The 141,495-nt window shown below is 42.2% G+C and overlaps 9 protein-coding genes across 22 annotated transcripts in view; 5 read left to right on the top strand and 4 right to left on the bottom strand.

Moving 5' to 3' along the window:
• rorca (RAR-related orphan receptor C a) overlaps positions 1 to 13,635 on the top strand; it is a 16,137-nt gene extending 2,502 nt beyond the window's left edge. The window contains 9 exon segments of the mRNA NM_001199827.1: positions 9,115 to 9,200; positions 9,402 to 9,543; positions 9,839 to 10,264; positions 10,381 to 10,502; positions 10,633 to 10,765; positions 11,764 to 11,871; positions 12,027 to 12,137; positions 12,240 to 12,352; positions 12,491 to 13,635. Coding sequence (NP_001186756.1) covers positions 9,115 to 9,200; positions 9,402 to 9,543; positions 9,839 to 10,264; positions 10,381 to 10,502; positions 10,633 to 10,765; positions 11,764 to 11,871; positions 12,027 to 12,137; positions 12,240 to 12,352; positions 12,491 to 12,652 — 1,403 coding nt within the window. The 3' untranslated portion in view covers positions 12,653 to 13,635.
• Positions 13,636 to 26,079: 12,444 nt separating this feature from the next.
• LOC110524345 (endophilin-A2) lies at positions 26,080 to 44,279 on the top strand. 2 transcript variants are annotated; one of them, XM_021603905.2, is made up of 10 exons: positions 26,080 to 26,421; positions 33,932 to 34,000; positions 34,713 to 34,785; positions 34,982 to 35,125; positions 35,259 to 35,392; positions 35,529 to 35,687; positions 39,287 to 39,390; positions 39,923 to 40,062; positions 40,336 to 40,380; positions 41,610 to 44,279. In XM_021603905.2, the coding sequence occupies exons 1-10, from the start codon at positions 26,377 to 26,379 to the stop codon at positions 41,801 to 41,803; spliced, it is 1,107 nt and encodes a 368-aa protein (XP_021459580.1). In that variant the 5' UTR covers positions 26,080 to 26,376; the 3' UTR covers positions 41,804 to 44,279. The 2 variants fall into 2 exon arrangements, with proteins under 2 accessions (XP_021459580.1, XP_021459581.1); XM_021603906.2 differs by lacking the exon at positions 40,336 to 40,380.
• Positions 44,280 to 44,961: 682 nt separating this feature from the next.
• Positions 44,962 to 51,718, bottom strand: mpnd (MPN domain containing). 5 transcript variants are annotated; one of them, XM_021603901.2, is made up of 14 exons: positions 50,899 to 51,098; positions 50,515 to 50,583; positions 49,037 to 49,239; positions 48,612 to 48,833; positions 48,306 to 48,417; positions 48,111 to 48,192; positions 47,927 to 48,023; positions 47,738 to 47,810; positions 47,534 to 47,610; positions 47,243 to 47,411; positions 47,059 to 47,129; positions 46,871 to 46,960; positions 45,856 to 45,948; positions 44,962 to 45,579 (listed from the first exon to the last, which is right to left on the bottom strand). In XM_021603901.2, the coding sequence occupies exons 2-14, from the start codon at positions 50,516 to 50,518 to the stop codon at positions 45,493 to 45,495; spliced, it is 1,380 nt and encodes a 459-aa protein (XP_021459576.1). In that variant the 5' UTR covers positions 50,519 to 50,583; positions 50,899 to 51,098; the 3' UTR covers positions 44,962 to 45,492. The 5 variants fall into 5 exon arrangements, with proteins under 5 accessions (XP_021459576.1, XP_036833985.1, XP_036833986.1 ...); XM_036978090.1 differs by lacking the exons at positions 50,515 to 50,583; positions 50,899 to 51,098 and adding an exon at positions 51,571 to 51,718; XM_036978091.1 differs by lacking the exons at positions 50,515 to 50,583; positions 50,899 to 51,098 and adding an exon at positions 51,571 to 51,718 and having other exon boundaries at positions 46,922 to 46,960.
• Positions 51,712 to 75,293, top strand: LOC110524344 (signal-transducing adaptor protein 2). 2 transcript variants are annotated; one of them, XM_021603902.2, is made up of 14 exons: positions 51,712 to 52,062; positions 64,800 to 64,871; positions 65,017 to 65,136; positions 65,225 to 65,281; positions 66,203 to 66,360; positions 66,514 to 66,645; positions 66,852 to 66,921; positions 67,558 to 67,660; positions 67,830 to 67,928; positions 68,277 to 68,348; positions 68,471 to 68,545; positions 72,558 to 72,626; positions 74,357 to 74,485; positions 74,668 to 75,293. In XM_021603902.2, the coding sequence occupies exons 1-14, from the start codon at positions 51,970 to 51,972 to the stop codon at positions 74,715 to 74,717; spliced, it is 1,299 nt and encodes a 432-aa protein (XP_021459577.2). In that variant the 5' UTR covers positions 51,712 to 51,969; the 3' UTR covers positions 74,718 to 75,293. The 2 variants fall into 2 exon arrangements, with proteins under 2 accessions (XP_021459577.2, XP_021459579.2); XM_021603904.2 differs by lacking the exon at positions 51,712 to 52,062 and adding an exon at positions 52,401 to 52,535.
• Positions 75,294 to 75,404: 111 nt separating this feature from the next.
• LOC110524340 (fibronectin type III and SPRY domain-containing protein 1) lies at positions 75,405 to 83,179 on the bottom strand. Its single transcript, XM_021603897.2, has 12 exons — positions 83,011 to 83,179; positions 81,925 to 82,020; positions 81,614 to 81,745; positions 80,880 to 80,981; positions 80,516 to 80,538; positions 79,946 to 80,067; positions 79,563 to 79,772; positions 77,735 to 77,833; positions 77,458 to 77,611; positions 77,032 to 77,366; positions 76,621 to 76,709; positions 75,405 to 76,505 (listed from the first exon to the last, which is right to left on the bottom strand). The coding sequence occupies exons 1-12, from the start codon at positions 83,023 to 83,025 to the stop codon at positions 76,395 to 76,397; spliced, it is 1,488 nt and encodes a 495-aa protein (XP_021459572.2). The 5' UTR covers positions 83,026 to 83,179; the 3' UTR covers positions 75,405 to 76,394.
• Positions 83,180 to 83,976: 797 nt separating this feature from the next.
• LOC110524339 (semaphorin-4E) lies at positions 83,977 to 104,980 on the top strand. 3 transcript variants are annotated; one of them, XM_021603895.2, is made up of 19 exons: positions 83,977 to 84,104; positions 84,344 to 84,721; positions 84,898 to 84,942; positions 87,024 to 87,125; positions 91,272 to 92,510; positions 98,322 to 98,722; positions 98,880 to 99,022; positions 99,203 to 99,265; positions 99,417 to 99,515; positions 99,813 to 99,912; positions 100,309 to 100,419; positions 100,699 to 100,850; positions 101,013 to 101,185; positions 101,488 to 101,644; positions 101,799 to 102,021; positions 102,107 to 102,222; positions 102,610 to 102,773; positions 102,896 to 102,948; positions 103,068 to 104,980. In XM_021603895.2, exons 6-19 carry the CDS (start codon positions 98,614 to 98,616, stop codon positions 103,778 to 103,780), a joined length of 2,376 nt encoding a protein of 791 aa, XP_021459570.2. In that variant the 5' UTR covers positions 83,977 to 84,104; positions 84,344 to 84,721; positions 84,898 to 84,942; positions 87,024 to 87,125; positions 91,272 to 92,510; positions 98,322 to 98,613; the 3' UTR covers positions 103,781 to 104,980. The 3 variants fall into 3 exon arrangements, with proteins under 3 accessions (XP_021459570.2, XP_021459571.2, XP_036833984.1); XM_021603896.2 differs by lacking the exon at positions 87,024 to 87,125; XM_036978089.1 differs by lacking the exons at positions 83,977 to 84,104; positions 84,344 to 84,721; positions 84,898 to 84,942 and having other exon boundaries at positions 86,992 to 87,125.
• A 1,650-nt stretch (positions 104,981 to 106,630) lies between these two features.
• LOC110524338 (secretory carrier-associated membrane protein 4) lies at positions 106,631 to 111,015 on the bottom strand. 2 transcript variants are annotated; one of them, XM_021603893.2, is made up of 7 exons: positions 110,706 to 111,015; positions 110,085 to 110,116; positions 109,295 to 109,423; positions 109,018 to 109,174; positions 108,817 to 108,918; positions 108,426 to 108,543; positions 106,631 to 108,249 (listed from the first exon to the last, which is right to left on the bottom strand). In XM_021603893.2, exons 2-7 carry the CDS (start codon positions 110,089 to 110,091, stop codon positions 108,070 to 108,072), a joined length of 693 nt encoding a protein of 230 aa, XP_021459568.1. In that variant the 5' UTR covers positions 110,092 to 110,116; positions 110,706 to 111,015; the 3' UTR covers positions 106,631 to 108,069. The 2 variants fall into 2 exon arrangements, 1 of the variants encoding a protein (XP_021459568.1); XR_002473578.2 differs by having other exon boundaries at positions 106,631 to 108,866; positions 110,706 to 110,935.
• A 1,601-nt stretch (positions 111,016 to 112,616) lies between these two features.
• Positions 112,617 to 123,820, top strand: LOC110524336 (chromatin assembly factor 1 subunit A). Of its 2 annotated transcripts, none has more exons than XM_021603888.2 (16): positions 112,617 to 112,972; positions 115,585 to 115,635; positions 115,909 to 116,540; positions 116,655 to 116,711; positions 116,796 to 117,040; positions 117,189 to 117,249; positions 117,377 to 117,448; positions 118,241 to 118,458; positions 118,616 to 118,796; positions 119,346 to 119,426; positions 119,555 to 119,659; positions 119,829 to 120,084; positions 122,009 to 122,150; positions 122,285 to 122,612; positions 122,713 to 122,800; positions 122,925 to 123,820. In XM_021603888.2, the coding sequence occupies exons 1-16, from the start codon at positions 112,840 to 112,842 to the stop codon at positions 123,038 to 123,040; spliced, it is 2,766 nt and encodes a 921-aa protein (XP_021459563.2). In that variant the 5' UTR covers positions 112,617 to 112,839; the 3' UTR covers positions 123,041 to 123,820. The 2 variants fall into 2 exon arrangements, with proteins under 2 accessions (XP_021459563.2, XP_036833982.1); XM_036978087.1 differs by lacking the exon at positions 112,617 to 112,972 and adding an exon at positions 113,016 to 113,033.
• Positions 123,821 to 123,852: 32 nt separating this feature from the next.
• LOC110524337 (UBX domain-containing protein 6) lies at positions 123,853 to 135,793 on the bottom strand. Of its 4 annotated transcripts, XM_036978088.1 has the most exons (13): positions 135,644 to 135,793; positions 135,380 to 135,490; positions 134,286 to 134,443; positions 134,076 to 134,146; positions 133,298 to 133,420; positions 133,008 to 133,105; positions 132,619 to 132,694; positions 132,175 to 132,259; positions 128,415 to 128,634; positions 128,121 to 128,251; positions 125,024 to 125,172; positions 124,781 to 124,913; positions 123,882 to 124,149 (listed from the first exon to the last, which is right to left on the bottom strand). In XM_036978088.1, the coding sequence occupies exons 2-12, from the start codon at positions 135,460 to 135,462 to the stop codon at positions 124,806 to 124,808; spliced, it is 1,302 nt and encodes a 433-aa protein (XP_036833983.1). In that variant the 5' UTR covers positions 135,463 to 135,490; positions 135,644 to 135,793; the 3' UTR covers positions 123,882 to 124,149; positions 124,781 to 124,805. The 4 variants fall into 4 exon arrangements, with proteins under 4 accessions (XP_021459566.1, XP_021459564.1, XP_036833983.1 ...); XM_021603891.2 differs by having other exon boundaries at positions 123,853 to 124,913; XM_021603889.2 differs by having other exon boundaries at positions 123,853 to 124,913; positions 135,380 to 135,742.
• Between the last annotated feature and the right edge of the window lie 5,702 nt (positions 135,794 to 141,495).

Raw genomic sequence — 141,495 nt, 5'->3', positions numbered from 1 at the left:
TTTGGATAGCTAGTACTCAGACATCTCCGGTCTACATTATATAGTGTTTTCAGTAATAGCTATTACCAATCATGTGCTTTTTATTCCCAACACTCAGCTGCTCTTGGCCCATCCCTCCTGTCTCTGTAGACCACCCTCTTTTGATTTCCATGTGCCATATATTTTTCAAATGTGCTGTGATGTCTTACAGGAAATTTGAACCTTTCTAATCGCGTAGTATCAACAGATTGTGAGTTATAGATTACATTTTCTCCTAAGAGTATTATTATATTGTTGACTGATTGACTATGGCTTTCCAAATTGCCCAACACTGCCATTATCACCCAACACAATCATCGACCAACACAACACAATTTTAAATGTTATGATTTTTAAGCCATTCCTTAACCTGTGACTCGAAATAAGCTACATGGGGAGAATACCACAATTAATTATCTAAGATTCTGTCTCTTTGCAGGAAAATATGCAGAGCTAAGATTGTTGTATGCTCCATATATACAGTATATAGCATCAAATTTGTATCTTTAATATATGGCAAACAAACAAGTTCCCTACCCTCTTCCCCTTCCACTTGCTTCCTCCATGTTGCTGTAATGCTGCCATCAGTATATAATATGAAGTTAAAATAAAGACGGCACTTCTTAAAAGCCTGTTTCACACCATAGCCTGCTGAATTTGCAAGATAACTTTTCTTTCATTTTGATCTCGGCACAAATTTAAATGTGGCACTGATTGATTGATGTTTCAGCATTGTCTCAATGAAGAGTTCGGCGTTCGACTAGCCTTGTGTGACATGTACGCGCAGTTACAGTACAAGCCTGCTGGAGTTAGCGACAGGCAGATGAGCAATATCCACCGTTCATAGTACAGATGAAGCCTGACCTGGAATGTGAAGCTAACTGAAGCTGTCTAGCTTTCTAAAAGCCTGAGTAGATCTAGCGTGCTTCATAGTATACCACTCAGGCCTGTTAGGGAAATCCAGATTGATACAGTTGAAGTCGGAAGTTTACATACACTTAGGTTGGAGTCATTAAAACACTTTTTTCAACCACTCCACATATTTCTTGTTAACAAACTATAGTTTTGGCAAGTCGGTTGGGACATCTACTTTGTGCATGACACAAGTAATTCTTCCAACAATTGTTTAAAATTGTTTTATTATTTCACTTATAATTCACTGTATCACAATTCCAGAGTTGTCAGAAGTTTACATACACTAAGTTGACTGTGCCTTTAAACAGCTTGGAAAATTCCAGAAAATGTTGTCATGGCTTTTGAAGCTTCTGGGAGGCTAATTGACATAATTTGAGTCAATTGGAGGTGTACCTGTGGATGTATTTCAAGACCTACCTTCAAACTCAGTGCCTCTTTGCTTGACATGGGAAAATCAAAAGGAATCAGCCAAGACCTCAGAAAAAAATTGTACACCTCCACGAGTCTGGTTCATCCTTGGGAGCAATTTCCAAACGCCTGAAGGTACCACGTTTACCTGTACAAACAATAGTACGCAAGTATAAACACCATGGGACCACGCAGCCGTCATACTGCTCAGGAAGGAGACTCTTTCTGTCTCCTAGAGATGAACGTTCTTTGATGCGAAAAGTGCAAATCAAATCCAGAACAACAGCAAAGGACCTTGTGAAGATGCTGGAGGAAACACGTACAAAAGTATATATCCACAGTAAAACGAGTCCCTATATCAACATAACCTGGAAGGCCACTCAGCAAGGAAGAAGCCACTGCTCCAAAACCACCATAAAAAAAGCCAGACTACGGTTTGCAACTGCACATGGAGACAAAGATCGTACTTTTTGGAGAAATGTCCTCTGGTCTGATGAAACAAAGATAGAACTGTTTGGCCATAATGACCATCGTTATGTTTGGAGGAAAAAGGGGGTGGCTTGCAAGCCGAAGAACACCATCCCAACCGTGAAGCACGGGGGTGACCGCATCATGTTGTGGTGGTGCAGGAGGGACTAGTGCACTTCACAAAATAGATGACAACACGAGGATGGAAAATTATGTGGATATATTGAAGCAACATCTCAAGACATCAGTCAGGAAGTTAAAGCTTGGTCGCAAATGGGTCTTCCAAATGGACAATGACCCCAAGCATACTTCTAAAGTTGTGGAAAAATGGCTTAAGGACAACAAAGTCAAGGTATTGGAGTGGTCATCACAAAGCCCTGACCTCAATCATATAAAACATTTGTAGGCAGAACTGAAAAAGCATGTGTGAGCAAGGAGGCCTACAAACCAACAAATGGGCCAAAATTCACCCAACTTATTGTGGGAAGCTTATGGAAAGCTACCTGAAACATTTGACCCAAGTTAAACAATTTAAAGGTAATGCTATCAAATACTAATTGAGTATATGTAAACTTCTGACCCACTGGGAATGTGATGAAAGAAATACAAGCTGAAATAAATCATTCTCACTACTATTATTCTGGCATTTCACATTCTTAAAATAAAGTGGTGATCCTAACTGACCTAAGACATGGAATTTTTACTCTGATTAAATATCAGGAAATGTGAACTGAGTTTAAATGTATTTGGCTAAGGTGTATGTAAACCTCCGACTTCAACTGTATGTTACACTCAAAATTATATTTGGCAGTGGAGTAAAATACATAGAGAGCAAAAGAGAAGTGGATGTTTCATACGCCACAAACCACAACCATAAAATAAGACCAAATAAAAGCATTTAACAAAAAAAGTATACATTTTGGGGGAAAAAAAAAACTGTACAATCATGTACAGTCATTTATTTTCCTATGCAATATTTAGTATTAACACAGTATCACTGATTGTTACCTAATGTAGCTGGGCTAGATCGTCAGTCACCATCATTGGTACCGTACACACTTAAGTCCACTCTCAGTCCACTCCTGTTACTTCTACAGAGGAATTACTCAATCCTCTTGTGCATATTTAAAGAGTATGGCTCTGTATCATCCATACACTCTCACAGAATACTACTTTGTGTAGGTAGGCCACGCTGACGTGGAGAGAGGGAGAAGTTATCACTATCGACAAAGCTGTTTAGAAAACAGGTGCTAGGTACTGTAGGCCCCATCAGCAGCCTAGCCCAGAGAGGGTTATGTTTAATCAACTAAATGTCCCCTTCACCTTGCAATAAAGCTCTAGGACAAGAGCACCTCACACCAGATGTTCTATATTGTATATATACCTTAAACCCTTAACACATATGCAATGTAGGTTAAACATACAGTGTGTCAAGTAAATACAAAGTGCAAGGTAAATAGGACCTTTGGACTCCCTATGAGCTGTTTGGAGTAAGATAAGAGAGCAAAGTCTCTGTGACTACAGTCTTTACTGCTGGGACAAGCAAACTGACCGGCAGAGACTCACACTGACACAGAGTTGCCTCAGAAGATACCTCAAAATATATGACCTCCGATAACTGACAGTACCACTAACTCCTTTAGGGCACTAAAACTCTAATCAAATCCCATCCTCAATCACAATTGTCTGCAGATTGTGATAGCATGAACATTTTCAGACTTTGACAATACTCCTCTCCCACTTAGTAGATGACTATTACAGCATGAATTGTGTCCCTTAATATACATTATTTCTAAACTGGTTCCTCATATATATATATATATATATATATATATATATATATATATATATATATATATATATATATACAGTGCCACATTTCAGGCTTCAAACATAAAGATATAAAACTGTATTTTTTTGTGAAGAATCAACAACAAGTGGGACACAATCATGAAGTGGAACGACATTTATTGGATATTTCAAACTTTTTTAACAAATCAAAAACTGAAAAATTGGGCGTGCAAAATTATTCAGCCCCCTTAAGTTAATACTTTGTAGCGCCACCTTTTGCTGCGATTACAGCTGTAAGTCGCTTGGGGTATGTCTCTATCAGTTTTGCACATCGAGAGGCGGAAATTTTTTCCCATTCCTCCTTGCAAAACAGCTCGAGCTCAGTGAGGTTGGATGGAGAGCATTTGTGAACAGCAGTTTTCAGTTCTTTCCACAGATTCTCGATTGGATTCAGGTCTGGACTTTGACTTGGCCATTCTAACACCTGGATATGTTTATTTTTGAACCATTCCATTGTAGATTTTGCTTTATGTTTTGAATCATTGTCTTGTTGGAAGACAAATCTCCGTCCCAGTCTCAGGTCTTTTGCAGACTCCATCAGGTTTTCTTCCAGAATGGTCCTGTATTTGGCTCCAACCATCTTCCCATCAATTTTAACCATCTTCCCTGTCCCTGCTGAAGAAAAGCAGGCCCAAACCATGATGCTGCCACCACCATGTTTGACAGTGGGGATGGTGTGTTCAGCTGTGTTGCTTTTACGCCAAACATAACGTTTTGCATTGTTGCCAAAAAGTTCAATTTTGGTTTCATCTGACCAGAGCACCTTCTTCCACATGTTTGGTGAGTCTCCCAGGTGGCTTGTGGCAAACTTTAAACGACACTTTTTATGGATATCTTTAAGAAATGGCTTTCTTCTTGCCACTCTTCCATAAAGGCCAGATTTGTGCAATATACGACTGATTGTTGTCCTATGGACAGAGTCTCCCACCTCAGCTGTAGATCTCTGCAGTTCATCCAGAGTGATCATGGGCCTCTTGGCTGCATCTCTGATCAGTCTTCTCCTTGTATGAGCTGAAAGTTTAGAGGGACGGCCAGGTCTTGGTAGATTTGCAGTGGTCTGATACTCCTTCCATTTCAATGTTATCGCTTGCACAGTGCTCCTTGGGATGTTTAAAGCTTGGGAAATCTTTTTGTATCCAAATCCGGCTTTAAACTTCTTCACAACAGTATCTCGGACCTGCCTGGTGTGTTCCTTGTTCTTCATGATGCTCTCTGCGCTTTTAACGGACCTCTGAGACTATCACAGTGCAGGTGCATTTATACGGAGACTTGATTACACACAGGTGGATTGTATTTATCATCATTAGTCATTTAGGTCAACATTGGATCATTCAGAGATCCTCACTGAACTTCTGGAGAGAGTTTGCTGCACTGAAAGTAAAGGGGCTGAATAATTTTGCACGCCCAATTTTTCAGTTTTTGATTTGTTAAAAAAGTTTGAAATATCCAATAAATGTTGTTCCACTTCATGATTGTGTCCCACTTGTTGTTGATTCTTCACAAAAAAATAAAGTTTTATATCTTTATGTTTGAAGCCTGAAATGTGGCAAAAGTTCGCAAAGTTCAAGGGGGCTGAATACTTTCACAAGGCACTGTGTGTATATATATATATATATATATCCTACAGTACATTCGGAAAGTATTCAGACCCCTTTACTCTTTCCACATTGTTACCTTACAGCCTCATTCTAAAATTGATGAAATTGTTTTCCCCCCCTCATCAGTCTATACACAACACCCCATAATGACAAAACAAAAACAGGTTTTTAGAAATGTTTGCTAATTCATTCAAAATGAATATCTGAAATACATTATTTACACAAGTATTCAGACCCTTTACTCACTACTTTGTTGATGCACCTTTGGCAGCGATTACAGTCTGGAGTCTTCTTGAGTATGACACTACAAGCTTGGCATACCTGTATTTGGGGAGTTTCTCCCATTCTTCTCTGCAGATACTCAAACTCTGTCAGGTTGGATGGGTAGCGTCGCTGCACAGCTATTTTCAGGTCTCTCCAGAGATGTTCGATCGGGTTCAAGTCCGGGCTCTGGCTGGGCCACTCAAGGACATTCAGAGACTGAAGCCACTCTTGTGTTGTCTTGGCTGTGTACTTAGGGTTGTTGTCCTGTTAGAAGGTGAACCTTTGCCCCCAGTTTGAGGTTCTGAGCTCTCTGGAGCAGGGTTTCATCAAGGATCTCTCTATACTTTGCTCAGTTAATCTTTCCCTCGATCCAGACTAGTCTCCCAGTCCCTGCTGCTGAAAAACATCCCCACAACATGATGCTGCCACCACCATGCTTCACCATAGGGATGGTGCCAGGTTTCCTCCAGACGTGACGCTTGGCATTCACGCCAACGAGTTCAATCTTGTTTTCATCAGACCAGAGAATCTTGTTCTCATGGTCTGGGAGTCCTTTAGGTGCCGTTTGGCAAACTCCAAGCGGGCTGTCATGTGCCTTTTACTGAGGAGTGGCTTCTGTCTAGTCACTCTACCATAAAGGCCTGTTTGGTGGAGAGCTGCAGAGATGGTTGTCCTTCTAGAAGGTTCTCCCATCTCCACAGAAGGAACTCTGGAGCTCTGTCAGAGTGACCATCGGGTTCTTGGTCACCTCCCTGACCAAGGCCCTTCTTCCCCGATTTCTCAGTTTGGCTGGGCGGCCAGGTCCAGGAAGAGTCTTGGTGGTTCCAAACTTCTTCTATTTAAAAATGATGGAGGCCACTGTGTTCTTGGGGACCTTCAATGCTGCAGAAATGTTTTGGTACACTTCCCCAGATCTGTGCCTCGACACAATCTTGACTCGGAGCTCTACGGAATTTGCTCTGACATGCACTGTCAACTATGGGAACTTATGTAGACAGGTGTGTGCCTTAAAAAATCATGTCCAATCAATTGAATTCACCACAGGTGGACTCCAATCACATTGCAAAGGGTCTGAAAGTAAGTAAATAAGTTCTGTTTTTTATTTTTAATAAATTAGCAAACATTTCTTAAAACCTGTTTTCACTTTGTCATCATGGGGTATTATGTGTAGATTGATGAGGGGGGAAAACATGTCATCCATTTTAGAATAAGGCTGTAATGTAACAAAATGTGGGGAAAGGGAAGGGGTCTGAATACTTTCCAAATGCTCTGTATATCATCTTATCTCACTCATATTGGTTACACTTTATTTTACTGCCCACTAATTACCTGGTATTTACCATGGTGCAATGTTTATTTTTACATAATTATTACTTTTTTTTCCTAGAGAGAGTGCATTTATGAGAGTAACATCCAAATAGTCCTTGGTCTAAACTTGACAGAGCATGACTACAGGTCAAACGTCCCTGACCCATTGATCAAACCAGAAATGTAAGGCCCATGAAAAATGTCCAGAAACATTGCTGACATTCTGAACTGCTACGTAGTGCTACCTACTACTATATGGTCATTGTAAAAATAAAAAGTTCTTAACTGACTTGCCTAGTTAAATAAAGGTTAAATGAATTAATGAAAAAAATATGGCGCTGTGTGTACTTTACATGCCATATACTTCCATGTGATTAAGAGATTGTCCTCAAATGAATTAGTCATCCATTTGAATTGTGTGAAAAGTTTTCAAGTGTTGAATCCATGAGCACTTTATGTAACTATGTCCAGGCAGCCCATTACATTCCTGCAGGTCTCTGTGGCCATGCTAGGGGTATTAATAGTTTTATGGACAGCTGAAACTGCACTGAAATACTTGACATGCTGCCACAAGTTGAGCACCAGTGTAAGTTACAGCCAGGGCCCCTTCAGAATATACTGTATGTTGAAAATACTCTTGTACAGCCTGGTGTTACATAAGTGGAAAATGGATGGCAATACAGCTGTATTTACTCTACAGTTTCTAAAGTGCTCATTAATCTTTCACTTATCAAACATAGACTGTTTTCTTAAGCCTGTGAACATTTCCATTCTCCTGTCAGTGATTGAACCAGATTTAGTTCCAATTTAAAACAGGAAAGAAAGAAATCGGATAACATGCCTTGCAAGGCCACCACACGAAGTACCTCCCCCTGGCTGAATAGGAAAGTGTGTCAGTAGAACAGCTCATTCTCTCTCGTAGCCTGACTGCTGAGCGGCGTGTGAGTTAACATATCAGAGACCAAGCTATGCTCCCAGGAACCAATGTGAGCGAAAGGGGAGGGTTGGCTTTTCACAGCATTGCTAGGGTGACCTCCTCCCTGAATGAGTGTTTTCATGGAGCAAAGCCAGACAGCAGTTATATAACATGGAGAGGGTGGGGGCCAGGAGTGCTGGATGTGGTAGAGAGAGAGAGAGGTTTTTTTTCCCCACTGCCTTTATTTATTTCCTTTTTTGATGAGCTGGTAAAGGGCAGTTAATACTGTTGCTGCCTGCAAATTAAATGTTACCTAACGCCTTGCGTCACTGTAACACAAAATCATTCAACACACCAAGCAGTCAAAGCAAACAGAGAAAAAAAACAATTGTTTTTTGAGAGTAGCCATTTAATCTTCTGTAGCGTCGGACGCTCTCCTGAAGCTGGTGCTTTTGTTAACCTCTTGACATTTAGTTCACCCTGGAGGAGGAACAGTGCCAGTGAAACTTTATAACCCCAGACCCCAGCTAATGCAATTGACCCGCTACTCTGAGCCATAGGAGGCCCTGCCACTTAGATAAACAGCATAATGAAAAAAACAGCCTGTTTCAGGGAGAGAGGGCTCAGGGCTGTGCGCACACTGTTGCACACACTGTTAAAGTTGTAGTCTATGTGTTCCATTTGTAGATTCTGGCAGGATGCATTGTTCTAATTTCTTTCATCCCACGAGTTGACATTTAAACAATATTTAATATGAATACATTTTAAATTACATTTTATATTTTATCGCTTGGGTGGAATGTTTTTATCTGCAAATTGTTGCAGATTGGCTTTTGCATTTGATAGTGTTTATTTTGGGTTCAAAATCAGGGCAGTTGGTAATAACGATGAAACAGATTAAAAGGTGGCTATTCCTCCTTATTTGATAGAGTTTATGGGGATGTTTCTTATGTCTCCACCTCTCGTGCACCTTCTCACACAGTTCTGGCACAATTCACAAGGCTCCTTATCACCAGACGATTGAACCATGTCATACTAGAGATTAATTAACCCAACCCAAGACACCATCAAAGTAGAATTTATTATCTAGTCTAGGGACTATTGAACAACAGCTATTGGACAACTTGTATGAAGCACCACTCAATAATGTACATCCACCTAACATGTTCAAATGTGTTAAGTATGCAATGCACTAATGTGTTATTGACTGTACGTTTGTTTATTCCATGTGTAACTGTGTTGTTGTTTGTCGCACTGCTTTGCTTTATCTTGGCCAGGTCACAGTTGTAAATGAGAACTTGTTCTCAACTGGACTATCTGGTTAAATAAAGGTGAAATAATAAAAAAAATCCTCCTCTCTCCTTCCAGCACAAATTGAAGTAATACCCTGCAAGATCTGTGGGGACAAGTCATCAGGGATCCACTATGGCGTAATCACCTGTGAAGGCTGCAAGGTGAGCGACCTCAACCTCGGCGTGCCTTGGAAATCTGTTCACTCCACTTGAGTGTTCTATTTTAGTTTGTCGTACTCTCATCCCTCAGAAAATTCAATCAATATAGATATTTTATATATTGTATGCCCTTGTCCAGTACTTCAGCCCTCCCTGCTTCTGTACCTGTGTTCATGGTGTTTGTGCTTGTGTGTGTGTTTGTAGGGTTTCTTCAGACGCAGCCAGCAGAACAATGCTATGTACTCCTGCTCCCGGCAGAGGAACTGTCTGATTGACCGCACCAATCGGAATCGCTGCCAACATTGCCGGCTGCAGAAGTGCCTGGCCCTGGGCATGAGCCGTGATGGTGAGTGTCAAACACAAACACAACAAGGTCAGTCCAGAGGGTATCACTGTCTGTCAGTCTCTTCACTGGATGCTAGGGCTCTCCGGGTCTTATTGAAAGGACTTGTGTATAGTTCATTTATACTGTGTGAAATCACTGCTGGAATCATGCCAGAGACACAGCAGTGATGCTATGGAATTCAAATAACAGTGGTTTTTATTCTATATTTAGTTTTATATTGGCTCCATATGGGTGTATGAGCTCATAATTAATTCCCTGGTTATTGACTGACTCTTTATCTCCTTTGCTGGTACAGCTGTAAAGTTTGGCCGCATGTCCAAAAAGCAGAGAGACAGCCTATATGCTGAGGTCCAGAAGCACCAGGCATCCCAGGAGTTAGCTGCCGCCCGGGAGGTGGGAGCCGAGGTCGAAGGTCATGGCCGGGCATACAGCAGAGGCTCCAGTGCTGCCCTCAGCGACCTTGACGACATCGCCACTCTGCCGGATGGCCTGCTGTTCGACCTACCCCTGACACCAGAGGGCGCCGAAAGAGAGTACTGCAATCTGGAGATGATAGGGGGCAGCAGCTCCTCCTCTCAGAGTTCGCCCGAACAGAACGGACTGGACTTCAGAGATGGCAACCACCACATCAAGCACGAGTACCAGCTGCTGCATGAGTCCAGCCTGTTCACACACACGCTGCTCAACACTCTACCCGAGGGGTTCTCAATACTTGAGATCGGTAAGTGGAACTGTCACTCTTATCATTATCTGCTTTGTGTCAATATAACGATCACTAGATTGTTTTTCATTGAGTGTGGTTGAAAGCTAACCCATACTTGACTTGTCCATTTCCAGAGCGTATTACTGCTAGTGTGGTAAAGTCTCACATGGAGACCAGTCAGCACGGCAGTGAGGAGCTGAAGAGACTTGTCTGGTCCCTGTACACCCCTGAGGAGACACGCAACTTCCAGAGCAAGGTAAACATCAATGTCCTGTAGCAGGATTAACTCGGTGACCTAGTACTCTGTGACCTATATACTCTGACACCCCTATGTGCTATTCCAAATGTTATATATAACATGGGCATCCCTCTGGTCTCTCTTTCAGTCTGCGGAAGTCATGTGGCAGCATTGTGCCATCCACCTCACCAATGCCATCCAGTACGTGGTGGAGTTTGCCAAGCGCATCACTGGATTCCTGGATCTTTGTCAGAACGACCAGATCATTCTTCTCAAAGCAGGTCGGTACCTACTGTTAGGACATAGGAGGAGTGCATTTCATAACACTATTCCATGACCTCAGCTTTCTCTGACCTTAAAGCATAGTTCCTGTTCACACAACCTGAGCATGTATCCATTTACTTCATTAACATGTCTCAGTACTTAATGTTGTAGTATAGTACTACAATATTAATACACAATAGTATATCTGAAAAACATGTGTGTCTATAGTTAGGAAGACAAATTCCAGCATTTGGACTACATTTAAGCATATACAAATAATTTCACCTAATTTGTGCACACAAAATACTGTATTTGTCACATTTTGCATATAGGGCCACTACATTTTGCATATACCTGGAGGTTGCTACATAAATGAACAACATATGATGCAAAGACCACATTCTGTTTCCAACGATTTTGAAGAAAATAGTTATTATTCTCACGCTGGTTTTTCATTATGTGATGTTTGTTCATCATCGTTGTTTGAATTGTAAAACAATTTATTTGAAAAATTATTTTATTTATAATTTATTGAAATACGTATCATTTGTTATGATATGAAATATATGTATTTTATTAACTGACAACATGGAATTCATGTTCTATTTAATGTTGTTTGTGTATACATGTTGGAGCATCCTCTTTCCTTTTTCTCCCTTTCTACCACTGTCTCTGTCTCTCCCTCTCTGTCTCTCCCTCTCCGTCTCTCCATCTCTCCCTCTCCGTCTCTCTGTCGCTCCCTCTCTGTCTCTCCCTCTCTCTTTCCCTCTCCGTCTCTCCATCTGTCTCTCCATCTCTCCATCTCTGTCTCTCCCTCTCTGTCTCTCCCTCTCTGTCTCTCCCTCTCTGTCTCTCCCTCTCTGTCTCTCCCTCTCTGTCTCTCCATCTCTCCCTCTCCATCTCTCCCTCTCTGTCTTTCCCTCTCCGTCTCTCCGTCTCTCCGTCTCTCTGTCTCTCTCCGTCTCTCCATCTCTCCCTCTTCATCTTTGTGGTATATTTATGATCTCTTCTTCAGGATGTCTGGATGTGCTTCTGATTCGCATGTGTCGTGCCTACAACCCCATCAACAACACTGTTCTGTTTGATGGCAAGTTTGCCAGTGCACAGACCTTCAAAGCTCTTGGTGAGTCCCCTCTTTATGAAACCAAATCATTAATATTTATTCACACACCCACATAGTGGGTGTATTCACACACACTAGGTCAACCTTTCATTAGTTTCCGTTTTAAAAAAGTGTTTGTTTTTATGGCACCTGTTTTTCCCCCTGCTTTCTCCCAGGTTGTGATGACCTTGTGGGTGCCGTGTTTGACCTGGCCAAGAGCCTTAGCTGTATACAGCTCTCTGAAGAGGAAATGGCTCTGTTCAGTGCTGCTGTTCTCCTGTCACCAGGTAATCCTCTCACACTCCCAGCTCTAAATCAGACACTAAGTAATATGTAAGAAGGAAAAACAGCAGAGGCTAACTGTGGTTGTCACTCTCTTTTTCCTCCAGACCGACCATGGTTGAAAGACACCCAACAGGTGCAGAAGCTTCAAGAGAAAGTATATGTCTCTCTGCAGCATTGTCTACATAGATGTGGCTCATCGGAGGAGAAACTGGCAAAGGTACAGACTGGCAGGGGATGATATGTTCCTTTATTCCTCAAACAGGCCTTTGTTAGTAGATTTGGGGTGAAATGTGAAAAATACACATTTTCTGTCTCTTTTTCCTTGTCTCACTCTCTCTCTTATTCTACCTCTAAGATGGTGTCCAAGCTTCCCATGATGAAGTCCATCTGCAATCTCCACATTGACAAGCTCAAGTTTTTCCGTCTCCTCCACCCAGAGACGGCATACAATTTCCCCCCTCTGTACCGCGAGGTGTTCAGCAGTGAAATCACCTTCCCAGACTCCACAATGGGCTAAAAATCTGTTCAGATATGAAAGTGATTCATATAGAGACAGAAAGATGTAGGGAAAAGGAGGTAGAGAGGGAGAGGAACGTGGCAACAGCGAAGCAACCAGCAGCTCAGTGAAAATCCTGCACGCTACACTTTAGGAACACTACTCTCAGTCACTTGGACTGTAAGCCAGTCCAGGCTATGAAATTCAACACTAGGTGCTGGGTACTATGAGCATGCTACTTATTTTTGTTGTTGACTAAAATGGTTCTGAGAATGTAATTTCGCAATATCAGATGGTTTTCAAAAAGAGCTTGAGATCTCCCTCAAGTTAAAGTCCTCTGTAAAACAGGTATGATGTGTTTGAATGTACCCCACAGACATGCAGCACAGCCCTAGGTTTGAGACAGAGTGTACTATACACCCTACTATCCTGCCCCATGGAGGAGTTGCTGTGTAGATCTTTATTTTATTGCAGTTCTACAGCTCAATTTTAGTTTCTTATTTGGTAGTGCCCATACTTTGCAGTTTTGTATGCTATGAACAAACTGTTTAAAGGGACCAAGATCAAACAGATAGTCGGGCAGATTTGTTTTGCATGCAAGTCATGGACACAGAGACCCAGGGTGTCTATTACCATCCATGCAGACTTGCACACACAGCACTAAGACAAAGCACCTATGCTGACCTATATATGTATTTTTACAGGCACACATTCAGACACTGATATTTTTGAGCTCTTGACTTTATTTTTTAAAATGCAATCAAAGACCTCGGTCCCACTACCCTTTCCCCTTGCAAATGCCACTTAGAGAGAGAAAGAGAGAATCACAGAAGTGTTTTGAAAGTATTTTTAAACGTTCCTTACGTATACACTTATTTAATCATGTAAAATAAAATTAGACAGGGATTTATATATATATATAGAATGATTCAGGTTGTTATTGTAAAAGAGAATGTTTTTTCAATCTGGTTAAACCTGGTTAAATAAAGGCAATTAAATAAAGATAAATAGATTCCCCAGGACAGTGTGATGAATGTTCATCTGTCAGTCAAAGACTGCCTGACCATATTCTGGGTAACTGGGATGAAAAATTATTAGATTATTAGCACTTACCATCTAAGAGCCCTCCACCCGATCCGGGCCATTTTCTCGTGCTACCAAGAATCTCAGGGTTCCAACTCAAAGACTGCCGATTGTCCTCCTGTATCTAACAGAAGTGGGATCTGTGGGACTTTGTTGAGCAGAGAAAGGAAGCAGATGATAAGAAGAAAACAAACCGGTGGCAAACACTTTCCTGTGCTCCCACATAGGTAACAACTGCAATGGGGAAAGGGGTTTGACCTTTGACCAGCAGGGGGAAGGTGGAGACTCATGCCCTCCCTGTGTGTTCAAGCAGTCTACTGTTTCAGACTGAACTGAAGGTGTGCTGATTTGTTAATGATGCCCACTCACCCTAACCCCCCCCCCCCCCCCCTTCTACCTCACCCTCTCCCAAACACATACAGATGTGATCTCTTAATTTGATCACTGTTGTCACAGATAATTTTACTGCACAACAATAAATGCAAATTGTAGTGTATTCAAGGTTTAAAAAAAGCTTATAAAGTTTGTAAATTCCAAACGAAAAATGTATTAACCCCCATAATTCACATTTCCTGTTGCTGCAGGATTATTTTCCTGCTGTGAGAAACTGGTCAAATTAAGAGAGTACACCTGTATGGCACTACAAAGGGTTGACAGAGCCATCAGCTACCCCCTTGAGTTAGGGATTTCTACATTCAGATTATAGAGTATATGAGATGTCATAATTTGAAGGATGATGATATACATACAAAAATATGTATTTTATGCAGATATATTTTCCCTCACTGTTTATTTGAGAACACTAAATCTGCCTCTCTGTCTTCAATGAGCGCAGCCTTTTATTAATCTCTACCAGAAAGTCATAGTTAGATTAACACCTCTATCTTGGGAGAGGGACATCGGGTGTGGCAGGATGTTACTTTTTAACAATTCTTGAAGGGGCTTTTTGGATTTAAAAAAGCTTTCACCACCCACAGTACAAAGCTTGTACATAGACAAGCTGATGTGTGAACAGTTTGGTCAGAGTGGAATACTTTGAATACCTTTACCACAAAAAGAGACAATCACTTTCAGGCCATGGATACTTTCTGTCCAAATAAAATCTGATTTATCACCTTGCACTGCTGGAACAGTGCTCTTCGCCATACTATATACATTAAATAGTTGGAATTTAGGACGATACACTTTTCTGGGTGCTTACAACTGTGTCATAATGGGACTGTGCTATAATGTCTTTCCCAATTTCAGTTAGGGGGGCCTAAACAGTCCTGGTAGATGGCCTAGTGGACTCAATAAGCACTCCAGCCAGAGACCTTTAAATGTACAGCACAAGAGGTTTCAAGTTCTCTCAACGTAACAACATTCTACTTTTACATAGAGCTAATATTAACTGACTTGAGTTTATAGTTCGCAAGGCAGGGGAGAAGATTGTAACAAGGTGTAAATGCTTTGTAAAAACTTAGATTGTTCTGTATTCATAAAGTGTCATCTGCAGACCTAAAACTGCTTTTTCCGTCTTTGGAGGCAGTTCTCAAGGTGTGCAGTTACATTTCCACTCAGTCACTCAGGGAGACAGCTGGGCTCTCTGAACTACAGTGTCTTCGTCAGTTAGCCAAGTCAGACACTGCACCGAATAGAAGACCTTAAACCTTGAAACCTTGATCACTGTGTACAGTACATGTTCTTGTGAATGTTGATCACAGAAGTATCAAAGATTTACAGGACTTTTGAATTGTAGAAGAAATAGGGTCTAAAATGTACTGAAACTGAAAGATAGATTTTAATCTTTGAATCCTGTGTTGTTTTTGTCGTGATCTTTTGTTTCTTCATTTCTATAGTTATCTGTAAAAAAAAAAAGTCAACTGTTTAGTGTCCTCCTTTTTGTCGGACAGTTGGAATTCCAAAAAAAATTAAGAATGTTTTTAAGAATATCTCCCTAAAAGTTAGTCTTTTGTCATGATCCTTCTGTTTATCATGTTTTCATTCTATTATAAGATTATTATTGAAATCAATATAGATTTGAATAAGATATCTCAAATATATTATTAATATGACACATTTAAGAGTTTTGTTGTACAATGGGGATACAATATGTGGATTTAAGAATGTAATAAAAGGCTTTTTACAGTAAGTTAATGCTGTTTGTATGTTTACTCATGTATTGAAACTTCTTAACTCTTGAAATTAGATTCTTCCACAACAGTTCATTGGTATTACATACAGTTGAAGCCATAAGTTTACATACACCTTAGCCAAATACATTTAATCTCAGTTTTTCACAATTCCTGACATTTAATCCTAGTAAAAATGTCCTGTTTTAGGTCAGTTAGGATCACCACTTTATTTTAAGAATGTGAAATGTCAGAATAATTGTAGAGAAAGATTTATATCAGCTTTTATTTCTTTCATCACATTCCCAGTGGGTCAGAAGTTTACATGCTACCAAATACTCATTGAGTGTATTGCCTTTAAATTGCTTAACTTGGGTCAAACATTTCGGGTAGCCTTCCACAAGCTTCCCACAATAAATTGGATGAATTTTGGCCCATTCCTCCTGACAGAGCTGGTGTAACGGAGTCAGGTTTGTAGGCCTCCTTGCTCGCACATGCTTTTTCAGTTCTGCTCACAAATGTTCTATAGGATTGAGGTCAGGGCTTTGTGATGGCCACGCCAATACCTTGACTTTGTTGTCCTTAAGGCATTTTGACACAACTTTGGAAGTATGCTTGGAGTCATTGTCCATTTGCGACCAAGCTTTTACTTCCTGACTGATGTCTTGAGATGTTGCTTCAATATATCCACATAATTTTCCATCCTCATGAAGCCATCTATTTTGTGAAGTGCACCAGTCCCTCCTGCAGCAAAGCACCCCCACAACATGATGCTGCCATCCCTTGCTTCACGGTTAGGTTGGTGTTCTTCGGCTTGCAAGCCTCCCCCTTTTTCCTCCAAACATAACAATGATCATTATGGCCAAACAGTTCTATTTTTGTTTCATCAGACCAGAGGGCAATTCTCCAAAAAGTATGATCTTTGTCCCCATGTGCAGTTGCAAACCGTAGTCTGGCTTTTTTATGGGGGTTTTGGCGCAGTGGCTTCTTCCTTGCTGAGCGGCCTTTCAGGTTACGTGGATATGGGACTCATTTTACTGTGGATATAGATGCTTTTGTACCTGTTTCCTCCAGCATCTTCACAAAGTCCTTTGCTGTTGTTCTGGGATTGATTTGCATTTTTCACACCAAAGTACGTTCATCTCTAGGAGACCGAATGCGTCTCCTTCCTGAGCAGTATGACGGCTGCGTGGTCCCATGGTGTTTATACTTGCGTACCATTGTTTGTACAGATGAACGTGGTACCTTCAGGCGTTTGGAAATTGCTCCCAAGGATGAACCAGACATGTGGAGGTCTGCAATTTTTTTCTGAGGTCGTGGCTGTTTTCTTTTGATTTTTCCATGATGTCAAGCAAAGAGGCACTGGGTTTGAAGATAGGCCTTGAAATACATCCACAGGTACACCTCCAATTGACTCAAATTATGTCAATAAGCCTATCAGGAGCTTCTAAAGCCATGACAAAATTTTCTGGAATTTTCCAAGCTGTTTAAAGGCACAGTCAACTATGTAAACTTCTGACAACTCTGGAATTGTGATACAGTGAATTATAAGTGAAAAAATCTGTCTGTAAACAATTGTTGGAAAAATTACTTGTGTCATGCACAAAGTAGATGTCTTAACCGACTTGCCAAAACTATAGTTTGTGAACAAGAAATGTGTGGAGTGGTTGAAAAACTTGTTTTAATGACTCCAACCTAAGTGTATGTAAACTTCCGACTTCAACTGTATAGGAATATCAATCATATGGAATATAGATAGGTCATTTGTTAAATATTTAACAAGAGATATACAGTTAACATCTGTCGACAACATAGAATAAGCCAAAATATCTATCTTTTTCAAAGACAAACTGATAAATCACTGTGGTGCAAATTGTGAAACAATGCTAAGGTGACCAAATGTATGTGGACACCAGCTCGTCGAACATCTCATTCCAAAATCATGGGAATTAATATGCAGTTGGTCCCCTCTTTGCTGCTATAACTCCCTCCACTCTTCTGGGAAGGCTTTCCACTAGACGTTGGAAGACTGCTGCGAGGACTTGCTTCCATTCAGCCACAAGAGCGTTGAGCGCTGATGTTGGTCGATTAGGCCTGGCTCACAGTCGGCATTCCAATTTATCCCAAAGGTGTTTGATGGGGTTGAGGTCAGGGTTCTGTGCAGGCCAGTCAAGTACTTCCACACCATTCTCAACAAACCATTTCTGATTTATTCTCGCTTTGTGAACCGGGGCATTGTCATGCTGAAACAGATAGGGGCCTTCCCCAAACTGTTGCCACAAAGTTGGAAGCACAGAATCATCTAGAATGTAATTGTATGCTGTAGCGTTAAGATTTCCCTTCACTGGAACTAAGGGGCCTAGCCAGAACCATGAAAAACAGCCCCAGACCATTATTCCTCCTTCACCAAACTTTACAGTTGGCACTTTGCATTGGGGCAGGTAGCGTTCTTCTGGCATTCGTACGCCGGACTGCCAGATGGTAAAGCGTAATTCATCAATCCAGAGAACGCATTTCCACTGCTACAGAGTCCAATGGCGGTGAACTTTACACCACTTCAGCCAACGCTTGGCATTGCACATGGTGATCATAGGCTTATGTGCGGCTGCTTGGCCATGGAAACCCATTTCATGAAGCTCCCGACAAACAGTTATTATGGCATCCTATGACATTGAAAGTCACTGAGATCTTCAGTAAGGCCATTCTATCTGCCAATGTTTGTCTATGGAGATTGCATGGCGGTGTGCTCGACTTTATGCACCTGTCAGCAACGCGTGTGGCTGAAATAGCCGAATCCACTCATTTGAAGGGGTGTCTACATACTTTTGTATATGTATTATAAGTCCAAGTGCCTTAGCAGGGTTCCTGTCTAAAGCATTTTCTTACATCAGGTGTAGAATCATTACAGGACATGACAGTTTCCAGATGCGATTTGGCATCCAGGTACAAATATATTTTAATACAAGCTTGCAGTCCAATTAAATTGAGGGCCACTGGGCTCTCATGACAATGTTCACTTTAAGCAGTGGGCTTGCTCAGAAGAAATATCAGTCCGCTCAGAGAAGCACGAGATTGAATTTCACTCAACTTTCTAGAGTTTTACCCTTAGTTAATTAATACTATCAACGTTTCCCTTTACTGTGGGAATTGTGATCGAATTAACACAACTATTAGAAACTATTAGCAACTTCCAATGCAAAATACCGAAGCAAAACGAACTATGCAGGAGATCTTGTTGTATGTAGGCAGAACATCTTTGAAAAGCAAGTGAGGTAAAGAGCTTTTTTATGTCTTAAAGGGGCAGTGTTGTATTTTGAGACTGGCTTGAATAAGCTAAGGAGCCAATAGGCAGAGGGTGGCATAGTTTGTCTGATTCACTGTGATAATGGTATGGGAATAATAATCCATTTTATTTTGTAAAGTGCTTTCTTGCATCAAACAACACAACAATATTTTCAGTCACCTCCTTGTCTGAAGGTCAAGTGGATAAACAGGTTAATGTTAAGCTCTACATGTTTTTTCAAAGTCTCATTGAATGGAGGCCTACATTGAACAGCACACATTGGCTGCTACTGTAGGCTGACTGATATAACAGCTATTTCTATGATAACATGTTATGGGATCTATTTTCTCAATTGTTTTTGATGGTAGGCCACTCTGGTAGACCTACGTTATGATCAAATAGCCATAGTAGCCTACTTGACCTCTGTCTAAAACTGTAACTTAAAGCGGGTACAGCCTCAGTGTTCACAGTAAATACTCGCTGGAAGTTGCACAGAATTTACACAACGTTCAAGTTTGCGCTCAGCAGACCTGAAATTTGCTTAGTGCCTAAAAGAATTATAGGGAACATTACTTGACACCAATCAACTATTTCCCAAAATGTTGTTTCTTCTGTTTGTATACAGTAGTCTGTGGTATTATTGCAATAAAACAAACATTAACAATCTCCGAAGAATAGAATCATGGTATTTCAAACTATGGCATACATAGGCCTACCGGTTTACAGTGTAGCATTTGTGACTCTTTGCTCCCTGCTAAGCCCATCAATAAATCAACATATATATATATATATATATATATATATATATACAGTGCCTTGCGAAAGTATTCGGCCCCCTTGAACTTTGCGACCTTTTGCCACATTTCAGGCTTCAAACATAAAGATATAAAACTGTATTTTTTTGTGAAGAATCAACAACAAGTGGTACACAATCATGAAGTGGAACGACATTTATTGGATATTTCAAACTTTTTTAACAAATCAAAAACTGAAAAATTGGGCGTGCAAAATTATTCAGCCCCCTTAAGTTAATACTTTGTAGCGCCACCTTTTGCTGCGATTACAGCTGTAAGTCGCTTGGGGTATGTCTCTATCAGTTTTGCACATCGAGAGACTGAATTTTTTTCCCATTCCTCCTTGCAAAACAGCTCGAGCTCAGTGAGGTTGGATGGAGAGCATTTGTGAACAGCAGTTTTCAGTTCTTTCCACAGATTCTCGATTGGATTCAGGTCTGGACTTTGACTTGGCCATTCTAACACCTGGATATGTTTATTTTTGAACCATTCCATTGTAGATTTTGCTTTATGTTTTGGATCATTGTCTTGTTGGAAGACAAATCTCCGTCCCAGTCTCAGGTCTTTTGCAGACAGGTTTTCTTCCAGAATGGTCCTGTATTTGGCTTCATCCATCTTCCCATCAATTTTAACCATCTTCCCTGTCCCTGCTGAAGAAAAGCAGGCCCAAACCATGATGCTGCCACCACCATGTTTGACAGTGGGGATGGTGTGTTCAGGGTGATGAGCTGTGTTGCTTTAACGCCAAACATAACGTTTTGCATTGTTGCCAAAAAGTTCAATTTTGGTTTCATCTGACCAGAGCACCTTCTTCCACATGTTTGGTGTGTCTCCCAGGTGGCTTGTGGCAAACTTTAAACGACACTTTTTATGGATATCTTTAAGAAATGGCTTTCTTCTTGCCACTCTTCCATAAAGGCCAGATTTGTGCAATATACGACTGATTGTTGTCCTATGGAAAGAGTCTCCCACCTCAGCTGTAGATCTCTGCAGTTCATCCAGAGTGATCATGGGCCTCTTGGCTGCATCTTTGATCAGTCTTCTCCTTGTATGAACTGAAAGTTTAGAGGGACGGCCAGGCTTAGTAGATTTGCAGTGGTCTGATACTCCTTCCATTTCAATATTATCGCTTGCACAGTGCTCCTTGGGATGTTTAAAGCTTGGGAAATCTTTTTGTATCCAAATCCGGCTTTAAACTTCTTCACAACAGTATCTCGGACCTGCCTGGTGTGTTCCTTGTTCTTCATGATGCTCTCTGCGCTTTTGACGGACCTCTGAGACTGTCACAGTGCAGGTACATTTATACGGAGACTTGATTACACACAGGTGGATTGTATTTATCATCATTAGTCATTTAGGTCAACATTGGATCATTCAGAGATCCTCACTGAACTTCTGGAGAGAGTTTGCTGCACTGAAAGTAAAGGGGCTGAATAATTTTGCACGCCCAATTTTTCAGTTTTTGATTTGTTAAAAAAGTTTGAAATATCCAATAAATGTCGTTCCACTTCATGATTGTGTCCCACTTGTTGTTGATTCTTCACAAAAAAATAAAGTTTTATATCTTTATGTTTGAAGCCTGAAATGTGGCAAAAGTTCGCAAAGTTCAAGGGGGCTGAATACTTTCGCAAGGAACTGTATATATTTTACCTTTATTTAACTAGGCAAGTCAGTTAAGAACAAATTCTTATTTTCAATGACGGCCTAGGAACAGTGGGTTAACTGCCTGTTCAGGGGCAGAACGACAGATTTGTACCTTTTCAGCTCAGGGGTTTGAACTTGCAACCTTCCGGTTACTAGTCCAACGCCGCCCTGCCGCCCCAATATGACTTGGGGGTCTCACTGGACCACAATCCAACTTCTGACACCGATGTGGCAAAATTCAAGGGTAGCTCCAAAGGTGCTCAACCCAACTACCATGCAACATCAAAATGAATAGCTCTTTGATTTCCAAGTCTTTTCACAAGATTGTTAGCTAATCAAAGTTTATTGGTTGCGTACAGATGCGTGCAGATGTTATCGCAGGTGCAGAGAAATGATTATGTTTCTAGCCCCAACAATTCAGCAATATCTAGCAATACACACATAATCACATAACAATGTCAGAGTACAGAATATAAATATATACATATATGTACAGTGGGGCAAAAAAGTATTTAGTCAGCCACCAATTGTGCAAGTTCTCCCACTTAAAAAGATGAGAGAGGCCTATAAATTTCATCATAGGTACACTTCAACTATGACAGACAAAATTAGAAAAAAAATCCAGAAAATCACACTAGGATTTTTAATGAATTTATTTGCAAATTATGGTGGAAATAAGTATTTGGTCAATAACAAAAGTTTATCTCAATACTTTGTTATATACCCTTTGTTGGCAATGACAGAGGTCAAATGTTTTCTGTAAGTCTTCACAAGGTTTTCACACACTGTTGCTGGTATTTTGGCCCATTCCTCCATGCAGATCACCTCTAGAGCAGTGATGTTTTGGGGCTGTTGCTGGGAAACACAGACTTTCAACTCCCTCCAAATATTTTCTATCAGGTTGAGATCTGGAGACTGGCTAGGCCACTCCAGGACCTTGAAATGCTTCTTACGAAGCCACTCCTTCATTGCCCGGGCGGTGTGTTTGGGTTGTTCTTGTCATGCTGAAAAACCCAGCCACGTTTCATCTTCAATGCCCTTGCTGATGGAAGGAGGTTTTCACTCAAAATCTCACGATACATGGCCCCATTCATTCTTTCCTTTACACGGATCAGTCGTCCTGGTCCCTTTGCAGAAAAACAGCCCCAAAGCATGATGTTTCCAACCCCCATGCTTCACAGTAGGTATGGTGTTCTTTGGATGCAACTCAGCATTCTTTGTCCTCCAAACACGACGAGTTGAGTTTTTACCAGAAAGTTATATTTTGGTTTCATCTGACCATATGACATTCTCCCAATCTTCTTCTGGATCATCCAAATGCTCTCTAGCAAACTTCAGACGGGCCTGGACATGTACTGGCTTAAGCAGGGGGACACGTCTGGCACTGCAGGATTTGAGTCCCTGGAAGCGTAGTGTGTTACTGATGGTAGGCTTTGTTACTTTGGTTCCAGCTCTCTGCAGGTCATTCACTAGGTCCCCGCGTGTGGTTCTGGGATTTTTGCTCACCGTTCTTGTGATCATTTTGACCCCACGGGGTGAGATCTTGCCCCAGATCGAGGGAGATTATCAGTGGTCTTGTATGTCTTCCATTTGCTAATAATTGCTCCCACAGTTGATTTCTTCAAACCAAGCTGCTTACCTATTGCAGATTCAGTCTTCCCAGCCTGGTGCAGGTCTACAATTTAGTTTCTGGTGTCCTTTGACAGCTCTTTGGTCTTGGCCATAGTGGAGTTTGGAGTGGGACTGTTTGAGGTTGTGGACAGGTGTCTTTTATACTGATAACAAGTTCAAACAGGTGCCATTAATACAGGTAATGAGTGGAGGACAGAGGAGCCTCTTAAAGAAGAAGTTACAGGTCTGTGAGAGCCAGAAATCTTGCTTGTTTGTAGGTGACCAAATACTTATTTTCCACCATAATTTGCAAATAAATTCATTAAAAATCCTACAATGTGATTTTCTGGATTTTTTTTCTCATTTTGTCTGTCTTAGTTGAAGTGTACCTATGATGAAAATTACATTGTAGGATTTTCTCTCTCTCATCTTTTTAAGTGGGAGAACTTGCACAATTGGTGGCTGACTAAATACTTTTTTGCCCCACTGTATATAACTTCTACGGGGCGTAGTCATTGATACTGCCGGGATATTCGAGGCCTGCCCTGAATCCAACATTACCTTCTGCTGGCTCACTGCATTTGTGATGCACATTAATGCTGATGATGTGGTTGTTACTGATAATGAGCACATGGCTGAGCTCTATCATCACTTCATTAAGTCAGGATTCCTATTTGACTCAGCCATGCCTCCTCGCCCGTCCAACATTTTCTCATCTCCCCCCTTCTAATGTGACTATCCCTGATGCTCCTCACTCTTTTCCCCCTGCCCTGCTACAACGTTTATCCCTGCAGGCAGTCACTGAGTCTGAGGTGCTAAAGGAGCTCCTTAAACTTGACCCCAAAAAACATCTGGGTCAGATGATTTGGAACCTTTCTTCTTTAAGGTTGCTACCCCTATCATCGCCAAGCCTATCTCTGACTTTTTTATCCTGTCTCTCCTTTCCGGGGAGGCTCCCATTGCTTGGAAGGCAGCCACGGTTCGTCCTTTATTTAAAGGGGGAGACCAAGCTGATCCTAACTATTATAGGCCAATGTCTATTTTGCACTGTTTATCAAAAGTATTGGGAAAATGTGTTAATAATCAACAGTGGCTTTCTTGATGTCTGTAATATTCTCTCTGGTATGCAATCTGGTTTCCGCTCAGGTTATGGATGTGTCATTGCAACCTTAAAGGTCCTAAATGATGTCACCAATGCCCTTGATATGTTGACTTGGTGACCGTTATTGTGTATGGGGAGGAAGCAACCACATATGACAAGAGCATAAGGCAGGTAGGTGTTCACTATAGTGAACCAACACAACCTGACACTAATTGACAAGAAATGCCATTACCTTATTTGTCCTTCACATGTCATTGGAATTGCACCTCTCCAATGTCAATGCCATCTTAAATCTCCCAGAAATGTCATTGATAGGCCCACTCCAGCATCAGTCCTCCATCAAAATGTTGTCTGAAAATTGTTGGCGTGTATTGTCCTCATCTGTATCTATTGCTAAAAACCAGGACTGGTCAGCCCATGTGACAGCTGAACTGGACTCGCATGTGTATAATTCGTTTTCATGCTGGGGTGACTCATGCATTGGTCTGCGAACCTGCAGTAATACCAATATCCCTATAAGGACATATGGCATTTATGGCAAACAAGAAGCAAACTTGCTGTATGTGATCATTTATGGTGGCTAGGGATTGACTGTGAGACAGTGGCCTTTGTGCACCATGCTTGACCAGCTCCACCTCTTCTACAACCCTTTCACTGTCCATCGAGCCCTGGGATCATCTTCAAATGTGTAAGTGTGTGGAGCTGATCCTTGAACGAACCTTGGACCCAATTTTATTTTATTTTGATGTCTGAGCCCACTTGTTTTCCTTAGAGACAATTACAATAGCCACAACATTAAAAAAAAATGTGTAACAGCATGCATTTTTGTCAGGCAGGACCATACATCAGAGAGAAAATTTTACTTGGAAGTGTGTCTATTGAACAGCTACCAAAAATGGAAGTTCATCATAAATATTAATAGTTGATATTTCTGCCTATTCTATCTGTGTGTTTACAGGTCTATATTTTCAAGATGCATGAATATATTCTAATGCTGTTTGTTTGTGTATGTAGGGTAGACAGCTGAATAGTTGTATTCCACATATGAGCAATATCAGAGATTGCAATATTGGGTTACATGTGTTTATGTGGCGCACCCCCCTCCAGCCAGGCATTATTCTGCACATTTTTAGTTTAGTGGGTGTTTTATAGCAGATTACAATAGCCACAACATCACAAAACATGTGATACTGTATGTGTTTTTGTCAGGCATGACCATACAGCACTGAATGAGAGCAAATTTGACTTGGGAAGTTGTCTATTGAACAGCTACTAGCAATATTGGGTTACATGAGCTTATTTGGTCCACCCCACAATATCTATAAATTTAACCACTTTTGCAGTAAAATATTTTCACACAACCATCCATTTAATATATGGGAGACCTCAGAGATATAGAAAAATATGGTTCTGTTTCATTATACCTCGGGTAGGAGTATCTCAAAATCAATGGCGGCTGGTGGGAGGAGCTATAGAAGGACGGGCTCATTGTAATGGGAGGAATGGAATAAATGGAACGGTATCAAACATTTGGAAACCACATGTTTGACTCCATTCCAGCCATTACAATTAGTCATTCCTCCTATAGCTCCTCCCACCAGCCTCCACTGCTCAAAATGTATCTCAAAACTAGCCTGAAAGTGCTTGAGACTAAAACGCACGTCTAGAAAACTATTGAAGAACACTTCTGCCACCCTGTGGGGGGTGGAAAGTGAACATAGAACCTATTGTATTGATTGGCCTGTTCCTCTTCTGTGCGATAGTGGGCGCTGCGTACTTGCTTATGGAGAGACCAACTGCAAACTGTGGAATGTGCAGTGCAGGGATTAACCGCTTGGTGCAATTTTGCAAAAGTGTACACTGTGTGGATATGCTCATAGCTACGTATTACTAGATGCTTTCAAGACCTATCTACACTTATAGAGATCTGCGTGCTTGTACAACCGCGGTTCACGTGAACCGCATGAAATCCTCGTAGACGTGGTCAGCAATCAGATATCTGACTGAACGACGGTAGCGCAATCGTATGACCACGGCGTACTAGTTAACAATTTTGCGTGATAGATAGTTATTCTCAACTTTAATTTACTGCAAAAGTGAAACAGTCCGGCTCCAAGATGTCAGTAGCGGGCTTCAAGAAGCAGTTTTATAAAGCCAGCCAGGTTAGCGAACAACTTTCCTCACCTCCGAATAACTTACTGTAGCCAGTAAACATAGCTAGGTAGCATGTGGCCAGTTAGCTAACTTATCTAGTTACTTTTTATACACTTCTGAAGTTCTGTAAGTATTTGTTTGCATGTCCGTCTATAACTAAAACTTTGGTTTAAATAAGTATTAGCTAATGTTATAGCTATAACGTTAGCAAATCAACGGGTTCAAGATAAAGTAATAGTTCGCTAAATTAGCTAGCTAACCTTAGCTTGCATTTACGTGGATGCGTCTCTTAGCGGGCTAACTAGTTCTGTTGATAGATAGTTAGTTACTTACCTTACACACTAGCTAGACAGACATTCGTAAGAAAATAAAATAGTAAGCTACCTATGTCATTATGATTTCATTGGCTGACGTTAGCCTTTCAAAATAATGCCTTGATAAACTTGATAGTTTAGCCAGCTAACTAGCTACTTTTTGTGTGTTTGGAATCTCATCAAGTAACACCTTTTTCAGGTATCCAATCCTAGTGCACAGCTGGGCTACCTAGTCTACCGTTAGCTACACAGTGCATGTGTCAAGGCTGTCACTCAACAGGCATGCTAGCGGTGGACGCACACCTTAAAGTAACACATTTTGTTCTACAATGCCAGGGGTATTCAACTCTTGCCCTGCGAGGTCCGGAGCATGCTGGTTTTCTGTGCTACCAAACATAATTAATTGCACACACAGTCTGTGTCCCAGGTCTGATTAGAGGGGAACAATGGAACATTTGCAGTAACTGTCTTCGATGTCCAGTTGTTTGAAGGCACTAGGTTATGTATGCCCTGGGGATATTGATTTTGTGTAGATTGGTGTTGGTAGTAACTGCCTTGTATGTAATCGGAAATCTCTTTATAAAAGTATTGATCAAATAATACATTTTTACACATTGTTACTATTCTGTAGCTCATTTCAATAAAAAACAATCCTCAATTTAGTTGGAGCCCTCCCTGTCTGATCTCAGGTCTGTTTGCTGATTATTAAAATAGACTTTTGAGTCACTCTTCCTGCTGATCTCTGCAGAAAATCCATTTGCTTTCTACCCCGACTTCCTGTTAGGAGCAAGTGTAGATCCCCGTAGGCGAGAGAAAGTGGGTAGAGTCAATCCATTGGGAAGACGGAAATACAGTGCAAGAGAAAATGGAGAGGCAGAACTGCAGTGTGTGTGCATGTTTTACAGGGGGCGAAGAGAGATGAACGAGGCGGTGCTTTCCCAGATTGGATTGGACTGCAATGCAGTTGCAGTTTCTTGCCAAACTCCATAGGAGTCGATAATGCCCGATGACAACAATAAATGATGCTCCCCTGCAAGGCACACAATATCATGCTTATTCAGAGCATGCAGGGACATTACTACCAATGATGGCATGTGATTGGAAATAGGCTTAATTGTAGGATTATTCTTGTTTTTTCTACAGCACTTTTTTCTGCTCTTATGGAATGCAGGAAGTTGGCTTTAGATAATATATGCAGCACCCCACACGCACATGTTTTTCTTTACTTACTGCCCCCCTTACTTTTCGACACATTTCCAAAACATGGCCTACACATTCAACTTGTTTACACACACGCACCAAGTATCATAGATAATACTTAATCTGACTTAATATCTGAATTAAATGCCTTTCATTGTCCTGCACTAGCAGCATACTTTGCAATATGTACAGGGAAGTTGGTGGGAATGTTAGAGGAAATGGTGGGTCAAAGTGGAGTCTGCAGATGGCTGATCTTATCATATTCACTCACAAGGGAGTGGTTAACTGAAGGATCATATGCAGCTCAAAAGGTTAAAGGGATACTTCAGGATTTTGGCAGAGAGCCTTTATATACATCCCCAGAGTCAGATGAACTCATGGATAGTATTTTTCTGCATAATCTCACATAGGCCTATTAGCGAAATACATACTTCATGATCCAAATGTATAGGTGTATCATGTCTATTTTGCCAGCAGTGTTACGAAGTCCTTCACTGCCTTTTCCCTTCAGGGTCAGTAGGGCCAGTGTGTGATGTATTCATGTGTCAGTCAGTTATGAGATCTTTTTCTATAATGTTGTGTAGAAGGAGAAAGCCTGGCAGTGGTTGGCCCATTGTTAAGGAGGCAGCTGACTCACTACAGCTGACTCATAGCTGTCTCTCTCCCAATAAATTACAATCACACCATTCTCTGTGTAGAAGATGCTATTTTCAGGCGTCAGTGTTGTGCTCTCCTCCCTCATATCTAGCTAGCAGTGGCCTTGTGTGTCTGCCTCACTGCATAACTAAAATGTGACTACATTTCTCTTTGTGAAGATTTCTATTTAATAAAGCTGTATCTTTTCAGCAGGAGATTTACACGTTACTTTCAAGACAATCTGTGGCGGTTATGTATTTTTTAAATATATATACTAAATATATAAAACATTCAGCTGTAGGGTTACTTTTTCAAAATGTATTTTTATGAATGTATTTTTTAAATTGTTTTTATTGAAATATATTTTTTTACCTTTTATTTAACTAGGCAAGTCAGTTATAAAAAAAAATCTTATTTACAATGACGGCCTACATACACCAAACCCGGATGACGCTGGGCCAATTCCCAATCACAGCCGGTTGTGATCCTGCATGGATTCAAACCAGGGTGTCTGTAGTGACGCCTCTAGCACTGAGCTGCAGTACCTTAGACCGCTGCGCCACTCATTATTCCCCTCAACATATTTTAGGCCTATGAAAGCACAGCCACCATCCATGTTTTGCCACAGTAGCAGTTTTGTGGCTAGCAAGAGCTGAACACACCATTTCCCCACCTGTTGATGTAAAGCAAACATATTTTTATAGGCTAACACCATTGGCTTAGACACGGATTCTATTAGCTCTTGCACTGTCATTGTGGCTCCTCTTCGTCCCCACTCAGATTCCTCTATATGAGTCACTTTCCCCATCCCTCAGTCAGTGGACTTTCTACCCCAGATACTGTGTACGTTTAGATGATCCATTCTCTGGCTTACACATTATGTGGGGAATCGGTAGCGCGGCATGCACAGGAAGTCAGCACTCTATTTGCTGGGTGACCATTTCTACTCGTCAGATCTGACACTCAGTGTAAAAGCAGTGTTCACGTCTGTAGCAACAACTGGTACTATGAAGTACATACACTAAACAAAATTTAAAACGCATCATGCAAGATTTTACTGAGTTACAGTTGATGTAATTAAATCAGTCAATGTAAATAAATTCATTAGGTTGTAATCTATGGATTTCACATGACTGGGAATACAGATATGTATCTGTTGGTCACAGATACCTTTAAAAAGGTATGGGCGTGGATCAGAAACTGGAACACACTGTTGTACACCTCGATCCAGAGTATCCCAACCAAATGTTTCATATTTTGGTATACAGATCCTTGCAACATGGAGCCATGCATTATCATGCTGAAACATGATGTGATGGCAGCAGGTGAATGGCACGACAATGGGCCCAGGATCTCGTCACGGTATCTCTGCATTAAAATTGCCATCAATAAAATGCAGTTGTTTGTTGTAGCTTATGCCTGCCCATGCCATAACCCCACCGCACTCTGTTCACAACGTTAACATCAGCAAACCGCTAGCCCACATGTCTGTCATCTGCTCGGTACAGTTTACAATGGATTCATCCTTGAATAGCACACTTCTCCAGCGTGCCAGTGGCCATCGAAGGTGAGCTTTTACCAACTGAAGTTGGTTACGGCGCCGAACTGCAGTCAGGTCAAGACCCTGGTGAGGAGGACGAGCACACAGATGAGCTTCCCTCAGACAGATTCTGACAGTTTGTGCAGGAAGTCGGTTGTGCAAACCCAGTTTCATCAGTTGTCCGGGTGGCTAGCGTCAGACGACCCTGCAGGTAAAGGAGCCGGATGTGGAGGTCCTGGGCGGGCGTTGTTCCATGTGGTCTACAGTTGTGAGGCCGTTTGGAAGTACTACCAAATTCTCTAAAACAACATTTGAGGCTGCTTTTTGTAGATAATTTAACATTCAATTATCTGGCAACCGCTCTGGTGGACATTCCTGCAGTCAGCATGCCAATTGCACTCTCCCTCAAAACCTGAGACATCTGTGGCATTGTGTTGTGTGATGACAACTACACATTTTAGTGTCCTTTTATTGTCCCCAGCACAAGGTGCACCTGTGTAATGTTCCTGCTGTTTAATCAGCTTCTTGATATGCCACACCTGTCAGGTGGATGGATTATATTGGCAAAGGAGAAATGCTCACTAACAGGGATGTAAAAAAAACTTGTGCGTATGGAACATTTCTGGGACCTTTTATTTCAGCTCATGAAACATGGGACAAACACTTTACATGTTGCGTTTTATTTTTGATCAGTATATTTTCTGAACTATGCAAAGCTTTTTATCACCCCAATGTGGTTTGTATTAATGGGCACATAATGTACCAATCATGTCCTCCCCCCTGAAGTATATAGGCGTAACTCATTTTGAACTGTTTCAGTAAGTAAAACCAAATGCTACATCATGTCAGTAAGTTTGCTCTCACCAACCTCACTTTCTGTGACTATAGTGAATGTTAATCAAATCAAATGTTATGTCACATGCGCCGAATACAACAGGTATAGGTAGACCTTACAGTGAAATGCTTACTTACAAGCCCTTAACCAACAATGCTTTAAGAAGTTAAGAAAAAGTGTTAAGTAAAATTAAGAAAAAGTGTTAAGTAAAAAGTAACAAATCATTAAACGGCAGCAGTAAAAAAAACAATAGCGAGGCTATATACAGGGGGTACCAAGTCAATGTGAGTCATTGTGCGGGGTCACCGGTTAGTCGAGGTAATATGTACATGTAGATAGAGTTAGTGACTATGCATAAATAATAAACAGATTAGCAGCAGCATAAAAGAGGGGTCTGTGTAGCCCTTTGATTAGCTGTTCAGGAGTCTTATGGCTTGGAGGGTAGAAGCTGTTAAGCCTTTTAGACCCAGACTTGGCACTCCGGTACCGCTTGCCATTCGGTAGCAGAGAGAACGGTCTATGACTAGGGTGGCTGGAGTCTTTGACAATTTTTAGGGCCTTCCTCTGACACCGCCTGGTATAGAGGTCCTGGATGGCAGGAAGCTTGGCCCCAGTGATGTACTGGGCCGTACGCACTGCCCTCTGTAGTGCCTTGCGGAGAGAGGCCGAGCAATTGCCATACCAGGCGGTGATGCAACCAGTCAGGATGCTCTCGGTGGTGCAGGTGTAGAACCTTTTGAAGATCTGATGACCCATGCCAAATCCTTTCAGTCTCCTGATGGAGAATAGGCTTTGTCATGCCCTCTTCACGACTGCCTTTGTGTGTTTGGACCATGATAGTTTGTTGGTGATGTGGACACCAAGGAACTTGAAGCTCTCAACCTTAAGTTAGAACAGTCCTACGTAGCCAGAGGGTATCATGTTTACCTCATACATACCACGGTTTATTACTGTAATCTAAAGGTAGGCAACCTACTGCACATACCAAGGTCCTATAGCCTAATTAGTCTACAATGTGACATTTGCACAAGGAAAGGCTTTCAATGATTATCCCTCTCCCAGGGCTGAGAGGTAGAAATGCAAATAGCCTATACTCCTCTTGTTAGAGTGAAGCCCCTCAGACAGTGGGACACATGGCTGGTTGTGCACAGGAGTAGTGAGTAGATGTTTTGCCTTGCCACTGGCAGTGTATGCTGCAGAACCGTCCCTTTGTCCCCACAGGCAGTTGTTTTTCGCCTGGTCATAACTGGGTTAGCTAGACCTCCCTAACATATTTTGGACTGACATGGCAGAAGGAAGAGAAATGTAGGCTACTCGAATGCCAAGGAATTACCGGTAGCCTATGGGGAATGAAAAAGTATTCGAGCTCTTGGGATATGATGGGAAGGTTTTTAAACTGGGATGTCAGAATACAGTACGTGGCATAAAAACATGTTGAATGTGTATCCTAAAGTTTCCTTATAAAATAGTGCATATGCTTTCAATTAGCGAAGCGGTGTACGTCACTTCAAAAACATTTAGGTATTGTCATTATAAACATTTGACAAAATCCAGAAAGGGGTACAAACAAGATATATGTTCACCGTATGTTTTGTAGGGTTGGAACGATACCAGTATTGCGAAACTCGTTAGTGTCATGGCAATGAAACAAAACATGGTGGATTTAACATCTTTAGAAAAACAGCCCTAATGTTGGAAACGAACATCATTCAGAATCACATTTATTTATATTCCAAGCTATAGCACACAATATTTTACATACAGCAGGTTTTTAAAGGACCAAAGAGTTTGGTCTGCTTTGTGGTATCAAAGCACTGGCAACTAGATTCATATGAAATCATATCGAGAGAGTGAAAATGTTATTGCATCACTGTGATGTTATTGTGTCATGGTCATCATATGATACTTGCAGCAGGTCAAAGCTGGAATTGAGTTGCAATGTTGACCTTACTACATACTGTATTGTAGTCCCCCTATATATAGCCATGGAGTGAAGTTGAGAGACATTTTATGAGGGAGGAACTGGGAAGCAAAACTGAGGGAGAGAAGTGCGGTAGAGAGAGAGCTATTTTTTGTTGTTGTTGAGGCCCTTTATCTACTTCCCCAGAGTCAGATGAACTCGTGTATACCATTTTTATGTCTGCATGCAGTTTGCAGGAAGTTGCTAACTAGCGCTAGTGCAGTTGCTAACTAGCGTTAGCATGCTAGCAGATACCCATAGACTTCCAGTCATTGTGCTAACGCTAGTTAGCATTGGCTCGCGACTACCTCTAACTTCCTTCATACTGGACCGAGAGACATAAAAACGGTATCCACTAGTTCATCTAACTCTGGGGAAGTAGATAAAGGGCCTCATTGCAAAAAGCCTGAAGTATCTCTTTAAAGTGCAGACATGTAAAGCAGTCTTTTTCCACAGGGGGGTAGATAGCAAGAGAAGGTAAACCTGTAGGCTACATTTAATGCTGGGTGGCCTGCACATATTTGTGTCTTACACAACAAGTTCCAACATGTTAAAGTGAATGTGAGAAATGTCCTATATTGATGTTTACAGTTATGAGATTGTTTATTACCCTACATACAGCACATGGTCATTATAGAGGATCAAATATATTTTACAGGATTCCAGCATCTGGTTTTACTGTATTGACATAATTCCACCTCAACTTCTCCACTGTAGTCTCCAGTGATCTACAATGGTCATATCCAGACAAGCCTGTATTTATTTTTGCACAGGGGTGTATCAGTGTGAGAATAAAGAAGAACTCTACTTCTTTTGTTTCCTAGAGGGTTGTTTGATGGTGTCAGTCAGTACAGACTGATGTCAGTTAAGATTCAACTGTTACCTTCACGATTAGAACATTACTATGTGAATGGCGGAACTGGCCAGCTGTATTTTCTGACAGAGTAAGAAAGCGATCTTTCTGATTCGCTCTCAAGAACGGCATATGTATTGTGTAATAATGACGCTTTTCTCTCCCACTCTCTCTGTGCAGATGGTCAGTGAGAAGGTCGGCGGTGCAGAGGGAACGAAACTGGATGAAGACTTCAAAGATTTGGAAAGGGTATAATGCCTCTTTGACTGTACATGAAGTACCGTTACCTGAAGTAGAGTAGTAAGTTAGAATTCTATATATTAGGCCTATCCGTAAGGCAAATATATTTGCAGGTTAACAGAATGGCATCAGGACAAAGGTTTAATAAGTTAACACAACCAGACACACGTAGCCCTACAACACAGTGCATGAATAGATATGCCCTACAGTGTTACATAATGCAGTAGTGATGATGTTAATTATACAGTCTCGTTCACCTTACTTGCATATGACCATAGAGTCTAGACAACCATGCACTAGAAGGGAGTGTTGCATCATGCATGGCTGTGGACTGAAGTGAAGCGTCAGCTGTTAGTGAGCAGTCTGTTTGCACGCTGTGTACAGTATGTCAGTATAGTATTCATAGGGGAGCCCTGTGAATAGATACATAGAGTGGCAGTGCACCTGCCTTTGCTGCTTCAGCCAACTGTCATGGAGTCCAGCAATCAACAGAAAAAGACTATTGTACACACCTGCACTGAATGAACTTTGGTTGTTTCACAAAGTCAGTTTCATTTAACAGTACAATTAGCGAAGTGACAATATTTCATTATCTTTTCCATTGCCTATTTGGAAACTAGTCTCATCGCAAGTAAAAGATTTGGAAGAAATTAAAGGAAAGACATTGTGTTTCATATTTCCTTGTGGTTGTTAGTGACGTCCCCTCCCCTGTGTTTTATAGAAAGTAGATGTGACCAGCAAGGCTGTGGTGGAAGTCATATCTAAAACCTCAGAGTACCTGCAGCCTAACCCAGGTAAAGCAATGGACCAGAAAGGGATTCTTAGTGTCTTAATTAGATCTTCAATTAAAATGTATAGAAATTGTGTAATTGGTGGTAGAAAATGCATTTTGTACTATATCACAGATATAAGGTAGCTTGAACACAAGTCCTATAACTGCCACCTCTCCATCCCTCCCTCTCAATGTCTCCCTTTCTCCATCCCTCTCAGCGTCGCGGGCGAAGCTGTCTATGTTGAACACTGTGTCTAAGATCAGAGGCCAGGTGAAGAACCCGGGCTATCCCCAAGCTGAGGGCCTGCTGGGAGAGTGTATGGTCAAGTACGGCCGGGACCTAGGGGAGGAAACCAACTTCGGTACGTTGTGTCTGTCTGCCTGCCTGCCTGTTTGTCTGTGAGTGTATGCCTGCCAGTGCATAGATGGTATTTGTTTTGTGGAGTGGTGAATTTAATCACTTGTGACTCAGCGTCTGCTTTTGCTCTGTGTCAGGTGGGGCTCTAGTAGACGCGGGGGAGACCATGAAGAGGCTGGCGGAGGTGAAGGACTCTTTAGACATCGACGTCAAACAGAACTTCATTGATCCATTACAAAACCTGTCTGACAAGGACCTCCGAGAGATACAGGTACGGTATCACGTTACACGCTTATCTGCTGCTAAAACTCAACTTCTTTGTCATCTCTCTAGTTTTAACTGAATGTGAGTTACATCCCTCTCCTCATCTACCCATCTCTTCTCCTCCTCTTCCTCCCATCCCCCAGCACCATCTGAAGAAGCTGGAGGGAAGGCGTCTGGACTACGACTATAAGAAGAAGCGCCAAGGGAAAATACCAGATGAGGAGCTGAGACAGGCACTGGAGAAGTTCCACGAGTCTAAAGAGGTGGCCGAGATCAGCATGTACAACATACTGGAGACTGACGTAAGTAGTACCTGTCTGTGGGTGTGGGCCTGTCTCCTGATAACATTCACAATGTCAATGGGAATACCCATCCTAGCATCAATCTGATGTTTATGATTTCATTATCGGTCTGATTGCTCAGTGATAGAGACCAGTTCCTTTGGGGGCAAGCGGTGCCATCTATGGGCTAAAGGTAATTTGTTCAATTAGATTTACTGTTTAAATCCACACTTCTCCACCATAACAAGAGTGTCACCTGCACCATGAACCAACTTAGGTCAACATGAAATATTATCTATGTACAGCGTTAATCAGCTTTGTGGCCTATGTTAACTGTGGTTATCCCTACCCGCCCTTCTGTTGAGGGTTTATATAGGGTGTCCAATCAAAAACACATCTTTTGACCAATGAGTAAAATAATGTTAATAGATAATCTTTTAAGAAAACCAATGGTCCTAACCTCTTACCTGGCTACCCAGACTCCTTGCTCCAGCCAAACGCTACGCCATGCCCACGGATGTTAGTTGCTTCTCCGCAGTGAGTCATGATCTGAGTCCCGACACTTCACCGAATGTGAACACATTCGAGGCTGTGATTGGTCCGAAAACGATGTGTTGGGCCAGAACACAATCGCCGATGACTTTGTTTTGTACAACGCCCCTCATCACCACAAATTACTTCAATGGTGGCAGTCTTAGACTAGAGTAATCTGAGTAAACAAAACATTAAGAACACCTGCTCTTTCCATAACATAGACTGACCAGGTGAACCCAGGTGAAAGCTATGTTCCCTTATTGATGTTATTAAATCCACTTCAGTCAGTGTAGATGAAGGGGAGGAGACAGGTTAAAGAAGGATTTTTAAGCCTCGATACAATTGAGACAACGATTGTGTATGTGTGCCATTCAGAGGGTGAATGTGCAGGATGTAAATCCTTTGAGCGGGGTATGGTTTGTGTCAAGAACTGCAACGCTGCTGGGTTTATCACGCGCAACAGTTTCCTGTGTGTATCAAGAATGGTCCACCACCCAAAGGACATCCAGCCAACCTGACACAACTGTGGGAAGCATTGGTGATGCCTACAGTGCCTTCGGAAAGTATTCAGACCCCTTTACTTTTTCCACATTTTGTTAGATTACAGCCTTATTCCAAAATTGATTAAATCGTTTTTTTACCTCATCAATCTACACACAATACCCCATAATAACAACGCAAAAACAGGTTTTTAGAAATTTGAGCTATTTTATAAAATATGAAAAAAACGGAAATCACATTTACGTACTATAAGTATTCAGACCCTTTACTCAGTACTTTGTTTGGCAGAGATTACAGCCTCGAGTCTTCTTGGGTATGATGCTACAAGCTTGGCATACCTGTATTTGGGTAGTTTCCCCCATTCTTCCGTGCAGATCCTCTCAAGTTTTGTCAGGTTGGATGGGGAGCATTGCCACACAGCTATTTTTAGGTCTCTCCAGAGATGTTCGATCAGGTTCAAGTCCGGGCTCTGGCTGGGCCACTCAAGGACATTCTGAGACTTGTCCCGAAGCCACTCCTGCATTGTCTTGGCTGTGTGCTTAGAGTCGTTGTCTTGTTGGAAGGTGAACCTTCGCCCCTGTCTGAGGTCCTGAGTACTCTGGAGCCGGTTTTCATTAAGGATGATCCTGCCACCACCATGCTTCACCGTAGGGATGGTGCCAGGTTTCCTCCAGACGTGACGCTTGGCATTCAGGCTAAAGAGTTCAATCTTGGTTTCATCAGAACATAGAATCTTGTTTCTCATGGTCTGAGAGTCTTTAGGTGCCTCTGGTAAACTCCAAGCGGGCTGTCATGTGCCTTTTACCAAGGAGTGGCTTCCGTCTGGCCACTCTACCATAAAGGCCTACTTGGTGGAGTGCTGCAGAGATGGTTGTCCTTCTGAAAGGTTCTCCCATCTCCACAGAGGAACTCTAGAGCTCTGTCAGAGTGACCATCGGGTTCTTGAGCACCTCCCTGACCAAGGCCCTTCTCCCCCGATTGCTCAGTTACCCGGGCAGACGGCTCTAGGAAGAGTCTTGGTGGTTCCAGTCTTCTTCCTGTACCCCTTCCATGTGTTCTTGGGGACCTTCAATGCTGCAGAAATGTTTTGGTACCCTTCACCAGATCTGTGCCTTGACACAATCCTGTCTCGGAGCTCTACAGACAATTCCTTCAACCTCATGTCTTGGTTTTTGCTCTGACATGCATTGTCAACTGTGGGAACTTATACAGACAGGTGTGTGCCTTTCCAAATCATGTCCAATCAATAGAATTTACCACAGGTGGACTCCAATCAATTTGTAGAAACATCTCAAGGGGGATTAATGGAAGCAGGATGTATCTGAGCTGAATTTTGAGTCTCATAGCAAAGGGTCCTTGTTTAAAAAAAATATAAATTAGCAAATAATTATTAAAAACCTGTTTTCGCTTTGTAATTATGGGGTATTGTGTGTAGATTGCTGAGGATTTGTATTTATTATATCCCTTTTAGAATACGGCTGTAATGTAACAAAATGTGGAAAAAGTCAAGGGGTCTGAATACTTTCCAAATGCACTGTAAATCTGGCTTCTCTACCGGCTCTGCATGATGAATCAGTGCTCAGGGTGGGGACTGACAGTCCATCTCAGTATGGAGCAGCAGTTCACAATGCATGTAGACCTATCATCTCATCATGGTCACTTTTTTTCTTGTGACAGGTAGGCCTACATTTGCTGCAGATTAGCCTATGTTGCAGTAATATAAAGACAGACTGCGCGTTTAATTACCCATCCATCTGGCTTTAGGGAGTTTTTTACTTGTTTTTTAATTGTAAAGAAAATATATTTTTTCATTGCAGTTGCAGAGTTTTAAAAAAGCCTATCACTCGAATATCGTTGCTTTAAATCAGTGCAAGCGCGAGGACTCTCGTGCAGTCATCTCCATTAAAATAGCATCCAAAATAGACAATCCTGTTCTAGAGTAATACAGTATATAGCCCTACATATAGATGTCCCAGCCTACCTCTTTCAGGTAATACATTCAATGCAGTATCAGCCTTTATATTGGGCTAATTAATGATGGATTATGCATAATAAGCTTCTAACTTATAGCCTCTGTCTCTTGCGCAATATGCAAGCTCCTGTGCTCACCGCTCTTTAGCTCTTGGAGTCCCATGTAGAAAAAACGCTAGACTAGAATAGCTTGCTGGAAATGATTTTTGTAGCATTTCTTTAGTAGGTTACAACATTTGACATTTTGATATATATTAGAGAAAGACCCCACTGAACGATTCAGAAGAGGAATAATCGTATTTGTCTTGGTAAAAATGTATTTTATAACTTAAGTAAAATCTAATCACTAAAATATGTTTTCCCCCTAGTTTATCTAATTTACAGTACTGCTCTCACTTACCATTAGACAGATTACACATTAACCATAGTGTGATACTGGGTATCCAGGGGAATGCCATTGTTATTACTCATGTGTGTATCAAGTGTGACCATGGGCTGGGTCCTTGTGCGTGTGTCTCTGTGTACGTGACTGAGTGCATGCTTGTATCTCTGTTTGTGTGTGAGTGTGTACAGTCAGTAACCATAGCCTGCTCTCTGTGTGTGTCTCTGTGCAGATAGAGCAGGTGAGCCAGCTGTCGTCTCTGGTGGAGTCCCAGCTGCAGTACCACAGACAGGCCACACAGATCCTGGACGAGCTCTCGGACAAACTGAGGGACAGGTACACAATGCAGCAGCCTCCATCTCTATCCCTAACCTTTCTTCCCTGCTCAATCACTGCAAGTTATGTGTCCAAAGTGTCATTATACAGATACAGTAGGCCCACTCACCAACCCCTTCTCCCTGTCTAGTCATAACAATCATGTGTGTCCTTTCCATATCTGTCTCAATGTGTTCTCCTGTGAATCTGAAACAACACATTCAAGGCCCTCAATCACAGAGCATACAGTACACACTGGTTGACCTTGTGTACATTTTGAGTTCTTGATATTTTCCAGCCAGTAAGCCTACTTGCCTAGCAGTTAAGAGCTTTGCGACAGTAATTGAAAAGGTCGCTGGTTTGAATCCCTGAGCCGACTAGGGGAAACATCTGTCTGTGCCCTTGAGCAAGGCACTTAACCCTAATTGCTCCTGTAAGTCCCTCTGGATAAGCGGAACTGCTAAATGATAAATATGTCAAATGTTCTATTTTTAACAGAAATGAACTTTGATCTCTGGACCTGCTGGGTTAATCTAACTCTCTTTCTCTTCAGGATGAACGAGGCCCAGAACCGACCACGCCGCGAGTATACGCCCAAGCCCAAACCCATCTTTGACTTTGGAGAATGTGACAACCAATCAACCAATGGTGGCTACACGACCTCCGTTGCCACACCATCCTCCCGCAACTCAGGTAACACAGTTGGACATTTTACCTACAGTGTATATCAGCTCATCAAAGAGAAGGCCATTTCTTTCAATCTTATTCTACTACTGCAGCCAGTTTCGAGTTTCACTCACACTGAGTCTGCAGTGTAGTATGACTGTGTGTTTGTTGAAGGATGAGGTGTGTGTGTGTGTGTGTGTGCGTGTGTGGAGATAATGAACAGGAGGGGGGGTGCAGGAAACGGTCAGCTGGTTGCCCTCGTTTCCTTTTGACCTTGTTTTTCTCTTCCTATGCAATCAGAGTTACACTTCCTCCACGCCAGATTGTCATTTCAGAAAACCAGATGTGAGTCGGAGAGTGAGAGTGTCAGAGAGATGGCAGCCAAGCTACCTGTATGAAATGGTTGATGCAATACTATCAGTGAGCCAAGTGTCAAATCAAAAAGCTCTTGACTTGGAAGTTCTGTGATTGAACTGATCCCTCATCTTGTACACATGATATTTGAGAAACGGATCATTTGATTCGGTTCTTCATTGGGTTTGGTAGTTTCTCTGGTTTAAATGTTTACCAGAATTGTTTTTAGATATGAAGCCTAGAGCTTTTTGATTGACACAGTTTAATGACCTGCAGTGAATGCAGTATTAACATTGGACTAAACCCACTCCATATTATCAGCTGGATCATTATCACATACAGATAGCTGGTGTAACTGTAAGGCTTATTCTAGATGATACTAACTACATATATGGGTTGAGTAATGATAGAGATATGATACATCTTTGGGTTAGTTGTATCTCTGGATGTCTCCTAGATTTATGGGGAGGGGATGTGTTGTGTTCAACAATGAAAGTGAATCTCCCAGGCAGAGACCGTGATGGATCCCTCCCCATATCCACTGTACCATGCCCTGTGGGGTAAACTGACACAAAGAGGAAATTGTTTTGAGACAAAAAGCCTGGTGTGTGGATAGAGCCATGGCCATGACTGCCTGAGCTCTGAGAGAGAGGGAGGGATGGAGAGGGGGAGCAGGGCAGTGTCTCACAGAGATGATGCAAAACATTGGGATTGGGACACCCATCAGTGTGTGGTCAACTACTTTTGCGTGTGTGTGTTGTGAGACTGACCGACATGTGTGTTCCACCCTATGTGTCATAGACAGACTTCCTGTACCCCTCCAGTCCTAGCCACTGTAGTCCTCAACCCCTGCAGGCCCCAGCTAAAAACAAGACAGGACAATATGGAGGGGGCCAGGTCATCTCTCCATCACTCAGCGTCGTATCTCTCACTAACACTGCCTGCACTGCCTGCAGTGTGATAATATCCCAGCCCAGCCACACACACAAATACTCAAACTTCAGTGTGAATCACAAGCTAACAAACAGAGTGCCGTGTGAACCTAAAACCACAATCAGTCTGACACTGTTCCAGCTCTGTCAGCCAGCTGAAGGAAGGAGGGAGGGAGGGACAGAGTGGACATGGGACTGGTCTGCCAGGGATGTACACTCTTTCAACCCTCTCTCCCCCTGTTTTCCACCCCTCTCTCCTCCTCTCTTTCTCCTCTTTCTGTCATTCAGTCTCAGAACAGCCGTCCTGTAAGGCCCTGTTTGACTTTGACCCAGAGAACGAGGGAGAGCTGGGCTTCAAGGAGGGCGACATCATCACCCTGACCAATCAGATCGACGAGAACTGGTATGAGGGCATGCTGCATGGTCAATCAGGATTCTTCCCTCTCAACTACGTGGAAATCGTCGTCCCCCTGCCACATTAAGGAGTGCTGTACAGAGTACATGAGAGAGATAATGGGAACGGGAGAGTGAGGGAGGGAATGAGGAGCCAGTTAACAGATTATAGAGTCTTTGTCCTCATCTTTACCATCATCGCCATCATCACAGATGTACTTGTACTCTTTGTCACTTTGTCATCTTGACGTTTGAAGGAAGGAAATTGGAAGATGGTGGTTTCTCGCATTCCAGTTCTGAGAAAGAGAGATTTGAATATGACCCCCGCTGCCCCCCAAGCAAAAATAAATACGGACAGACGGACACAGACATGAAGAACCGAACTAAACCAGACTTAATTTTTTAAAGTAATGTTTTCTGTCAACCACAGATATCCCAATAGAAAGGGAAGTTTCAAATGAAATGAATTTAGAATTGAAATGGTCAAAATCAATTTATTTAACGTTAAATGACATACAGATAAGCAGCAGAATACATTTTACATCGGCAGTTTAGCTGGTTCTGACTCTGTAAAAACTGTACAACTTGTAAAGCCTTATTTTCATAACTACAGACATTTTAAAAGTAATTTGTCACATCCAAAGTTTCTGTAGGTCCCACATTTCAGTATGGACTCTGGTGAATACTTGCCTTATTTCCAAGGCAAGTATGTCAGACACACTGCAACTGCACAGCCTTTCCAAATGATGGAGTCTGACTGGACAACGTCTCTAGGAGCCCCCTGCCGGCCAAGCTTAGACAACCACTCCCCTCCTCAGTAAACAACTACAGTAATGCCTTGTAGCTATGATCCATCTACAGTCAGTAGATTTACAACGCTATGTACATCCTGTATGCCTGAGCCACAGGAGAGCTTGAAGGGCCTCAGACATTGTTTAGTTTTGCAATGGTGTGTATTTGATTTGTTTTGGTTTCAGCCTTGTTTATTGTTTTTTAATGTACAGCTAAACTGTTAAATTGCACCTTGGTCCTCCAATGAGATTGTTGCTGTACGTATGAGAGCCTGTACGTTTTGTTTAGTTATAGGCCTCTACTGAGAGGGTGTTCAAACCCAGACAGCCAGAGACTGAAGCCCCTGAGGAGAACACTAGACCCAAAGTCAAACACTAACATTTATAAGAAACCGCTTTCCCCATTGATGGGCTACTGCACATTTAGTGGCGTTATCAACATACGAAGCCTGTGTGTTTTACTTTTCTTCACTGTCTAATCATCTGTTCAATAGAGGAAACACATGCCACATAGAATAGAGTACATGGTGTGTTAACCATGATATGGTGTTTGGTTTTAGCTGTCATAGTACCCGTCTGTCCGTCCTAGTGCCTCCATAAGCGACAACGCTGCTGGCGGCGTTGTGTGTGTGACTGAACATCTTTTGGATCAGTAAATCCCATTCATTCACGTCAGTCACTTTCTTCCTGTATTTTGTATTATTTACTACTCCGTTGGTTATCATACTCCTCGCTGGGTCTCTTAGGATGGGTTGGGTTCTAGTCTGGAGTTGGTATGTTGCTGCTGGACAGGACTGCATAGGGCCTCGAATACAGTAAAGACAGGTTAGTGATGCCGAACAGGACAAAAAGGGAAAAGGAATAATATATAGCAGAAGTCTTATTTTATTTGTGATGATTGTTCTGTTAGGAAAAGCCCCTACTACCAAGATGCATACTATCAGCGCTAAGAGACCCCCCACGATTGATGGTTGTGGAGGCGATGTGATTGAGTCACACTTGCTGCAGTGCACTCTTTCATTCAGAAATGCCTCTCCCCTCAGTGTTGAGGTCCAGGCTACTTTCAATGGTCATGAGTTTAAGCTACTCTTCTCTGCTCCAGGCTACTCCCTCCATCCACCACCCTGCTCTGTCACACCTCACTCTGGTGTTTGATCTCTTCCATACGTTTACAGGCCTGCTCGTAGTTCATTTCAATGGGAGAGTGGAGTGATGGACTGGTTAAGAGCAACTTGGTGCTGACTGGATCACACACCACCACAAGTCCAGAACAAACAGAGAATCCATAGTTAGGGGTGCTTCAGTGCCGTTGGGAAAGGAAGGAATAATACTACCAACCAAAATAACCAAGCTACTTACAATGGTCATACATTTCTGTACCAAGGGTTCTGTTGCCATTTCCAGTCTTGGCACTTTGCGGTGTACATACATTTGTGCATGTCTTTGTGTCACACTACACTTTTTAAAAAGGGTTATTTCTGTCTAATCAGTTGGAGTACCAGAATTCTCTTTAAAAACTAAAGGTCTTTCTTGCACTCAATAGTATTATTTTTTATATACGAAACCTTAATATTTGTTATTAATCTTTGCATGTAGGTCTATCCAATACAGTTGAATTTAGTTGAAGCATTCTTTTACTTTTGGTATGTCATTTTAGTATGGTATTTCAAATTTAACTGCAATATATTGTCATGTATTATCAAAATATTTGTACTTGCTTTGTCTTGTTTCCCCCTTCTACCATCTTTGGATAAATAAATGGAGAAAAAAAGCATTCTGCACTGAGTGTATGGAATGTTTTGGTTATAAAATGCTCAACTTCTGCCTGGATGCCAAAATGTTAATGCATGTAAAGAGGGTGGACTTTACACTAATGATTATTTTATTTTTTTACCCCCTTTTTTTCTCCCCAATTTCGTGGTGTCCAATTGTTAGTAATTACTATCTTGTCTCATCGCTACAACTCCCGTACGGGCTCGGGAGAGACTTTGGTCGAAAGCCATGCGTGCCCCGAAACACAACCCAACCAAGCTGCTTCTTAACACAGCGCACATCCAACCCGGAAGCCAGCCGCACCACTGTGTCGGAGGAAACACCGTGCACCTGGTGACCTTGGTTAGCGTGCACTGCGCCCGGCCCGCCACAGGAGTCGCTGGTGCGCGATGAGGCAAGGATATCCCTACCGGCCAAACCCTCCCTAACCCGGACGCCGCTAGGCCAATTATGCGTCGCCCCACGGACCTCCCGGTCGCGGCCGGCAGCGACAGAGCCTGGGCGCAAACCCAGAGTCTCTGGTGGCACAGCTAGCGATGCAGTGCCTTAGACCACTGCGCCAACCGGGAGGCCCACTAATGATTATTTTTACCTTTGGTTTTGGCTTGTAGTGTTGAATAGGTTGTTGGGACGAAAGGTGGCCGTGTAGCTCTTTCCAAAGCACCAACACAGACAAACACAGAAGTAGTTCCAGTGTGTGTTTTTAATGTATTAGGTATTCAGCGGGTTCAAAGGATTGTTCACATATTAGTACTAACATGTCACAGACCACAGTTTAGATAAATACACCACAGGTAATAGAGAAGAGGAAGATCCTTATTTCCATGTCAACTTCTGTAACAACAGTCTGACGTCAAGCACTGGCAGCAGACGCTAGGGGACACATTCACAGCACGCACATGTCATACTGTACAAACATTGTCAGTGATACAGACCTCACAGTCAGAAAAGGCCATGGAGAACAGTACACTCGCCCTCCAGACTCAGGAGTCACCATCTCCGTCAGGACAGTGCACATCCAACTTACAGTATGCCTGAGGTCAGGGCAGCAGTTGAAGTGCCACAGACAAAGGGCAGAAATGACAACCTATTCTCTGTGTAGAGCCTATTCCCTATATAGAGACCTACAAATGTAGTGAACTATATGAGGAATGGGTTATTTGAGATTTTCATTTGAAGCCAGTGCATACACACAACCTTGTTTCTCCTCCAGCTTAGTGCGTGTTGATGAGTTGGTTGTAGACATGCTCCAGGATCTGAGAATAGGCCTGGTCTTTGGGTGCATGGCCGCTCAGAGAGCCCTGAGGGAGAGAAACCAAACCGGTGAGGAGGAAATCTCTGTAGGACATATCCCAACTGGAGATAACATGTTTGACCTGAACTTCACACAACTGTAGATGTCAAAGAGAGATGTGTGATAATTTGGATAACGCGCACGGATCACAAGTTAGCATTCTAGCCTTAAATGAAAGGCCAAAAAGCATATAAGGAATTCAATTAATTTAATAGGATATCTATGCCAAAAAGTTAGTTGGTATGCAGTTTCCTGTTGTTAATGAGTTCTTATATGAGCAGACCTTGATTTTGTCCATCATGGTGGTATCAGGACACCAGAACTGATGGAACTGCACCAGGTCAGGGGCTGCCCTGTAGAAGTCCACCAGCAGCATCTGTGGAACAATAATTGAACATAAAACAATGACAAAGTGGCCAATGTCCTACCACTGAATTTATTTGCATAGATATGGTTACTATGATTATAACTATACTGAACATAAATATAAACGCAACATGTAACGTGTTGGTCCCATGTTTCATGAGCTGAAATAAAATATTCCAGAAATGTTCCATACGCACAAAAAGCGTATTTTTCTCAAATGTTGTGCACAAGTTTGTTTACCTCCCTGTTGGTGAGCATTTCTCCTTGGCCAAGATAATCCATCCACCTGACAATTGTGGCATATCAAGAAGCTGATTAAACAGCATGATCATTACACAGTTGTACCTTGTGCTGGCGATAATAAAAGCCCACTCTAAAATGTGTAGTTTTGTCACAACACAATGCCACAAATGTCTCAAGTTTTGAGGGAGCGTGCAATTGGCATGCTGACTGCAGGAATGTTGACAGAGAATTTAATGTTAATTTCTCTACCATAAGCCGCCTCCAACGTTGTTTTATAGAATTTGGCAGTACGTCCAACCGGCCTCACATCCACAGACCAAGTGTGACCACGTGTAACCATGCCAGCCAAGGACCTCCACATCCGGCTTCTTCACCTGCGGGATCGCCTAAGAACAGTCATCCGGACAGCTGATGAAACCGAGGAGTATTTATTTCTGTAATAAAACCCTTTTGTGGGGAAAAACTCCTTTTGATTGGCTGGGCCTGGCTCCCCAGTAGATAGGCCTATGTTCTCCCATTCCCACCCATGGCTGCGCCCCTGAACCAGTCATGTGAAATCCATAGATTAGGGCCTAATTAATTTATTTCAATTGACTGATTTCCTTAGATCAACTGTAACTCAGTAAAACCGTTTAAATTATTGCATGTTGCGTTTATATTTTTCTTCAGTATAAGTTTGCGAACAGTACCATCTCATTCAGGACATCACTAGTTAGGAAGTTATCTTGTACATAGGTCACCTCCACAGCCACTGGAATGCCATAGTCATTGGGCCTTTGCTGTGGATGGAAGAATGGTGATAAGTGTTATAGATGTTTACCTTGTCTTAGAGGAATATGTTCTTATTCATTAAGGCATGTATTACCACTGCACTCACCTCCGGGGGTGGCACTACCCAGAACGGTGTTATAGTGGACGCCACACCCTGGTTCCCATGGTAATAGGGGCCTAAAAATCAGGGACACATTTGAATGTTAGTTCAATGTCTGGTTATTTATTTTCATTTTCTATATGAAAACGTTTTTTTCCCCATTGGTGCCAGCTGATTGCCCAGTACAGACCACAGATAATGCCCAGGCAGGGCTGGAAGCCATTGCTGCTCCCCTGGAGCCTCAGCTGGTGGTCCATCTGAGAGTCGATGTCCTGCAGGGATGGCAGGGCGGGGCCCCGAGGGTGACTGTGGTACCAGCCCACCAATGACAGCCCTCGCATGAACAGATTCTGGCAGATCTGTAAGGTAATTAGAAGAAGAGACCATTTGTATTTCACCCAAACATGTATGATTGTATCATATTATGGAATTGACATATGTTGATCCACATCCTGGTTTTAGCAGTGTTAGTAGGGCTTACCTCTTCTTCAACAGCAGAGGCCGAATCTCTGTCTGCCAATCGTGTACGACAGGGAAATGCTCTTAAAACTGTCAGAACTGCAAGCAAAGGGCACAACAGACAGGTCATGAACATCATACATGTTGAAGATCGTTACTGTAATGTCAGAGGGGAAGTACAATGTCCTGTTTGCTCACGGTCTCTGCTTTTATAGGAAATACTCACGTTGTGTGTTAGTGTCCCATCGTCCTCCGAGGTAGCCCACCACCTCACTGGTGGTCAGGTGACAGTGGAAATCCTGAGGGCACACAATCACGCTTTTGTCAATTTCCACCAATAAGGCAGATTCAAACTGTAGCCTATACCCCGGTTTCAAATTTCCTCTCTTACTACCACGGTGTGACTCATGCTTACCATGAGAAGCAGCACATTGCTGGATACAGCAACATTGAAAGGCTGGAACCTGTTAATGGCTGAGAAAGCTGATAACTCCACCAACGTGTGTGGATCCCTGTCGATATACAGTATGTGTTTGATTAGTGTTGAAGCTTACTTATATGCATTACAGAGACATAGGCTGGGACGAGCACAATTATACCTTGCAGCATCCCTGGTACCCAGAGTGCAGTATCTGACTGGGATTCGCTCTCTGTCTCCTCTCCTGGGCACAAGGCTGATATCTACAAGAGAAAGCACATTAGATGCATCTATCCCTTTCCCATATCACACTCTACCATACACAGTAAAATTACATAATGCCATTTCTAGAGATTATTGGTGGATTTAATCTCACCGTGCAGCTCAGGTTTGTTCTTCCTGTTCTTGTCATCTGTCGGCACTGCCGTCTTCCCCTCTTCCTCCTCCTCATCTCCCATCTCGTCATCTTCTCCCTCGCTCACCAGGCTCTGACATCACAGGAAGAGGGAGGGTGTGAGATGCTAGTATTCATACTAACAGTCTTCTACAGCAGTTCTCTCCCTCTTTCATCGTCCCCTTTTAGCTTTTAGTTTCCGTATCAACAAACCTCCATCGCTTCCTTTTACTACCCCTCTTTCCCACCCTGCTCTTTTCATCCTCACCACCATCTCTCCCTCCTCACCATGTCTGCACTGGGCTGGTACTTGTGCAGCCAGCTGGTCTTGTACTGCACTAGTTTCTGGCCCCGGTAGCGCACCGAGGCCCATCCACAGCCTGACTTCTTGGCAGGGTTGACCAGGCGCTTGCAGTGTGTGGCCCAGGCACTGGGAGAATTGAAGATCTGCCCCGTCTCCACCCAGCGGATCTTCCCATCATTCAACAGGTCGCCTACAAACTTCTTACCCTGGGGAGAGAACAGGTAGAGAAGGATGCAATTAGGCTTATTACATATGTAGCATTAGTAATAACCATTATTACTAGATAGTGTGTGAACGTGTATTTTCAGGTAGTGTACATTAATCTGTTATTATCAGAAAGTGTATAAATATCTACTGTTATCTTATTACCAGGTAATGTATAGACATCTATCAACTACTGTATTTTTACCAGGTAGTGTATGGACAGCACTCCGTCCCCAGGCTCAACCAGGCCGTCCTTCAGCAGCACTCTCAAGGTGATGCCTCGCCTAGTCAGCAGGGAGCCACGCCCTGAAGGGGTCCTTAGATCAGACTCCTCTCCTCCACTCAGCTCCTCCTCCTCTTCCTCTGCTCCCTCCTCCACCACCTGTGGAGACAAGGGTGGCTCAGAGCCTGAAGACACACACACACACACATTAAATGTTATGTATGATGCATTTGTAGGCCATGTATACAATAGAAAGGTGAGCTCAGAGAGAGGAACCAGTCTTATTACAATGTAACAAAAACATGTCCAAATGAAAACATGATAAGGTGCCATGATCTTGACATGAAATGAAGAACGAAAGATTGTAATTAATCCAAAATAAGATATTATATCCTTGAGTCCAACAAAGGATTCCCTCTAAACTTGCTCAGAACAGGGCAGCATGGCTGACCCTTAAAATGTACACAGAGAGCTAACATTAATAATATACATGCAAATCTCTCCTGGCTCAAAGTGGAGGAGAGATTGACTTCATCACTACTTGCTTTTGTAAGAAGTGTTGACATGCTGAATGCACCGAGGTGTCTGTTTAAACGACTAGCACACAGCTCAGACACCCATGCATACTCCTCCACAAGACATGCCACCAGAGGTCTCTTCACAGTTCAGAAGTCCAGGATAGACAGACTATGGTAGGTGGACAGTACTACATAGAGCCATGGCTACATGGAACTCTATTCCACATCAAGTAACTGATGCAGATAAAAAAAAAATACACCTTATGGAACAGGCACACATACACATAAGACACGCACTCTACACACAAGTACACATGGATTTTGTATTGTAGATATGTGGTAGCAGAGTGTTGGCCTGAGGGAACACACTTAATGTGTTGTGAAAAGTGTTATGAAATGTAATGTAATATTTTAAATTGTATATAACTGCCTTAATGTTGCTGGACCCCAGGAAAAGTAGCTTCTGCCTTGGCAGCAGCTAATGGGGATCCTTAATAAATACAAATACAGGGGTCATGACATCTGAGGTCAAGAAGTCACCCACTGACCCACATAAATTAGTGTCACAGTTTAAATGTAGTAATAATCTGTAGGACATGTTACATTTAGAGATGTTTGACATAGCTAATTAGTTGCCACTTGTGATAATTGTGATAGACCCTAATTAACGCTGGGGCCTTTGTGAGACACCGTCCTTTTGTATGGTTAGTAAGAAACCAAAAACGCAGAAGAAATTCCATAGGGACAAAATAATAGCCTTCTGATATGATCTCATTTTCTATTTTATTAATTACCACTATTAAAATTAGATTAAATATGTATGCGCTTTGTTTTTGTTTTCTGGCCATTGGTTATTCTGCATTTCTCCGCAACACGAGGCCTGCTGCTCGAGATTAATTTCACCGAGTATTATAATTAAAATCACTATTTTATCATTCTCACCCATTTCTCTGAAAGCGTCGGAGAGCGGCTTTATTTCCAACTCCGCCAAGAGGTTTTCTTTTCGGGCCACTTTAGAGCAATGCACAGAATAGGTTCAATAAACACAATTCGCCACACTGGCTGGCGAGCTATTATTCAAAAACATAAAATGAAGGCGTCTGTATCTGCAGTGTAGTTTCCTTGTTGTGTTGCTTTAATGTCAATTCCCCTCCCCTTTCTTTCTCTCACTCCCGTCCTTGTCACTCTCCCCGTAAACAAAAGCGATGTTTCTTTGATCCTATGTCTCATCGGCTACTATTCGGCTACTACTATGCAATGTCCACTCGGTATCGGACATAGTTTGATATAGTCAAAATATATATTTATCTATAAATTAGTAATTACATGGTAGAATTAGATCATCAGTTTATAAATTCCTGCTTCCGGAAAGATAGTGTCGCTCGGTGCTTTGAGACAGCCGCTATGTACGTGGCCAGTCAGTCCATTCGGTGATTTTAGCAAAGAGAAAATAATAAAAACATTTAATTGCTGGCATTTATAAACACGTACCACAAGTAGCCGAAGACACATTTACAATCAAACATATGTAAAATAAGTTAACCTTGTCCAAACCGCATCATCCCTAGCCCTTAATTCCCCTATATTTAGACACTAGAGAATCTCCTCCTTTTACAGTCAGTCCCACGCTCCCCCTCGTCTCTTTCCTCCTTTGCGAGGTTCCTCTATCACGAAAAGGAGCAAATTAACGAAACAAATCCTGTGGGGGGCAGCAAACCTCCACTTACAAGTAAACATTCACTGTGACAATAAATCTCGCCAGTTTGTAGCCTAGTTCTAAAGCCCGGAAATTAGTTACCTCTGGTTCGTTCAGCCATCCCCATGGGGAACATGAATGGGTTTTGGGATAAACGCCGAAAATAAGTTCTGAGGTTAACACAGGCGTAGGAGATCTTGTACGCGTTGAGCTTAGTAGACTAAATAAGTAGCCTAATTAAAACTTCAACTATAGTGAGAAACAATTTTTTAAATGTAATTTACGGTAGTTCCTGCACTCACCGAAAGTTTTTTGTAAAAACGTCTGTGCGCTTCCTCGTCTGGAAAAATAGGTATGGCCCAATGTGAAATAGACCAATGAGCGTTTAGCCAGCAGTGGGCGTGTTTTGGCGACAGACATGCCTCAAGTGGCACCTGTAGTACTCTACGGACAATTGTTTCCAGTCAAGAGAGGAACGCCAGATGATACTTAAGCACATAACAAAAGCTTCTCCAAATTATAGCTGGACGACCAACCAAACCTCGTGGCTTTTCTCTGACAGGGACTGTCGATATCTTATGTTATACATTTTTCTTGTTCACTTCAAGCCATAAGTCCACCCAGGTGTTGATAAACCACTTAACCTGGAGAGCGGGGAATCACGGTTGCCGTGCGTAAACTCTTCGTCGCGCTCGGCACTGATGGCGGCGACCAAGCGAGCTGGGCGACAGCGCGAACAGCTTCCACACTGCTACTACGAAGGATTTCTGGAAAAAAGGTCATTCGAAGACAAGGTATAAAGATGTTGCTACATTGTGTAGTAGTAATTCAATACACTAGGGTCAGACAGACTTCCTGTGTCGATTTAAGATACCACGAAATAATCAAATATACTTACTGTAGCATGTTTGCACAGATCCATATGGCTGTGTGCTTACAAACTAAACGTCCGAACACTTCCTACCCAGTTACGCTTACACACAGGTATGCTAGCTAGCTAATTAGCACAGGTGTGTTTTCCGTTAACATGGATATGTTCCTGTGGGACCTGACCACACAACTGAACAGTAGTCCGGGTGCGACCACTAGGGCCTGCCTTGTTAGGGGTGGGTATAACCTTTGGAACGTTTCAACAGGAATCTGTTCCAAAAACGGAATCAAGCCACCTAGAAAAGTAGCTACCGAAAAGGCATCAACTCACCATGTAGCTTTTTCTTAAATGTTTGTCCGTAGGGAACGAGGACAGAGATGTTTCGGAATAAACGTGGTGAGTGAAAAACAGAATGAAATAACCCACTCCCTACCGACAATGGACCTGATCGGACAGCTCAGAGCTTCTGCTCTTTTCAGTCCATAAAACAAATGGATTGGTGGAAGGAGGGTGTGGTCAAGCAAGGCATCCCGAGGCTAAATGTACTAAGGTTTACTGGTAATATATAACTTTTTGTATGCGTTGCTTGTTGTCAAGCTAGTTATTGTAATGGAGCAGGGCTCGACCTTCTAGCCCGAAGTCCAGCAGTCGATATCCACGTGTATAAACCCATGGTCGTTATATTATATACGAAGTTTTTGGAACATATTCCTGTTGGAACGTTCCAGAAAGGAAACCCACCCCCCTGTTAACGTTCAAAACAAGCGTCCAGGCTCTTAACAAAACAAGACTGTGTAATGGCCAAAGCCATCGATCATGTGACAGCATTCATTCCTATGTGAAGAGTTAATATAGCATTTTGAAGTCTGTTAAAATGGCATGTCATTGGCTGCGTTTACACAGGCAGACCAATTCTGATATTGTTTACACTAATTGGTCTTTTGACCATTCAAATCAGGTATTTTTTCAGAGCTGGTCTGTTGCTTCACAGTCCCCTACTGTTCCATAAAGGTGTATTTTATCTGGGGGGGGGGGGGGTTAAATAACATTTTACAGCTTGCATGAGTTACTTGATGTGGAATAGAGTTCCATGTAGTCATGGCTGTATGTAGTACTGTGTACCTCCCATAGTCTGTTCTGGACTGTGAAGAGACCTCTGGCATGTCTTGTGGGGTGTACATGGGTGTTTGTGTTGTGTGCCAGTAGTTCAAATAGACAGCTCGGTGCATTCAACATGTCAATACCTCTCACACAAAAATAAGTAGTGATGAAATCAATCTCTCCTCCACTTTGAGCCAAGAGAGATTGACATGTCTTGTATTAATGTTATCTCTCTGTGTACATCTAAGAGCCAGCTATGCTGCCCTGTTCTTAGGAAAATTTAAATTGGCTAAGTCCCTCTGTGGCACCTGACCACACAACTGAACAGTAGTCTGGGTGCGACCACTAGGGCCTGCCTTGTTGATAGTGCTGTTAAGGCAGAGCAGCACATTATTATGGACCGACTTCTCCCCATCTCTTAGCTACTGTTTTATCAATATGTTTTGACCATGACAGTTTTACAATCTAGTACTAAAAGAAGTTTAGTCACCGCAACTTGCTCAATTTCCACATTATTCATTACAATATTTAGTTGAGGTTTAGTGACTGATTTGTCCCAAATACAATGCTTTTAGTTGAAATATTTTGGGCTAACTTATTCCTTGCCACCCATTCTGAAAGCAACTGCAGCTTTTTAAGTGTTGCAGTCATTTCGGTCGCTGTAGTAGTTTACATGTATAGTGTTGAGTCTAGAGGTCCACCGATTTATGATTTTTTTCAACACCGATACCGATTTAACGCCGATACCAATTATTGGAGGACCAAAAAAAGCCGATAACGATTAATCGGCCAATTTTTTTTGTATTTTATTATTTATTTGTAATAATGACAATTACAACAATACTGAATGAATACTTATTTTAACTTAACACATCAATAAAATCAATTTAGCCTCAAAGAAATAATGAAACATGTTCAATTTGGTTTAAATAATGTAAAAACAAAGTGTTGGAAAAGAAAGTAAAAGTGCAATATGTGCCATGTAAAAAAAGCTAACTTAAGTTCCTTGCTCAGAACATGAGAACATATGAAAGCTGGTGGTTCCTTTTAACATGAGTCTTCAATATTCTCAGGTAAGAAGTTTTAGGTTGTAGTTATTATAGGACTATTTCTCTCAATACCACTTGTAATTCATATACCTTTGACTATTTGATGTTCTTATTGGCACTTTAGTATTGCCCGTGTAACAGTATAGCTTCCGCCCCTCTCCTCGTCCCTACCTGGGCTCGAACTAGGAACACATCGACAACAGCCACCCTCGAAGCATCGTTACCCATCGCTCCACAAAAGCCGCTGCCCTTGCAGAGCAAGGGGAACAACTACTTCAAGGTCTCTGAGCGAGTTACGTCACCGATTGAAATGCTAGTAGTGCGCACCACGCGAACTAGCTAGCCATTTGACATCGGTTACACCACCCTAATCTTGGGAGTTGATAGGCTTGAAGTCATAAACAGCTCAATGTTTGAAGCACGGGGAATAGCTGCTGGCAAATGCACATAAGTGCTGTTTGAATAAATGCTTACGAGCCTGCTGCTGCCTACCACTGCTCAGACTGCTCTATCAGATATCAAATCATAGACTTAATTATAACATAATACACAGAAATACATTAATATGGTCAAATTCGGAAACTATCATTTCGAAAACAAAGTTTATTCTTTCAGTGAAATACGGAACCGTTCCGTATTTTATCTAACGGGCGGCATCCATAAGTCTAAATATTCCTGTTACATTGTACAACCTTCAATGTTATGTCATAATTACGTAAAATTCTGGCAAATTAGTTCGCAACGAGCCAGGCGGCCCAAACTGTTGCATATACCCTGACTCTGCGTGCAGTTAACGCAAGAGAAATGACACAATTTCCCTACTTTAATATTGCCTGCTAACCTGGATTTCTTTTAACTAAATATGCAGGTTTAAAAAAATATGCCTCTGTGTATTGATTTTAAGAAAAGCATTGATGTATATGGTTAGGTACATTCGTGCAACGATTGTGCTTTTTTCGCAAATGCGCTTTTATTTAAGTCATCACCCATTTGGCGAAGTTGGTCTTCACACAGTTCGCAACGAGCCAGGCGGCCCAAACTGCTGCATATAGCCTGACTCTGTTGCACAGAACGCAAGAGAAGTGACACAATTTCTCTAGTTAAAAGAAGTTAATGTTAGCAGGCAATATTAACTAAATATGCAGGTTTAAAAATATATACATGTGTATTGATTTTAAGAAAGGCGTTGATGTTTATGGTTAGGTACACTGGTGCAACAACAGCTAATTTTTTTTGCGAATGCGCTTGTTAATTAGCCGTTTGGTGAAGTAGGCTATGATTCAATGATAAATGAACAGGCACCGCATCGATTATATGCAACGCAGGACAAGCTAGATAACTACACATGGTTGATGATATTACTAGTTTAACTAGTGATTATGTTAAGGTTGATTGTTTTTATAAGATACGTTTAATGCTACCTAGCCCCTTACCTTGGCTCCTTGCTGCACTCGCATAACAGGTAGTCAGCCTGCCACGCAGTCTCCTCGTGGAGTGCTATGTAATCGGCCGTGATCGGTGTCCAAAAATGCAGATTACCGATTGTTATCGACACTTGAAATCGGAACGAACGAATCGGCCATTCCGATTAATCGGTCGACCTCTAGTTGAGTCATCCACATACATAGACACACTGGCTTTACTCCAAGCCAGTGGCGTGTTAGTAACTATTGAAAAGAGTAAGGTGCCTCGACAGCTGCCCTGGGGAATTCCTGATTCTACCTGGATTATGTTTGAGGCTTCCATTAAAGAACACCCTCTGTGTTCTGTTAGACTGGTAACTGTTTATCCACAATATAGCAGGGGGTGTAAAGCCATAACACATACATTTTTCCAGCAGCAGACTATGATCGATAATGTCAAAAGCCGCACTGAAGTCTAACAAAACAGCCCCCACAATCTTTTTAGCATCAATTTCTCTCAGCCAATCAGTATTTTATGTAACTGCTGTGCTTGCTGAATGTCATTCCCTATAAGCACGCTGAAAGTTTGTCAGTTTGTTTACTGTAAAATAGTATTGAATTTGGTCAAACACACATACCCGCTGGATGAGGAGGGCTAGGAGTGTATTGCCCCCTAGGGCTGGGCGGTATAGCATATTTTACAATCTAGCGGTATTGATGCACGGACCGGTTTGGGTTTTTACTTCACCTTCTATAATGGTATTTTAATGTTTGGTTTGTTAAATGTGATACGTCTGCGTAATGTCCATTTGTATAGTTTACTCCACTACTTGAGTCATCTCTTTTTCTCTTTCGAGAGAGAGAGAGAGACCTAGTCCCACCCTGTCACTCAAACGCATTTGTTGTCGCTTGACCACAAGACCCTTTCGTGTATGACAACTATGTTGTTTCCACTTTGATCTAATAGAAATCCACAAGCGTTCTATAATTTCAATATTAGTTTGTTTCTTACATCTTTAATTTCCGTCACCAAGATGGCATAGCAGTCAGACGTCCTTTGTCCTCGTCTTGTCGTGTCATATATATATATATATATATATATATATATATATATATATATATATATATATATATATATATATATATATATATATATATATATATATATATATATATATATATATATATATATATATATATATATATATATGCATGCGCACGCACGCACAGTGGGGCAAAAAAGTATTTAGTCAGCCACCAATTGTGCAAGTTCTAACACTTAAAAAGATGAGAGGCCTGTAATTTTCATCATAGGTACACTTCAACTATGACAGACAAAATGAGGGGAAAAAATCCAGAAAATCACATTGTAGGATTTTTTTAAATGAATTTATTTGCACATTATGGTGGAAAATAAGTATTTGGTCAATAACAAAAGTTTATCTCAAATACTTTGTTATATACCCTTTGTTGGCAATGACAGAGGTCAAACGTTTTCTGTAAGTCTTCACAAGGTTTTCACACACTGTTGCTGGTATTTTGGCCCATTCCTCCATGCAGATCTCCTCTAGAGCAGTGATGTTTTGGGGCTGTTGCTGGGCAACACGGACTTTCAACTCCCTCCAAAGATTTTCTCTGGGGTTGAGGTCTGGAGACTGGCTAGGCCACTCCAGGACCTTGAAATGCTTCTTACAAAGCCACTCCTTCATTGCCTGGGCGGTGTGTTTGGGATCATTGTCATGCTGAAAGACCAGCCACGTTTCATCTTCAATGCCCTTGCTGATGGAAGGAGGTTTTCACTCAAAATCTCACGATACATGGCCCCATTCATTCTTTCCTTTACACGGATCAGTCATCCTGGTCCCTTTGCAGGAACAACAGCCCCAAAGCATGATGTTTCCACCCCCATGCTTCGCAGTAGGTATGGTGTTATTTTGATGCAACTCAGCATTCTTTGTCCTCCAAACACGACGAGTTGAGTTTTTAACCAAAAAGTTATATTTTGGTTTCATCTGACCATATGACATTCTCCCAATCTTCTTCTGGATCATCCAAATGCTCTCTAGCAAACTTCAGACGGGCCTGGACATGTACTGGCTTAAGCAGGGGGACACGTCGGGCACTGCAGGATTTGAGTCCCTGGCGGCGTAGTGTGTTACTGATGGTAGGCTTTGTTACTTTGGTCCCAGCTCTCTGCAGGTCATTCACTAGGTCCCCCCGTGTGGTTCTGGGATATTTGCTCACCGTTCTTGTGATCATTTTGACCCCACGGGGTGAGATCTTGTGTGGAGCCCCAGATCAAGGGAGATTATCAGTGGTCTTGTATGTCTTCCATTTCCTAATAATTGCTCCCACAGTTGATTTCTTCAAACCAAGCTGCTTACCTATTGCAGATTCAGTCTTCCCAGCCTGGTGCAGGTCTACAATTTTGTTTCTGGTGTCCTTTGACAGCTCTTTGGTCTTGGCTATAGTGGAGTTTGGAGTGTGACTGTTTGAAGTTGTGGACAGGTGTCTTTTATACTGATAACAAGTTCAAACAGGTGCCATTAATACAGGTAACGAGTGGAGGACAGAGGATCCTCTTAAAAAATAAGTTACAGGTCTGTGAGAGCCAGAAATCTTGTTTGTAGGTGACCAAATGCTTATTTTCCACCATATTTTGCAAATAAATTCATAAAAAATCCTACAAGGTGATTTTCTGGATTTTTTTCTCATTTTGTCTGTCTTAGTTGAAGTGTACCTATGATGCAAATTACAGGCCTCTCGTCTTTTTAAGTTGGAGAACTTGCACAATTGGTGGCTGATTAAATACTTTTTCCCCCACTGTATATATATTTGCAACTTTCTTCACATACCTTTTTATATTTGTTTTTCCATAAACTCAACTTCAAAACACTCTCCTGCAACCCGCCTCACCAATTTATATGAAAAATATATATATTTATTATTTACCTCATCTGTAATCCTCCATGGAAGCTAACCAGAAGCTAGCCAGAAGCTAGTTAGCTTCTTTACTGGCTAATCGTTAGTATTCAGCTAACCACGGTTTGTGGTCATCAGCTATCCTTTAGCTCAAATCTATCGCCAGTTTTGTACGGCGCGGCTCGGACCGGAACATACCGGACCTATTTTTCTCTCCATGTCCCCGGATTTCAACCGAAAGCTCTGGACATTTATACCTGGATCTCGCAGCTAGCTAGCTGCTATCCGTGTGACTATCGGCTTACGTCGGTCCCGGAGCAAACATAAATTATTCCAGAGCTAGCCAGCTAAAGAGTTCCATCAGCCACTCCTGGGCTACAATCACTCATCCGGACCCGTTTTACTGCCAACGTGGAGCCCCACCGGGCCTTCACAACTGGACTATCAACGTTATCTGCCCGATGGAGTTATCCAGCTGGCTCCTCCGTCGCGATGTTACCTGAACGCCCATCTGCGGCCCGCTAATCGTTAGCTGTCTTATCGGCTGCTATCTGAATAGATCTATCGGACAATTTTTTTTTTTCCCCCCCCTTTTTTCTTGGGCCTCTAACTATATCTTTTTTTTTTTTTTGCGAATTGGATTGATCCCCTCTACCACACGGAACCCTACTAATCCTACCGACGGAAACGCACGAGGTGGCTAAAACAGACCTCCATCCTATGCTAGCTTGCTACCGATGGCCCGGCTAGCTGTCTGAATCGCCGTGACCCCAACCAACCTCACTGGACCCTTTTGATCACTCGACTAAGCATGCCTCTCCTTTAATGTCAATATGCCTTGTCCATTGCTGTTCTGGTTAGTTGGCTTATTTCACTGTAGAGCCTCTAGTCCTGCTCACTATACCTTATCCAACCTATTAGTTCCACCACCCACACATGCAATGACATCTCCTGGTTTCAATGATGTTTCTAGAGACAATATCTCTCTCATCATCACTCAATACCTAGGTTTACCTCCACTGTATTCACATCCTACCATACCTTTGTCTGTACATTATACCTTGAAGCTATTTCATCGCCCCAGAAACCTCCTTTTACTCTGTTCTAGACAACCAATTCTCATTGCTTTTAGCTGTACCCTTATCCTACTCTTCCTCTGGTGATGTAGAGGTGAATCCAGGCCCTGCAGTGCCTAGCTCCACTCCTATTCCCCAGGCGCTCTCTTTTGATGACTTCTGTAACCGTAATAGCCTTGGTTTCATGCATGTTAACATTAGAAGCCTCCTCCCTAAGTTTGTTTTATTCACTGCTTTAGCACACTCTGCCAACCCGGATGTTCTAGCTGTGTTTGAATCTTGGCTTAGGAAGACCACCAAAAATTCTGAAATTTTCATCCCTAACTACAACATTTTCAGACAAGATATAAATGCCAAAGTGGGCGGTGTTGCAATCTACTGCAAAGATAGCCTGCAGAGTTCTGTCCTACTATCCAGGTCTGTACGCAAACAATTTGAAATTCTACTTTTAAAAATCCACCTCTCTAAAAATAAGTCTCTCACTGTTGCCGCCTGCTATAGACCCCCCCTCTGCCCCCAGCTGTGCTCTGGACACCATATGTGAGCTGATTGCCCCCCATCTATCTTCAGAGCTCGTGCTGCTGGGCGACCTAAACCGGAACATGCTTAACACCCCAGCCATCCTACAATCTAAGCTTGATGCCCTCAATCAATTATCAATGAACCTACCAGGTACCTCCCCAAAGCCGTAAACACGGGCACCCTCATAGATATCATCCTAACCAACTTGCCCTCTAAATACACCTCTGCTGTCTTCAACCAAGATCTCAGCGATCATTGCCTGCATCCGTAATGGGTCAGCGGTCAAACGACCTCCACTCATCACTGTCAAACGCTCCCTGAAACACTTCAGTGAGCAGGCCTTTCTAATCGAGCTGGCCGGGGTATCCTGGAAGGATATTGATCTCATCCCGTCAGTAGAGGATGCCTGGTTATTTTTTTTAAATGCCTTCCCTAACCATCTTAAATAAGCATGCCCCATTCAAGAAATGTAGAACCAGATATAGCCCTTGGTTCTCCCCAGACCTGACTGTCCTTAACCAACACAAAAACATCCTATGGCGTTCTGCATTAGCATCGAACAGCCCCCGTGATATGCAGCTTTTCAGGGAAGCTAGAAACCAATATACACAGGCAGTTAGAAAAGCCAAGGCTAGCTTTTTCAAGCAGAAATTTGCTTCCTGTAACACTAACTCAAAAAAGTTCTGGGACACTAAAGTCCATGGAGAATAAGAACACCTCCTCCGAGCTGCCCACTGCACTGAAGATGGGAAACACTGTCACCACTGATAAATCCACTATAATTGAGAATTTCAATAAGCATTTTTCTAGGGCTGGCCATGCTTCCCACCTGGCTACCCCTACCCCGGTCAACAGCACTGCACCCCCCACAGCAACTCGCCCAAGCCTTCCCCATTTCTCCTTCTCCCAAATCCAGTCAGCTGATGTTCTGAAAGAGCTGCAAAATCTGTACCCCTACAAATCAGCCGGGCTAGACAATCTGGACCCTTTCTTTCTAAAATTATCTGCCGAAATTGTTGCTACCCCTATTACTAGCCTGTTCAACCTCTTTTTCATGTCGTCTGAGATTCCCAAAGATTGGAAAGCAGCTGCGGTCATCCCCCTCTTCAAAGGGGGGGACACTCTTGACCCCAACTGCTACAGACCTATATCTATTCTACCCTGCCCTTTTAAGGTCTTCGAAAGCCAAGTCAACAAACAGATTACCGACCATTTCGAATCTCACCATACCCTCTCTGCTATGCAGAACTGGTCATGGGTGCACCTCAGCCACGCTTAAGGTCCTAAATGATATCTTAAGAGCCATCGATAAGAAACATTACTGTGCAGCCGTATTCATTGATCTGGCCAAGGCTTTCAACTCTGTCAATCACCACATCCTCATCGGCAGACTCGACAGCCTTGGTTTCTCACATGATTGCCTCGCCTGGTTCACCAACTACTTCTCTGAAAGAGTTCAGTGTGTCAAATCGGAGGGCCTGTTGTCTGGACCTCTGGCAGTCTCTATGGGGGTGACACAGGGTTCAATTCTTGGACCGACTCTCTTCTCTGTATACATCAAAGATGTCGCTCTTGCTGCTGGTGAGTCTCTGATCCACCTCTACGCAGACGACCCCATTCTGTACTTCTGGCCCTTCTTTGGACACTGTGTTAACAACCCTCCAGGCAAGCTTCAATGCCATACAACTCTCCTTCCGTGGCCTCCAATTGCTCTTAAACAACTACTAACTACTACAAATACCTAGGTGTCTGGTTAGACTGTAAACTCTCCTTCCAGACTCACATTAAGCATCTCCAATCCAAAATTAAATCTAGAATTGTCTTCCTATATCGCAACAAAGCATCCTTCACTCATGCTGCCAAACATACCCTCGTAAAACTGACCATCCTACCGATCCTTGACTTCGGCGATGTCATTTACAGAATAGCCTCCAATACCCTACTCAACAAATTGGATGCAGTCTATCACAGTGCCATCCGTTTTGTCACCAAAGCCCCATATACTACCTACCATTGCGACCTGTACGCTCTCGTTGGCTGGCCCTCGCTTCATACTCGTCGCCAAACCCACTGGCTCCATGCCATCTACAAGACACTGCTAGGTAAAGTCCCCCTTATCTCAGCTCGCTGGTCACCATTGCATCACCCACCTGTAGCACGCGCTCCAGCAGGTATATCTCTCTGGTCACCCCCAAAACCAATTCTTCCTTTGGCCGCCTCTCCTTCCAGTTCTCTGCTGCCAATGACTGGAACGAATTACAAAAATCTCTGAAACTGGAAACACTCATCTCCCTCACTAGCTTTAAGCACCAGCTGTCAGAGCAGCTCACAGATTACTGCACCTGTACATAGCCCATCTATAATTTAACCCAAACAACTGCCTCTTTCCCTACTGTATTTATTTTATTTATTTATTTTGCTCCTTTGCATCCCATTATTTTTATTTCTACTTTGCACATTCTTCCACTGCAAATCTACCATTCCAGTGTTTTTACTTGCTATATTGTATTTACTTTGCCACCATGGCCTTTTTTTTTTGCCTTTACCTCCCTTATCATACCTCATTTGCTCACATCGTATCTAGACTTGTTTCTACTGTATTATTGACTGTATGCTTGTTTTACTCCATGTGTAACTCTGTGTTGTTGTATGTGTCGAACTGCTTTGCTGTATCTTGGCCAGGTCGCAATTGTAAATGAGAACTTGTTCTCAACTTGCCTACCTGGTTAAATAAAGGTGAAATATTTTCTTTGTTGTTGACTGGGGAAGGGCTGATCCAGATGAGTGATTTACATCTCACTAATGTGTGGAATGAGCCTGGGCCTCTACTTAAGCAAGCTGGAAACTCCCTGGAGTTTCCTGTAATATTTCCTATCGTCATGGTACACACAAACTTGCATGTAGAGATGTTGGGCAATTCCACGGTTACGACATTGCACTGGTACTTAGATTTTTCACTTAAAATGTATGCCAAACAAAAAACATTGATTTAAAAGTTTAACAAACCATAGAACTCTATGCTAGTGATGGGGGAGGGGGAATAAATAGTTAGATATTAAAATATTATTTTTGATATATTGTATCGCTTTGACTCGCAATATTATTTTAGCGCTAGTTGGCTTTACTTGCACCAAAACTCCAGTATTTTTGCTTCATAGCTTGTTCTCAACTTTTAGAAATCCAATTTTGTTTTCAGGACCTTTATTTCCATGACTGATCGAAACTTGTTTTCTCATGTCCCGCAGCAGATATATGGTAAGCAACATGTTTAGAACAACGAATCGCAGTAAAATCACTATCAAATCGCAATACATATATAATCATGAGAATTGCAATACATATCATATTGGCACCTAAGTATTGTGATATTGTATCGCGAGGTCCCTGGCAATTCCCAGCCCTGCTCTGCACAAGGACTAATTTTAACAATTAAAACACAACAATATCCATGTGAGCCAAATGGCTGACAATTTGTTTTATGGGACAATTCAATTTGGGTTGTCTTGTGCGATCAACGTTTGTTGTCTGGATTCCCCTGAAGTCTTTGCACCAACAATTTAATCCCCTTAACATTTTTAAGCCATATTTTGAGACATTGTCTAAATGTTTGAGATAGTTACCCAGGAATATTCCTGGGTAACTAACACAGAAAATGTCTGCATGCCGGCTCTAGTATGTGTGCAATGGGTGGAACACACATTATAAATGGTTTCTGGTAAATAGGGTGTTTTTTTGGACTTTGTTCTCTCTGAAGGAGCCAAGGGATGTCAGAGACAGAACTGGTTAGACTACTTATTGCCACAAGGCATTACGTTTGGAGCAGGCTGGTGTGACAGATTAGATGGACAGGTCTTTATTATTATTATTATTGTCTTTGCTGTATTGTCCGATTAGAGCAATGGGCTGGGCTTCAGACATGACTGGACAGTGTTGGGGTTCTAATAATGGCATCCTGTGATATGTGGTTGTTTTCCCAATCTGTCATTCAGCCTGTTTTGTTCTGTTTACTACCAGAGTCGTTCCATTTCATTTCAGCAAGCGATGTTACCCACCATCTCAGATTGTTATGAAATTGTTTCTGTAGTTAGAAACAAGTAAGATTGTTTCAGGAATGCCATTCTTTTGACATTTTCTCTGAGAAATTAAGCTAATTGATTGCATCCAAATTGGCCCTTTTTAATTAATAAGATTCAGATAATATTAAATATAGTACCAAACATCTTCCTACCAATGAAACATTTGTGAGGAATCCCCCAAAATGGTCAAAAGCCACCCACGTGTGGTCATCTTCATAATTCAAGCCAGTCCTGTCACATGTTAGGCTTGATGGGAACTAGACACGGTCAGTCAGTTCAACAGGATTTACATGAATTACACTGGGAGAACGATTTTCAACGATAATATAATGTGCCACTTTGTGTAGACTGGTGACTCAAATGACACGACTCATTACACATAACTATACTGACAAACGGGAATTCATTATCTATAGTTCATCTCATGCACTATTCTTGTAAATCTTTATGGTGTCATACAACGTGTCATAGCCATTGTCTGTCTTCCACCACCTCTCTCTGTCTTTTCTAGGCATCTCGGCGACTATGGACATGCTTGTGTGGAAACATTCTTTTCTTCTACAACAACACCAATGACAATTATGTGAGTTAACTGGAAGTAATGGGCAAGAGAAGGGGCCTACGATGGGACAAGTGGGACATCAGATGGAGGAAAGCTCAGTGGTCGATGTATTGTGGTGGCCACTCCCATTTGTCACTGCATACTCATTTGTGTGTGTTTTCAACAGTATGTGGAGAAACTAGAGCTTCGTAGCCCCATCTCCTTGACTGATGACTGCAATCGGGACAGAAACCTGGAGGCAGCCAGACTCATCCTGCGTATGGAGGATGGGGAGATCAAAATCACTGTAAGGACATGGATGACTATTTTCCTTTTTGTTTTGCATTACTATTGTTTAATTAATGGTTTAATGGGTTTTTTCCTTCACTCTACAGGCCCCAAGTCTAGAGGCTCGAGAACTATGGAAAGGTTTCATCTACTCTGTAGTTGAGGTTAGTGAAACATGATACAGCTAATTCACTATCATACCACATATGGCTCAGTAGGCTAGTTTTCCTGGTAATATCTGGTCAGTAAACTGAGAATAATTTATTTTTATCTCGTGGTTCAAGCCCTGCTTATCTCCAGTCTTGGCAGGGATTATAAGAACACTTATCAAGTCAGTTATGTTTTATGCCCCCTTTTCGCCCCAATTTTGTGATATCCAATCACGATCTTGTCTCATCGTTTGCAACTCCCCTAACGTGCTCGGGAGAGGTGAAGGTCGAGTTATGCATCCTAAGCCACGCTTCTTAACACTCTCACGTAACCAGGAAGCCAGCTGCACCAATGTGTCGGATGAAACGGTGTTCAACTGACGACCCAAGTCAGCCTGCAGGCGCCTGGCCCGCCACAAGGAGTCGCTGGAGCGTGATGAGCCAAGTAAAGCCCCCCCCGGCCAAACTCAACCCGGACGACACTGGGCCAATTGTGCGCCGCCCTATGGGACTCCCAGTCACGGCCGGTTGTGACACCGCCTGGGATCGAACCCCAGGCTGTAGTGACGCTCTAACACTGCGATACAGTGCCTTAAAGTGCTGCGTCACTCGGGAGGCCCCAAATCACACTTTTATGATTGCACATTTTTAATTAAGCCTGATCTTTCTCTTTCCTACCCTATTTTTTAACTTTCGTCTTGGCTCGCTTCCCATCTCTCAAGCTGTCTGTCTCACTGGCATGCACAGACAGTATAATATCATGCCATATATTTATTGGTGTTATATAATTATCTGTCTGTGGGGAATTTGATGAAACTGCATTGGTAACAATGGCATAATGGCACACAGCTTAGTCAATATTGCCTCAAACATTTCCAGTGTTTCATGGCCTTTGGTCTAAATGATGGTAAATACTCCTTGTGTCTCTCCCTCCAGCTGTCAGTGCCAAGCTCACTCAACCTGCTGCCAGGCCAGATCCACATGATGAGAGAAACGGTAGAGACCGAGAGGGAGAGACTAAAGACCCTGTCCCCTACCCCTGCGGCAGCATCCAGCTCCAACCTTTACCTCAGCCTCATAGGGGACATGCCTGCGTGAGTGCCCTATATATACATTAGAAATCTAGGGGAGAAAGGTGCTGGTAGCCGGAGGTTTACACTGGGCTGTTTACTGGTGTCTGGCTAGCTCTGTTTGCCCAATTTTCTTCTACTGTTCAGATGTGTTATATGTGGATGTTCTATGTGCAGGTGTTTTCAGCCCGTGTCTCGTACAGAGGCAGAGATGACTTTGGAGAGACACTCTGACTGTGGGAACCTGCTGATTCGGCCTAGCAGGGATGGCGCCTCATTGGCTGTCACCACTCGACAGGACCTCAATGGGTACACTCCCCCATTCCCCTCAATTCCTGACAGTGTTGTCTACAGTTCAATCAAAGAAAATACACGTCACATGATAGTTTGATTAATAGTCCATGAAAGCAACACATGCTGAATCAAGTGAAGGAAAGCCCGTACTTATTTGTTCATGTGACAGATTTCTTCTAATTAATTAATGTGTCACTCATTGATACTCTCTCTTCTGGCAGGGCTGTGTTCAGACACTATCGAGTGACCAGGAAACATGACGGAGGATACGCCATCGATGTAGATACTCCAGTGAGTGTTTCAAACGGATTCCTGAGTCATTATTCCTGCTTCCTCGTTGCTGAATACACCTGCTTGTCCACTGCCACACACAACACTTTAAACACAGTACTTTAAAGAGTTTTTTTTATTTGCATAAACGAACATAGATTATTTTATTTTAAAGTTATTTTCTTTATGGCAGTTCACTATTTCACTTTTCCTCATTCTAAACCTATGAATGGGAATTCTCATTATGACCCTGGAGAGGTATTGAGCCTCAGGTTAAACCCAATGTGAAGGAGTGATAAGGAAGACATTGATGAAATATTCTGCAGGTAGTCACAGGATAACAAACCATAAGATTGTCTTTGCCTGCCCCTGTTTTCTCCTGGAAAAACAGACAAATCAATCACTGTGATAATACATCTTACCTTTATTGGTGCTTTTTGATGTTGTGACCTGCATAATGCCTTAGTTCTGCTTTAGCCAATCTCACTTTTCTCTGATTTCTGGCACAGAGTGCGTGGTAAATGTTTCATATTGACAGTCTGGGCCAAATTGACAGTGGGCCATAAATGGGCCATATTGACAGTCTTTTCAGCTGTTTCACTGTATTTCCAGTATGAGGTGGTGTGTGCAGAATGTTAATGATGGTTCTGCCTGTAGATCTTCTGTGCCACACTGCATGATGTCATAAACTGTCTGGTGGACAAGACTAATGGAACTCTGACACCCTTCATTATGGAAGGACCGTACGAAGAGCGCATCAGTAAGATGGAGCACATAGCACTTACTACTGCTCTCTTTCATTCGCTCTTACATTCTCTTTTACATTCTCCCTGTTTTCCCCTCTGTGTTTCTGTTCATTGTCCATCATGAGTTCAGTATAGCTCTGGCTTATTGGTCATGGTCAACATTCATGCCCTCTGTCTCCCTAGCGTTTTTTCAGGCAAATGAGGAGAATGGAGAGAGTCTGCAGTGTGTCCCCAGTACTCCCATGCCCCCTGTGCCAGTCCCTGCTCTACCTCCCAAACCAGGTATACATACCTACCTTACTGGGACCTCCTTGACCCTGTTAACAAACACACCTACACCTTTACAATGTCGCCAAATGCACTTGACCACTTATAGCTCTCATTCATATTAGGAATTAGAGGTAGTTCCCACTAACAAACATTTTTTAGACAAGACAGATAGTCCATTTGCGTCATGTCATAGTGCGTCATAGACGCTATCTGGCGTAAGACCATGGGAAAGGATCTGATCTCAGATCTTCTTGTCAATTTCTATCTCAAGCTTCAAATGATCTATGTTTTGCCTTAGTAATGAACAGATTCAATGAATTATGCTGAAGAGGTAAAATGAATATTGTGTTTTAATCCCAGGTCCAAGAGGGCGTGTACCAACTCCAGAGCCTGAGTCAGATACAAGAGTGTGCCTTGACCTCAATGATACCCGTGAGTACTATCCTTTGTCCCGCTCCCCTCTGTCTTCAAACGCACTTCAAGTATTATTTAATTTCCAAGTATGATTTAATTTCTCACCCTCTGTTGCTATTCTTGTCTGTGTGCTTTTCCAGAGAAAGAAAAGAAAGACACTACTTTGCAGCCTGCTCACCTCTCTCAGACTCCTCCCACACGCTTTCGTCTGCCAAGTGAGTCCCACTCTCTTAAAACTACTGGTACCGTACTAATCTAACAACTTCAGACCAAGGTTATTGTAGTAAACAGAAAATGAAATTGGAAAAAATATTTTTTTGTAAACTGCAGTGGTGGAAATAGTACCCAATTGTCATACTTGAGTAAAAGTAAAGATGCCTTAATTAATAGAAAATTGTGAAATTCACCCAGCAAAATCCTACTTGAGTAAAAGTACATTTAAAAAAGGGCTTTAAATATACTTAAGTATCAAAAGTATAAATAATTTCAAATTTCTTCAATTAAAGACTGCACCATTTTTCTTTTTTATATATGGATAGCCAGAGGCACTTTACAAACAAAGCATGTGTGTTCAGTGAGTCTGCCAGATCAGAGGCAGTAGGGATGACCGGGGGATGTTCTCTTGATAAGTGTGTGAATTAGACCATTTTCCTGTCCTGCTAAGCGTTCAAAATGTAATGTGTACTTTTGGGTGTCCGTATAAATGTATGGACTGAAAAGTACATCATTTTCTTTTGGAATAAAGTAAAAAATAGTAAAGTACAGAATCAAAGTAACTACTGAAGTACTTTACACCACTGGTAAACTGAAATCAAATTAAAACATTTTGTAAAACTATACTGAAACTTATCTTTGACTATAAAATAAAAACCATCAGAAATTGCTGCTCAAACAAATAAAGGGAACACTTAAACAACACAATGTAACTCCAAGTCAATCACACTTCTGTGAAATCAAACTGTCCACTTAGGAAGCAACACTGATTGACAATAAATGTCACATGCTGTTGTGCAAATGGAATAGTCAACAGGTGGAAATTATAGGCAATTAGCAAGACACCCCCAATAAAGGAGTGGTTCTGCAGGTGATGACCACAGACCCCTTCTCAGTTCCTATGCTTACTGGCTGATGTTTTGGTCACTTTTGAATGCTGGCGGTGCTTTCACTCTAGTGGTAGCATGAGACGGAGTCTACACCCCACACAAGTGACTCAGGTAGTGCAGCTCATCCAGGATGGCACATCAATGCGAGCTGTGGCAAGAAGGTTTGCTGTGTCTGTCAGCGTAGTGTCCAGAGCATGGAGGCGCTACCAGGAGACAGGCCAGTACATCAGGAGACGTGAAGGAGGCCGTAGGAGGGCAACAACCCAGCAGCAGGACCGCTACCTCCACCTTTGTGCAAGGAGGAGCAGTGCCAGAGCCCTGCAAAATGACCTCCAGCAGGCCACAAATATGCATGTGTCTGCTCAAACGGTCAGAAACAGACTCCATGAGGGTGGTATGAGGGCCCGACGTCCACAGGTGGGGGTTGTGCTTACAGCCCAACACCGTGCAGGACGTTTGGCATTTGCCAGAGAACACCAAGATTGGCAAATTCGCCACTGGTGCCCTGTGCTCTTCACAGATGAAAGCAGGTTCACACTGAGCACATGTGACAGACGTGACAGAGTCTGGAGACGCCGTGGAGAACGTTCTGCTGCCTGAAACATCCTCCAGCATGACCGGTTTGGTGGTGGGTCAGTCATGGTATGGGGTGGCATTTCTTTGGGGGGGCGCACAGCCCTCCATGTGCTCGCCAGAGGTAGCCTGACTGCCATTAGGTACCGAGATGAGATCCTCAGACCCCTTGTGAGACCATATGCTGGTGCGGTTGGCCCTGGGTTCCTCCTAATGCAAGACCATGCTAGACCTCATGTGGCTTGAATGTGTCAGCAGTTCCTGCAAGAGGAAGGCATTGATGCTATGGACTGGCCCGCCCGTTCCCCAGACCTGAATCCAATTGAGCACATCTGGGACATCATGTCTCGCTCCATCCACCAACGCCACGCTGCACCACAGACTGTCCAGGAGTTGGCGGATGCTTTAGTCCAGGTCTGGGAGGAGATCCCTCAGGAGACCATCCGTCACCTCATCAGGAGCATGCCCAGGCGTTGTACGGAGGTCATATAGGCACGTGGAGGCCACACTCACTACTGAGCCTCATTTTGACTTGTTTTAAGGACATTACATCAAAGTTGGATCAGCCTGTAGTGTGGTTTTCCACTTTAATTTTGAGTGTGACTCCAAATCCAGACCTTCATGGGTTGATAAATTTGATTTCCATTGATCATTTTTGTGTGATTTTGTTGTCAGCACATTCAACTATGTAAAGAAAAAAGTATTTAATAAGAATATTTCATTCATTCAGATCTAGGATGTGTTATTTTAGTGTTCCCTTTATTTTTTTTGAGCAGTGTATATTTTTGCATTTTTTGGCAAATCAAATTGGGTTTTCAAGCTTTTTTGTCATTTGGTTTTTGAGCTTCTGATTCTGGCAGGTAAATGCTGCCAGTAGATGGCAATGTTTCAAATAAGCCTAGCTTGTGTATCACTCACTAACTATCACCAGAGAAGATGAGGCGAAGCGAGAGGATTACGTCTGCCCAAAATCTTTCCCTGCAAGATAAGCAGACGTGTTTGCATGGAGGTGTATGAGTGTCAAATTACTTGAGGCTTATTTAGTTAAATAGAGTAATGTTTAGGTTGTTACGTCCTTTGAGGAAAAACTACTTATTTCTAACTGTTCACATGCGTATCTGCCCTCTCATTGGCTAGAATGATCCCACCCGATCTCATCTCCATCTTTGAGGACATGCATTTTCATTGTTAGAGCGGTTACTTGAGCTATTATATTGACAAGATGTTTGCTATCACTATCGAACAACAGGAAAGAAATGTGAAGCAGCGTCTGTAAAGAAAGCAATACACCCTCTTTTTTTCTGATCAGGGCCACTCTGGTCTGCTTATTGCCCCCCCCACCCCACTGAGGGTGTTCCCCAGAGCTAAACATCTCGCTAGCTATTTTTTTCTGGTTGGGGCGTGGCCACTCCAGTCTGCTCACTGCCCCTGCCCCAACCAGAAAAAAATAGCTAGTGAGATATTTCCTAATTCCTTTTTTTTTCTGGTTGGGGTGGGGGCAGTGGCCTCTCCATCCTTGTTCCTGGAGAGCTACCTTGCTGTAGGTTTTCACTTCAACCCCAGTTGTAACTAACCCGATTTGTCTTATCAACCAGCTAATTATTAGATTCAGCTGCGCTTGGGGCATAAATTTATAGGACAGAAGCTCTCCAGGAACAGGGTTGGAGAGCCCTGCTATAGGCCTACAACACATATATGGTCCTAGCCTCCCATGCATAGGCTACTTTCTGTCTCTAGCACTGAAACTAAATATAGAAATGTTTTTATCAAACTGAAACTAAATAAAAACTAGTAAATCTGAAAACTAACTGAATATACTGGACTTGCTAAATGTACAGTAGCCCTTATCTAGCTAAACACTCATTCAAATAACTCTGAGAAGTAGGGTGCCTTTTTTGGAAATTTACTTGAATCAGTGTGAAACTGCCATAAACACAAAAGTACATGTTTTCAGTAGTATAGTAGTACAGTAGTATAGAGCACAGAATGTCTTCCACAATAACTGTACGAAATAAGGAATAAGAGTACTCAATCTAGAGCCTAAAATAAAATAGCTAGAATGCAACTCAATGCTTGATATTGCTCAGCTAGGTGTCCCTAGGGAGAAATAGTGTTGAAGCTAATGCAAAGTAGCTAACAGCAAACTCCATTTTCATGTTTCGGTAAAATAGTAATTATGTGAAACATTTGTCATGTGTTAATAAACAAATGTACTTGCAGACATTGTCATACAAAGCTTATAAAGGATGTTTAAGGATTGTAACTACTGTCACATTTTACACGTTGCTTCACTTCTGAAACTGCTTTCTGTCACATGACACAAACAGGTTAATTCTACACTGCTGCATTTAAACTGCCTCTAGGGGGCGCTAAACAACTAACATGTCCAGAACACTGAATTTTGAAATAAACGAATAGAAATGAAGACAAATATATAAAATCACAACTATAATAACCTTGCCTCAGCCATTAACTGAAAAATATTGAATGAACTATGTACTTGAAACACGTAGAGGAGCAAGGTTTTGAAACATTGTGTTTTATGTTTTAGTGATGCCCCGTCAGACCCCCCATTTGCCCCATCAAACATCTCTGCCAAGTGAAGTGCTGCTCAGCTCTGGTGAGCAGCCTATTTTCTTGCCTTCTGCGGTCTTGCAAAGACTATTTTTTTAAAACATTGTTTTCGCGGTCTTAGTAGATACAGTGGATTTGGAAAGTATTCAGACCCCTTGACCTCTTCCACATTTTGTTATGTTAATTAAAGACTTATTCTAAAATGGTTTAAATATTTGTCTCCCCTCATAAATCTACACACAATACCCCATAATACCAAAGTAAAACGTTTTTATTAAATGTTTGCAAATGTATTGAAAAGGAAAAACAGAAGTTTCAGACCCTTTGCTATGAAACTTGAAATTGAGTTCCGGTGCATCCTGTTTCTATTGATCATCCTTGATGTTTTTACAACTTGATTGGAGTACACCTGTGGTCAGGTCAATTGATTAGACATGATTTGGAAAGGCACACACCAGTCTATATAAGGTCCCATAGTTGACCATGCATGTCAGAGCAATAACCAAGCCATGAGGCCGAATAAATTGTCCTTAGAGCTCCAAGACAGGATTGTGTCGAGGCACAGATCTGGGGAAGGGTACCAAAACATTTCTGCAGCATTGAATGTCCCCAAGAACAAGTTCCCCGAAGAAGTTTGGAACCACCAAGACTCTTCCTAGAGCTGGCCACCCAGCCAAACTGAGCAATCGGGGGAGAAGGGCCTTGGTCAGGGAAGTGAACAAGAACCCTATGGTCACTCTGACAGAGTTCCTCTGTGGAGAGGGGAGAACCTTCCAGAAGGAGGACAATCTCTGTAGCACTCCAGCAATCAGGCCTATATTGTAGTGGCCAGACAGAAGCCCTCCTCAATAATTAGGCACATAACCGCCCGCTTGGAGTTTGCCATAAGGCACCTATAGACACTCAGACCATGAGAAACCATATTCTCTGGCCTGATTTAAACCAAGATTCAACTATTTGGCCTGAATGCCAAGCGTCACGTCTGGCACCATCCCTACGGTGAAGCGTGGTTGCAGCATCCTGCTGTGGAGATGTTTTTCAGCTGCAGGGATTGGGAGACTAGTCAGGATCAAGGGAAAGATGAATGGAGCAAAGTACAGAGACCCTTGATGAAAATCTGCTCAGTACCTCAGACTGGGGCCAAGGTTTACCTTCCAACAGGACAATGACCCTAAGCACACAGCCAAGACAACGCAGGAGTGGTTTCGGGACATGTCCTTGAGTGTCCCAGCCAGAGCGCGGACTTGAAACCAATCGAACACCTCTAGAGAGACCTGAAAGATAGCTGTACAGCGACACTCCCCATCCAACCTGACAGAGCTTGAGAGGATCTGCAGAGTAGAAATGGGAGAAACTCTCCAAATACAGGTGTGCCAAGCTTGTAGCGTCATACCCAAGAAGACTCAAGGCTATAATCGCTGCCAAAGGTACTTCAACAAAGTACTGAGTAAAGGTTCTGAATACTATTGCAAAAATGTCAACCTGTTTTTGCTTTGTCATTATGAGGTATTGTGTGTAGATTGATGAGGGGCGAAACTATTTAAGCAATTTTAGAATAAGGCTGAAATGTAACAATGTGGAAAAAGTCAAGGGGTCTAAATACTTTCCGAATGCACTGCATCTCATTTTATAAGGCAGTCGACATGCTTTTTTTTTTTTTAAATACCTATCATGGCACCTTGAGGTGTTTTTGTCTTTTGTGTTTATTTTTTAGGTTATCCACTGAATCTTCCCTTTGGGAATCAGTCAATGAAATTGTTTCCCCTTGTGTTGTAGGACCTGAGAGGAAGGCCCTGATGCCACCACTGGTGCCTTCTGTTCGTACACCTCGTACCTCCCACTCGACCTCCACAGATACCCCTGACATCACTGTGACTTCTGTCCCACCACATGCTGTGGCTCAGAGTAGGTCAACCATTTTGATTCTATTTCCTTTTTTACTATCTTGTCATTTAGAGTTCCATCCGTCTTGAATATGATTTAGAGAGGTAATCGCTCAGGGAACTTGTTGCGTATGTATTGTTGAAATGTAGATAAAACCATTCCAAAGTTAAATGCTTGTTTCTTGACTCTCTTGTTCCTTTCAGCCATATCTGAGGAGCTCAAGTTGAAGTTGGAGAAGAGGCGGGCGCAATAACAGTAACCTCTCCTGACAGCTTAGTCAACCAGCAAGTGGAAAAGCCTGCTACAGCAATGGCTTCACAACAAAATGGGGACACTCAACATGTCACTTTCTCTGGTAGACAGAGACATGGACCGTGTTTCCCTCTGTCAGACTCTGCCTCTGGGCTACTCTGGCCGCCTCCTCCCCTGGGCCGGGTGCCTGGGTCTCTCCCTGTTCCTTCTCAGCTGGGCTGTGTATGCTCAGACTCTCTAAGATGAATGCCTTATCGATTGCTCCTTCCTGTATCGTTTCATCCAAACCAGACAATAGCAAATTTAACAGACTGTAAATCGGCATTTAATTGTCACATTCGCACCACGGTTGTTTTGTATATTTGCACATTTTTTGTATTAAATATAATCCAATAGACCTACAGTATCAATTCTAAACCTGTCAGTGTTTTTGTTTCTTTGTCGTTTTGACATGCTAAGGTATTCTATATTTATATTGATATCGCTATACATTTGTCTCAATTCTACAACAGACTTTTGTCAAAGGCAATGAAGCCAATGTCTCCTGAATGAAATAAAAGGAATCACTGGTATTGTATCCTGTGTCTATTCTTGTGAGAACAGAGTTGATCTGATATCTTTGAAAATGTAGTCTTGAATCCTGAAATGGACTTCTGGTCCTCAATGTACCGACTGAGAGAAACACAGGGCTCTCTTACTGCTTTATTAACTCTGTGAGACAAACATACATACTGTAGTGTAAAAATGAAAGGAACATATTTACATTGTCCAATGTTTTAACCTGTGACGTAAAACATTCTCCAGTGGAAGCTTTGAAGCATTGCAGGTTATATTCATATGATGCATACCATCAACATGACAAAAACGTAGACTGTATTTCAAATAATAGCACCCCAGCACTGAGTTGAGACATCAGGTGACATGAATAAGGACTGGTGTTAACATCGGTAAACACTTGCAGCAACAACATCTCGGAATGTCTCTCTTCCAGGTAGTCCTCACCCGGCTCATGAAACGGTTTCTCTCCTCACTTCAGGTGATTAAACGGTGACACGTTACAATATTCAGACCCTCCGACCCCATACCAACCCTTCCCCAAGATCCAATCAGCAGTTCTGTATTTCCATCTGTGTCTCCACTGGTCCACACAGCTGCTGGTGATGTAGAATTCAATACATTCTTAAGTAGCAATAAACTTGTGACTATAAGCAGGTCGTTTCGCTACAAAGTTATTTGGGTTATACAGGTAAATTAGGTGCATCTGTACTGAGAAGCAACTAGCAAAATAAGAGGCAGAGGATTCCAAACATTCAGTATGTATTAATGACTACTGTACTACAACCACGTTATATGGATTGTTTTTAGTTGCATTGGGGTCTGTCGCATTTAAATATTAACATATTGTGCCTAGCTCCTAATATATTGGTAACTGGGTTATCTTCATTTGGCCTTTGTTGAATTAGGGATATGAATGAAATTACTTTATGATTCACTCCTGATACACTGAGGGCACCTGTCTGGAAGGCACAGGGAGTGTAGTGGTCTGATTGGGATCAGGCAGGTGTGGTGTGTATTGGGGGGGGTTTGGGTGAGGCAGCGCTGGGACCAGTTTGAGCTCCAACCACCACACAGCCTAAATGGGGTTAGGTTCTGCTGCAGCAGTTGGTTCTGGCTGGGTCTAGGTGAGGCTGGTGTTGGAGCTGCTGGTACCACTGTTCTTCCTCTGGCTACTCTGCACCGCACTGGGCACCTGCAGACCCGTCTGCACTGAGAAACAACCATTCCACACCTGTAGGGGGAGATAGAGCACATGCTTAACTCACAGGCAGGATTTATCTAAGATACCGGTAGTGGTTTCATAACTTTTTTGCTCTGTGAGCCACCCAAAAATCAAAGTTCCTCACCGAGAAGGCTGGTATGACAGGCTGTGTGAACTTGGTTCTAAAAGTGTGCATCAGTGTCTTGGTTCTGGCATTGTAGAAAGACAGTGCACCTGGATGGAGAGAAAGGTAATGTCACGAATGTCCCAGTACTCTGAGGCAGCTTGAAATTTGATACAGCCGCATAGCTAAGGAACAGGGGATACCTAGTCAGTTGTACAACTGAATGCATTCAACTGAAATGTGTCTTCCAAACTAGATGCAGACACCACCGGTGTTCATTTGATAACATTACCCAACCCATTCCTGGTCCAATCCTTAATTCAGACCAATTTAATGAAGTAGAGATAACAACGAGCTGTATGTCAGTCTGAGTTAAGTGGTGCTAACTGGATGGAGGAAACTGCTACAATGGGAACAAGAGATCCATCTCACCCTCCTCGTAGTTGCAGTAGACCCCTATGCGGTCCGGGATGGGACAGTCCAGGGTGCGGGCCTTGTTGTTGTGCTTGGCTGTGAGGCTCTGCTGCAGCCAGTTGTTCAGGTGGATGCACCATGATGCGTTGCTCTTCCCCAGCTGGTCAAAGCGGCCCAGGTTACGCAGGGCCAAGCCCACAGCGAATGCCTTGCTCTCCTTATCGAACCGCACCTCCCAGTACTGCTGGCCTGCGTCAATAAAAGTGTCTCCCAGTACAGTGTAGGATTCAGCCGTGAATCGGTCTCTGCCGACCCGAGCAGATGGCACTCTCTTAGGTGAATTCATGGCTGTCCTAGGAGAGGAGGCCACCAAAGTTGAACATCGACTTTCATTCTATTCACTGTTAAGTGTGCACAAAGGATTTGGCAGAAAGTGTTTCTGACCTGGCAGGTGAGTGCATTGGAGATTGGTTGGTTCTGTTCTTGTCCTTGCGGATGTCCTGGACAACCTTCCCCCCGCAGCTGTCCCACTCCACACTGAGGTCCTCCACCTTCAGGTTCTGATGAGCCGAGCCGGCATCCAGCTTGAACAGGAAAGCTGCAAAGGAGAGGTGCAAAGGGTTTTCTGACTCATTCTTGTCTTGACATCATTAGGACATTAAGGACATTCAGCTACATACATTGTCCCTGTGGAAGACTATGTCCAGTTCAGTTCACTCACCATGTGTCTCCAGTGTTACAAGCTCAGAGAACTCTCCTGCCACAGCCTTGTTACACGCCTTCACACGGAACGTCATGTAGTGTGTGTCGAAGCGAAGCCCTGAAAATACATAATAATAACAATGATAATGAATATGATGGCTACTTGATAATTACAGTTGGTAAATTAGAGTCACCGTATTATTCCTAGACATGCCTTTCCTACTGCCCTCTTACTACGGTGAGCTCCAAAAGTATTGGGACAGTGACACATTTGTTATTTTTTCTGGCTCTGTACTCCAGCACGTTGGATTTGGAATGATACAATGACTATGGGGTTAAATTGCCAATTGTCAGCTTTAATTTGAGGGTATTTTCATCCATATCGAGTTAACTGTTTCGAAATTACAGAACTTTTTGTACATATTCCCTCCATTTTAGGGGACCAAACGTTTTGGGACGAATACACTTAAATAATGTATTGTATCAATTTTATTGTAAATATGAATAGTGTTTCTGAACAGTTCTTTATTAATATGGATGCTACCATGATTAAGGATAGTCCTGAATGAAATTGTGAATAATGATGAGTGAGAAAGTTACAGACATACAAAAATCACCCCCCCCCCCCCCCCCCCAAAAAAAAAATGCTAACCTGTTATTATAATGGTGAGAAGTTAGCATGTCTTGGGGGTATGATATTTGTGTGTCTGTAACTTTGTCACTCATCATTATTCACGATTCATTTGGGACTGTCCACAATCATGGTAGCCTCCACATTAATGTAGGTAGAAGTGTTTAGAAATGCCTCCCGAGTGGCAAAGTGGTCTAAGGCAGTGCTAGCTATGCCACTAGAGATTCTGGGTTCGAGTCCAGGCTCTGTCGCAGCCGGCCGCGACCGGGAGACCCATGGGGGCGGCGACAATTGGCCCAGCGTCGTCCGGGTTAGGGGAGGGTTCGACAGGGACTAGCGGCTCCTGTGGCGGGCTGGGTGCAGTACACACTGACACGGTTGCCAGGTGCACAGTGTTTCCTCTGACACATTGTTGTGGCTGGCTTCCGCATTGTGTCAAGAAGCAGTTGGGACACACGGCTCTCGACCTTCGCCTCTCCCGAGTCCATACAGGAGTTGCAGAGATGAGACAAGACTGTGGCTACCAATTGGATACCACGAAATTGGGAAGAAAAAGCGTTAAAAAAATAAAAAGAAGTGTTTAGAAACATATTATATTATATTTACAATAAAAGTGAGTCCAAAATAACACATTATTTACCATGAATTTCTATTCTGCACAAAATAATCTACAAATGCATCCAACAAGTTTGTAGAATCACAATCTTGATGTAATAATCATTGTGTGCTAGGAATATGGGACCAAATACTGAACTTTTGACTACTTTATTACACATAAGTGAATTTGTCCCAATACTTTTGGTCCCCTAAAATGGAGGAATATGTACAAAAAGTGCTGTAATTTCTAAACAGTTCACCCGATATGGATGAAAATACCCTCAAATTAAAGCTGACAGTCTGCAGTTTAACCTCATAGTAATCAAATCTGAAGTGCTGGAGTACAGAGTCAAAACAACAACAAAATTGTCACTGTCCCAATACTTTCGGAGCTCACTGTAGTTTAATGTCCACAACCTGGCTCAACCCTAACCCTAGCTTTATGTCCACAACCTGGCTCAACCCTAACCCTAGCTTTATGTTCACACCCTGGCTCAAACCTAATCCTAAACATAATCCTATTTCTAACGTTAATCCTAGTTTCATGTCCACATTCCGGTTCAACCCTAACCCTAGCCATAACTCTAACCCTTACTTCTCTTCTCGAGTCAACTCTTACCTGTAAGGGTGTACTCGGTCTCGCAGATGCCCTCAACTACCATCCATGGGTAGTCCTCTCGGCCGCGGGGCGGCCCCTCATAGTTGGTGCGGCGGTGTTCCAGGTCATAGTGGTCTATCTTGCTGTCGGGCTCAGGCAGAGCCCACTGTACCGTCACCGTGTTGTCACACACCTGGCACTCTGACACCAAAATCTCTGGGGTCGCAGGCACTGGGGAAGAGAGAGACTAGGCTTATTGTCCTACTCATTAGTGCCAACCAGCCACAAGCGAAAGACAAAATAATTGTACACATACATATTGTATTTCAAAAATCCCAATTCATATTAACTATAAAGTTCAGTTCTTAAAGTAAACTAATAGACATGACAGTTCACAGACTGACCTGGGAGGAACTTGATGGCCTGCAGCATCTCCCTCTCTTGGGTGAAGTCCACCATCATGTGACTCATGCTGTCAGTGGCTTTGGCTTTCAGCGACAAACGGAAGGCTGGGGCCATTGTCACACTGCTCTCCCACAAACAAAAACACAGAGAATGAGACATGCCTCATTATTCAACCCACTGAAGGACTGAAGGGACACATTAGTTGGTGAGTGTTGTACTGTAGTACTACTATAACTAATCACTACACAGAGCTAAAATACTCTTCAACTGTACCACACAAAAACATGAATGAATCATGAACTGACATACACGAAACATACAAGCTAAACTGACACTGCCAGAGAGGGGATAGACTGGCGCATGTGCCATGAGGGACTGACACATGTTTGAGACAGAGAGGACAGGTGAGGTGAGGGAGAAAAGGCTGAGATGAAATACCAGAGTGGTGATGAAAGAGCGTGCTACAGAGTGATTGTATGGAATCTATATTTTGTTGGAAAGCATGTGGGTGAGCAGATGGTTAGGGAGTTAAGAAGATACTCTGAGAAATGGGCAGCAATGTACTATACCTATCCTTAATGTCTTTGGCCGCCTAGAGAGAAGCAGAGAGGGAAAGGAAAAGGAAATGAAGGAGATACGGACAAACAGAGAACTGAGTTGCAGCCACATCCTTACAATAAAAACAACACATCTGTGTTAATAAGTTGACACACATCACAACGAACCACATCAGATCAACATACTGTACTGCTTTACAATAACTGTAAATAAAGATAAGAAACAGGTAGTAACTGTGTTCAAACAACAGTCATGCCACTAAAACCATTATGAACCATTATGGATATCCTCACGCTAAATACCAATGCCATTGTGGCATCCTTGCATAAAATATGCAAATGAAAGTTAGGTCGTAGAAGTTTTTCCAACCGTTACCTGAGTGAAGTCGTCTGCTTCCGAGGAGCAGAGAGTCTGATTGGCTACCTCCAATAGCTCCTCGGAGCTCTCCAGGGCTTTGGAGCATGCACTCAGCTGACTCTGAGAGAGAGAGCATGATATATTTAATCACAGTCCAGACACTGTTTCCTTTCAATATAATGAATGTCTTGTATGCTGTACTGTTTCTTTCCATCAGAGGAAAAGTTCATAAGAAAAGTTATTTGGGTTGAATAGCTTTGAATCACTTTCTTTTTTAATTAACCTACTGGAAACTGTACAATATATTTGTTTGGCTACCCACTCACATAATCAAGCACAGAAGGATGCAGTGTAGTGATGTCATTACAAAGCTGCCCCTGCCGAGGCTTTGTCTGACTGACTGATAGTCAGAGGCTAAGAGATAAAGCAGGATTATACACAGACACAATAATCCTCTAGGAATAATAACGTTGCGAACCCCAACACACACAGCCTTTCGTGGCAACATTTATTTCATAGCAACTCTGAATCGGTCTGCACAAAAAGTTCACCCAAATTGTGAGCCTGAGAATGAGTCATGCTACATTGATCATAAGCTGATCTTATGATCGGATAGCCTGGAGAAGTCATCAAAATATTGTTCCAATGTTGAATGTTGATGTTCAAGATGTTGATCTTGAAATCTCAAGAAAATGCAAAGCAAAATCCTGTAAAACCCTTATCCAGTAAAAGCCCAATAAAGCTGAACTGACCTGTAGCTCATAGGTGCGGCTGGCCCTCTCCTGTTTGATCCTGGTGACCATGCTGTCCTTTATATCGTCCAGTACTGAGTGGAGGGAGCTGAACTCTGTCTCCAGGTCCTCCTGGACACGGCTGGAGTTAACCTGCAGGGGTCAATAGAGAAGGAATCAGTTCACTGATAGATACCATGTACATCCAACCAGTCCGTCTGACTAGTATGCCACGCCAAATTCATAAAACCATGTGTCTATTGTGTTGTGCACATATCCTACTGTCAGGCTGTCATCTTATTGTTAGAACATCCAGACGCGTTGTACAATACCTCCAGGTTCTCCAGGCTCTGTTTCTGACAGCAGATGAAGTTTGTGATCTCCTCATTCTTCAGGGCCAGGGTGGTGGTGATCTTACGAAGCGATTCCTTAACAACATACAAACGGTTATTAAGCCTAAGAATATATTAGAGAGAACATTATTACATTTTCACATTGGACCAAGTTCTCAATACGCAGAATATAATATTTCCTTGAGATGCCTTGCTTCAAGACAACACATCAGTAGTGACTCCTAACAATACTAGCGTTCATTTAAAGAAGTAAGGATTAATCATAAATGGTTAGTAGGCTACTCAGTCCCCCAAATCTCTTCCCGGTAATTTCCACTTCTGTGTAAATTGTGACAAGGGCGGCATCTTGCTACATAACCATAAGGATACGCATCCATCATTTAATAATGTGTCTCCTCTCCAGTGGTTAGGTTTAACCCATCATAATACACTAGGCACCATGGGCACCCTATCTCTGCAGCAGCCAAGCTAAACTCAATATGATATTGATTTAAGAAGATCCAGGCAAATTATGTTAAACATTTCCACAGTCCAGTCCCACGCCTGTCAGGTTTATAGAATCATACACTCTCAACCCAAGAAGCATTTAATATGCTCTTTCCTGCGAGAGGCTATGCGCCAGGCCCCAATAATAGGGATAATGGGACACACTCTACACTTATTGCAACCTCAGGCTCAGCAAATCGGTCAAAACTAAAAACAGACAGCTGTTAATGTGTCTTGGACTGGTATGCATTTACAAGTTAAATCATTAAAGACTGAGATCTCGTTAGTCGCAGTTTTTCTCGCGCACGAATTGGAGTCTTCTTGGCGGAAAGTGATGCTCATGTGCATCGAATGTTTGATGTACTGCAAATCTTTATGACGACGCGCCTCCGCGAAATACGCATCATCTTTTAAATCAACTAAAATATGTAAACATACAAGGTTGTATTAAAAGGACAGAATACAATCAAATGATATATAACAGCAACAAAGTCCCGGTCCTTCGCGCTACTCCCCTTTCTTTGTACGCCCTGCGACCGCAGCAAACACAAAACACCTGTTTGGCCACTTCTATCCTACCTTCTGATCTCCCATCTTGCCAGACCAAGAAACCGGTACCGGTGTATCAGTAATTATAAAGGCTATTCGTCGCCGTCCCCTATTTTTGGTTTATTTGCAGCACACTCTACTGGGCTGGTACTGATGCTGCCGGAGTGCATTGCATCTTTCGTCCAACGCCTAGGGCCGTAGTGTGTATTGCGCAGACGCAGTAGAGGAGAACTCTGGGTATTGTCGTTTTTAGGTCTGTATCTGGGGGTGAAGGCTATGCGTTTTCCTTGGTAAATGAAAAGCAGCTATGGAGAAAATGCAAATGATGATTAATTTAAAAGGCCTATTTCATATGCTAAATGGTATTCTTTAGTTTACCCTCAGGGTTTCCACCAAATAGATGACATAACACGTGAGGTTTTTCATGTTTTAGTAAGCTGCCTGTCCTGTGTTTGACCTCTTTCTTCTAACTACCATAATAAGTGACACATTTTAATGAAAAGGAAAAGACACAATGTGTCATCAATGTTGTTCACTCATTATCACATTATACACATTCTGTGTGGGTTCATCTTCTTACTTCATTGTTCATGACACTCCAAGCGGATAAACTATTTAAATCCGAAACTTTGCATGGCTATTTGATCTTAGTATTGTTTTATGACCGAAAGTCACACGGATATTCTAGAATGATTGTAGTGGCGAAGTGAGTTAACACATTTGGACCAAAACCCCCAAACTCTCGGAAGCCCTTCCAGTTTCTCTGAGCCATACTTACAATATGCCCTTAAATTCCACAGTGCACACCTACAGTACCAATGTTTGAGGACACATGTGACTGCAAGACAACTATGTGTGTAGAGTTTAGTAACTCAGCAAATGTTGTTTTTAATGTAGTCAACCACTCTTTGTAGTTATATGTGCATCCCCCATCACCCCTCAATGTCTGGTTTCAGTATGTGGTAAATGTTGAGCACTTCCTTCCACCCACACATATAGAGTCCTTCCTCATCTCACTCAGGAAGGTACTGTAGCTATGACATGTGGGGACACACTAAGAAGCCCACCATTAAGCCATAAAATGGCCATCTGGAGAAAAGTGACCCTCTTGCTGTTTCTTACAGGTAGGATTACTATTCCTTGCTCTTCAACTCATCAATACATGGTTTAAATTTGACTATTTATTTATGTATTTATTTAACCTTTATGGTCATACAAACATTTGCATTTGCTTTTTGCAATTATATTCATAGCTCATTGATTTTCGTTTGCTTTTTCCCTGATCTATACTCACACAATCTCTTGTTTGCGTCTAAATGATCAAACAACTAATCCCTCAATTGTGTGCATTCTCCTGCGACAGGAATGTTGGTGAAGCCTGGTCTGAGCACTGTGATCCTGGATCAGCCACCAAGGACAGTGGAAGTTCATCTTGGTTCCTCTCTTACCCTGAACTGCAGTTTTCTGCCCCAGACTCGTGTCACGGTGAACTGGTATTTCAGCCCAACTGGCCACTCAAGCTGCAGCTCCAATACACTGCTGAACAGCAGTACCCATTCGGCTGACAAAACTGGGAAGCTGGATGCTGGGGGTCATGTATCTAAAGAATCTAGAGAGAGTTGGTCCAGATTAATTCTTAAAGATGTCACACACAATAACAGTGGATGGTACTTTTGCCATGTCTCAGTAGAGATTCCCGTCCTTCAACAAGCATGTAGCAATGGAACTCAAGTTAATATATGTAAGTAGAGAAGGAAATCGATTTTTATCTCATTCATCAGTCTCTGTGAAATGTTTAGAAATGTTATGATGATGAGTCTTACAACAGTATTGTCAGTGGCAGCACTACTGTTGTTACTAAATAATATACTGTAAATATTTTTTTTTAAACAACTCATTATGGTCTTTCTATTGCAGCGGACAACCAGATGAAAAGTACCACTTATACTCCATTGATGACAGGTAAATCCTCTAAACCATAGGCGTTTTCATTGTGTGTATGTGTGTGTGTGTGTGTGTGTGTGTGTGTGTGTGTGTGATGTGCGGGTTGACTCATAACATAGTCATCGCGGGCGGATTTAGGGTCATAAAATATTGGGCGGGTTGAATAAAGAGAAACAATACCTTAAAAATCCATAAATGTATAATTGTGGTCTAATTTCATTGAGGCTTTTATTTCATTATTTTAGGTTATCTGGCATTAGTGCATAAGCCTAAGCTTTAGAAACTAACTGTATACGTGAAATAGCCTACATGCCAATCACCAAAGCTTTTGGGAACAGGCAGAAAAAGTTTACTTCGATCCATCAAGGCTAAAAAAAAAATAATTCAGTAAGAGATAAGCTGCGAAATGGAAAATTTAAAATAAAGAGGAGGGAGGGCCAGAAAATAAATGTTTGGGAAAGATTTGGGGAAGTGGTAAAAGAGGATAATAGCATGTTATGTGATGATTGTGTGATGGTTGTGATGCGCTATACAAATTCGACAGTCACAAGACTGTTTTTTTGTTATTTTTGTTATTGCATCTTCTTCCTGGACTCTAACCATCTTTGCTCCTTGAAAGAAGCGGAGATCACAGAGAACTTTGCTGATGTCAACTAGATCAGCCTGGACTCATGGACTTGACATAACATAGTAAATGTAAATCTGGGACACTCAAGTTAGTATGATATGTTACATTTGGTATGGTTACATAAGAGGTGTGGTTACTTAAGGCGAAAACAAAAGTTGGCAGGGGAAGGGTTAGCTAAAAGGGTTAGGGTTGGGGTTAGGGTTAGCTAACATGATAAGTAGTTGCAAAGTAGCAAAAAATGTGTAGGTAGTTGAAAAGTTGCTAATTAGCTGAAATTCTAAAGATGTCCGTGAAGAGATTCAAACTCGGAACCTTTGAGTTGCTAGATGTTTGCATTATACAAAAGGTTGTGAGTTTGAATCTCATGACAGACAACTTTAGCATTTTAGTTCATTAGCAACTTTGCAACTACATACTACTTTTTTGCTACTTTGCAACTACTTAGCATGTTAGCTAACACTTCCCCTAACATTAACCCTTCCCCTAACCCTAACTTGAACCCTTTTAGCTAACCCTTCCCCTAACCCTAACCATAAGCAATTAGCCTAACTCCTAGACTTAACAATAACCTTAACCCTAACCCCTAACTCCTAGACTTGCTAATGTTAGCCACCTAGCCACGTAGCTAGAATCCATAACATATATGTTTTGCAAGTCGTAACATATACTACATTTTGCAAATTCATAACATATTGTACGTTTTCAAATTCGTAACATATAATATGAATTATAACTCATAACATATCATACGAAATGGGTGATGGACATCCACAAAATAACACATCCATTAGAAATGTAACATATCCTACTTCCTACTTCCGGCGCCGACAGAGATGGCCGCCTCGCTTCGCGTTCCTAGGAAACTATGCAGTTTTTTGTTTTTTTACGTGTTATTTCTTACATTAGTACCCCAGGTCATCTTAGGTTTCATTACATACAGACAAGCATTTCGCTACACTCGCATTAACATCTGCTAACCATGTGTATGTGACAAATAAATTTGATTTAAATGGACTGTCTCGGATTTATGTACAAAATAATATAAAAATGTTCTGAGACTAGACTGACTAGATAGAATGAATGCTTCAATCTATTTATGACATTATTCTGGTGAGCAAGGGTTTATTTAGTCTTCTAGGGCAGCATATAATGACAGAAGAGAAGTTGACTAACAAATAATCTACCAAAATGTCAGAAAAAAAAAAAGCTATATTTGACAGCGCATTTTCTATATTAGCGGGTTAGGATCGATCGTGTGTGGTCCTCAGATTTTCATACATATAGTTGGGTGATTGCGGTAGGGTTATTAGCTATTGCGAATGGGTAAGGGTGAACAAACAGCTGACCTGCACACCACTAATGTGTGTGTTTGTGGGTGAGAAGATGTCGAATGAAATAACTGCTGTTTACCCCCTCCTCACCTTCCAATAAGTAACTCTGTCTCGCCCTTCCAATCGGGTTCTGCTTGTAGACTGGAGGCTGTGGGTAGCAGTGGGAGCAGCGAGTGCCATACTTGTCACACTGCTCGTGGTCATCTGGATCTTAATACAACGAAGGGGATGCAAGAGCAGAGGTACAAGACAGTTTTTGTTCGAAAATATATTTATCTAGTATACATATTTTGAACTTAATTTCAAACCAGATCTTGTGACCTAAAGCAGAGAGGAGGAGTTTGTAGAGGGGGAGGATGATCAAACCTAAAGCAGAGAGGAGTAGTTTGTAGAGGGAGAGGATGATCAAACCTAAAGCAGAGAGGAGTAGTTTGTAGAGGGGGAGGATGATCAAACCTAAAGCAGAGAGGAGTAGTTTGTAGAGGGGGAGGATGATCAGATCAAACCTAAAGCAGAGAGGAGTAGTTTGTAGAGGGGGAGGATGATCAAACCTAAAGCAGAGAGGAGTAGTTTGTAGAGGGAGAGGATGATCAAACCTAAAGCAGAGAGGAGTAGTTTGTAGAGGGAGAGGATGATCAAACCTAAAGCAGAGAGGAGTAGTTTGTAGAGGGAGAGGATGATCAAACCTAAAGCAGAGAGGAGTAGTTTGTAGAGGGAGAGGATGATCAAACCTAAAGCAGAGAGGAGTAGTTTGTAGAGGGAGAGGATGATCAAACCTAAAGCAGAGAGGAGTAGTTTGTAGAGGGGGAGGATGATCAAACCTAAAGCAGAGAGGAGTAGTTTGTAGAGGGAGAGGATGATCAAACCTAAAGCAGAGAGGAGTAGTTTGTAGAGGGAGAGGATGATCAAACCTAAAGCAGAGAGGAGTAGTTTGTAGAGGGAGAGGATGATCAAACCTAAAGCAGAGAGGAGTAGTTTGTAGAGGGAGAGGATGATCAAACCTAAAGCAGAGAGGAGTAGTTTGTAGAGGGGGAGGATGATCAAACCTAAAGCAGAGAGGAGTAGTTTGTAGAGGGAGAGGGTGATCAAACCTAAAGCAGAGAGGAGTAGTTTGTAGAGGGGGAGGATGATTAGATCAAACCTAAAGCAGAGAGGAGTAGTTTGTAGAGGGGGAGGATGATCAAACCTAAAGCAGAGAGGAGTAGTTTGTAGAGGGGGAGGATGATCAAACCTAAAGCAGAGAGGAGTAGTTTGTAGAGGGAGAGGATGATCAAACCTAAAGCAGAGAGGAGTAGTTTGTAGAGGGAGAGGATGATCAAACCTAAAGCAGAGAGGAGTAGTTTGTAGAGGGAGAGGATGATCAAACCTAAAGCAGAGAGGAGTAGTTTGTAGAGGGGGAGGATGATCAAACCTAAAGCAGAGAGGAGTAGTTTGTAGAGGGAGAGGATGATCAAACCTAAAGCAGAGAGGAGGAGTTTGTAGAGGGGGAGGATGATCAAATCAAATCACATTTTATTGGTCACATACACATGTTTAGCAGATGTTATTGCAAGTGTAGCGAAATGCTTATGAAACAGATGAAAGAAAGCTCTGTAATATATGTACAGTTGAAGTCAGAAGTTTACATACACCTTAGCCAAATACATTTAAACTCAGTTTTTCACAATTCCTGACATTTAATCCTAGTAAAAATTTCCTGTTTTATGTCAGTTAGGATCACCACTTTCTTTTAAGAATGTGAAAGTTCTGAATAATAGCAGAGAGAATGATTTATTTAAGCTTTTATTTCTTTCATCACATTCCCAGTGAGTCAGAAGTTTACATACACTCAATTAGTATTTGGTAGCATTGCCTTTACATTGTTTTAACTTGGGTCAAACGTTTTGGGTAGCCTTCCACAAGCTTCCCACAATAAATTGGGTGAATATTTGCCCATTCCTCCTGACAGAGATGGTGTAACTGAGTCAGGTTTGAAGGCCTCCTTGCTCGCACACACTTTTTCAGTTCTGCCCACAAATGTTATATGGGATTGAGGTCAGGGCTTTGTGATGGCCACTCCAATACTTTGATTTTGTTGTCCTTAAGCTATTTTGCCACCACCTTGGAAGTATGCTTGGAGTCATTGTCCATTTGGAAGACCCATTTTAACTTCCTGATTGATGTCTTGAGATGTTGCTCCAACATATCCACATCATTTTCCTTCGTCATGATGCCATCTATTTTGTGAAGTGCACCAGTCCCTCCTGCAGCAAAGCACCCCCACAACATGATGCTGCCATCCCTTGCTTCACGGTTGGGATAATGTTCTTCAGCTTGCAAGCCTCCCCCTTTTAACTCCAAACATAACGATGGTCATTATGGCCAAACAATTCTATTTTTGTTTCATCAGACCAGAGGATATTTCTCCAAAAAGTATGATCTTTGTCCACATGTGCAGTTGCACACCGTAGTCTGGCTTTTTTATGGCGGTTTTGGAGCAGTTGCTTCTTCCTTGCTGAGCGGCCTTTCAGGTTATGTCGATATAGGACTTGTTTGACTGTGGATATAGATACTTTTGTACCTGTTTCCTCCAGCATCTTCACAAGGTCCTTTGCTGTTGTTCTGGGATTGATTTGCACTTTTCACACCAAAGTACGTTCATCTCTAGGATACAGAACGCATCTCCTTCCTGAGCAGTATGACGGCTGCGTGGTCCCATGGTGTTTATACTTGCATACTCTTGTTTGTACAGATGAACGTGGTACCTTCAGGCGTTTGGAAATTGCTCCCAAGGATGAACCAGACTTGTGGAGGTCTACAATTTTTTTCTGAGGTCTTGGCTGATTTCTTTTGATTTTCCCATGATGTCAATCAAAGAGGCACTACGTTTGAAGCTAGGGTTGAAATGCATCTACAGGTACACCTCCAATTGACTCAAATGATGTCAATTAGCCTATCAGAAGCTTCTAAAGCCACGACATAATTTTGGGGAATTTTCCAAGCTGTTTAAAGGCACAGTCAACTTAGTGTATGTGTAACGGATGTGAAACGGCTAGCTTAGTTAGCGTGGGCGCTAAATAGCGTTTCAATCAGTGACGTCACTTGCTCTGAGACCTTGAAGTAGTAGTTCCCCTTGCTCTGCAAGGGCCGCGGCTTTTGTGGAGCGATGGGTAACGATGCTTCGAGGGTGACTGTTGATGTGTGCAGAAGGTCCCTAGTTCGCGCCCGGGTATGGGCGAGGGGACGGTTTAAATTTGTACTGTTACATTGATGCTGTTGACCCGGATTACTGGTTGCTGCGGAAAAAGGAGGAAGGTCAAAAGGGGGGTGAGTGTAACGGATGTGAAACGGCTAGCTTAGTTAGCGTGGGCGCTAAATAGCGTTTCAATCAGTGACGTCACTTGCTCTGAGACCTTGAAGTAGTAGTTCCCCTTGCTCTGCAAGGGCCGCGGCTTTTGTGGAGCGATGGGTAACGATGCTTCGAGGGTGACTGTTGATGTGTGCAGAAGGTCCCTAGTTCGCGCCCGGGTATGGGCGAGGGGACGGTTTACATTTGTACTGTTACATTGATGCTGTTGACCCGGATTACTGGTTGCTGCGGAAAAAGGAGGAAGGTCAAAAGGGGGGTGAGTGTAACGGATGTGAAACGGCTAGCTTAGTTAGCGTGGGCGCTAAATAGCGTTTCAATCAGTGACGTCACTTGCTCTGAGACCTTGAAGTAGCTCTGCAAGGGCCGCGGCTTTTGTGGCGCGATGGGAAACGATGCTTCGAGGGTGACTGTTGATGTGTGCAGAAGGTCCCTAGTTCGCGCCCGGGTATGGGCGAGGGGACGGTTTAAAATTATACTGTTACATATGTAAACTTCTGACCCACTGGAATTGTGATACAGTGAATTATAAGTGTGTTAATCTGTCTGTAAACAATTGTTGGAAGAATTACTTGTGTCATGCACCAAGCAGATGTCCTAACTGACTTGCCCAAGTTATAGTTTGTTAACAAGAAATTTGTGGAGTGGTTGAAAAACAAGTTTTAATGACTCCAACCTAAGTGTATGTAAACTTCCGACTTCAAATGTATCATAGCACTGAGAGAGAGAGAGACATGAAAAAACAGCAAGCCTTGTGCACTCATTTACAGAGCAGCTAATATGCACAAAGTGAGGTCTGCCCTTAGTGTGTTGAATGAGAGATCAGGTGGTATGTGGTTAGAAGCTCTGAGACAGAGCGGGGGAGGATAGGTGAACGTCTCAGGTTCATTCTTTGCAGATTCTCAGCCGTGTCTTGTCCTTTCTGCCCAGTCTACGACCTTCTTGGCAGTGCAGGCTGCTGAGCAAGGACAGTTAATCAGATGTGAATATTTGTTGGTGTGACAATGACTTTGGAGTATTTTTTTTTCTTGTGTATTTCCAGAAAGTCCTATCTATTCGAATATGCCTCCACCAAGATCTGCAATAAAACAACCCTCTCCGCATCCAGGAATACAGATGGACAACCAGAAGTTTCCTTCTCCTTTAAAACACACCAGGACCCCAGCCACAGCCCATTACAGCAAACATGTCAGGACCCCAACTCCAGCCAGGACCCATGACAGCAAACATAGCCTAAAACCCTAAGACTTTTTATGATTCCAATTAATCATATTTCCTCTACTGAAACTATGTCAGCAAGTAATTTGTTATCTCGTGTGTTGTGAGTGAAGTCTGACTTGGTCCTATCCTGTCCTATTACATGAGCTATCACTTTAGTATGTTTTTTTTTCAGGGACTGCTGTTGATTACTTCTCCAGCAATTGGCATGCCATGGTAGCCTACTAAATTCTGAGAAATTAATATTGTGTAAATATTATTCTCAGGGTCATTTAATGTTGTCCAAGTTCTATAAAGCGTAATCTATCAATAAAGAAAATAAGTGCTATTTTCTGGAATTTACAGTATGTTGCATCAGTAGCCTTTGTAAAAAAAGACTGGGCAACACACTGTGGGCTTGAAGGAAATATCTACATCTGTTAATAGTGCATTAATGAAATTCCATATTTCAGTATTTTCTTGCAATTGTAGTGTCAAAATTGTGAACAAATACTATGTGACTGGCAATTGTGCTATACATGTATGCAAGGACAGAAACATACATCAAGTTCGTTTTAGACAAAGTCTTTAAAATGATAGCCTACTAGACAACCACTTCAAAGGTGTCATCCTAAAAACAGAGCCAATGTATCGGTCTAATGTATCAGTCAATCAACGTCCATCCTTCGAAAATAGAAAAACATGGTCACGTGATACCTTGCCCCATCTAGGTACTTGTGGTGCTTTCACGACAACTGGGAACTGTGGCCTTCAGGTCGGAAATATACAAATATGCCCGAGTTTCCGGCTTGGAATTCCGTGTTGGAAGATCATTAAAAAGATTCTGCCCAGTCAGAGTTCGTTTTTTCCTAGTTCTCTTGAATGCACTGTAGTAGGAAGTGGAGATTTCCGAGTTCCCAGTTGTTTCGAATGTGGCATTGGTGGGATTGGGATTATAGAGCTAACGTGCACACTAGCCAGCAAACGTTACAAGTGGAGCCGAAAGATAATACCGATGTCAAATGGAAGATACTCTGGATCAATTTCTAATGGCGTAGACTGAGAATAAAAATAACTGTTCCAGGTAAGTCATGTAGGCCTATTGGTATTTGAATTTTCGCGAGCAGCATTTGTTTGGTTGTTCTTCATGGGTGAGGTCAATTTGTAACAAATGAAATTATTCTCAGCTAACTAGCCAGCAACCTTGGTAGCAGGTAAAGTGGTGTAACAAGATTATTATAAACGTCATACACTCCTTTTAGTGAACACCTTTGGCGAGTTTTAATGTGCAACGTTAGTGATTTTTCACCTGTGCTAATCAGTAATAATTCAAGAAGCGTCAATATTCGCCCGAATAAAGTAGTGTTATAGCACGTCCTTTTCATAACTTACCCTTTCCCACCTGTCATTAATTTAATTTCTTTATCAGAATCAGAAATGTCATATTTTACGTCAAATTTATAACAAAGTCCAGGTGTGAGGTTGAATCAGCAGCTGCATCACAGACAGGTCAGAAACAGCTGTCCTAAATATAATTATGCAAATTGTCCTATTAATTATAAGAGAAGTGCTTTCAATCATGTATTATATGGAACCTATTTTTTGACTAGCTGTCCACTGTTTTTAATCTATTCTCCCAAAGATGTCATCAACACAGACTGACATTAAAATATCTGAACAATAAGCTGTATTTTCAATTTATTTAAAGATTGTTTACATTGTAATAGGGAAATGGACATGTCAATGAATATGTAATTAACCCATTAAACATATTGCATAATTGGTAGAATGCTCTATGTTTATGTTATTTGCCCATAAGCGATTTAATGAACATGTTGTCATTGTTGTGTATTATGGACACACAATTGCATTGGGATTTGACACATGATGTCAAATCCCAGGCAAGTGGTATGCTGCATAATAGCTCAGAGGCAGAAAACATTTGTGTAAATTCTCTAAATCAATAGGGATTGATTTTACCAGTGGAAACACATTGGACATGACCAGCCTGGTATGCCAATATTCCTAGTGGCAAAGTGGGACCTGGTCAATTAAATAGTCAGTTGGCAGAAGTTGGGTATTCCCATGAAACTGTGAGGAGCCTCTGTGAGCAGTATGAGATTTGAAGGAGTTCATATTTTTCTTTGTCTCCCAGCTCCTGCTGAGACTTGCCCATGATGTGTTTGTGTAGGCAGCCTAGCCATGCATGTTTCACTGATTGTGCTCAATTTGTTAGAACAGGGCCTAGTAAATAAAAGGTTGTCTGTTTATACTCAAGTCATTGTATAAAACATTGTTTCATAAATTGTTATAGCCTATATGAAGTCCCCAGAGGCTGATCTCACTATTCATAACCCTGGTCATTCATAACCCCATTCATGGAAAAAAAAGAGTTTAGCAATTAGTTGTATTATTCCAGCTAATTAACTTTCTCACCCTAACAACACATCTGGTGGCCTATTGTTATCTTGATAAAATTATTTATTTTAGTAATCTGAGCTAGTGAAAACATAACCTTGTCCTGAACTGGGTGTGTTTTTTCCACACAATGGTGTTTCACAACAGTGGCTATGACACAAGGAGTGTCAGAGGTGAACTCCCAGTTTCCTGTTCAAACCCAGCCCCATGGAACACACTGTCACTGCCATTCACTGCTCTGGTAAATCAGTTACAGTACAACTCAATTCTGTGCAGCAGTAGCCTACAGATTAGGAGAGGGCATTTTTGCTCAAGTCAAATGTAGAAGCACTAAGGCCCAGGCCCTATTCTCAGACCATCTGCACCAAATCAATCTCCAGATTATGAAATTGGAAGTCAGTACGAGTTTGGGTTTTAGTATTCTGGGGGCTGCCATATCCGGTCTGCCACAAAGTACACATTTGGATTCCCTTTGCCTAGTCTAGTGGAGTGCTACATATTGAACTATGCCAGAGGTAATTGAACTTAATATCCACGACTAAAAATATCTTAATGACAGGAGAGTCCAGAACTGTTTAGAGAGCGTGGCGGTCTTGACCCCTGTTTGATTCCTGTAAACCTTTTCTGGCTGAAATTGTCTGATCACCTCCACATCTCTTCTCACTTAAGACTTTCCTGCTTTTTACAGGTGGCCTTTGAACCCTAATCCTTTCCAACTTTTCTGCCTCTAGGTTGATAGTGTTGACACTCAATGAATGTCAATGTCATTGTCGCTATATACAGTGCCTTCATAAAATATTCAAACCGTTTTACTTATTCCACATTTTGTTGTTACAGCCTGAATTCAAAATGGATTTAAAAAAAATATTCTCACCGGTCTACACACAATACCCCATAATGACAGTGAAAACATGTTTTTAGAAAATCTTGCTAATCTTTTGAAAATAAGGGTTGTGAATACTTTACAAAAGTACTCACACCCCTGTGCTATGACACTCTAAATTGAGCTCTTGCATCCAATTTCCTTTCATCATCCTCTACAACTTGATTGGAGTCCACCTGTGGCCAATTCAATTAGACATCATTTAGAAAGAAACACACCTGTCTATATAAATTCCCACAGTTGACAGTTCCTGTCAGAGCAGAAACTATTGTACCATGAAGTCCAAGGAACTGTCAGATTTCCGAGAATTGTGATGACGCATATATCTGGGGAAGGATCTCCATCGTTGGTAAATGGAAAAAATATGGAACTACCCAGACTCTGCTTAGATCTGGCCGTCCGACCAAACTGAGAAAATGGGCAAGAAGGACCTTGGTCAGGGAGGTGACCAAGAGACCAATGACCACTCTGATAGAACTCCAAAGTCCCTTGGCTGAGATGGGAGAACCTGCCAGAAGGACAATAGTCTCTACAGCACTTCACCAATCTGAGCTTTATGGGAGAGTGGCCAGACTGAAGCCACTCCTGAGAAAAAGGTACATGACGGCACGCCTGAAGTTCTCAAAGAGGCACGTGAAATACTGCACGCATAATATTTTGCCTTGAGTCAATAATTGAACAATTTGGCCTGAATGCAAAGCGCTATGTCTGGAGAAAACCAGGTACAGCTCATCACCGTCTAACACCATCCCTACCGCAAGGCATGGTGGTGGTGGCATTATGCTGTGGGGATGCTTTTCAGTGGCAGGGACTGTGAGACTGGAAAGGATAAAGGGAACAATGAATGGAGCCAAATACAGGCAAATCCTTGATGAGAACCTACTTCAAAGTGCAAACGACCTTGGACTGGGGGCAAAGATTTACGTTCCAACAGGACAATGACCCCACGCATACAGCCAAAGCAATGCTAGAATGGCTTCAGAACAAGAATGTGAAAGTCATTGAGTGGCCCAGCCACAGCCCAGACTTGAATCCTGTGGAAAGACTTGTAGATTGCTGTTCACCGTCGCTCCCAATCTAATTTAACTGAGCTTGAGAAAATCTGCAAGGAAGAATGGGAGAAAATCCCCAAATCCAGATGTGCAAAGCAGATACAGACATACCCAAGACGACTCAAAGCTGTAATCGCCACCAAAGGTGCTTGTACAAAGTATTTACTCAGTGGTGTGAATACTGTTGTAAATGAAATATTTCTGTATTTCAATTTCACAAAATGTTTTTTACAAATGTTTTCACTGTGTCATTATGGGGTATTGTGTGTAGATGGGTGAGAAACTCTTTAATCCATGTTGAATTCAGGCTGTAACACAACTTGGAATAAATCAAGGGGTATGAATACTTTCTGATGGTATGATAACTGAGTGTACAAAACATTAGGAACACCTGCTCTTTCCATGAGACAGACCAGGTAAAAGCTATGATCCCTTATTGTTAAATCAACTTCAAACAGTGTAGATGAAGCGGAGGAGACGGGTTAAGAATTATTTTTTTTTAGCCTTGAGACAATTGAGACAGGGATTGTGTATGTGAGTTATTCAGAGGGGGAATGTGTAAGAAAATATTTAAGTGCCTTTGAACGGGGTATGGTAGTAGGTGCCAGGCGCACCGGTTTAAGTGTGTCAAGAACCTCAACGCTGCTGGGTCTTTAACACTCAATAGTTTCCCTTGTGTGTGTCAAGAATGGTCCCCCACCCAAAGGACATCCAGCCAACTTGACACACGTGTGAGAAGCATTGGAGTCAACATGGGCCAGCATCCCTGTGGAATGCTTTCGACACCTTGTAGAATCCATACCCCAACGAATTGAGTCTCTTTGAAGGCAAAAAGGGGTTCATCTCAAGATGAGGAAGGTGTTCATAATGTTTTGTACACTCCGTGTATATCCAAATCAGCAGGTAGCCTACTTAACTCATTTAGCATACCCTCAACATCTGCTATGTAGGTGAATTGCATCAATTATGGAGCTGTCAATGGTTGCTTACTGATTCCGGCATGATGCAATCAGTATTAGAAAATGTATTCAAATTGAGAAGTTAAATTGTACAAATTATGTAACTTGGGCTTTGCGTAGTTCTAAATTTCTAAAGTTTTTTTTATATAGATCCTCAATCTGGTTTCTCTCGCTGTACTAGAAAAAATACCATTCATCTCCAATAAAATAACTCGTCATCGGAAAGTGAGGGTGGTTGAACATGTGAATGGATGTGGCTTAGGTGTCATAAAAGCTTCACGCATCAACAGAGTGATTGATGTGAATAGTGAAACCAGACTGGAGGGCCAGTGACATCATTTGACAACGTGTTTTGCATTGACTCACTCAACTTGTTAAATGTTTCATTGTTGGCCATAAAAGACTAAAAACACCAGGAAATCAGCTCCAAGTGATTTTAATTTTGGAAATCTGTTCCCAAGTATTCCCATGCGTAATAGAGACACGTGATCATATACAAATGTAAGCAAGGTTTGAAATGTTTTGGTCAAATATTATATCTGTTTGGGCTTTTTGCGATCAATTTGTAGTCTACAAATGATTTGTAATTATGTTCCGGCCCCCTGAACATGCACTTAAAAAGTCATCCCGCGGCTGAATTTAGTTGATGATCCCTGTTGTAGGCATTCCTGCTTGTCTTCCATGCTTGAAAATATCTGTCAAACACAGTGAATAACAACTTGTAGTCATTCAAACCAGCTGTAGTGCTTAACTGTAGTCCCCTTGCCTGAGGCGTAAAGTATGTGTGCTCTCCCTGCTCTGTCAACAGTTGAGCAGTCGCTAGCATGCACCAGCTCGTTTCTGTGTTTTTAAAGTAACAACAAGAAACCAGCATCTGTTGCAACAGCATTTCTGTGTTTTTGATCTCTGAAATAAATAAGTCCTCAATGTTTTGTTGCCTGTCATGGATAGCGTCCTAGGTTTTTCTTGTGCACGTGACCTGGCTTGGAAAAACTCTGCATGGGCCCTTGTTTAGTCTAAAGGACAGTCTGAACACAGTCTACGCAATGGATCCAACGGAGGGTCGTTTGTGTAGCTCTCTACATAATTCTTAGTACTTTTGTGAGGCGGAATTTTTCGAACTCGACGCAAACGGAGCTCTGTTTCCGTAGACTGAAATCACTGTGGAGAGCCCTTAACTAGGGCCCAGGGTTTGTCCATGTCAGGTCTTATGGTAAGGAAATACGCAAGTGCTCTAGTCATAGGAGCAGAAGGGATCCAACCCAAGTATTAAAACCAGTGAATCACAGGAACCTCTGAGTGTTAAATTAGAGAATCAGTGTGATTTGCATGCATGCCCCAACCTGAGCATATTTCCAGCTGCTAGTATCCTGGTAATCAGAAGGAAGCGGCACACACCCAGGTCCTTATCATTGGGGGCAGACAGACAGGAAGAGAGAGTAAGGGAGGTGGAGACCTATTCATTTCTTTCTTTTAGCCAGTTGGATCATAAAATCAATATGATCTTTGTTTTGTCTTTAGACTACTTCATGCAGTCTATGTTGAGTCGCTCTTACTCATGTATTGTGTTCTCATGTCCCTAGATGAGAGCCTCAGGACCAGCATAAAGATCCCCTGAATTGGGAAGTTTGAACTACCACGTCCTACAACAGTACCTGGGACAGTATGGATTCTCTCCTGAGCTACAGAGGAGGTAGCAGCAGCTGCAAGTGTTTATGTTGGAGGCTGATACCATCATAGCTATTGACCATCAGAACACTAATACTGGGAGTCTCTATAGAGACATGAACTGCTGACCTTGATCTACAGTGTGTTATTGTGTAAGCAGGACTAAGCAGTGCTCCCACACACCCCCTCCCACCTGGGCACTACGCCATGTCTCCTCTCTCTGCTCTCGGTGTTTTCTGTGGATTGTTCCTTCCTCTGTCTCTCAGTGAATACAACACTCACAACTGTATCCCACGGAAGAGTGTCCTTTACCAGGGTAAGTCCCTCACTCTCACATCTCACCCTCACTCCCTGTTTTCTCATAACGGTGTAGTGGAGTGCATCTGTTTCCTCAAATACTAAAAAGTTGGAATGAACACACACAGTTTGTGATACAGAGCAATCATTGAGTTTTCGAATGCTTTCCTGTTTAGACAATATGAAGCTGTTCAGAGAGGAAGGGATTTGTAACTACTCCACCATGTTGGTTCGAGAGGATTTGGGCCTGCTGCTGCTCGGGGCTCGAGAGGCTGTCTATGCCCTGGACATCAATGATATTTCCATCAAGAAGTCATGGGTATTCAGTTATCCTCTTTAGCTATCAGTTATCCTGTATCATTTGCATATATTATTTTATAAATCACAAATGGACTGCAATAAAAGGCTCCTGTAACTACTCTGCGGTGACCTAATACCAATGCTTTGGAATCATAAATCCATTACCTAGAACATACTTTGATGTGCAGCTCTCTGTTAGGTATACTGGCGGGTCACCAAGGAGAAACAGATGGAGTGCACATACAAAGGGAAACATGCTGAAGTAAGTGGCTCCATCAATCATGAAACAGTTCTCCTCACAGATATCTGTGAAGTGAGTTGTTTATCTGAACACCAACTGAAGACAGGACAAACAGAACCAGATAAATTCACTGAAATCCATAAAATGACTTCTCATCCCCGTTCTCTTGCAGATCGAATGCCGTAACTACATCCGGACGCTGCATAAAGTGGATGATGGCAGAATGTATGTGTGCGGGACAAATGCTTTCAGCCCCACCTGTGATTACATGGTAAGAATAGCTTGGCCAGAACAGGACAGTTAGGACATCTTCCTGTAAGAATAGCTCTGGTATTTGAAGCTATCATGTGACTGCTGCAGACAAGCAGTTGTCATTGAATATTTACAGTGAGTGTGAAATGTTTGCATACTACAGACACCTGCCTTCACGCTCTCTACTGTTAGTGGCTACTGAGTGTAACACATTTTGCCCTCTGAAGATTAGTATAAAGTATATGCCTACATCTCACTCCCTGAAACTGTGTGAATGAATACAACTAAATAGTGGCTTTGTTTGTGACCCTGACAGACGTATTCTGAAGGACAGCTGAGACGAGAGGAAGCGCAGGAGGAGGGAAAAGGGAAATGCCCCTTTGACCCCTTCCAGAGATACTCATCCATCATGGTCGGTATGTACTGTGCCTCTCTTGTCTGTCTCTGGTTATCTGCTCTCACACAATGACAGACTTGTGCATCCATTGAAGTCCAACTTGCACCAACTGAAAAGTGGGGTTTCAAATGTGCAATCTAGAACTTTCATTTTCGGTTGAAAATGCTGCCGCTGCACTTGTTTAAGTGGGGGGGAGGGGAGGGGAGGGGGGGGGGGTTGTAAAAGTGAAGGGGCTGGGTATTTGTGAATTGAACAAGTTTTCTGCTTTATGGCTCAATGTGTTTATTAGTTTGCGTTGCCAGTGGCAAAATTAAAGATTGCACCTGTAATTCTCTAAATACTTACAATATTATTTACTTTGCTTGAAGATCCATTATGTTTCCCCCTTGTAATTCTCATGTCTCTGATCTGCCAGGAAATGACCTGTACTCTGCTACCTCAATCAACTTCCTGGGCTCTGAGCCTGTTGTTCTCCGCAGCTCTTCCTCTGCTCTCCGCACCGAGTTCAAGAGCTCCTGGCTCAACGGTCAGCTCTCCTTCGCTGTTCATACTTGTTATAAACTTCTATACTGCTATATACCATGCCTTATATTCTATTCATTTGTGCACCATATCTCCTAACACCTGCAGATGAACTTTGAATGGCAAAATGTATCCATAGCATTTGACATACTCTGTACCTTGAGTAATAGCCTAGATCCTATAGGTCTCTGTGTTTTTGAATTATGAAACTGAACTTCAACTACTCCTGTAAAACAGTTCCTGATAGGTAGCGTAATAAGTGCTCATTATGGTTTGATTTCAGAACCCAACTTTGTGTACATGGACCTTGTCCCCGAGAGCAATAACAACCCAGAGGGCGATGATGATAAGGTCTACCTGTTCTTCAGCGAGAACGCCATGGAGTATGACTTCTACAACAAGCTCATGGTGTCACGAGTGGCTCGTGTATGCAAGGTAACAACTTGTTACAAATTTACTTTCAGCTGCAAGAAGTACAAGTTTCATTGGTCCATACATGGTATTTTAAATATAAAGAACAGTACACTGTTTAAACAGTGCAAGGGTATAGTGTGTGCATTTGTCCTTCTCTCCAAAAGTTTTCACTTGTTTGACTAGGGGGATATGGGCGGCCAGCGGACGCTCCAGAGGAAGTGGACGTCGTTTCTGAAGGCTCGTCTGGACTGCTCTCTGCCAGAGTCCAGCCTGCCCTCCATTGTACAGGCTGTCTTCCTACTCAAAAATGATGACTGGAGCAAAAGTGTTTTCTACGCAGTGTTCACTCCCCAGTCGTGAGTATTCTCAATAGAATCCAGTGACTTTAAAGTTGGTAACATTGTTTCAGTAGGAGGTGGACTGAGATTCTCACTATATTTTAAATGGTTGCTTTACATGCACGTTTACCATAATCATAGGGCCAGGAGTTTTCCCCAACCATGTGACCTGACCAGGTAAAAGCCCTGGCTAATGGAGGGATAACTATGGCCTAGGGGTATTTATCACGTGGTCAGGAAAGACATAGGGCCCTAACCATAATATATATTGGTGGTTTGAAAACATCAAACATGTTTTTCTGACTGTGTGTTTGCGCTAGGAGCTTGTCCGACATGTCTGCAGTGTGTGCGTACAGTGTGTCAGCTATCGGAGACGTGTTCAATAAGGGGAAGTTTAAGACACCAGTGACTGTGGAGACGTCCCATGTGAAGTGGGTAATGTACAGTGGAGAGGTGCCCACCCCCAGACCTGGAGCCGTAAGTCCCAATTTAATATCATTGTGAATCTCTAAATGGTTTAGGGCCACAAAAGGAAATTATCAACTTTTCTACATTTCAACTACTAACTCAGCACTAATAAATGTATTATCATTATCAAGTTATTACCACTCATCAATCCTTTGTTTTTCAGTGCATTAACAATGCAGCACGGGCCCTTGGGATGGAGCGCTCCCTGGACCTGCCAGACAAGACCCTGCAGTTCATCAGGGACCGGCCCCTCATGGACGAGGCCGTGCGCCCTCTGACCGGGGGTCCGCTGCTGGTCAAAAAAGGTGCCATGTTCACGCGCCTGGTGGTGGACAACGTGCTAGCTCTGGATGGAGAGAGATACGCAGTCATGTTCATCGGCACAGGTACTGTACAGCACACACACAGCCCCAAAACAGACTTCTTCTGGCAGTGGCTATCAATGACATGGGTGTTCTTCTCTTCTTACAGAGAACGGCTATGTGCAGAAGGCAGTGAACTATGCTGGGGAGATGTTCATCATTGAGGAAATACAGCTGTACCAGACCCCAGAGGCTATCAGGACGCTACGCCTATCCTCCAGCACGGTAACACTAACTCAAGTCAATCAAACTTGATTTGTATCGCGCATTTAACAAATGCGTTCTTCAAATTTCTTATTGGCAACTCGGGTTTAAAACCCCAAGGTGCAGCAACATTTTACAAAGCATTTTGCAAAACAACATTTTACTGATAAAGGTAATTCATACAATGTAAACATAACAGTTTTTCATGATCAATGTCAGTTTATTGTTGTCTACAGGCACTTCTGCAGACCGATGGTTACTCATTTACGTTTTATTTCCTTGGCACTTACAATAGAGCATTCAAGGAGAATGGCATTGTCATTGCTGTTACTAACAGTGGGTGGAGCCGACTCATCGAGCTGCTGACACTCATGTGGTATTTGCTTGTTTGTATTCTTGTTTCCTCAGGGTCAGTTGTATGCAGGCTCAGATTTTGGAGCAGTACAGATGCCTCTGAGTGACTGTGGCCGCTATGAGTTGTGTCTGGACTGTGTCTTGGGCAGAGACCCTTACTGTGGATGGGACCTCTCCACTGGCATCTGCTCTGCTGTGGCCAGTTCATCCTCTGACACGTACGCTCCACACTAGCATTTTCACTGGGGAGTAACCTCTGACTTTAAATAAAGATTACAAGTGTTTACTATATGTTAGAATGTAAGTATATACTTGATATATTAGGGTATTTGTCTTTCAGGAACATGATTCAAAGTCTAAAAGATGGTGATATATCAAAATGTCCAAAATCAGGTAAATTGATTTCACAATATTTCACAATAAATGTTCAGCACATTACCAACAAAGAACAGATCTAGTCATCACTTCCTTTGACAAGTAGATACACATAGAAATAATTGCGTTTTTTGCAGAGACTGTGAAGCCAGAGAACTACACCTTAGTCCCTGGGAACAACATCAAGCTGCCGTGCCATCCTGCCTCCAACCTGGCACAGGTACACTGGCTCTTCTTAGGGCAACAGCTGCATGCTGACGCTAAGTATTACATCTACAACGGAGGAATCCTTATTCTTAATGCCTCTGCCTCCGACGCGGGCCAGTACACCTGTGAGTCTGTAGAGCAGGTGAAAAGCAGACCACACACCAGGACTATGGCAGTCTATCAACTGCGGCCCCACACTAATGCAGAGGGTGAGGAGGAGACGACGACAGAGTCCCCCTATAGCCACAATACCCCACTACCAAGGGTGCCACAGACTTTGGAGCCCCCGCTCCCTCCTGAGTCATGGAGTGTAGACAGCAGGGTGGTAGGCCTGCAGGTGGCGGTAGCGCTCCTCTCTCTGATGCTGCTTGGTCTAGTAGCCTGGAATCTATATAAAAGGAGCTTTAGAAACAGATCTTCAGAGAACTCAGGTGTGGGCCAGGTGAAAAGGCTGTCAGTTGACTACATTCAAAATAGGACTTCAGTGATTAAGTTGCTGGGAACTACACCCAGTCATAACGCAAACAATAACCATCACGCAGTCATAGCTTTCAAAGGGAATGGGAAGCACCACTTTTCTCCGGGAGGCAATATTTCCACTATGGATGGGTTGGGTTACATTGACAACGAGTCAGAGATCTGACCCTGAGTGTTAACCACTCTCTGGGGTTTGCTCTCTTTCTCTCACCAGGCAGCTGATTTAGGACACTATGGCAATGTCAAGCTCTGTACATTGGACTTGCGATAGAGGGGAATGTTTTATATTTTTCTAGGAATTGTCCAGAAAGACATTTTCCCACCAGGTTGAATTTATTTTATATAGTCATGCCATAATACAAATATACAGTGAGCTCCAAAAATATTGTGCCCAGTAGAAATTAATGGTAAATAATGCATTGTTGTGAGTAACTTATTGTAAATATGAATAGAATGTTTCTAAAAACGTTAATGTGGCTACAGATAGTCCTGAATGAATTGTGATTAATTAGAAAGTTACAGATCAAATATCATACCCACCTCTCACAATTACAATAACAGGGGAGGTTAGCATGATATTTGTGCATCTAACTTTCTCACTCATAATTATTCACAATTTCATTCAGGACTATCTGTAATCATGATAGCATCCACATTAATGGAGAAGTGTTTAGAAGCATATTTAATTTTTTATTTACAATAAGTGACTAGGATGACAATATATTATTTACCATTAATTTCTATTGGGCACAAAATAATCTGAAACACTACCAAAACAAACAGCAAATGCATCCAACAAGTTTCTAGAAAGGGAAAGACCTAGTCAGTTGTACAACAGAAATGTGTCTTCCGCATTTAACCCAACCCTTCTGAATCAGAGAGGTGCGGTGGGCTGCCATAAATCGACATCCACGTCTTCGGCGCCCGGGGAACACTGGGTTAACTGCCTTGCTCAGGGGCAGAACGACTGTCACAAGCTTGATGTAATAATCATTGTGTGTTAAGAATATGGGATCAAATACTGTACTACTTTAATACACAAGTGAATTTGTCCCAATACTTTTGGTCCCCTAAAATGGGGGGTGGAGGTGGAAGAGAGAGACACTATGTACAAAAAGTTATGTAATTTCTAAACGGTTCACCCCAGATGGATGACAATTACTCTCAAATTAAATCTGACATTCTGCACTTCAACCTCAGCCATTGTATCATTTAAAATCCAAAGTGCTGGAGTGCATAGCCAAAACAACAATGTGCCACTGTCCCAATACTGTTGGAGCTCACTGTACTGTGCTAAATATTTTGTACAGTTAAGGTATATTTCAAATATTTTGTATTAAAGGCCCAGTGCAGTCAATGTGATTTTCCTATATTTTGTATATACAGTACTAGTTAAAAGTTGACACCTACTCATTCCAGGGTTTTCCTTTATTTTTAGTATTTTCTACATTGTAGCATAAGTGAAGACCTCAACTATGAAATAACACACAGGGAATCATGTAATAAACCAAAAACAAACAAAGTAGACACCATTTGCCTTGACAGCTTTGCACACTCTTGGCATTCTCTCAACCAGCTTCATGAAGTAGTCACCTGGAATGCATTAAGTTAATTTGTGGAATTTCTTTCCTTTTAATGCATTTGAGCCAATAAGTTATTGTGACAAGGTATGGGAGGTATACAGAAGATTGCCCTATTTGGTAAAAGACCAAGTCCATATTATGTCAAGAACAGCTCAAATAAGCAAAGAGAAACAACAGTCCATCATTACTTTAAGACATGAAGGTCATTCAATCTGGGAACATTTCAAGTGCAGTCACAACAACCATCAAGCGCTATGATGAAACTGGCTCTCATGAGGACTGGCAGTTACCAGCCTCAGAAATTGCAGCCCAAATATGTTTAAGTAACAGACACATCTCAACATCAACTGTTCAGAGGAGACTGTGAATCAGGCCTTCATGGTCAAATTGCTGCAAAGAAACCACTAAAGGACACCAATAATAAGAAGGCTTGCTTGGGCCAAGAAACATGAACAATGTACTTTAGACCTGTGGAAATCTGTCCTTTGGTCTGATGAGTCCAAATTTGAGATTTATGGTTCCAACCGCCGTGTCTTTGAGACGTAGAGTAGGTGAACGGATGATCTCTGCATGTGTGGTTCCCACCGTGAAGAATGGAGGTGTGATGGTGTGGGGGTGCTTTGCTGGTGACGGTCTGATTTATTTAGAATTCAAGGCACACTTAACCAGCATGGCTACCACAGCCTTCTGCAGCGATAGCACAAACCAGATGGGATATCATTCATTTTTCAACAGGACAATGACCCAACAACTCCAGGCTGTGTCAGGGCTATTTGACCAAGAAGGAGAGTGATGGAGTGCTGCATCAGATGACCTGGCCTCCACAATCACCAGCCTCAACCCAATTGAGATGGTTTGGGATGAGTTGGATCACAGAGTGAAGGAAAAGCAGCCAACAAGTGCTCAGCATATGTGAGAACTCCTTCAAGACTGTTGTAAAAGCATACCAGGTGAAGCTGGTTGAGAGAATGCCAAGAGTGTGCAATGCTCTCAAAGGCAGGCTACTTTGAAGAATCTCATATTTTGATTTAACACTTTTGGTTACTGCATGATTCCATGTGTGTTATTTCACAGTTTTGATGTATATTCTACAATGTAGAAAATAGTCTAAATAAAGGAACTATTGAATGAGTTGTGTCCTTTTGACTGGTACTGTATGTATATGTAGCAGAAAAGCGATAAATACAAAAAGGGTCCTCAGTGGTATGGGTAAAAATGTACAGCAACTGACGTCAGTCACTTCACTGGAATTAGTTTTTCTTCTGGGAGTTTGTTTTACACAATGACAGAGATGAGGTCTGCCTGTCATAATGTCCCTGCCATTATGATCTACTGAAAGCTGTGAATACAGTATTGGTATGGCATTTTGTACTGTATTGAAAATAAATGCATACTTTAAAGTATGACGTAAACACAATGTCATGTGATAATTGTTTGATTGAAATGTTTATGGTAGTGAGTCATTGCTAGTCTCGTACGACCCATCCTGATCTCGCAAGCTTACATTCTGTTTCACTCCACGGACACAGTATCTGTGTAGCGAAACAGAATGAAAGCTTGCAAGATCAGGGTGGTTCGTGCTAGGCTTAGTCATTGCAGCAACACATTTTAAGCATTTTCAAGAATGTCTTCTAAATATTCACTACAGAATGACATGCATTACAGACAAGCAATACAAAGCAAACAAAAATTAAAAATAAACCTCTATGGTAGTTAACCCTGGCGATGAACACTTGAGTATGTGACTTAACTTATTATTTGATTTTTCTATTCAAGATGAGTGGCTGCCGCTCTCCCAACCACATTGTAAACACAAAGCTCCAGCCTGGAACACACTGACTGAGATGAGCTGTTTTGGAGCACTGGCTAGAGAGAAGGGGTATTACAACAGGGCACTGACCATCAAAAGCAAAGAAAGATCAGTGCACTCCACAGGATGAGTGAAATATAAAAGGCTCAGGTTGAATTAGAAGGATACAGTATCTAGCATTAGTGATGTGTTTAAGCACATTTCTCATTGGCTTTGTCTAGTAGCAGCACTTAAGGCGACAGTCAAGGGGGGGAAAATAATTAACATGCAAATACCTCATGTACGATTAAGGCGCATTTAGTTTTCAGAAACAAGGCAAAAGCAGATCAAGCAAGAAGAAAAGGTATCAAAAACAAACACTTGTAATATCAATAAAAAACTAAATACATCTCATCACTAAATAAAAAATGCACTATATAAACATCCAACTTCAAGGAGAGGACCCTGATCCTTCAGTCATGTCAAGTAGTGTTAAGGCTTTTGTTGATTTCATGAAGTACAGTATTGTACTGGCAAGAATTGATCACCGAATATGGCTGCCAAAATTGATCCAAAAACAACTTTGGAATCACCTTGCTTCTTTTCTGTTTCAGACATATCAATTTTGTTGAACAGTATTAATTCTGCTACTGTAATATAAAGACCCCTAGCTCTCCAAGTACAAAATAAAAATAAACATTTTCTCCAGTCGCTCTTTCAAATATGAGGGAACAGATTAATATTTTGAGAGTAGAAAATAAATGTAAACATGTAATGGATCATATTTTGAATCTCCATCACACATTTTTCCAACAATATAAGGCTTAGATGTGTTTCCCTGGAAAAGCTTCCCACTCCAGTAAACAATGTCTATAACAGTGGCCTCTTAAGGTCTAAAACAAAGTACTGCTGAATAAAGTCAGCTAATTATGCCTTTTTTCCCCTTAACATTCTTACTTAAATTCCAGCTATGCATTTCATATAGTGTCAAGGTGAGATTGTACTAGTGTGGCGTGGTGGACTATCTTGCATGCCATGGAATAAAGTGCTCCGTCTCCATCTAGAGTCCACTTAGGGTTTTATTTACCAGGGGCCATTGTCTGGGTAGCTTGGCACAGCGGGGTATTGGGGTAGGCTTGGGCCAGTTTCATTGATAGCATTGAAGCCGGCCTCTCTCACAGGGGCACTCTTCCAGAGTCCAGTGGTCCACTCTTCCTGTGCACGCTCAAAGCTGCCCCCTCCGCCACGGTACATCCCATGAACCTGATAGAAGCAGAGCAGATAAACCAACCAGTCATACAGTCATGAAAGTTAATTATCTTTCCTTGCCTACAATGATAATTGTCAAAACGGCGGGGGGTATTTTTTCTGGTTTGTGTATGTGTTTCCGGGTGCTCGTGCATTTTTCAGGTGTGTGTGTGCGCGCACGTTGGACTCACCCTGATGAGAACCAATCCCATCAACACAGTCACCAGAGTAAAGAGCAGAGCTGAGAATAGCATGACTACAGCAGAACCCACGTTGTAACTGAAAAACAGCACTGTCGCGATCCAACCACTTTGGGGGTTTGTGGTGGAGCAGTGGGGTTAGTATTTGTCAATGGCATGAATACTGGATTACATCAACCGTAGTTATTCACCTATCACAGCATGACACTGAGGTGAGTAAAATTAAGGTGGCATTGATACATACTCTACAGGTGATCTTTATTGCCAAACTGAAGATTTTTCTATATTCCTGAGGTAAGTGAAACACAAGCCATTCAGATATAGCAGCCAAAGTCCTAGACAGTCCCTTCCAGGCTTGAGGAAATAAAATATCCATACTTACCAAGCACCCCAACCAGAGATGCCCACAGTCTGAATGAGAGCGAAAACACACTGGAGGAAGAAGATGAAGAAAAAGGCCATGAAGTTGAAGGAACTGTCAGCTCTAAGAAAGACAAAGGGAGTTATGAAGTCAGTCAAGAAAATTGTATTTGGAGTGAAAAATGATAGACGTTCGGCTTGACGTTTGTTGAGTGGACCTTACCGAAAGGCCTTGTAGAGAGGTCTAAACCAGCATGTGTAGCTGCACGGACTGAAGAGAAGAAGCCAGAGCAGGGAAAGGCCAAAATTGGCTGCACTTCCCCCTCCTGCCCACCAAGCTATGCATGACACCACGTTCACACACAGTGTGACTGAATACACTGCAGAGAGTAGCAGAGATAGCAGAAAACATTAACATTCACTCAGCATTGAATGAAACACAGTCCAGTTCCCAGAGTAGGCCTGTGTGTGACTCAAGAAGGTTTGTTGGTGTAACTCACACATCCAGAGGTTGTAGACCCTGCGCACCAGCTGTCGGTGCGGGGCTGGGATCTCCTCCTCCACATTCTGGTAAAAGCAGGGCTTGATTCGCAGGAACTTAGGCAGCAGTGGGAAGTTGTTGACCCGCTCTGAAAACGGATGATTACAATATGGGAAAACAGCATGTCAGTGCAGAGATGGCACAGGAAAACAAGAATACAGTGACATGAGATTTTCTTTCGCAATATTATAACAAATGGTGAGGCACAATAGTGAAAGTGGTCAGTGTTATCAGTTGATCTTTATGTCCACAATTTAACTATGAGAATGTGATTAAATTATCATAATAATATACAACAAAATAATAAGTAGAGTTACATGTCAGGATATTATTTGACAATAAATAGTATTGTTTTGACAATTGTAATATTATTTTTGCACTAGTTGGCTGTAGCTGCACCAAAACTCCAGTATTTCTCCATCTTCTTTTTAAATAGGGAGACAATTTGATTTCAGAACTTATTTCCATGAGTGATCAAAACTTGTTTTCTCATGGCTCCCTCTTGTCCAGCTGCAGCAGACATATGGTGAGCAATACATATAGCATCTTGAGAATTGCAACACATCGTATCGGCACCAATGTATAATATCATATCAATTTCCAGCCCTACTGAGTATGGTATGGCTATTTGAATAAAAGGATATAAGTGACACACTCTAATCTGTGTCATGCATATGCATTACTTGTAGCAGGTACATGTCATGTTTCATGAAGAACATAATTGAATTGCAAAACATTTCGATACAAACCTGTCATTATGAAATCCTATGCGTGTTCTTTCCTGCAACATAATACAAATAATTGGCACTTTACAACTCATAAAAATTAAATGAAAAAAAAAAAGTATAAATAATTATCTGGGGACGTGCAGTGTCTAATTTAGAATTAATCAACAACAACAAAACACAAGTCATATCAAGATGATGACAAAGGTGAAATTATATGCATATGAGATGGCAAGGTCACGTGCCCCTACTAGATACGGGTACGCTAGCTAGGAGGTAATATTTTCGGTAAACCCAGTTTAAATAATAAACGTAGCTTTGATACATTTCTTATGTTAAGTTAAGTGGCTAACTATGATTTGGCAATAAAATATAAGACCACGCGTAAAATAAAATGTTTGAATAACTAAACTACCTCTATTAGCAAGCTAACGTTAATTAGCTACAGTAACGTTAAATTAGCTAGTCCTGTCAGTATGTAGATGATGATTTGTTAGCGGTCTTCAAGCGAAATGTAATGAAAAGGCTAGCTGCCGAGTGGATACAGTGAACTGGTTGATAACAGATTCAATGTTCATTTAAATAAATAAAGCTAGTGACTGTGTAACTTATTTTCTTGTAATTCAATGTTTCGCTAGCACCTACCTGAAAACCACTAACTCCAGTTCGGTTCGGGATGGTCGACACTAGCTACCACAGCCACAAACTCATAAACCCCGCCCATTTCTACAATCTATCTTCTTAAAAGCAGATTTTTACAGCTAAACCTAATTTCAGTCCTAACCTTTACCACATTGCTCACTTTATGCCTAACCATAACCTTAAATTAAGACCAAAACCCGACATTTTGTTTTCATAAATTTGTCCGATATAGCCTATGTTGACTTTGTGTCTGTGCTATCTAGCTAGTAGAGGAAACTGTTGGGGTCGCGTCCAACCAAATCTCCCGCACTGCATTGAGGGAGTGGTAGTTCAACACAGGTCCCACCAAGGCAAATTTGAATACGATTGTTTCGATTGTGAATCTACAGATCCTATATATGATGATCTTATATAGTGCGTGGAGGGAAGACGTGTGGCTTCAGAGAGAGATGGATGATTCTTGTCCCTTGACATGATAACAGCTACGTTATGGAAAATTGACAATGATGTATTTTCTTGATCAACTATCAGTTTTGTGGAGTTGATGTTGAATATGATTTTCTATTGTCAGGAGTTTACTATTGCCCGATTCAATTGATATACGTTATATTGTATTTACCATATGGTTAGGCTACATATTGGTACCGTACAGTGTCCTAGAAATATTTTCTGCAACACATTTTACACCCCACAGTAGCAGAAACCCAAACAGAATATGTGAAGAAACTTCACTTCTGTTGATCTCAGTCATACCTAGTTAATCAATCACTAACTCGTCCATTTGCATCCCACACCTCAACAAAAGGCTCATACTTTCCCAAACCATAGTATTTTCTGGTGATTTTCATTGAGACATGATACTTGCCAACTGTGTTCTCCAATGAGTTAATCAATGATCATTGTGTCTGTAACTCTGAATTGTATTTATTTGTTGAGAGAGTGCATCTGACAAGGAGGAGCCCTCACATGAAGGCCTTTTGAGAGGAAGAGGAGATCGACAATAAATTATTTTTCCTTTTATAGATTTCATTCCCTCCTCAGCCTTACATCTTGTTATTTTTTAGTACTACATTGACATTGATCACTGCATTGTTGGGTGTAGAGTTAGCAAGAAAGGCATTTCACAGTACTTGTGCACTTGGGGCTCCTGAGTGGTGCAGTGGTCTAAGGCACCGCATATCAGTGCTAGAGATGTCATTACAGACACCCTGGTTTAAATCCAGGCTGTGTCACAACTGGCTGTGATTGGGAGTCCCATTGGATGGTGCACAATTGGCCCAGTGTCATCTGGGTTTGGCTGATGTAGGCTGTCATTGTAAATAAGAATTTGTTCTTAACTGACTTATCTAGTCAAACAAACATGACATCAAATTGTATTGGTCACATGTTTAGTAGATGTTATTGCAGGTAGCGAAATACTTGCGCTTAGGAGCTAGAAGCAGAGCTGCCATATCTGTCAGCGCCATCTGTCCAACGTTTGTCTACCTCATGTGTCTTCTTGTCAGAGAGGTTTTGCCTTTTGTATTATTTTTCAGTTCTTCTAAATTGTCAACTGTTTAGACATCATTTTATTTTCCCATTAAAACAATTAACTGACATTCAGACAGACATTCTGTTAATTTATTTAATATTGCATGCATGCAAGCTTGTATTTTGATTACTTCACAGTACATACATCGTTTCTGATTATCAACATGTTTAGAGTATTAAACACACTGAGTGACTTTGTCCAATCACGACTTTATTAGAATTTTGTTCCACGACACTATTCAGTGAAATCCAATCACTGATCGTACTCTCTTGAAAACAGAGAAAGCAACCTATCATAAAAGAACAACATCTCAAAAGAAGGCGTGACTGACAAAATATCCAGAAAAAAACGTCTAGATCCCGCCCTTCGGTCGTGTAGTGATCCAGCGTTCTGGCCAATCAGCAAAGGATTCTGAGGACAGCGACACGCTCCCGCCAAATCTGACTGACGGGCGCGAGGCAGCAACAGGGTCCATGCAAAGGCAGTGTGTGGGAGATGCGGCTAGAATAAAATTAACTTAGTCTTAAAAGTAATAGAACCCAGTCATCGTTATATTTGCATGGTATTAGTGTTACTCTGGAAGACCTGTCAATATTGCTACTTCATATGGTTTTGTGTTATTGCAACGCTTTTCCGCACAAGGATATCAAAAGTGAGGGAAGTTCTCGGATGGTGATGCTGGCAGCGGCGGAAGATCCATCCGTGGACGGGCATTTAGCATCCACTCCACGGAGGGGAGGTAGCGACGATATTTTGTTATGTTTAAACCTTCAAATGTTTTGGGCATTTAGTTATCTGAGGTAGCTATATACTGTTTGACTTGCCTTTCTATACGACCACATAGCAAGTCAACACTAACTTCTGTCTAGCTAGCCAGTTTAGCTAACTAGCATGCTGTATTTAGCCAGCTAACTACTGTACTAGTAGCATGTTGTAACTAGCTAATCTCAAGTAAGGTTTGTTAGCTAACACTTAGTTGTTATCGTTGGCCAGACCCTCATAACATTCACAAGCTCGTAAGGTTAGTGTAAAGTGAGCTTTCATGTAACGTTAGCTAGCTACCCTTGAAGTTACCTTTTAGTTATTCTTTATAATTTATTAGTCAGCCAGCTTGGAAGCTAACGTCAGTTGGCTTTGATGTGATGAGTTGGTGCTAACCTTACTAGCTAGCTAGACACCCCATTGCCTTCAGCTAGCTAACGTTAGCTAATATGAACCAAAACACTTAATGATTTCGGTGGTTTTGCTGACCAGCTTGTTGATTGTCAGAATATATAGCATGTTAATTAGACATCGCGTCACACATTATCGTACTGTTACAAACTTTGCTTGCTAACTTAACTAACAAACAAGCATGTTTTTCTTTGAGGCAACCCCTTCTCTCCCCGCGGCGGTATGAGTGTAAAGTTAGCTATAGCCGGGCCTTTGCACTGGGCTTAGATTGATTCACCGAATGGCGGGAGAGCAAAGCTAACACCTCCCAGTAGTTTGCCCAACCACTTGTGCCATCGTCTCGTAACAAATTTTTACACTTGATTAAAAATTATATTTGAACGGCATCGATTGTCCTTTTACTTGGTTGGTGGCAAGTCTAGATAACCTTTGATTGCTCCCTAGTTGACTGACAAGTATTTATTACATATGTACTTGAATAACATGGATGCATTTGTCAAACTAACAGTATGAGTAAACTAAGAACAAAGGACAAATGTCAGCTTATAGTAATAATACAGTTGAGTGGGGGATAAAGTAGTTGGTGATTAAGTCATATGTGTAGTGGCTATTCTTGTGGTTGTCCTTTTGATTTTGGACATTTTATAAAGATACTGCACCGAATGCTTTCTTCTATTAAGTGTTGTGCAACAAAGGGACTGGTAACATGTTTGCAGCTGGAGCCATTGTACTACTGCAATTATTGATAGTGAAGTAAAAGTGCATTGAAAAACAAATCCATCTACACAACAAAAATATAAGTGCAACGTTGCACAACACTTTCTGTTGGGCCCATGTTTCATGAGCTGAAATAAAATATCCTCGACATGTTCCATATGCACACAAATTATTTCTCTCAAATATTGTGCACAAATTTGTTTAACAGCCCTGTTAGTGAGCATTTCTCCTTTGCCAATATAATCCATCCACCTGACAGGTGTGGCATATCAACAATCTGATTTTAACAGCATGATCATTACACTGGTGCACCTTGTGCTGTGGACAATTAAAAGGCCACTCTAAAATGTGCAGTTTTGTCACACACCACCACAGCTGTCAAGTTTTGATTGAGTGTGCAGTTGGCATGCTGACTGAAGGGATGTCCACCAGAGCTGTTACCAGATAATTTTATGTTAATATCTCTACCATAAGCCGCCTCCAATGTCGTTTTAGAAAATATGGCAGTATGTCAAAATGGCCTCACAACCACAGTGTGTAACCATACCAGCCCAGGACCTCCACATCAGGATTCTTCACCTATGGGATTGTCTGAGACCAGCCACCTGGACAGTTGATGAAACTGGGCTTGCACAACTAAATAATTTCGGCACAAACTTTCAGAAACGGTCTCAGGAAGCTCATATGCGTGCACATCGTCCTCACCAGGTCTTGACCTGACTGCAGTTTAGCATCGTAACCAACTTCAGTAGGCAAATACTAAACTTTGATGGCCACTGGCATCTTCACGGATGAATCCCAGGTTCATCTGTACCGGGCAGATAGCAAACAGTGTATGCCGTTGTGTGGGTGAGCAGTTTGCCGATGTCAACGTTGTGAACAGTGCCCATGGTGGTGGGGGGGTTATGGTATGGGCAGGCATAAGGTACCAACAGCAAACACAATTGCATTTTATCAATGGCCATTTGAATGCAGAGATACTGTCACGAGATCCTGAGGCCCATTGTCATGCCATTCATCTGTAGCCACCACATGTTTCAGCATGATAATGCACGGCCCCACATGCAAGTATCTGTACACTTCCTGGAAGCTGAAAATGTCCCAGTTCTTCCATGGCCTACATACTTATTGAGCATGTTTGGGATGCTCTGGATTGACGTGTGTGACAGCATGTTCCATTTCCCGCCAATATCCATATACTGACTAGTTTTCTTATCTACAACCTTACCTTTTTTAAAGTTATCTTTTACCAACAGATGCATATCTGTATTCCAAATCATGTGAAATCCATAGATTAGGGCCTAATTAATATATTTAAATTGACTGATTTCATTATGAACTGTAACTCCAGTAAAATCTTTGAAATTGTTGCATTTTATATTTTTGTTCAGAAAATGTTTCATGACAGGAGAATGGTTGTGGGATTGTTGTCTCATCTTCCATACCCTGTTTTGGTTACAGGTATGGATGGCAAAGTCAAATCCAGCAATGCTAACAAGAAGCTTGTTCAGGGTAAGTGAATCTGGTCTTTTGAATGCATATTAGATGGTTTTAATTTTCAAAAGGAGACTGATGATACATAATGCTATCAAACTATTTGAAACAATTCAATGAAAATCTAATTTTGTCAATTATATTTCAAATTAATCAAATTTGTTGTAATAATTTAGTGTCTTTGCTTTATCACTCAAAGCTATCATTATTGTTTGCCCAAAGATTTGTTAATATAACATAGATTTAGTCCAACTTAAACATCAGTGATGATAAAGGATATTTTCTCCTCAGCTCGTCTTCCATTCAAGCGTCTAAACCCAGAGCCCAAGGAGATCAGTGAGCCCAAAAGGACCTGCACCCTTTCCCGGCCTGGGCTCTCAGATGGGGAGAATGAATCCGATTGCTCCCCCCTACCTGTGCGCCATGGACCGGCCCTGGTTAACGGCCGTGGCCCCCTGGATGGATTCATGAGTCGCAGTACCCAAGCGTCCCCTGCCAAAAGCATAGTTATTGATCTCACTGAGGACTCCAATTCAACTGACCTTTTAAAGCAGCAACCTGCGACACCCATTGTTGTCTCGTGTCCTCTGACACAAAACAGCCACCTGAGCAAAACCCTAAGTGCTGTAACAGCCACCAAAACAGATCACACTGCCAAGACAGAGCCAATAGACTACAAGCTGGGGGATGAACAGAAGGATGGGGAGGAGGAGAAGGACAGGGGGGACACTGCATCCATCTCACAGCTAGACACCACACAGGGTTCTGACACAGAAGAAGAGGAGGAGGATGAAGAACAAGAGGAGGCTGATATGTCCAGTCATGGGAATGAGTCCATGCTTTCTCCTTCATCCACCAGCTCTCTGTCAGCGGCCGAGAGCTCCCCAGAGTCTGCTAAGACAGAGAACACTCCTACTGTCACAGTGAGTACAAAATGGCAATTAAATTCAATAAACACTCATTGTCAGCAGTGATTTTTGAATAAATGTTGAAAAATGATGCATCTATAGGTTACCTTACTTCCTCTCTCTTTACAGGAGCCAAATACCACCCCTAAAATAGAGCAGAAAACTGTGAAAAGAAGATCTTTAAAGGTATAATTAGCGGCAATAAGTCACTTCAGTATTTGGCATACTTTTTTCATCTGAAACGGAATTTGTGCTTTTTTCTCTCCATAGAGTTTGCAGGAGCAAGAGGAGAGGCTACACCAGCGCAAAGACAGAGAGCGGCAGCGAGAGGAGGCTAAAGACGCTAAAGAGAAGAAGAAAGAGGAAGCTCGCAAACTGAAGGAGGAGCGGGAGAAGGAAAGAAAGGAGAAAAAAGAGAAAGAAGAGCGTGAAAAAAGAGATAAAAAGGAGAAAGAGGAAAAGGAAAAAGCAGAGAAATTAAGAGCGAAAGAGGAGCAACGCAAATCGAAGCAAGAGTGAGTTGCTTGATCAAAAACCAGCTAGCTACAGATCTGAAATGTCTTGTTACTTTTATATTGACTACTAGAAAAATTGATTGAATGTTTTTTTTTATTAAAGCAAATGTAATCCTTGCAATTGACATTCACATATAATTTCCCCCAGGGCAAAACTTGAAGAAAAGAGAAAGAAAGAGGAGGAAAAACGGTTGAAAGAAGAGAAGGATGTGAGTTGATAATTTTGTTTCTATTCTCTAAAATAAAATGTAATGTCTGACACTGACATTTTTAAGCTTGACAATTGCCATTTAATTGTAACAGACCTGATAATGCATCTTAACATTTTCTATACAGAGGCTCAAAGCAGAGAAAGCTGAGATCACACGATTTCTACAGAAACCCAAGACTCCCCAGCAGGCCACAAAGGTAAGATTCCTCTGACTGGATTGAACAAGAAGAAGAAAAAATAGAAATTCCAAAATGGTGGTGTTCATTTAATGTTATCAGGCTAGTATCAGCAACATTTATGCCTTTACTAGACTATGGGGATATTTTATATATGAATGCTTCCACTCAGTGTTTGACATCAATTGACACACTTTACCATGGCACTTTGAGATTTATTTTAAACTGCAAAACCCTTACGCACCACTGCACTTTGTGTACCAGGGTTGGCTGGCCTTCTCTAGTCACTCGTAGGCTCAGTCACTGGTATACTTTTATTTACAAAGCCATTTTGGGTTTACTACCTTTTTTATTTGTGCATTTTTATTGTTCAGAAATGTGGTGGGTACTCTCTTCGTTCGCTGAACTTTATCCTGCTAACTGTTCCAAATGTCCGAACTCAATTTGGTAAAAGGGCTTTTATGTACTCTGTGCTATCGTCTTGGAACACCTTACAAAATACTTTTAAACTGGAAGAACTTGTCCCGATTGGTGTTTTAAATTCACTGATGAAGGGTTTTGAGGCTGATTCCCTGACCCGTCAATGTATTTAATTTGATGTTTTATACTCTTGTGAATTCAATGGTTTTTACTAGATTACTTAGTAGTTTTTCATGTTGTCTGTCTGTCCATTTGTTTTTGTAATGACTTGGTGCTGCCTATCTTGGCCAGGTCGCTCTTGAAAAAGAGATTTTAATCTCCATGAGCCCTTCCTGGTTAAATAAAGGTTAAATTTAAAAAATGTAAAACTTTTCTTTGCCTCTCCTACTTCAGACCCTTGCGTCTGCCTGTGAAAAGTTTGCCCCGTTTGAGATAAAGGAGCACATGTGTCTGGCGCCGCTGACCCGAGTCCAATGTGCGGAGGCGGTCCTGGAGGAACTGGACAGGTATCTGGCTAAACCTGATGGAAGCCTGGATGGCCTGAGTGACTGGACCAAAAATAAGCCCCGCAGATCAGGCCAGACCAAGCCCAGAAGCACATACCCTATGAGGTGAGACCACCACACCCTTAAAAAAATCAGCGGTGACTTGAATTACTGAAGTCTTGAAATTTTGTGAAACTGAAGAATCAGGGATTCCTACTGGAAAGAAGCCATTTTCTATACTTTCCTATTTTGACGTTGGCCCCTATTTCTGTTGTCTGCATAGGGAGTGTATGGCGATGGTGGAGGTGGTGGAGGGACCCAAACCGGATGGTGTGCCTGACAGGCAGCACTACGGCCGCATGAAGCTCCTTCAGTTCCGTGAGAACTACCGGCCTGCCTACTGGGGCACGTGGAGAAAAAACAGCCCCCACATCTCCCCTCGCTGCCCTCTCAGACAGGACAAGGTGGGCTTCCCTCATTCTCTGACCATGATCCTTTTCAATCCTTTCACTTCTTTACTTATTAGTTTCTGCCATATTACAATCGATAGTTACAAATCACGATATATCCATGTTTGACTCAAGGTTTAGTTTTGTAATTGTTTTTTATTTGTATTTGTATTTTTTTTTACCTTATGTATCGTTAGCTAGCGCTAGTCAGATGTACCTGCGCCAAAACTCTGGTATTTTATTTTTCATCCTATAGCTTGTTCCCATCTTTTTAAATAATGAGCCAACATGTTTTCAGCACTTATTTCCCTGACTGATCTCAACTCGTTTTGTCATGCTCTCTTGTCTCTCTGCAGCAGACATATAGGGCGCAATCATTGAATCGCAATACATATAGAATTGTGATAATCGCAATGCATATCATATCGGCGCCTAAGTTTTGTGACATCATATCGTGAGGTCCCATGGTAATTCCCAGCCCTAACTGGTGGTGATGTCAGTTGTTTTGTGACTTCCATGTTTCATGCGCTTTCTATGTAGGACTAAAGTATGTGTTTCCTCTAGGACCTGTTGGATTATGAGGTGGACAGTGATGAGGAGTGGGAGGAAGAGGAGCCGGGAGAGTCCCTGTCACACAGTGAAGGGGTAGGTCTCTTTTTCAATACACTTCTGTCACAGCTTTTGATGCTCTGTTTGATATCAAGATTAGCTCATTGTTGTAAACTGAATCATTCCAGCTGATTGTGAGGCCCTAAACTGACTTGTTTTTGCAGGAGGATAATGATAATGATGGAGGTGAAAATGATGACGATGATGAGGATGGTTTCTTCGTACCACATGGATACCTATCAGACGGGGAGGGGGCATTGGAGGAAGAGGTACTTTCAATTGCTCTTCATTCCTTATTCATGTCTTTATTTACTGTTCTTTTCCAGTGGATTGGTTTGACTAATGATTGACGTGCTTTACATTGTAAGGGGTGGAGACATTATCCACGGCTTATTTTTAGCACACTTAATTGCTCCTATACCTGTGGTGTGAATCCAGGAGGGTGGCGACCCAGAGAAGCAGAAGGTGCGTCAGAAGCTGAAGGCCCGGGAGTGGGATGAGCTGATGGCCAAGAAGAAGGTGAAGGTGCTAGAGGCTGTGGTGAGAGGCTGTGTGTGGGAGGGACAGGGTCCCCATCTGGAGCTCTTGCAGCAGTTTGCGGTGTGCCTGCTGGAACCCCTGCCCAAGCCAGAGTCCTCCACCCCAGAGGACAACACACAGAAACTACAACAGAAACTACAAGAAGATGAGCAGCGTGAGTACATTCTTATGCCTGGGGGAACATCACGCAGGTAAGAGGAGTTATTTTGTCTCTGCAGTATTGTCTTTTAGAACCTTCTGGGCCTTAGCCTTGTCACCTCTAAATGATCATTTGAGTCATGTTTTACTGACTGAACCGTGATGAAATGTAGGTCTTGGTTAGCATGGAAAAACTGACCGGGTGTGCTTGTCTTTGATATGCTTATCTGAGTTCTTACAGAGTGATGAACATTGGTAATTTGGTTGAGCCATGTGCTATTTGAATAGTGTCACTAGCTAGGTTTCCATCCAATTGGCTACAGATTTTCATACGAATATTCTAAAATATGCATGAAGAAAATTTGCATTTTCCCGCTAGTGGTGTATCCACCAAACGGACTTCTTGCAGATAAAAATATGTGCATGATGACGTAGTGCACACACTATACTTTTTTCGTGTTAGTTTTCATGTACCGAATACAAATCTAAAGTTCTGTGTGTTTCCATCGCACTTTCAACTCTACTGATAGTTTTGTCACATACTGTTGTGTTAATTAGCAAATGTACCTACTCTGGTCTTGGCACATGTGCACAGCTCACAGATACACTGCAGGTAGGCTAGTCTACATGATGACATTATTATTGGAAAGGAGCATCAAGATCACTGTGCGCTTTCACCACTGTGAAGTTCATCAGAACTGATTTAGTTTGTCTAATAAACGGTTTCCCAGGTTGTAGTGAGAGGAAAACACCATATGTGACCATACGTGTCTACAAGTTTACTTCGATATGATGATTGTTATATCAATATTTTCACATAAAGGAATTTCCACCGCCGTTTCTCGCGTAATACATTTTACAGACAAAAAGATCCCCACCACCTCTTGGTAACAATCACCAAAACAAAAGCTAGACAGTCAGGGAGAATTGAAATCAAATGTATTGTTTATTTTTTACCCTTTTTTCTCCCCAATTTCATGGTATCCAATTGTTTAGTAGCTACTATCTTGTCTCATCGCTACAACTCCCGTACGGGCTCGGGAGAGATGACGGTTGAAAGTCATGCGTCCTCCGATACACAAGCCACACTGCTTCTTAACACAGCGCCATCCAACCCGGAAGCCAGCCGCACCAATGTGTCGGAGGAAACACCTGGCAACCTTGGTTAGCGCGCACTGCGCCCGGCCCGTCCACAGGAGTCGCTGGTGCGCGATGAGACAAGGATTTCCCTACCGGCCTAACCCGGACGACGCTAGGGCCAATTGTGCGTCGCCCCACGGACCTCCCGGTCGCGTCCGGTTACGACAGAGCCTGGGCGCGAACACAGAGTCTCTGGTAGCACAGCTGTCGCTGCAGTACAGCGCCCTTAACCACTGCGTCACCCAGGAGGCCCTCGATAGATCTATCTTTTTGCTAATTTTGACGGCAAATAAATTGATGGCAAGGAAATATAACCCGATAAAGGTAAAAATCTTTAGTGGCCCTCCTGACCTCGTTAAAGACCGAAAGCGGCACCATGGGGCAAAATGAGTTTGACACCCCTGGTCTACACCAAAATCTATCTTTTGATTGTGGTGATGGATGTAACACCCGAGACTGATATGAGATGTACCTGTACTCCTCATGAAGCACTTATTGATAGCTGTCTAGACTGCAAGGGAGACATCTAAACTTAAGACCATTCACAATCACATAAGAGATCTGTATTGTTTTCAGACCAGCTTTATATGCGGCACCGACGTCACCTAGTATTTACTGTGCTACAAGTGATTGTGAACTGTCAACACTCTTCATGGCTGACCTGAGTTGCTCAATAGCTGCCTGAGGGAGTATCTGTTCATATTGAATGGCGCCTTCTGCCCAAACCTTGCGTGAATAAGCCTAGATGTAGAATGTGTTTTAAAAACCTTCCTATCTCCCTTCCCAACCCATATATTCAGTGCTGTTCCAGTTGTTGCCCCTGCTACATGGAAATGTGAACAGTAATAAGGTGATCATCACAGAGTTCCAGGAGTTTTGTCGCCAGCAGTCGACCTCGCCTATCTCCAGCCCTCAGAACTCAGGAGACAACATCCCCACCAGGTGACTTCAAACCTGATTTACTTAACGCTTGCTATTTTACAGAATTAGTCAAGTCATACTAAACTTGTGCAGATGCTTTATAAAAGTATTCATTTTTCATTACTGAAATGGTCTCCCATCTGCTTCTGCTCTAGGGTCCGTCTAAAGCGCCTTATCAAGGGGAATGCTGTGTATGAGAAGCGCTCAGCCTTCAGACGCTGCTGCTGGTACGTCAAATCAGACGTCCTGGCTCGCTTCATCCAGGAGGCCCTCCCTGTACCCTGCCAGTGGAACTACCTCACCTCAGGGACCCATGTACCCCGTGAAGAGGCCCCAGCGGCCACAGGCTCACAGGGCAACTCCCCAACCACCCCCCAGGCCTCCCACACGCCATCCTCCAAGACCCCCTCCTCCAACAAGAGGAAGAGTGCCGGCAGCATGTCCATCACCAAGTTCATGAGGAAGGCTGCCGACCCTGAGCAGGTTGGACACGTCTGGTGAAATCTTAATATGAAGTTGCTTTGTTCTGATCCTATTGCTTTGACTGTTGTGTCAGATTCTAATGAGTACTCCTTTTTTTCAGGTGGAGGCGATGAAGACAGATGGGTTCCAAGCAGACACAGAGGAAGATGAGGATGAAGCAGACTGCGTCATAATCAGCACACAGAAAGGTCAGTTTCCTGGCATATTGTCTGCCTTTAGACAGGAGTTAAGTGGAATTAAGAGACAGGGTAATAGTTTGTCCTAGATATTTCTAGGAGGGGAGGCATTGACAATGAATGCCTTACTCTGCAGGATCTTCCAGAAAAGATACCTCCCCCAAAGAGAACGAGAGCACAGAACAAATGGAGGTGACCCCCTCTGACACAGCTGCGTTCTTCTTGCCTCGGGCCACTCCCACCCTGGCCTAAGGACTGCCCCCTGACTCTGGGTGTGTGCGTTTGTCAGAAATAGAATCAGGTCTTCAATCAAGATAACACACTGGTAGTGGCACACATGCCACCCACACGGTATTACAACCCCACTTTGCTCCATTAAGTACCAGACAGTGCCTGTAAAAAGGAAAATGTCTGACAAACTCATTGGTGTATTTTGTTCCAATGTTAAACCATTCATTACTTGGTTCAGTTGGAATGTCAGACATGTTTATATGGATGTCTTTGCTTGGGGAGGAGTTGGATGGCTCAGACAGTCAAGGCTCTTCTACCACAGCTGATTGGGTGGACCAGTGCCCACTGAAGTAGTTGCTGTCCGCTTCACCGTAGGCCCAGTGTAACTTTTATATGTATTTGTTTTAAAAAAATAAAAATACTTGAACTGGTTGAATTCATTAAAAATAAGTAATGATTAAATGTACTGCACTTTTATATGCCCTGCCTTATCTGGATGCCTTTATCAACACGCCACCACTCATCCATCCTTTCAAGAAGTACTTCATGTTTCATTCAATATGGCAAGTGCTGTTTTTCAGGCTGCTAACGTAGTGCTTATTGTACTATTCTAAACCTCAATTTTTTTGTTTGTTAATAATGGTTGAGGTGGAATAGTAAATGGCTGTCCAATATTAAAAACTTTGCGGTTTGCCTTACATTTTTGTGGCAGAGAATGCTCTCCTGTCACAACTGTTGCAGTTTGCAGGTATGATTTAAGGTGTCTCAATTTCTTTAAATAAAGCATTATTTAAAAATGAACATGCTTTATGTGCAGCCATTCACAAATCATGTTTACTTTTTTTATGGGGGGATACAGCAATATCTTGATGCAACCTTCATCTTTATTACAGGCAGGTTTAAAAGCAACAAAACATGACTGAGCTTTGATACCTAGACAGAGCATGACCTTCATTTTCTAGTTATTCTTAAACAAGGGTAGGAAAACATTTCTTAGCACATTTGTTAATTGCTGCTGTTCATGTCTGGACTGAACTGAAACATTGGAGGTTATGCCTCAACGCACACAGAAGCAGTGGACGTGCTGTGAGGAGAGGTAGGTTGTCATTCCAGCCATCACCTGGGATAAGCCGCAGCAACAAAAAAAATTGTTGGTTACATACAGTACAAACTAACCAAAATCACAGATTTCCATGCTGCTGAAATCAAATAACATTGATAATTTAGAAATATAATAGGAAATTACTCAATTGAATGACTTACAAAACCCTTATTCAATAAAGAAAGCTAACATCTGGAGCTCTGTCCAGTAACCTTCACTTTTAAGGTACAGGTATAGCTTGTTGCTGTAAACTTAGTGTTAGTGAGGTTCAAAATAGAATATTACAAGTTCTCTTAAATAAAATAGCTTAACCGATATACATTGTCTGGCTCACAAGAACAGCAACTGAAACCTTAGCACTTGACAACCAGTCTGGTCACCACCACCCATTCGCTCATATGTAAAGCCAGTATTGTATGTCAGTATTTGTTGCGTAAGCAGGATACACATTGAAGCGGAGCAGAAGGGTGACACTGACAACAGGATCTCATACCATGCTGAGCTCTCTGTAGGAGTAAGGGAGCCATTTCAGATCATCCTACATTTCAAGGTACAATACAAAAAAAACACTGCATGGCATTATGTTTCCTTTAAAGGATTAGTTGTGTATTTCTACAGCCTTTGAAATGTGGTTTAGGGATGAAGGTGTCATCTCCAACCTGGAGGTGGAGACGCAGGGACAGTTCAGCCAAGGGTTTGAATATTCTTCAGTAGCACTGGCTTGAGGAGAGCAGCAGAAATGTCTGCTTGCACTGCGGCATCCCAAGAAAATGTCAGCAGAACCGCAGGGACCTCCGAGAGAGAGAGGCATTAGTCAGCACCTTTGTACAACAAAAGTAAATTGGTTGCATTGCTTATTTTGCCTGATATTTACATTTCTGAAAAAATATGTCTCTGCTTACCAGGCTACATTCATTCAGGGCCAACTCTTGGGCCTCCCGGAGTTTGTGTCCTCCTGGCGCCACCAGCTCAAAGGGCTGCCAGCCGTCCACCAGGGAGTCCCGCACAAACTGGAAGAGCACAGACACCTTGTCCCAGGCCAGGAAGGTGCCTGAAGGGCAAAATATGTGAAAATGGAGGCACTGTGCTTTTACAGCATTATCCACTAGCATTGCTGCAGGTAGAAAATTCTACTAAATGTTCTGTATTTGACCCAAGCGGTCTCCAATCAATGTCTGGTTGTGCATGTGAGTTTGGAGCGTAACTCTACCAATCTTAAATCACCCAAAACCTATTATTTGTCACGAATACTATTTGTAGATCAGTGATCCTACACCTCACTTTGTTCAAGCTGATTCGCCAACGGACTATGGAAGTCCGACTATGGAAGTTTTGTGCAATTAAGGTTCACAGAGCTATGAGTCCTACTGCCAAATTAATCTAAGAATGATTGTCAGTGTCAAGTTATAAGCACCCCAATGCATTTGACTGGTGAATACCTACAGTACACCAGCTGTTGGAAACCCAAAACATTCTTTGCTCAAATGTTTATAGAGTACAAGTAAAAGGTTTGGACACACCTACTCATTCAAGGGTTTTTCTTTATTTTTACTATTTTCTACATTGTAGAATAATAGTGAAGACATCATAGCTATGAAATAACACACATGGACTCATGTAGTAACCAAAACAGTTAAATCAAAATCTATTTTATATTTGAGATTCTTCAAAGTAGCCACCCTTGGCCTTGACAGCTTTGCATACTCTTGGCATTCTCTCAACCAGCTTCATGAGGAATGCTTTTCCAATAGTCTTGAAGGAGTTCCCACATATGCTGAGTACTTGTTGGCTGCTTTTCCTTCACTCTGCGGTTCAACTCATCCCAAACCATTTCATTTGGGTTGAGGTCAGGTGATTGTGGAGGCCAGGTCATCTGATGCAGCACTCCATCACTCTCCTTCTTGGTCAAATAGCATTTACACAGCCTGTGGGTTTGTTTTGGGTCATTGTCCTGTTGAAAAACAAATGATAGTCCCACTAAGTGCAAACCAGATGGGATGGCGTATCACTGCTGAATGCTGTTGTAGCTATGCTGGTTAAGTATGGCTTGAATTCTAAATAAACCATGAACGTGTCACCAGCAAAGCACCCCCCCACCTCCTCAATGCTTCATGGTGGGAACTACACATACGGAGATCATCCATTCACCTACTCTGCGTCTCACAAAGACACAGCGGTTAGAAACCAAAAAGTTCAAATTTGGACTCAGACCAAAGGACAGATTTCCACTGGTGTAATGTCCATTGCTCATGTTTCTTGGCACAAGCAAGTCTCTTCTTATTATGTGTCCTTTAGTAGTGGTTTCTTTGCAGCAATTCAACCATGAAGGCCTGATTCACGCAGTCTCCTCTGAATAGATGATGTTGAGATGTGTCTGTTACTTGAACACTGTGAAGCATTTATTTGGGCTGCAATCTGAGGCTAGTAACTAATGGACTTATCCTCTGCAGCAGAGGTAACTCTGGGTCTTCCTTTCCTGTGCCAGTCCTCATGAGAGACAGTTTCATCATAGCGTGATGGTTTTTGCAACTGCACTTTTTTATTTTATATTTAACTAGGCAAGTCAGTTAAGAACAAATTCTTATTTACAATGATGGCCTAGGAACAGTGGGTTAACTGCCTTGCTCAGGGGCAGAACAACAGATTTTTACCTTGTCAGCTCAGGGATTCGGTCTAGCAACTTTTTGGTTACTGGCCCAACGCTCTTGAAGAAACTTTCAAAGTTCCTGAAATGTTCTGGATTGACTGACCTTCATGTCTTAAAGTAATGATAGACTGTCGTTTTTCTTTGCTTATTTGTGCTGTTCTTGCCATAATATGGACTTGGTCTTTTATCAAATAGGGCCATCTTCTTTATACCACCACTACCTTGTCACAAATGTATTAAGGAAATAAATTCCACAAATTAACAATGCACACCTGTTAATTTAAATGGCTTCCAGGTGACTACCTCATGAAGCTGGTTGAGAGAATGCCAAGAGTGTACAAAGATGTAATCAAGGCAAAGGGTGACTTCTTTGAAGAACCTCAAATATAAAAAAATATGTTGATTTATTTAACACTTTTTTACTTACTACATGATTCCATATGTGTTATTTCATAGTTTTGATGTCTTCACTATTATTCTACAATGTAGAAAATAGTAAAAATAAAGAAAAACCCTTGAATGAGTAGGTGTGTCCAAACTTGACGTACGGTCTATCACAGTGCCATCCGTTTTGTCACCAAAGCCCCATATATCACCCACCACTGCGACCTGTATGCTCTAGTCAGCTGGCCCTCGCTACATATTCGTCGCCAGACCCACTGGCTCCAGGTCATCTATAAGTCTATGCTAGGTAAAGCTACGCCTTATCTCAGCCCACTGGTCACAATAACAACACCCACCCGTAGTACGCGCTCCAGGTATATGTATATCAGGTATATCTCACTGGTCATCCCCAAAGCCAACACCTCCTTTGGCTGCCTTTCCTTCCAGTTCTCTGCTGCCAATGACTGGAACGAATTGCAAAAATCGCTGAAGCTGGAGACTTATATTTCCCTCACTAACTTTAAACATCAGCTATCTGAGCAGCTAACCGATCGCTGCAGCTGTACCTAACTCATCCCCATATTGTTTTTATTTTATTTTCTGCTCTTTTGCACACCAGTATTTCTACTTGCACATCATCATCTGCACATCTATCACTCCAGTGTTAATTTTCTAAATTGTAATTACTTCGCTACCATGGCCTATTTATTGCCTTACCTCCTCACACCATTTGCACACTTCTTTTTTTCTATTGTGTTATTGACTGTACGCTTGTTTATTCCATGTGTAACTCTGTTGTTGTTTGTGTCGCACTGCTTTGCTTTATCTTGGCCAGGTCGCACTTGTAAATAAGAACTTGTTCCCAACTAGCCTACCTGGTTAAATAAAGGTGAAATAAAATATAGATATTTTTTAAACTCTATTTCTGCTTATCACATTAAAGTAGGTGTTTGCTGGCAGATACAGACCCTGCAGTATGTTTCCATCAGGCAGTCGTATTCTCAGCAGGGTGTAGTTGTACTTCCTCCTCTCCCTCTGCTCCTCTCTCTCCCGCATGGCTTTGGTACGCAGCATGGTGTTCTTCTCCACCGCCTCGCTCCTGAATACCACACACAACCACCATGACTTTATCTTACAAACAAAATAGTCATAACTGGAACAAACCAACCAACAATAATACACATGTCATGTGCACTAACGGAGTGTACCTTACACAATAACAAATACAAGTAGTATCAGTGCCATCAGTGAGTTGTCCATACTTTTGCTGCTGCTCCCTCTTGAGCTCCTCTGCAGTGAGGTTGTAGAACTCTGGGGGTAGTTCGAAACGCATGGCGTTGGGGGAGGGTCTGAAGGTCTGGGGCTGGTGGTCCAGCTGGGCTCTGACTGGCTCTCCCCTTTGCAGCCGGTCCATACTATCCTTCATCACCTCCAGGGCCTCCGGGTCATGCTCCATCAGCACCAGGAACTCTTCACTCTCCTCTGGGAAGGCAAGATGAATCCGCAATTATTATCCCGGGTACCACTTACAGCAGTGGTTCTCAACTGGTTTTGTATTGGGATCCAAATTGAATCAGGTTGTCTCGATCCAATATTTGCGTCGCTTTTTGTTGTTGATGTCGTCAAAGATGCAATCTGGAAAACTATTTTGATAGTAAATGTAGCAATTATATGACAAGGGAACAACAGTCCCACTGTTTTCATTGTCAATAATTCCATTTTGCATACAGTTGAAGTCGGAAGTTTACATACACTTAGGTTGGAGTCATTAAAACAAGTTTTTCAACCACTCCACAAATGTCTTGTTAACAAACTATAGTTTTGGCAAGTCGGTTAGGACATCTACTTTGTGAATGACAAGTCATTTTTCCAAAAATTGTTTACAGACATATTATTTCACTGCATCACAATTCCAATGGGTCAGATGAAGAATGTTAAGCTCACTGGTTTGAGACCAAAAACCAAATCCGCTAAATAGTGCTGCTAATAACTCTATATTGAAAATACTGTGAGAAAAATTGTTGAGGATAAATTATGAAAAAAATTATAGGTTTCTTACAATTTTTTTACCCACTTTCTTCCTGGTTTTAGTTTTGACTAGAGTAGAACATACACTACATTACCAAAAGTATGTGGACACCTGCTCGTCGAAAATCTCATTCCAAAATCATGGTCATTAATATGGAGTTGGTCGCTCCTTTGCTGCTATAACAGCCTCCACTCTTCAGGGAAGGCTTTCTACTAGATGTTGGAACATTGCTGCGGGGACTTGCTTCCATTCAGCCACGAGCATTAGTGAGATCGGGCACTGATGTTGGGAATTAGGCCCGCAGTCAGCATTCGAATTCATCCCAAAGGTGTTTGATGGGGTTGAGGTCAGGGCTTTGTGTAGGCCAGTCAAGTTCTTCCACACCGATCTCGACAAACCACTTCTGAATGGACCTCACTTTGTGCACGCGTGCATTGTCATGCTTAAACAGGAAAGGGCCTTCCCCAAAATGTTGCCACAAAGTTGGAAGCACAGAATCGTCTAGAATGCCATTGTATGCTGTAGTGTTAAGATTTCCCCCTGGAACTAAGGGACCTAGCCCGAACCATAGCCCCAGACCATTATTCCCCCTCCACCAAACTTTACAGTTGACACTATCTGTTCGGGCAGGTTGCATTCTCCTGGCATCCGCCAAACCCAGATTTACAGTGCCTTGCGAAAGTATTCGGCCCCTTTGAACTTTGCGACCTTTTGCCACATTTCAGGCTTCAAACATAAAGATATAAAACTGTATTTTTTTGTGAAGAATCAACAACAAGTGGGACACAATCATTAAGTGGAACGACATTTATTGGATATTTCAAACTTTTTTAACAAATCAAAAACTGAAAAATTGGGCGTGCAAAATTATTCAGCCCCCTTAAGTTAATACTTTGTAGCGCCACCTTTTGCTGCGATTACAACTGTAAGTCGCTTGGGGTATGTCTCTATCAGTTTTGCACATCGAGAGACTGACATTTTTTCCCATTCCTCCTTGCAAAACAGCTCGAGCTCAATGAGGTTGGATGGAGAGCATTTGTGAACAGCAGTTTTCAGTTCTTTCCACAGATTCTCGATTGGATTCAGGTCTGGACTTTGACTTGGCCATTCTAACACCTGGATATGTTTATTATTGAACCATTCCATTGTAGATTTTGCTTTATGTTTTGGATCATTGTCTTGTTGGAAGACAAATCTCCGTCCCAGTCTCAGGTCTTTTGCAGACTCCATCAGGTTTTCTTCCAGAATGGTCCTGTATTTGGCTCCATCCATCTTCCCATCAATTTTAACCATCTTCCCTGTCCCTGCTGAAGAAAAGCAGGCCCAAACCATGATGCTGCCACCACCATGTTTGACAGTGGGGATGGTGTGTTCAGCTGTGTTGCTTTTACGCCAAACATAACGTTTTGCATTGTTGCCAAAAAGTTCAATTTTGGTTTCATCTGACTAGAGCACCTTCTTCCACATGTTTGGTGTGTCTCCCAGGTGGCTTGTGGCAAACTTTAAACAACACTTTTTATGGATATCTTTAAGAAATGGCTTTCTTCTTGCCACTCTTCCATAAAGGCCAGATTTGTGCAATATACGACTGATTGTTGTCCTATGGACAGAGTCTCCCACCTCAGCTGTAGATCTCTGCAGTTCATCCAGAGTGATCATGGGCCTCTTGGCTGCATCTCTGATCAGTCTTCTCCTTGTATGAGCTGAAAGTTTAGAGGGACGGCCAGGTCTTGGTAGATTTGCAGTGGTCTGATACTCCTTCCATTTCAATATTATCGCTTGCACAGTGCTCCTTGGGATGTTTAAAGCTTGGGAAATCTTTTTGTATCCAAATCCGGCTTTAAACTTCTTCACAACAGTATCTCGGACTTGCCTGGTGTGTTCCTTGTTCTTCATGATGCTCTCTGCGCTTTTAACGGACCTCTGAGACTATCACAGTGCAGGTGCATTTATACGGAGACTTTATTACACACAGGTGGATTGTATTTATCATCATTGGTCATTTAGGTCAACATTGGATCATTCAGAGATCCTCACTGAACTTCTGGAGAGAGTTTGCTGCACTGAAAGTAAAGGGGCTGAATAATTTTGCACGCCCAATTTTTCAGTTTTTGATTTATTAAAAAAGTTTGAAATATCCAATAAATGTCGTTCCACTTCATGATTGTGTCCCACTTGTTGTTGATTCTTCACAAAAAAATACAGATTTATATCTTTATGTTTGAAGCCTGAAATGTGGCAAAAGGTCGCAAAGTTCAAAGGGGCCGAATACTTTCGCAAGGCACTGTATCCTTCGGACTGCCAGATGATTAAGCGTGATTCATTACTCCAGAGAACGTGTTTCCACTGCTCCAGAGTTTAATGGCAAGCTTTACACTACTCCAGCCGACACTTGGCATTGCGATCTTAGGCTTGTGTGTGGCTGCTCAGCCATGGAAACCCATTTCATTAACCTCCTGTTGAACAGTTATTGTGCTGACGTTGCTTCCGCAGGCAGTTTAAAACTCAGCAGTGAGTGTTGCAACCAAGGACAGACGATTTTTATGCGCCTCAGCACTCGGTGGTCCCGTTCTGTGTGCTTGTGTGGCCTACAACTTTGCGGCTGAGCCATTGTTGTGCCTAAACATTTCCAGTTCACAATAACAGCACTTACAGTTGACCAGGGCAGCTCTAGCAGGGCAGAAATTTGACGAACTGACTTGTCGGAAAGGTGCCATCCTATGACGGTGCCACGTTGAAAGTCACTGAGCTCTTCGGGAAGGCCCTTTTACTGACCATGTTTGTCTATGGAGATTGCATGGCTGTGTGCTCGATTTTTTACACCCAACAGCAATGGGTGTGGCTGAAATAGTTGAATCCACAAATTTGACACTCATTTAAAATCTCCCGCGACACACCAGCTGAGAATCGCTGCCCTTTAGTATGCCTCTGCAGAAACATACTAGGCCACACAGACAATAGGATGCACAGATTTTGCATTTGGATGGGTTTACCCTGTCCCTCCACATCCAGCATGATGCTCTGAAAGCCCACAGCCTGCAAGAACTCCCGACTGCCCTCCACAGTCTTCACCTTCTCCTAAGGAGAGAGAGAGAGCGAGATCAGAGAGAGAGAGCGAGATCAAAGAGAGAGAGCGAGAGAGCGAGAGAGATCAGAGAGAGAGAGAGAGAGAGATCAGAGAGAGAGAGAGAGATCAGCGAGAGAGAGAGAGAGATCAGAGAGAGAGAGAGAGAGATCAGAGAGAGAGAGAGAGAGAGATCAGAGAGAGAGAGAGAGAGATCAGAGAGAGAGAGAGAGAGAGAGAGAGAGAGATCAGACAGAGAGAGAGAGAGAGATCAGAGAGAGAGAGAGAGAGATCAGAGAGAGAGAGAGGTGAATGGACCACACCGATAGAAAACATTGAGTCTCACATTACCCTCCTTATGACTCAAATGTACCTGGAACACCTTGTTACTGAGTTTGATCTTCCTGTACTTCTCCTCTGTGGGGTTCTTACAGATGTTTTCAATGTACCTGACAGGATGGGAGAAAATTATGGGATGTCAGGACACTCATTGCATGAACTCTTGTCAACATGACAATGTAAATCACACATTATAGCAGGGTTTCCCAAACTCGGTCCTGGGCTCACCCCTGGGTGCACATGTTTTTTGCCCTAGCACTACACAGCTGATTCAAAGAATCAAAGCTTGATGATGAATTGGTTATTTGAATCAGCTGTGAAGTGCTAGGGCAAAAACCAAAAAAGTACAAAAACCACTCAACATCAGGGCCACAGGACAGATTTTTAGGAAACCCTGCATTAAAGAACAGTTCCATTTCTCACTTGCTTATGATGTCCACTGCAGCCTTGACTTTCTCCCTGTCCTTGTTGAAGGTATGAACCATCATTATGGAAGCCTCCACTGCGTCCTCTTCAAACCGCTGTTGGACAAGAGAAGGTTTATCATGTGTATTCAGTCAGAACCATACTAATGAAAAAGGAGAGTTTGTGACAAATTAGTGTTAAGGCTTTTTACATCAATTCTTCATGTCAGTCAAAATCAGATAATGCAATCATGATTATCATACAAGCATGACATCATATGACTATAAAAAGAAGAATCACAGACCTACCATGAAAATGGCCTCTTTAATGTGCACTTCTCTCTCGCTCTTAGTTAAGGTGGCTCCAGTAAGCGGGCAGGTGAAATACACACCTGTTACTGAGAGAAATGCCGGATCCTTAACACTGGAGCCCTGCAAAAGACGACACATACTAGCTATAAATAACTCAATGGCAGTAGTGGCACAATAATTTGTATGTGAGCAACAGTAACATGCTGACCACACCGCTCGCGTTGGTAAATAAATGTACACATACATGTTATTCAATCATTGCACCCACACTTGTCGTGCGCTTGACTCGCTGCAAGTCCCGCCTCTCCCATCTCCTCATTGGTTTTTAGCAGCATATACCCACATGGGTGATTTTAAGATGAACTGAGGTACACACTCCAGTCCAGTTGGTAGTGGTACTGCACCTTAAAGATGGTTGCTAACTGCCATTTAGGTCAAAAAAAAGAAGCCTGAAGGAGGAAAGATTAGTAAAAACTAACTTTACCCTTTTATCTGTGAATAATTGTCAGAGTAGAGGACCTTGTGCATTTCAGGTAAAATAACAACCCAATGTTAATATCCCAGGACAAATTAGCTAGCTAAATGTTCGCTAAATGTTTCATGCTTTTCAACCTGTCCCCAAATTAATATAGTCGGTTCAGAGTTTGTTTTGATATTTCAAACTGCGTGTCCTGATCGCATCTGGTGTGGGTGGACAAAATAAAGATGCGTGCGATGAAGTATGCGGTCTGGTCAGCATGTAAGGGAAAATGTATTAATGTAATGTATTCCTTGCCTCAACAGCTGTTATCTTTTCCTTCTCGGTCGCTGCTACTGCTGCAGCTTCTGCCTCAAGCTCTCTTTTCACTGTGGAGTGATAAATAAATAAAGACCATTAACCCACAACCCAGTTCTCTATTTCTGACCACTGATGTGAAACACCTGCACGGCTTTGACATCATCAGTCATTCAAGCAGCAGTTGTTGGATGCATAGGAATCGCTCACCCTGGAGCCGGATGGCATCCTGTGAGGTTTGTGCCCGTGGGCGTGGTTGCCCCTCGATCCTGGCCATAGCTGCAGCCCCTGCCTTCTGAGCTCCTTCAGTGGGAGCAGCATGATGGGGCCTGGCAGGGCCACTGTTCTGCACCACTCGGGGCTTGGAGCTGCAGGGAACAGAAGGGGACATGTTCACCATTTGACTGCACTTACACTGCATGCTGTGATGTATAAAGTTATATGGCTTGTTAGCTAAACTCACAAGGGTTTGCATTTAATAGAACAGGCTATGATAATGTAGTCTGGCTGATACCAAACTCAAAGTCCTCCTGACTTCAGAGTCTGGAAAGGCTGTTTTGATTTTATTGGCAGGATGAGTTGATAATGAAGTGGGCTGTGCTTTTACTGTTTGGTTCTCCTCTGGCTCTTTCTCACACCTTTTACGCCTGCTACATTAGGTTACTCTCAATCAAACACCCACAGAGAGCTGCCCCCTTCCATTACATCTGTTACAGTTTCAAATTCAAACGAGAGGTCTCAAACATAGAAATATTATATTTTGTTCAACCCCCGAATAATATTTGTTGTTGTTGAGAGAACCAATCAATGCCTCCGCTCAATTACTGAGCGAATATCGCATTAATAAACGGCCTCCTATCCAGACCAGTGAGTCACAGCTCTTCCTCCATAGAGATCCTATTAAATTGGTCCGTGCTACCCGGGATGTCCCCATTGAAGTTGACACTCTAAATGGTTAGGATAGGACCGTCCCAAGGATAACGGAGAGCACTGACCCTATTACATTTGAATTTAATTAACGTTATAAAGTATTACAACTCCTGACTATGTCTTCCTCGCTGTGTGGTGGCGTAAACCAGGCTAATGTAACGATGATGCACCCTGTCCTGAACACTAGCAAAACAAACATAACAGAGCCCATCCAAGTCACGGGGAAGGCAACTCTACAAATCAGACATACCATATATTTGCGGTGTCGATTATATAAACATATTTTCAACAACTAAACTGTCAACAGCATGAGCAAAGCAGTTAACGTTAGCTGGCTCCGTTAGCGTGCTAGCTCACTAGAAAAGTTTGTTTACCTGCCGCCTTCTGCGAGTTTCTTTCCAGGCCCCGCTGACTTGAATTTTATATCTTTCTTTATGTCCTCGAAAAATTTCTTCATTGTTTACTGTTTTTCACAAGAAAATAACCTGAAACACAGCACAGCTGAATGAGAAAAGCTTAGTATATTCTTTACATCAAAATGCAAGGGTCGTTACCCCAGCCACAAAGTCATACTCCGCCTATTTCGACAATGTATTCTTAAATGTGATTTTAAACCTAACATTGAACATTTTTTTTACCTTATGCCTAACCGTAAATTAAGATCAAAAAGCAAATTTTGTTTTCATAAATTTTTACAATATAGCACATTTGGACTTTGTGGCTATGCTATCTAGTGGAAACACGAAAGAAAGAGGAAACGGGTCTGTCCACGAAGTAGTGATAAATTATGTACCAGCGGCCTCTGGTGGTCTGGATGTACAATCATGCGGCTGCGTTCCAATGAAATAAATGCGTTTTTCTCAATTGCGTACAAGCAAATCTATAGCAGAAGAGCAGTTATCAAATGCTCAAATACATAAACAGAACTTCTGATAATTTTATTGCCTTTGTACCCGACTTGTATATCTTAGACCATCTTTTGCAAAACTTTAAATACAAATGTAATCAGTGAATACAAAATTCAGTGTTTAGCAGGGGCTTTTCTAGGATTTAAAGACATTGGGGGCATAGCCCAAAGCCAGTAGGGGGGTCTCCTCGGGGAGGAATTTCAACAGCTAAATGCATTAATTTGTTGCACTTTGAGATTAATATTGAGAGATTAGAACATTGAGATTTTATATATGTTTTTAGGTAACTTGCACCTTCCACAGCAGACACTGCCAGTACTCAATTACATTTCCTACTGTGGATCTCTCTACTCTGGAACACTCTTTACTCTCTACTCTGGAACACATAGCCTACATATACAGGCTATTGCCAAAAACCACTCAACATCAGACAGACTCTGACCTGTCCAATAAGGCAAAACGGATGAAAGAATTCCACAGTACCCAAACAAACACACACTCTCTCGCTCTCTCTCTCTCTCACACACACACACACACACACACACACACACACACACACACACACACACACACACACACACACACACACACACACACACACACAGTGCAGTAATTAGAATCCATTGAGCAGCTTTAAGTGATACAGTCTACTGTGCTCACCCTTCCTCTGCCTCTCTCCATCACTTTCTCTGTGCCGTCTGTTGCTGTCTCGTCTCTCTTCTTCTGTTGCTGTCTCTTAGTATTCTATGTTGCTGTCGCTTGTCTACCATCCTCTCTCATCCTGTCCTCGTTGTAAAAAGTGTAAAAGTAAACAATTGTTTTAATAGTAATTTCACCTCACCATGTTTTACTTCCATTGTCTGTATTTCACTTCTTATAATACGTACAAATAAATACAAGTAATTAGAATCTATAGAGCAGCTTGAAGCAATTTTTTGAACCTTTATTTAACTAGGCAAGTCAGTTAAGAACAAATTCTTATTTTCAATGACAGCCGAGGAACAGTGGGTTAACAACAGATTTTTCCCTTGTCAGCTTGGGGATTTGATCTTGCAACCTTTCAGTTACTAGTCCAACACTCTAACTACTAGGCTACCCTGCCGCCCCAGCCTACTATGTGCTCAATCCACCTCTGTTCTCTCTCCATCTTCCTTCATTTTCTCTGGGTCTTGTTAGCGCTGTTGCAGTGACGGTATTACTGCCACACCAGCAGTCATCAGAAGTCATGACCACAGTAAAATTCCATGTGACCATTGAGTCACAGTAATCTCCTTTTATGCACCCTGGACATACTTTGGTAGTACCCAAATCAGTAACAACCAGCAGGTCCTAATGGCCTGGTACTCAGGGCTCTATTGTAACCACTCTGACATCAATGCAAATTGTCGTGGAAATTTCCTGTATTTACCAAATCATGAGAGCAAACCACACACAAGTCAGAATTAGTTATCACAAAGTCCATCTTTAATTATATGAGCTCCATCACAACCCTGTGACTCTCAGATCAATTCAGTGTCTATAAATGAATTCTCTGAGAGTCCCTTACACATTGCAGCTGAGATCCTTTATAGCAAAGACACACATAGCCAGATAGCATCGGCATAATTTATCGTTCAGCTTTGTCTCCTAAACTATGTTCTTTTCTCAAAACTCAGAACCATAAACAAATCCTTATATCAACAGGCATATATCAAATCCACCTCCTTGACAAGATCACAGAGACACATTGACTGGCACACAGACATTGTGGAGCCAAGAGATACACGCTTGACCTCTCCCCTCTCTGTGGCCCAAGCAACTTAGTCTTGACAGAGAACAGATACTTCAACCCCGCCACAGTATTAGACAAAATATAACATTCTGATGAGAAGTAACTTACAAACATATGATGAATATAAAACATCTTACCTATGTTACCAACTAATTCTGATTATTCCCCAACAAAATGCAATCTAAAATCACATCAAACACTTAGCAAAACAGTAGGTCTATCATACTTACATACTTAGGCCTATTGTCATATATACATTTATTCATACACATAGCTCATATATTATACAGCGCCAAACTTATCCGCTTGACTCAAGTCATTGCACGCACCCCTGTTCGAACAGGAAGCTCCCTACCCCCAACCTTAAACTGCCCCTCTCAGTTCTCCCTACCTCACTGCCCCCTGACACACAAATACCTTCTTGCATAAACACACACACTCCATCCCCCTCTACTGGTCGGGTGCCTAGAGCAGAAGATTCTGCTGTGCACCATGGGGGCTCCTGCTCTGGCTGGAGCAGATCCGCCTCCAACCCTTCGGGACCATTCAGAAGGCGACACAACAAGACTCCACCTACATCATTCTATGTATAAAAACTGTTGTAACCTTTGTCTAAGCCCTTTTTCAGCTAACTCCATTTTGAGTTATATGAATCAGGTCCTTGCACGTTAAAACTGCAGGACAAGATATCTTTTGACTCAATAAACTGCCTTTTTGTTACAACTGAAATCCACTCTGTCCAGCGTCCATGATTTGGTCTCAACTCTCCTGTAAGTAAATCATCAACACTATCAAACTCACATAACTGTGATGATCAATTTGAAGAAAGAAGTTCAACAGCAGGTTGAAACTGAGTGTAAAACATGGTAGTTCTGGATGTTGTTTGAAAGCCTAACACAACAAAATAGACAGCGCTAAGGTGATGATTAACTCAAAACATCCATATGCATATTATAGGTTATGCATACGCATGTGCTTAAAAGCCCAAGCCCGTTTAATTTGTTTTATTTTTTATTATGATTGTGCCATTATACAATACATAGCCTACCATATATTAAGCATTGCAGAAAAACGTAAAACAAAACTGATTTTCAAATGTCTTTGGGACATAATTTGTCAGGCCTATGCCCCGAAATAAAACACATTTCAGTCATCGTTTTTGAGTGTGGATTTCATTATTATGCATACTGGGTGGACTGGTTACCTTATGCTACACTCCAAAATGTCAATCCATGAGTCTGGGAGAGAAAGTATAGCCCTAGGCGGTGCTGTTGGTTCATTGATTGTGCAGGGCAGCGTACAGTTAGCCTACAATTAGTGAATATGTATTTGAATATGTATTTTGAATAGCCAAGTAATAGGGAATTTTTATATTTTCATAATTAATTGGGCGACACATTACCTTCAGCTATACAGAATATCTCACCACCATGCATCTCATCCGCTCTCTAATTTATTCCTTTCTCGAGTGCGCAGAGGGGCAACAGTTTAGTGAATTATGTTCCTTTGCGAAAACATGTTACTATCGATGTTTCCGAACAGATTTCACTTGGTTTCCCAAATGAAGCACTGGATAGCTGCAGGATTAGGGTTGGAGAACCCATGGCATACAGAGTTTGGACGGAATATCACCAGTCGTGCAGCGATTCTCAAACAGTGGATGACGCTTGGAGTGAAATAAGTATTCTTATATTTATTTCTCAGCAGCTCATATTAAGCATATCTCCACTATAAAACGGAAGTAGCCTACCCGGCATCATTGACAAACGGACTGGTGGGAAAGCCTCCATTTTCTATTTGAGTGTATACAGATGACGTCTTTATTCCCCCACCCATGTTCCTCTCATTTGATAATGGGCCATTCTAAAGCTAAACAAATTGTACATATTTGTAAAGACAAGATTCAATTGAGAATAGTCTGATCATTGAAAATATGATCACTTAATGAGAGAACAGCTTTTGCAGCCTGAGGCAAGGAAAAGAGTGCTTTTTTTGCGACTTTCTCAAATCATCAATAGCCTAACCCCTTGATTTTCCCACATTTAGTTAGGTTATAGTTTAATTATAAAATCGATTAAATTGTTTTTTTCTTCTCCTCAATCTACACACAATAACCCATAATGACAAAGCAAAAACAGTTTTTATACATTTTTGCTAATTTAAAAAATCGAACTGAAATATCACATTTTCCTAAGTATTCAGACCCTTTACTCAGTACTTTGTTGAAGCACTTTTGGCAGCGATTATAACCTTGAGTTTTCTACAAGCTTGGCACACCTGTATTTGGGGAGTTTCTCAGATTCTTCTCTGTAGATCCGCTGAAACTCTGTCAGGTTGGATGGGGAGCGTTGCTGCATAGTTTCTTTCAGGTCTCTCCTGAGAAGCCACTCCTGCTTTGCCTTGGCTGTGTGCTTAAGGCTGTTGTCCTGTTGGAAGGTGAACCGTCGTCCCAGTCTGAGGTCCTGAGCGCTCTGGAGAAGGTTTTCATCAAGGATCTCTCTGTACCTTGCTCCGTCCATCTTAGCCTCAATCCTGACTAGTTTCCCAGTCCCTGCCACTGAAAAACATCCCCACAGCATGATGCTGCCACCCCCATGCTTCACCATAGGGATGGTGCCAGGTTTCCTCCAGACGTGACACTTGGCATTCAGGCCAAAGAGTTCAATCTTGGTTTCATCAGATGACAGAATGTTGTTTGTCTTGATCTTTTGGCTAACTACAAGCAAGCTATCATGTGCCTTTTACTGAGAAGTGGCTTCCGTCTGGATGGTGGAGTGCTGCAGAGATGGTTGTCATTCTGGAAGGTTCTCTCATCTCCACAGAGGAACTCTAGAGCTGTGTCAGAGTGGCCATCGGGTTCTTAGTCACCTCCCTGACCAAGGCCATTCTCCCCCGATTTCTCAGTTTGGCCGGGCGGCCAGCTCTAGGACGAGTCTTGGTGGTTCCAAACTTCCTCCATTTAAGGATGATGGAGGCCACTGTCTTCTTGGCTTTGGTACTGTTGTGGAAATTCTTACACAGGGACACTTGAAATCAATCTTAATATCTTGAAGTCAATCTTTAATAATCTCCTGACCCCTCCTGTCTCAGCCTCCAGTATTTATGCTGCAGTAGTAGTTTGTGTCGGGGGGCTAGGGTCAGTTTGTTATATCTGGAGTACTTCTCCTGTCCTATTCGGTGTCCTGTGTGAATCTAGGTGTGCGTTCTCTAATTCTCTCCTTCTCTCTTTCTCTCTCTCGGAGGACCTGAGCCCTAGGACCATGCCCCAGGACTACCTGACATGATGACTCCTTGCTGTCCCCAGTCCACCTGGCTGTGCTGCTGCTCCAGTTTCAACTGTTCTGCCTTAATATTATTCGACCATGCTGGTCATTTATGAACATTTGAACATCTTGGCCATGTTCTGTTATCTCCACCCGGCACAGCCAGAAGAGGACTGGCCATCCCACATATGCTCTCTCTAATTCTCTCTTTCTTTCTCTCTCTCGGAGGACCTGAGCCCTAGGACCATGCCCCAGGACTACCTGACATGATGACTCCTTGCTGTCCCCAGTCCACCTGGCTGTGCTGCTGCTCCAGTTTCAACTGTTCTGCCTTAATATTATTCGACCATGCTGGTCATTTATGAACATTTGAACATCTTGGCCATGTTCTGTTATAATCTCCACCCGGCACAGCCAGAAGAGGACTGGCCACCCCACATAGCCTGGTTCCTCTCTAGGTTTCTTCCTAGGTTTTGGCCTTTCTAGGGAGTTTTTCCTAGCCACCGTGCTTCTACACCTGCATTGCTTGCTGTTTGGGGTTTTAGGCT

The sequence above is a fragment of the Oncorhynchus mykiss genome, chromosome 5 (assembly GCF_013265735.2).
Source record: "Oncorhynchus mykiss isolate Arlee chromosome 5, USDA_OmykA_1.1, whole genome shotgun sequence".
Lineage (NCBI taxonomy): Eukaryota > Metazoa > Chordata > Actinopteri > Salmoniformes > Salmonidae > Oncorhynchus > Oncorhynchus mykiss.
This window is presented reverse-complemented; position numbering and strand designations above follow the sequence as displayed.

Excerpts from the sequence above, each read along its gene's own strand:
- LOC110524337 (XM_021603891.2), bottom strand. The coding sequence starts at position 135,462 with ATGAAGAAATTTTTCGAGGACATAAAGAAAGATATAAAATTCAAGTCA. Across the intron at positions 128,635-132,174 it reads GCTGGATGTGGAGGGACAGG|AGGAGAGTGAAGAGTTCCTG; the intron begins GTAAACCCATCC and ends TTGCCTTCCCAG. Across the intron at positions 125,173-128,120 it reads TGATGGAAACATACTGCAGG|GCACCTTCCTGGCCTGGGAC; the intron begins GTCTGTATCTGC and ends TTTGCCCTTCAG.
- LOC110524336 (XM_021603888.2), top strand. The coding sequence starts at position 112,840 with ATGGTTTTGTGTTATTGCAACGCTTTTCCGCACAAGGATATCAAAAGT. Across the intron at positions 112,973-115,584 it reads ATCCACTCCACGGAGGGGAG|GTATGGATGGCAAAGTCAAA; the intron begins GTAGCGACGATA and ends TTTTGGTTACAG. Across the intron at positions 115,636-115,908 it reads TAACAAGAAGCTTGTTCAGG|CTCGTCTTCCATTCAAGCGT; the intron begins GTAAGTGAATCT and ends TTTTCTCCTCAG.
- LOC110524339 (XM_021603896.2), top strand. The coding sequence starts at position 98,614 with ATGTCTCCTCTCTCTGCTCTCGGTGTTTTCTGTGGATTGTTCCTTCCT. Across the intron at positions 98,723-98,879 it reads GAAGAGTGTCCTTTACCAGG|ACAATATGAAGCTGTTCAGA; the intron begins GTAAGTCCCTCA and ends TTTCCTGTTTAG. Across the intron at positions 99,023-99,202 it reads TTTCCATCAAGAAGTCATGG|GTATACTGGCGGGTCACCAA; the intron begins GTATTCAGTTAT and ends GCTCTCTGTTAG.
- LOC110524344 (XM_021603902.2), top strand. The coding sequence starts at position 51,970 with ATGGCGGCGACCAAGCGAGCTGGGCGACAGCGCGAACAGCTTCCACAC. Across the intron at positions 66,646-66,851 it reads ACTCGACAGGACCTCAATGG|GGCTGTGTTCAGACACTATC; the intron begins GTACACTCCCCC and ends CTCTTCTGGCAG. Across the intron at positions 72,627-74,356 it reads TGAAGTGCTGCTCAGCTCTG|GACCTGAGAGGAAGGCCCTG; the intron begins GTGAGCAGCCTA and ends CTTGTGTTGTAG.
- mpnd (XM_036978090.1), bottom strand. The coding sequence starts at position 51,688 with ATGTCTGTCGCCAAAACACGCCCACTGCTGGCTAAACGCTCATTGGTC. Across the intron at positions 48,418-48,611 it reads ACCAGCCCAGTGCAGACATG|AGCCTGGTGAGCGAGGGAGA; the intron begins GTGAGGAGGGAG and ends CTGTGATGTCAG. Across the intron at positions 46,961-47,058 it reads GGGTAGTGCCACCCCCGGAG|CAAAGGCCCAATGACTATGG; the intron begins GTGAGTGCAGTG and ends TTCCATCCACAG.
- LOC110524345 (XM_021603905.2), top strand. The coding sequence starts at position 26,377 with ATGTCAGTAGCGGGCTTCAAGAAGCAGTTTTATAAAGCCAGCCAG. Across the intron at positions 35,126-35,258 it reads AGGGGAGGAAACCAACTTCG|GTGGGGCTCTAGTAGACGCG; the intron begins GTACGTTGTGTC and ends GCTCTGTGTCAG. Across the intron at positions 35,393-35,528 it reads AGGACCTCCGAGAGATACAG|CACCATCTGAAGAAGCTGGA; the intron begins GTACGGTATCAC and ends CCCATCCCCCAG.
- LOC110524340 (XM_021603897.2), bottom strand. Across the intron at positions 81,746-81,924 it reads AGAGCCTGGAGAACCTGGAG|GTTAACTCCAGCCGTGTCCA; the intron begins GTATTGTACAAC and ends TGACCCCTGCAG. Across the intron at positions 80,982-81,613 it reads GCCGCACCTATGAGCTACAG|AGTCAGCTGAGTGCATGCTC; the intron begins GTCAGTTCAGCT and ends TCTCTCTCTCAG.
- LOC110524338 (XM_021603893.2), bottom strand. Across the intron at positions 108,544-108,816 it reads ATCTCTGGTTGGGGTGCTTG|TGGTTGGATCGCGACAGTGC; the intron begins GTAAGTATGGAT and ends AAACCCCCAAAG. Across the intron at positions 108,250-108,425 it reads TGGGATTGGTTCTCATCAGG|GTTCATGGGATGTACCGTGG; the intron begins GTGAGTCCAACG and ends TGCTTCTATCAG.